At 42.8% G+C, this 144,179-nt stretch overlaps 2 protein-coding genes across 6 annotated transcripts; one reads left to right on the forward strand and one right to left on the reverse strand.

The window, feature by feature from the left end:
- Window positions 1-9,997: 9,997 nt before the first annotated feature.
- Window positions 9,998-58,750, reverse strand: Zcchc2 (zinc finger CCHC-type containing 2). Of its 5 annotated transcripts, none has more exons than XM_041648363.1 (14): window positions 57,704-58,749; window positions 44,871-44,982; window positions 41,507-41,583; window positions 39,587-39,658; window positions 33,277-33,389; window positions 28,379-28,473; window positions 26,168-26,251; window positions 24,253-24,310; window positions 20,614-20,746; window positions 19,610-19,674; window positions 19,150-19,244; window positions 16,153-16,281; window positions 12,490-13,974; window positions 9,998-11,734 (listed from the first exon to the last, which is right to left on the reverse strand). In XM_041648363.1, exons 1-14 carry the CDS (start codon window positions 58,622-58,624, stop codon window positions 11,667-11,669), a joined length of 3,507 nt encoding a protein of 1,168 aa, XP_041504297.1. In that variant the 5' UTR covers window positions 58,625-58,749; the 3' UTR covers window positions 9,998-11,666. The 5 variants fall into 5 exon arrangements, with proteins under 5 accessions (XP_041504297.1, XP_041504296.1, XP_041504298.1 ...); XM_041648362.1 differs by having other exon boundaries at window positions 20,614-20,749; XM_041648364.1 differs by lacking the exon at window positions 39,587-39,658 and having other exon boundaries at window positions 20,614-20,749; window positions 57,704-58,750.
- LOC121446044 (translation initiation factor IF-2-like) lies at window positions 58,647-69,683 on the forward strand. Its single transcript, XM_041648368.1, has 4 exons — window positions 58,647-59,077; window positions 66,249-66,353; window positions 67,408-67,458; window positions 69,625-69,683. Exons 1-2 carry the CDS (start codon window positions 58,647-58,649, stop codon window positions 66,334-66,336), a joined length of 519 nt encoding a protein of 172 aa, XP_041504302.1. The 3' UTR covers window positions 66,337-66,353; window positions 67,408-67,458; window positions 69,625-69,683.
- The last annotated feature ends 74,496 nt before the right edge of the window (window positions 69,684-144,179 follow it).

Below are 144,179 nucleotides of genomic sequence, written 5' to 3' on the forward strand. Positions count from 1 at the left end.
GAATATTGTGGAGACCCGCAGGAAGAGTCCTTTAGGACAGCCCTTCCTGAAGTCAGTGTCCGATGGCTTGCACACTTGGTCTCTTTTGACCACCCAAGTGCGTCAAAAATAAGGTGGAAAAAACTTGAAGGGCAAGTTCCCACAGGCTCCCTGTCCCCTCTGAGTCATTTAGGGTAAGCACTGGCCCTGACAGTGCCTGGCTGTCCCTGCAGGAAGAAGTCGCGAGTATTCATGTCCTCTACCAAGTGAACTATAACATCTCTGGGCCAAGGCCTTGGCAACCTTTGAGAAATCTCACTTTCGGCAAAATGCTCCATGTGTAAGGTAGTCCTGTAGAGGCTGCTTACATTTCCTGAGATAAGGAGAGAGAGAGAGAGAGAGAGAGAGAGAGAGAGAGGGAGAGAGGGCGCCTTTATGTCCTGTGGTACCTCTACATTTCTGTTTCATTATAATTAAAAAAAAAAGCATGAGCCCAAGGCTGGGGAAAAACATCTGCAAAATATGTATCTGATAGACTGGTATCCAAAATAATATACGAAGAATTGCTGGTGCTCACCAGTAAGAAAGCAGTTCCCAGTCTGGCAAGTGCTAAGACCTATAGCCGACTTTGGTCCCTGGCACATCCTTGCAACCTGCATAAAAGTTATCCTCTGGCTTCCACATACACAGTGTGGCATGAGCACACATGTGTGCTCTCTCACACACAATAAATGTAATAAAAATGAAAGAGAAAAACAACCCAATGAAAATATTAGCAGAAATACAGGTTTTCTTTGCCAAAGATAGCAAATTAGTATATACAAAGATGTGTAACTGCATGTATCACTGGGCAATCAAAAATTAAGACAGCAGTGGGATGCCATTATATACCTACTACAGAGACTACACTCTACACTGACATCATCTAGTGCTAGCAAGGATGTGGAGCAACAGGAACTCTCACCCATGATGGTGTGCACACAGCCACTGTGGAAAATGGTTTAGTGGCTTATAGAACTGAGCTTATCACATGACCTTTGGTGCATTTTCAAAGAAACTGAAAGTTAATGTCAACTCTAAAACGTTCACATCAGTGTTTGTAAGTTTTATTGATACTATCAAAACTTGAAAGCAATTAAGATGTCCTTCAAAAGACATGGAGAATCCTGTACAGCTATACATTGGACTATTACTTGTAAAATAGCCATGAAGCTATGAAAACACAGGGAGCAATTACAGACACATGCTGCTAAGCAAGTCAATGTGAAAGGCTACACATATGATTCTGACCAGGCGAATTGCCATGGGAGTATACAGCAGGTGACGACTAGTATTTAACAAGCAGACCCACCAGACATATAACTCCCTGTAGGGCAGCCCCACTTAGCAAACCTGTGGGGGTCACTGGCTGTCAATAACCAGTTGCTTCTGTCTGTAAGTTCTCTCATGCTCCACTTGATTTCTTCCCTAATAACTGCTATGGGCATTTCCCACTGCTTGTGTGTTTATCTCATGTAAATATTCCATCTATTGTGCACATATAGCTGTGGGTGGTCAGGAAGATGATTTCCGCTTAACTGTATAATTCTGATGACTGGGTTATTTTCCATAACTCAGACTAACATAATTGAATTCTCAGTCACAAAAACAAGCCTTTTATAGACAGATAATTTTAGACTTCAGAACATATTCAGAGCAAACTGGTTGCCCCAGAGACAAATACACGAGGTCATTTTCCCAGGTGTTTTACTGATTCAAGGTCAGAACTTGAGGCAACTTTAGTATACATAACTCTCTGCAGAAATGGACTTTCTGTACATACTCCCTACTACTCAAAGTCTAGCTAATTTATTATTATAATTAAGTCTTGAATTCCAATGTCATTTTCTGTCTGGGAACCCTAACCATTTAGGCTACATGCATGACCAAGCAATACTGCCTAAGAGAAACTGTGTGACTTATCGTGTGTTATGGGTGTGGGTGGGGCCCTGAAAATCTAACATATAATTTTTCAGAGTTTGACTGTGAGGGGGAGCAGTGCAGAGAAGGCTCTGTAGAGCTATGTAAGAAGTATGCAGAGAGAGTGTGTGTGTGTGTGTGTGTGCATGCTGATGTAGGGACAGAGCCGATGGGAAGAGACAGGAAAGCTTGAGAGATGAAGAAGAGCGAGCGAGTGTGAGCGAGTGAATGAGTGACAGTGAGTAAGGAGTGAGGGAATGTTGTAGAAGACTGTATGTCAGAGAGAGAGAGCGCCTGTGAAAAAGCTGTTGCTACAGTGAGGAGCCGTGCCTAGGAACTGTGTACAGTGCTGTATGGTGAGAGCTATGCCAATGAGATGTACACCCGTGGCTGAGATCTGTAACTGTGTGGGATGGAAGATGAAGCCGTATATACAAGAGACGTAGAAGAGAAATGTATGTAAAATAAAGATGTGTAGCTGCGTGAAAATAGATGTAGCTGTATAGAGACGTGTGGCTGTGCAGGAAGGGATGGAAGGATGGATGGATGTAAAAAGACACGTAGCTCTATGTAAAGAATGTGGCTGTGTGGAAACAGACACTCAAAGAGTATTTTTAAGATGAAGTAAAAGAGAAAGTTACCATCGGAAAGCGTGTGTCCCCATTTTCCCCTCAGATAGGAAAAGCCTAGCCCTTAGGTAGATACGCTTTTTTCCCAAGCAACCAAGCATCCACTGCATTCGTGAACTGTTTTGCACACCCGGTGCTGACTGCAGGCTGCCCCCCAAGTCAGCTGTGATTCCACTTAAATCTTATTCACAGTGAAAAGTGGACAAATCTGGTAGGAAACACACTTTGCTCATATATTTGACCAGGCACACATGCGGTAGGACACTCTCCTGCCATGGTGGGCAAGGCAGCGTTCCAAAGCTCCTACTCGGCCACCGTTCCCAGGAAGTAGCTGCCTCTCCACAGCGGGCCAAGTGCTATGCTGCAGCATTCAGTGGGCTGTGTGAGTCCAGGACATTTAAAATTTATGGAATGTTTGATTTATGATGTATTTACAAGATGTAACTTCATGATCAGTGAAGGAACATCTTTGTATATGATATTCTGGGAAAGCAAAACTATGTAGTCAATAAAAAGACAAGCATGTAAAGCAAGGTGATTTTTCTATTAGAAATATTGTAGAATATCCCATGATTCTATAATACTAATACCCACTATACACGTCAGCTCCACAGATCTGTATGGGAGAACCCTAACCATACGGACTTTAGTAAGGATCCTATCGATATTGTGTTATCAATTTTAAGGAAATAAAATGCACCTTAAAGGATAGTTGTATTAAAAATAAACAGTTGGCACCAACAAAAGGACAAAGCAGAAACCACTGGGTGTGGTGGCACACGAGCACTTAAGAGGCTGAAGCAGGAGGACTGGAATGAGGGCCAGGCCAATTAGGCTGCAGTAAGACCTCATCTCAGTAAAATAAAATAAAATAGAGCTGGTGTGTGCGCTTGTGTGTGTGTGTGTGTGTGTGTGTGTGTGTGTGCGCACGTGACAGTTGGTAAGTGCTTGTCACACAAGCATGAGAACCCAAGTTTTGTCGCAGAACTTGTGTTAAAAGCAGCTGGGTCTGTTGGCTCCTGTTTGTGATCCCAGCACCAAGAGGTAAAGATGAGGCAGCCACCCTATCCCACCTGGGAGAGAAGAAAAGTGTGTGTGTCTGATTTCCACAGGCCTTAGGAGAGGAAGTCTGATTTAGGAAGTGCTAATGGGAACTGTAACTATGCCTCACCAATCCTGATGTGTGCACACACCTAGGATGCGGCCACTTGCCATCTCTATTGACAGGCAAGGAAGCTCAGGACTTAGCATCCTAAAGAAAGTTCCTTTTAGTCTCTGGTTTGATGCTTGAGTCAATGAGCTAGACTGACTACTTTGCATACTCATTTGATGTGAGCAAGAGCACACAAACCAAGCAAAATCTGAGACTCAACTACAGCCTAGCAGACTGCAGATCTTCTGTGCAGAGGGGCATAGGACTGGGCGACCCCGCCGGGTAAAGGCCCATGCGAGGGGCAAGGTTCTTAGCATGTGCCTTCTCAGAGGAAAGCCCTCAGAACAACAGGTGACAACCCTCCACGGTCATCTTCGGGAAGAGGGTCCTCTACCAGCAAAGACAAGAGGAGGGGGCATGAAGGAAGCCTATGGGCATACTCACGGGACAGGCCCGCTTCTGTGCCTGAAGTCACGTGGACCAACCGTCTAAAAAGATGCTGAGGAGGAAGAGGAGGAGGAGTATCTGGAGCAGCTTATTCTAACCCTCACACCAATAACCCTATGAACTATTGCTTAAAAATTTACCCCAGACTATGTTCGTTAACAAGCCTTTGGGAAATAGCTTATCTTGGGGTTCCATACATTCCCTAAAATTAGATTCACGGTTCCATGTTTAGGAACCCGCTTGCCGTTCCTTGCCATCCTGGCAGCAGGAGGCCAATTCCACTCGCTCAGTTTTCCATACCTCCCTAATCCATATTAGCAAGGTCCAGAGGAGGTCTGCTGGACACGTGGAGTTCAGCGTGTGGCCTGCTGTGTACACAAGCTCTGTCTAGACATGAGACAATCGTAGCGCCAGGACCACTCTCCTGCCCGTGGTTTGCTTGACTGGTGTGAATCCATAGAGACTTACCACTAACTAGGGGCAAGGTTTGGGTCTCCTGAAGTGAGTCTCCCCACAGAGCTTGTGGACAGTGCCCTGGAGAGAGAGTGGAGCCTGCTCAGGTGCAGGCTCCAGCAGCGAGCAGCGCCCTCTGGGAGGCATTCTGAGAGGTAAAGGGAAGAGAAGGGGGTTTGCTGGGGGAAGTGATGGATTGGAAGCTGGAAGGCCCAAAAGAGGTTGATGACTTCCAAGGCTAAAATCAACACAGACTCTCCGGGGAGTCCACAAATCTCTACCCTTAACCCTGAACCATTTTCCTATCATTAGAGAAAAACAAAAAATGATCCCTAAAGTCGACCCTTGGGGCAAGGGTGAGGTGGGCCAGGCCTCTTACCTATTCCTTCTGGGCAGCCAATTCTGCACAGTAGTTCGGGGTCTGGGTCATTTTCCTCCCCCTGCACTGACTCCACCAGTGCGGTGTGCACAAGGCCTGAGGCTTCTCCAGCTCCACCTAGTGCCCTGCCCAGCATGTTACCTATGCTCCGGCAACCTCATGGAAGCGTCCATTACCCCACTGTACATGGTGATGCCATTTCATTCTTTAACTGCTTATTATGTATTTATTTTGTCTTCAGGGAACAGCCTCTTGCTTTCCAGAGTCTGTATTCTAGAAATTTCCTTCCAGAATGCCTTGTTTGTGGGGTGGGGTGGGTAGTTGTAGGAGTTGTGTTGCAGGAGACAAAAGCAGCACACTTTGAAGGGAACAGCCCTAGATACTGCTCTGCCGTAAACTCAGAAGTCAAAGGAAGCCATTTCTGACAAAGCTGAGAGGCTTCCTGCCCCTCCACCCTAGGGTTGGACTCTCTCAGCCTGTCCTTCCAGTTTCTCATCTTCACCACCTAACACTTCCCAGGGTGTCCTGAAACCCAGCATCAATTAGTCCACTCTCGGCCACCTCCTCCAAGTCTCCACTCTGGAAACCTCTCTTCCTAGTCTAATTAAAATGTGGTCTTTGTGAACCTTTCCCAGTTCCGTGCTCAGTTCCAGTCCTGGAGAATCTGGGCCATGACTGGAGTGCTGACTGCGCCCACCACCGGATGGAGCTCCCTGCCAGTGTTTGCTGAGGGATGTACCGTGTGTTAGGCACCAATTAAAGACGGGCTCAGATTCCTGCTCCAGAACGGCAGGCCTTTAAAGATAACACATCTTCATTTCCCAAGAAGTCAGCAGACTTCATGTGCAGCTCAGCCAGCCTCTTTCGTAAGGAAAAAGGCAAACCCACGTTAGCTCGTGGGTGTGTGAGACAACGACTTGGTTTACAGTCCCAGGTGGGGACGGTAGGCGATGTAAACCAGTGAGTCTACGCTAAAACACTTTATCATAGACACGGAAGTGTTACTTCACACATCCAAAGTCTTCCATTTTAGACAGGCTCTCACTATGTCTGCCCTTAAACTCAATCCACCTGCATCAGTATTTCAATTATTTAGAGGTTAAGCCATCTTAGCTTGCAGAATTGAGGCCTTTTTTTCTGACTTTGGCATTTATGGTCAATCCTCAAGTCTCATGTGAGCGCTAAGCTCTCCTCCCAAATAAAAACTACACTTTGAGAAAGGCCTAGAAACTGGCAGAGGAAGCTGGTGGTGCGCAGTCTGCAGTCTGTCCTGCCACCTACTGGCTGTCCTTCCCAATGCCAGTCTTCCTGCTGTGAAGTCACTGAGCCAACATCACCCTAGGAGCACAAACCACAAACCTCAATGAATCGCTGAAAGGGGGAAGTCAAGCTTGAAGCCACACGACATGGGAGCTGAAGGGGACTCCGGAGATTGTGCCACTCAGTTCCCACCGCCCTTTCTGATCACCTGCGCAGAACTCAATGAGTCTAGCATGCAGGAGACCCTGGGTTCCATCACCAGCACTGGCGAAGAAGGGGAGAGTGCAGGCATGCTGGTGTTTACACATCTGAGGCCTGAAACCTTGTCTAGTAAAACAAAAGGCCCAGGAAGAACAGACTGCACCAGATGGCCACACTCAAGTTCGCCTGCCTAAAACATCCTGTTGGCCTGATCCCAGAGCTGGCCTGTCTGTGCCTCTAACTTATCTCTAACATGTGCACAGATGAGTGGGATGGCACCCACACACCTCGCTGCCTGGGCTCCATTCCTATAAAATGGAAGCCCAGTCCTGCCTGGAAGTGTGGCTGAGACTGCCAGCCCGACCTACACTGAGCATCTGCATACGGAGGACAAGCTGTGTCAGAAACTGAGTGCTTAGGTGAGTGCCGCCATTCCCATTTGTCCCTCTGTTACTCAGCCTGGAAACGTGGCATGCGTGGGCACTCGGAACAAAGTGCTGACTAGGACCGCCTCTGACACAAGCTGACTTCGTGTCTGTATTCAGGGCACAGTTAAGTTCCATCTAGAAGGCCTTTGGGGGTGGGTGGAGTGATTGTCATCCCCATATCTTGGGCTCGAATGTTCGAGGGACCCTCTCTAGTTATCTGGAATGGAACAGCCACTTGTTCTTCCTGCTTGTAGCACCACTTCACTGTTAAATAGTTTGCTTCTTTGGAACAGTCTTGCTCTGTGGCCCTGGCTGGCCTGGGACCACTATGTAGACCAGTTCTTAAACCTGCTCCTGCCGCCCTGCCCGAGTGCTGGCATTGCAAGGGGTTATATCTGACCTCAATGTTTACAATACCTTAAGTCTTAACGGAATATTCGCTTAATGCTTAAGATGCACAGGTGTTGTAGTAGCTGAGTGGCTCCACCTGAGCCTACCTGTATTTTAGCCGCCATCTGCAGCCCAGCTGTCCCGCAGCCAGTGCTCTGCCTTTAAGGCCACTTCCATCCTAGTGGGATTTCCTGTCCTGGTGCCAACTGCCACTGAATGTAGCATTAACTAAGTCTCTATCTACCAATAGACTCGGGAGTCAGAAATTGAAATAAACCTGCTAGAACAGAGAAGCCAAGAAAACAACCAGGTGACCTTCCTTTCCAGCAGGAGACACAGCAAGAGCATTTCTCTGTCCTCCGAAAGCAAACCCACAACTAAGTCCCTCCCTACTCCTTCCTGTGCATCTCTTTCCATCTTCCCGTATTCTCTATGGCTAATTCTTGTCAACCTGTCTCTGGCTCTGCCCCCCTCATGCAAGGTTAATTTTATTAACACAGACTCGGGAGTTTCACAAATATCCTACAACACACAGGACAACCTTTGTAGAGTTAGGCAGTCCTCTGGTAGTAGAGGCCTGCACACATTTACAACTTTCAGTTGGGGGAACCTTGACATTGTGGCAATTTAACGCAAATGCGTAAAGCTGGTTGTTGTGGACGTTTCTGTAGCTCACGTCCTCCAATCCTTCAGCACAGAGCAGACGTTTGGCTGGACTAGGACATGACCCGTGCGGCAGGTCTGCTCATCACCCGGCCCAGCCTCTTACAGGAAGTCCTGCAGGATTTATACCATCTTGTTCCAGTTCAGTGTCACCGTGGGGGTGGGCAACGGTGCAGGGAGGTGGGCAGTGGCCTGACGTCGAGGCCTGGCCTTCACTTTGTGGTACTTCATGTCATCCCTGAACCTCAAGTTCCACCCCTTAATAGGAGGATGGCGCTCCTTTCATACTAGCGTGGAGTCTGTACTGGAGAGGGGACAGCACCGCCAGCAGGGCTGCCACACGCGGCCGACAGAGGTGCCACTCCACTGTCAGATGCTCTACTCCCAGTTTCTCAAAACAGCTCAACAGGAAGCGGCGTCTGTCTGCTTGCACTGTTTTGGCCGCCCACCAGGTGGCGCGACTTTCCAACATGCAATATTTTTCTGTGCTTGGTGCCCAGGACCCCCTCTCACAGTGGCTCAAAATTAGAGCTCACAGAGGAAAAGACAAGAGCAACGAAAAAGTACCCCACCTGAGTCCACCGCACCCCAACCCCTACACCCCAGCCCCACCTCACCTCCCAACCCACACCATGAACACTGAAAAGGGATTTGTGGGCCAAGAGCTTCTAGTGACAAAGGTGAGCAGCTGGGCTGACTCTGTGGAAGGAAGGCATGTTTGGCCTACAGCACTTCACAGAAGACCTTGTCGCCCTCCAAGTTCCACGCACCCCTGCGCCACTACGGAATTATATAAACTGAGATTTCCAGGAGTTGGAACAATAACTGTTACATACAGTAACACAAGCACTGGTGCTCAAGTGACTCCAGGAACCTGAGCCATTCAAACCAGTACCATTTACCTCAGTCCCCTTCTTTCCTCACCACACACAGCCATTTCTTCTTCTGCCACATGCTTCCTGTCGCACCGTGAACCTGGTCTCGTCTCACCTCTTCCACAGGCCTACAAAAGCCCTCTGGAGTCATGTCCTGTTCTTCTGTGACAGCTCTTAGGAGACTGCCAGGAGCCCTTAGTGCGGGCAGTGATGGATCACTTGGAAGGAGATGTGGCGCGTCTTGGAAAGCCAACATACCTGAATCATATGACTGCATGGCTCATTCGCTGCCCTAACAAACTTTTACACACAAACCAGAACAGCACAGTGTTCCTGGCACCCCTGTCAGCGGAAAGAGAGAAGCAAGCTTCCTGGGTGTTCACTGACAGAACATGGATGCATTTATCCATACTCATCCCTCTGAGACTATTTCAAGGTGTGAAAATGAGCACCGGGAACGCAGCACGGGTCACGGACCAGATGAGCAGGCCTAGCCCCAGCGGGCCGTGTGAGGTCAGAAAGAGCACCATGGTACTGCTTCTACAGCAGTGAACAGGTGAGCAACAAAAGCTGGGGACTGGTGGGGTGGGAGCAGCACACCCACAGGGGAGATGGGCAAACTGGTGCCTGCTGAGGCTTGAATGAGAAATGTCCCCCACAGTCTCGGGCATTGAATACTTAGTTCCCGACTGGTGACTGGCGACGGTCTGGGGAGGGGAGGCTTGGGAAGTGTGGCCTTGGTGGAGAAGTGTGTCAGTGGAGGCAGGCCCACTGGCCTGCAATGTCTTAGACATGTCTACTCAAACCAGATTACACAAGAACCAAAGACAAGAAAAAGACCCAATACTGAACCATGATAGCTGTGTGCCTCCAACAGCCCCCCCCCACCCCCACCCAAAGAGAGAGAAAACAAAATGCTAAATTTGGATCCTTTGTGCTATGGGGTCAGTGAGGGGGACCCTAAATCAGAAGTGTAGTTTCTCGGAAGACAGGGGAGGGGTTTCCCTTCCGTTAGAGGTTGAAGCACAACCACACTAGGAGAAGATGGAGACCAGGCAGGCCAGGAGTCCTGTGGGAGACACTGCCATGTGAGGGGGGAAACGAACTGATTCTTTAAAAGAAAAATCCCCACAAAAACCCATTTTTAGTTTTATAAAACTTGCAATAAGGCACAATTCTTAAGCTGTTTTCATTTTTTTATTGCTGTTAATTCAAGGAAAAAGGTTGCATAAAATCCAATCTGTCCTAGAAATATAAGTGGCCTTTCCAGTACATAACATTTCAATATCAAAGTGTATGGTAAACGTACAAACGAGAAGGCAGCACACCTCCTATGTACAGTACAGTATTGGAAATCATAACAGGAGCTCCAGTCACCTGGACAAGGCTTAGATACTCTCCCCGAACAACTCAACCGCAGCTTAGCAATTAATAATGTGGTCCAAAAATACCCAGATCAAATAAAATATATTTAATCAAAATAATTTCCTTCTAAATTAAAGCTCTTACCTACGCAGCCACACCCCCTTCCTCTCCCCTGAAGGTCTCAGAATGTACATTGGGCTATAAATATAAACGCTACTTTAAAGTGTTGAACTAGCTTCTTTGTTCTTCAAGTTTTTTTTTTCTTTGTCTCACAATGTCTGGCTTCTGAACCCGGACCAAACAATTCAGTGCCTCTGCCACACCCCAACTGTATTCCCCACAACACAAGTCAATCGCCTCTACGTTTTTTTACTGAGGAACAGAAGCCCTCTTACCCCACAGGCTCACAACCACATGGTCGTACTTGTTCACTACTGTGGAATGCAGCAGTCACTGAAGATACATCCACTCTCCCAGATAACCTCAGTGCACTTCAGGAAATCAAAAATTACCTGGAAGCAATTTAGTACACAGATTGGCTTTTTTTTTTTTTAAAAAAAAAAACAACACAAAGCAAACCCCAGCAGCATTAAACTCAGCGGCATGACACTGCCACGATGAAACTGTCTCAGCCCACTCAGTCCAGTCGTTCACATTATCATAAGCATCGTGGTAAGCAGGGTGGGGAGCAGACGAGACAACCACACACATGTAAACATATGTGACATGTCACAGCTGGTGCAGCACAAGAGGACATCTGCACTCATCAGGTCGAGGTGTAGACAACAAGCAGAACTGGCTGTTGACAGACACCATCCACACAGGTGCGCTCACCCTGTCTGTCTGTATGATGGAGGGAAAGCCGTCTGCTCCAGCTCCCCAGCCTGACTCGCTCTCCCACTTGTTCCCAGGGTACGTGGGTAAGTGCTGCATATATGTATTTACGTGGCGCTTTTTATGACATATATACATACTTCTCGGGGATCTGACTTCTACAATGAATGGTGGGACATGCTCCCTGTCATACAGAGCAGGTCACAGAAGCACGATGGGCGCAGTGCTGAGCACTCCCGCAGCAGGCCAGAGTCAACGTGAGAAAGCTGCGAGCAGCACAGCTTTTCCCAACCCACGGCCGAGGCCAGTGTTGTGAGGACAAATAAGGTTGACACAGTTCAGATTCAGTAAACATTGCACACAGCAAGGATTCAGTGTAGAAAAGCACACAGCAACGCTTTTCGTTCCAGAGTCTGTCTGAAGTTTATGTTACACGTGTCGTCCAGGCCTGCTGTTGACCCGGGGACCAGGGGCTCAGGACTCTGCATTCTTCCTTATTTTGGACATTGGTACAAGAGAAATGAAAACTCCAATCCAACTGCATGGAAATGTAGGAAGTGGACAGACAAAGAGACAAAATACCTTTCCTTTCCTCCCCTCCACACCCATGACTCCCCACTTGAGTGCATTAAGTAGGCAGGCTTTACTCGGTCAGTCTGCAGAATCCAACGTATCATTAGAAGGGGGGAGGGGAGGTGCGTATCTCAGTCTGTAAGTGCCTAAAACAGGAAAGACAGAACGGCTAAGTCACCGCTTATGACTCCATGTATCACAAACCACTACACAAGACTGCAATGGGCATGCTCCCAAAGGCCCTGCTTCAGCGCTAACTCTGCTCCACAATGACAAGGAAGTTATTCTCTCCCGGAAGCAATGGCAAGCTTGTGCTTCAAGTATAACCTAATGCTATTTAGCTGGATTTCCCTTTGAGAGGACCTGACATCTGCCTGACTCAAGACCTTTTCTGGATAAGACTTTGGCCAAGTGCACTAGAGGAGCAGCCAGAGCTGAGCCTGGCCCTGCACCCGTCTGAGTGCATGCTCTTCTTTCTGGGTGTTGGCACTGTGCAACTCCACTCTTAACTCCTAACTCTGTCCAAATCACTCTGTTCCTCAACTTTTCCCCTTACACGTACAGAATGGAGGACACAGCACAGCACACGTGAGCCAACGGCTTGCACACTGACTCTAAGCAGACTGAAAACCTTGTGTCTCAGGTAACTCAGCTTCCTCTGAAAGAGGATTCTAACTCTTAAGAAGTCCTCTGGTGTTTATTCCTCTAACCTTCCCTGTGCTACATGACCTGGATCTACACTACAGTTTCTCTGCTTACATTGTGATTTGTCACTGAAAATACAGCCTCTGTAAACAAACACACGAACGGATCTTTTCTGCTAAGACAGAAACACATAATCAAGAAGAAAGAAGAAATGGGGGAACTCAAAAACAAGTCCTCTGGGAGTTAGTGTGATTACCTTGTTGATTGGCCTCCATGGACGACTGCTTACAGTCCTGTGCATAGTGTCCGCTCACACCACAATTGTAACATGACACATTCCCATTCTTCTTGGGCCCAGAACTACTGGTATTGGCAACTACATTAGGTGCTGGATACACAGGATACAATCTCCCAAATCCTGCCATCTGTTGCATGCCATAGTTGGCTTGGCTCCCCATGACTGGGTCATGCACCAGTCCATTTGCATATGGAGTCTGAGGCAGAAAAAAAGGAAGTTGGTTTCCATTGCTCTGATGTGCTTGGCTGAGGTAGCTGCCATTGCAAATGGAGGGCAGAGTGAAGAACGGGACTCGGTACATTGGTCCAGGAATGGGACTGGGGTAATAGTAACCATTTAGCTGGAGGTTCCCATTGGTCCCACAGCTGCACCTTCGCCCACAGGAGCCACAAGGACCTGAGCCCAAATGCTGTGGCGGCACTATGGTCCCATTAGCGTTCGTGCTGCCCACAGCGTTAATGTAGGATGTGCTATCACTCTGAGCAGTACTGTGTGTCAAGGCAGGGCTGGGGCTGGGGACAGGGCCTGGGGTGTGGGTAGGAACAGCAGGAGGAGCTGTGGACTGGGCTTGACCGATGCCTCCACTTGTTGGCTGGGCAGAAGTGGCTGTGTTGAGCACACTGGAATTCTGGGTGGGTAGCACACTGGCAGCAAGGGGCGAGCCTGGAAAGGAGTAGGAAGCTGGTGGTTGTGCGGCTGAGAGGCCAGCTGCCGGAAGAACTACCTTCACATTGGTAGGCTGAGGGACTGTCCCTGTGTTTCCCTCAATCTGAGGCACCATTTGATTGAGTCCTACCACTTGGGATGCAGATTTTGTGATGGGGTCCGAGGCAGCCACAGGAGATCCCGGAAAACTACCTGGGTTATGGACAGGAATAAAGGCAGTGTTTGGTGATCCCATGCTCAGACTTCCGGTTGGCTGTTGTGGAATATTAACTGTGCAACTCTCAGAAGACCCCTGTGGAGGTGGCAATTTTAGCCTCTGCAATGTCAGTTGCAGAGCAGGAGCACTGCTGTGTGGAAGGAGAGATGATGGGATTGGTAACGGGGAAGCCAACAATTCCAGGTGTTTCTCTGTATCTCCAGAAACTGCTGGGCCTAGGATTCCAACAGGGCTTGAATTTGTAGACTCCATCACTGTAGAAATAGCCATAGGATTAGGAACAAGCATCCCTATTGTTTTGCCATCTGCAGATTTGGGTGAAGGAATGACAACTTCTGACTTCTGGGCACCATTGTGCATGACACAGTGCAGCGCTGGCATGAAGGGGATATGTGGGTACTTGTGTGAGGTCAGTGGGGCTTCTAAAAGGCCTCCGTTCTCGCTCCCCAGTGAGATAATCTGGACAGGAGGCTTGACAGCAATGGTTTGGTTGACAGAGCCATAATCTGTAAACCTGGCTGCTGATGGGTTTCCAGAATCTTCAGAATTGCTGTCTGTGTCTAAAGAAAACATACAAACATGGATTAACCCAGGCTCAATTCCTATTTTTCTTACTAGAACTACCATCCAGGTATATCTAAGATGAATTTAAGTCTGCAGGTGTCAACTGCCCATGCTGACGTCTGCTGGCCTTCGGTTCTCAGCATGTTTTAATCTCTCACAGTGACAAAGGTCACCCAGGGTGACACACAGACACACATGCACTACGACTGTACTCCTGAGAAAAGCATTATGCAGCACTTTTAGGTGATCTACTTAGTTCTGTATCATAAACCTGATTTTAAATTTGTCTTACAAATGTTTAATTTAAGAACTATGATCAGGACAATATTTAACTCAAATGCTTAAGGTAGGAAACAGACTAAGAATTTGTACCACTACATATTCAGCAGGGAACACTTAAAGCTACTTGTATTAGTCCTACCATGAACATTCTGGAACACAAAGCGCAGGATAAGAAAGCAAGCACCACTATTTCTTGACAACTACACTGCAAAACAGAGAACTGCCCTGCACTTGTGTATACCACGGTACTAACTGGTGCACTGTGTATATATGGTGAACGTGGCACTTCAGTCTACACAACAGTGAGACATCGCACCGACTGTAAGAACTTTTCATCAACTAAGCAGCATTACACTTGGCGCTTAGAGTTCACTAAGACAAAAAGTGGTTCTAGGTAGTTGACAATGCTAAACATCCTTGAAACAAGTATATCAAAAGTAACCTTCCTAAAGAAAAGCCAAACACAGAATATCAAGTGTTATTAGCTGAACTGTCTCAATTTATATTAGAGGGGCACTTACACTAATGACCGAACGGTTATAGCAAACATGCTCCCTAATAGGTAAAGTATCACACTATTTATTACTAAACTTTAAATAACCTCTTCAAGCCACTGGATGTTCACCATCCATCAGTGAAGCGTTAACAAAAATCAAGTCAGAAAAAAAAAAGGAAGCCATCTTTTATATAGATGGTCAGCTAAATTTTCATACGAATTAAAGCTTTAAGTCTGCAGTCACAGTAGTAACCCTATGGTTTTTGAAGCACTATAGGGGTCATGCTTTTTGTACTGACTTTGGGAAGCAGAAAGTCGCAAGGCATCATAACAACAACAAAGCCACACACCTCTGAAGGCCTTTGTGTGTACTCAAGACTTGGAAAGCGTTCAAAGCTTTCCATCCCAGTGTGCGTCTGGGAGCACTCTAAGGGACTCTGTCTTTGGGGACACAAAGTCCTCTACACAGGCCTATTAACAGAGCTCTGAGAGCAAGAAAGGGGTGCTACGAGAGCTACCCACAGATCTGACAACTAGGTGACGTCCGCTCAAGACTCAGAATTATCTGTACACTGCACAGAACCAGGTCCAATATCCGAGAAAACTGCAGAAGCACAGCAGCTTCATGTCAGCAGCACTGACCGCTGCAGGCTTCGTTTGATCTGACTATGCAACAGGCACAGGGTGTGGACGAACCTCACCCTCAGTTATGTGTGATTCAGGCTATGACAGTGACACAGAACCTGAAGTCCCAGCGAACTTAAAACTGCGCGGCAAGAAGCCACTTCTGGCTGAAATGCCATAGTGTAAGAATTTTAACAGGGAAATTGAGACTGTGCTCTATACACAGTACCTTTACTGCCATGCCAGCCAGCAGTTGTGGATGGCACACATGAAGGAGAGCATCCTCAGTAAATACAGACTTTCCAGGGGCTCTTACTGTCAGACCAGAAGAGCGAGTAAAGCCCTCCAATGAGAACAATAGCAGAAAATGTCAAAATCAACTCCCTTAGAAAGGTGGAAATGAACTAAAGGCCTGGAGCTTTATAGCGTGTGTAAGAGAAATAGGTCAACCTCTTAAGAACAGAGATCCTTACAACCTTTTACCTTGCCCTCCCCTAATCCTAAGCCCAGATCCTTACCAGTCCACAGACCCAGGCAACACTAGAGACGTAAGGAGAGCTCCCCCAACACCGTCTTCACAAGCCCGGCCTTGTGCTCACCCTGCCAGTCTCCATCCACAGACAAGCCCGTGTTATCATCCCATCCCATGCATATTTCATTTCATATGCAGTCTTTAAGTACAATAACAAATTTTAAGTCTATAGCAGGTGGTTTAAGAGGTAATAGTTTCTTCCGCCCCCACCTCTTTCTATTCCCTCTGCTAAAAGCAAACCTCTGTCTTTTTCGTCTTCACTTTCAAAACTTTCTCTTCCATCATATCGTGGACTAGACGGAGAACTGTAACTCTCTGAGGACGTTTCTCCACATGTGTCATGTCCGGATCCAATGTCCAAATTCATATCTAAAAATAACAACTCTATTTAATTTATTTATATATTTATAAATTATAATTATATTTATAATATAATTAATTTATATTAATAGTTAATTAATTTTCAAAGGGAACTATTAAAAATTAGTTGTAGCTATAAATTATTTGTTTTCCTACAACACTTAAAAATTGTCTTTGAGCTATGTTAAAATTTATTAAGTAGCCGATAAATACATATTTAAAACAAAGGCAAAGAAGAACAAGTCAATTTTATTAACTTAATCAGAATTTGTTTCTTGTAGAATCAGCCCAGTAGCCCCACTTTGAGTTCTGTCTCCCTAGAACTTGCAGCTGCCTCTAGCCCCCAGCTCCAGGGCTAAAGGCTCTTGCAAGATCACACCAGTTCATTCTGTAGGTGCTGCAGTATGAACAAGTCCTCATGACTGTGCGGCCAGTGCTCCTAAGCACTGTGCCACCTTTCTAGCCCCAAAGCTAAGTTCTTAATGGTCTCTGTGTGGCAATGCATACATCTCTTTAGAATAGAGCTATAAAAGGATTTTTTTTTTTAAGACATGGTTTCACTGAGTAGTCTAGTCCAGCCTTGAATTGATAATATTTGTGCTTCAGCCCCCACAGTCCTGAAACTTCAGGAGTGCACCACCATCCCTACTACTGAGACATCAAGTTTTCAAAGAAAATGCAATGTCAACAGCGATGACTAACAGCACACACTGCTTCCCGGAAGCAGAAAGGGAGCAATGAAAGATCTTTATTTTGTTCCCTTTCATATTTCTGAGATATATGAATATACTACCAGTCAAAGGAGAAATTAGAATTTAAAATAAAAATTTAAAAATTAAAAAGTAAATGATACCTATCTTTAGATGGGCTACAGTGTGTTTAAAGCTGAACAATGCACTAATCAGAAGGACCCAGCACCTCAGCTCTAACACCTGCATTTCACGATAGCTGATGCTCCATATGGGAAGAAAACAATTATTTCCAGTTTACTGAAGACTTAAAGGCTGTTCTTCATTGACACTTTAATATTTTAGAGGTTTTCTTAGGTTGGGGTTAGCATGCATCCGAATTACATTAAGGCATTAATGAGACATGATGCTCTCAAAGTACACTCTATTCATAGTTCTTTTTGATAAAAAAGAACGAATTACACATATCTGTATCTAGATAGATACACAAACATCAAAAACAAACAAACAAAACAAACAACCCCCAGTTAGGGCAGCAAGGTTTGACTTACTCAAAAAGTCTGATTATGATCATAAAATTTGAAAATTCAAGAGATAAAGGGAAGGGGAACTGGAGTTGAGAATCTACAAAGCTTGTGACGGCCTAGAGCTGTGTCCTGTCTTCTCATTTAGCAGCACAAGGAACAAGAAGTAAATGACTGTGCCCTTCACTCGGTGCTGCTCAGTCTGCTCACAAACTGTTACCTGTCCTTACAATAGCGTGCGGGAGGCATTATTCCTGCCTCATACACAACAATACAACCTGAGAGGCCACACATCTAAGACACGAGGGGCACGGAAACAAACCCTGAACGGCAATGAAGTCCATGTGATGCTTTCTGGATATCTGAGATTAAAAAACTTAGCAGCTACAAGCGCCTTGGGGGAGCAGGAGTTTCGGGAGTTTGTGAAATGAGGGGCAGTGGAATCTCACAGAGGGTGGCACACACGGGACTTGCCCAGGAGAGTGACTCAGCTAAATATGTTCTTTGAAGTCAAACATGGAAGCAATATGGAAAATGAGCCAGGGGAACAAAGACATGAAGCCCTGGCAGGAGTGATTTCCAGATAGCCGTCAGCAGACAAACCATCTGGAACATCAGATATCAAAGGGCTCCAACACTCTCCTGGACCACACCTGGTCTGCATGAGAACGCTCCCCTAGACTCCAGTTAGCTGAACTGTCTGGGAACAATGAAGAGGCATGGCCTTGCAGGAGGAGGTGTGTCACTGGCTTTGAAGTTTCAAAAAGTCCACACCATTCCAAGTTAGCTTTCTCTGATTCTGCTTGTGGGTCAAGATGTAAACAAACTATCAGTTATTGCTCTAGTACCACACCTGCTGGCCAGCTGCCATGCTTCTGTGGTCACTGATTTATCCTCTGAAACTGTGAGCCTTAAATAAAGACTTTCCTTCATAAGTTGCTTTGGTCATGGTGTTTTAACACAGCAAGAGAAAACTCACTCTCAGTTTACCTAAGTCAATAAACTGGCATGATTTGAGATTTAAAATACAATCATTTTTCTTTCTATATTATTTAGCCTCTCTCTATGAACATCTGGTTGAAAATATACCTTAATTAAGAAGCATTTCTGTTACTTTTGTTAGGTCATAAATTAATGTGTTGCCAGGACAGTAAGATTCAAAACAAACAAAAACAACTGTTTGTGAAATTAGCTAGTTAATTAATGTCAGGTGCACACAGAATGTTCTAGAGGTGGCTTTTTATTTACTTATTTTTATCTTTACAATTAATACTGCATGCAAATACACACACAAAAAAGCAACTAATGAACTAGGAAAAAAAAAGGTTTTTTCCATCAGATGAACCTTAACCTTAACAGAGGGATTTAAAGCCCCTACCTTAAAGATGGTAGGTATGGAAGCTAAACAAGCTAAACAACCCAGTCCAACAAAACTCTGTAAGTCAGTCATCAAATTATAAAAATGTCAGTAACATTCTAAAACTGATTCTGAGAAGAGCGTCGAGATTTCCCAGAGGGCGGCCCACAAAGCTGAGACAAGACTGCCATAACGTCAGAGCCGGCCAGCTCCGCAGCAGGCCACTGCTGACACGCCATGCGACGGCTTGACACAACAGCTCAGCATCCACCAAGACGCCACACTTGAGGAGAGAAGCCGACCTTACCTTTCACCACACTTCCAGGAGCGTGCTGCGGAGTCGAGAGTCTAATACCGTTTATTCTACTATTCGGTCTGTTCTCGGTTTTCTTCATTTTCTCCCTAAACCAAACAGATATGCATACGAAATCAACACTTTTGTAAGGCCCTCTATCAAAAACATTAAATACAGTATCACTAAAACCCTCCATAATAATTAACAGTAAATTCTAACAAAGACCTAGCAAGTCTGCACTCAGCGTGCTTCTGAGCTCCGCCCTCCACACCGAGCACAACCTTACAGCAGTTTTGCTTCCATCACCTGCACGGTGATAATTTCAACTACAAACGTCAATCCCAAAACAAAAGGGCAAAGCAACATCAATGGAATATACTATTTATATAGGTACACTAAATACATCCATATCCAAACACTGCATGCTCGTCTTTCCTACTTTTTACTACTGGAAACATTAAATTGAACCTACTTTTCTATTTGTGGCTTCCCTTTCTTCTTACTTCCTGAAGATAAGCTCCGTTTTTCAGCAGAGGGCTAGTAGAGAGAACAAACAGACCTCAGCTACAGCACACTGCTCCAGGGTCCTCGCTCTAACAGCTCTTCATCACAGACTAACATCTCCATCTCCAGCCCACTTCTCCAGTTACCGCAGGAGCACTAACATGTACATAATCTGACAAACACGTAACAGTAATCATGAGAAAACTGCTCTAAAACACATCTCCGTGTTTCCTTTACCCGACTGCACTTTGACCTTCCAAAGTCAACCAGTCCAAAGTATACTAATGGGAACTTTTACAAGTGAACACGGCCTAGTCCTAAATTCCTGTTTCTGAGCGGAGTGAAATCTCGCTTTGTTCCACCCTCCAGGGACACAACCACCCCATGTCCAGCACATCTATGCCATACTCACTACTGTGTGAGAGCAGCTGAGCCGTCAACACAACCACATACGCTATGATACTATATGGCTACAACTTATTTTATAGCAGTAGTCACTGTGGTCAGCCTTGGAAAGGTCACCACAGCTCGGCATTAATGCACAGGAAGAGACAGGGCTTTCAGGTATTCTTCAACGTTCTGGAAACATTACCTCTGTGGACACGTACAAGGAAAGACCAGTTTGAAAATTCCCATCGTCATATAAGATAGTGATTTCACAGGTGAATAATCCTTTGAGATCCAAATAAATAATAATAATAATTTGGAACTATTTAATGAACACGTAGAACTAGGAATAAAGACACTAAGTGCCTTATTAAATTGTATCAGTCTTGCACAAATGATCAAAGTCATCTAGATACACCTTTTCAGACCACAGAGGAATTCAATTACGTACAAGGAGAAAGCCTCACACAGAGATATTTCCTCACTTCTTACCAGATAAGCCACCTGACACAACACTTCATTTCTTAGGAAATACAGAGTGGCCACGCTTTAACCAAATGGCACTAAAGCCAACCTGACACATACTTGGTCAGTCGAGGTCACACAGTGCTCTGGGTGCTGGATGGTGGCACAACCTTGGTTCCGCCAATCCACAACTCCATTCTGTTCTGCATACTGCATGGTAAGCCCGTCCAGGGGAGAGCAGCTCGTACCAACACTGCCGGTGAAAGGAAAGCATACGAAGTGTGAAGTCTGTCCCCTAAGTTAACCTATCTACCACCTCAGTGAAGAAACTACAGGGACGCTTCCTCTCACCTCTTTAGTTTCTGCCTTTGGAGGGTCTAGTGATCAGCATATAGGCATACAAAAACAAGTATACCCTATGAAGTAAGTGAACATGTAATTTATCAGCAAGTGTACTTGTCATTAGTGTCTGTGTGACTGAGGTGCCCCTGCTCCACTGTCAGTCAGCTCAACAGGAACACTGCACAGCCTACATCAGGCAAGAACTGCTGTGTGAGGAACTGTATGAACAGGCACACGGATGATCAATCCAGAGTGACTGGGAGGGACCCCTCAAAATACGGACAGGATGATAGGCCAAACGCATCCAGAGAATGAAGTCACCGGGGACAGACTGAGAGGACTCTGCAAAGTCACCGGAAGTCTTCAACTGCAAAAATGGTGTGAAAATTCAGAGGATGGAAGCTGATGGGGAAAACCGAGATGAGAAGTTTGGTCTGAAGAAAATATACTTGAGAATAAAAAAACTAACAAAAAAATAAAAACTAAACGGGATGTATGAACAGCCCAGCTCACAGGACCTCAGTGACTCTTACAAGATGGCTCAGAAGAACAGAACAAGAATTATCTGAAGACACAAGTTAGGAATTCTGTAAAATCAAAAGGCATAAGTTACAGATCCCAGAAACAGAATTAATTCAAAAACAGCTACAAAGTCTATCGCAGACAACTGAGAAAAACCCAAAAGCAGAAGGAAAAACTACCAAAAGAACAGCAGAGACTGATTCAACAACAGGAGTGATGGCTTCAGACTCCAGAACAGTCTATAGTGACAGTCTTTTCTCAGAGGGGATCTCAGAGAGGAGGAACAAGGGTTGCCATACGCAAAGGAGCTCCAAGACCTACAAAAACAGGAAGCAGATGCCCACAGAATCGGCAAGGGCTCCGGTTCAGAAAGCAGGAAGCCCTGCGGCACTTGAGTGAGTGGGGCTAACTATTGCTGTGTGAGCTAGACATCACACAATGATTCTATGTGATCTGCCAGAGACATCAGAGGAGGCTGACGGTGTCCGTGCACAACGGGTAAAAACTATGTGACCAGAAGACAGTCCAAGCACAAACTCGAAGAGCTAACAGGAAATAACTGCCAACCTAGAACCACAGATCAAGCAAAAAGGCTTAAAAAAAAGAAGGCAAATGATAAAAAAATTAATTATTTTTTAAAAAAAAAAATGAAGGCAAGCTATACTTTTCTCCTTCAGATTAAAAACTTAAATAGCACTCAGGGTTAAGTGTAGCTCAGTGGTAGAGAGGGGCTTACCTTGTATTTGTGAACACCTATGTCCAATATCTAGTAATACGAAATGTATATACACATACCACAAGGCCTAACTACATTCACCATGTACAGATATAGTTCAGGAAACAGTGCTCTCATTTAAAAGGAAAACCGTCATAGATAGGTGCTTAGGGACAAGGAGCAAAAAGGGACCAAAATGAATCATGGAAAAGGTTGTCAAAAAATTCAGAACTACACTGAACTGAACAGAGAATTCTCAACAGAAGAAGTTCAAATGGCCAAAAGACACTTAAGGTCATGCTCAACCTCCTTAGCAATCAGGGAAATGCAAATCAAAACAACTTTGAGATATCATCTTACACCTGTCAGAATGGCTAAAATCAAAAATACCAATGATAGCCTTTGCTGGAGAGGCTGTGGAGGAAGGGGTACCCTCATCCATTGCTGCTGGGAATGCAATCTTGTGCAACCACTTTGGAAATCAGTGTTTCGGTTTCTCAGGAAATTCGGGATCAACCTACCTCTGGACCCAGCAATACCACCCTTGGGAATATACCCAAGAGATGCCCTATCATATGACAAAAGCATTTGTTCAACTATGTTCATAGCAGTATTATTTGTAATAGCCAGAACCTGGAAACAACTTAGATGCCCTTCAATGGAAGAATGGATGAAGAAAGTGTGGAATATATACACATTAGAGTACTACGCTGCGGTAAAAAACAATGACTTCTCGAATTTTGCATGCAAATGGATGGAAATAGAAAACACTATCCTGAGTAAGGTAACCCAGACCCAAAAAGATGAACAGGGGATGTACTCATTCATAATTGGTTTCTAGCCATAAATAAGGGTCACGGAGTCTACAATTGGTGAACCTAAAGAAGCTAAAGAAGAAGGTGAACCCAAGGAAAAACTTATAGTTATCCTCTTGGCTATGGGAAGTAGACAAAATTGCCGGGTAGAAAATTGGGATCTTGGGGGTGGGGTGCGATGGGGGTTAGGGGAGATAGGGAGAGAAAAGCGAGAAGGGGAGGATGGGGGAACTTGGGGAAACAGGTTGATTGGGATAAAGGAAGGTTGGATAGGGGAGCAGGGAAGCACAATTCTTAGTTAAGGGAGCCACCTTAGGGTTGGCAAGAGACTTGAACCTAGAGTGGCTCCCAGGAGCCCAAGGAGATGTCCCCAGTTAGTTCCTTAGGCAGCTGAGGATAGGGAACCTGAAATGACCCTATCCTATAGCATTACTGACGAATATCTTGCATATCACCATAGAAACTTCATCTGGTGATGGATGGAGATAGAGACAGAGACCCACACTGGAACACTGGACTGAGCTCCCAAGGTCCCAATGAGGAGCAGAAGGAGGCAGAAGATGAGCAAGGAAGTCACGACCACGAGGGGTGCACCCACCCACTGAGACAGTGGGGCTGATTTATTGGGAGCTCACCAAGGCCAGCTGGACTGTGACCGAAAAAGCATGGGATAAAACCGGACTCTCTGAACATGGCGAACAATGAGGGCTGATGAGAAGCCAAGGACAATGGAACGGGGTTTTGATCCTACTGCATGTACTGGCTTTGTGGGAGCCTAGCCAGTTTGGATGTTCACCTTCCTAGACATGGACGGAGGGGGGAGACAGGGCAGGGAACCCTGACTGCTCTTTGGACTGGAGAGGGAGGGGGAGAGGAGTGGGGAGAGGGGGAGAAGGGAGGGAGGAGGGGGAGGGAAATGGGAGGCTGGGAGGAGGCGGAAACTTTTTTTCTTTTTTTTCCTTTTCTCAATAAAAAAAAAAAAGAAAAAAAATTCAGAACTACGAGGAGAATGAAAACGCATGACGATCGTGATCTATAACTCAGAAAACAAGGAAGCGGCAGTGCTCCAGGTTCCTCAGGTTGTCTGAGGAATGCTGCAAGCGGAAGGTGGGAGATGCACAAGTTTTGGGGTAACCACCAGAAGAACGAAACACAGTGTGTCACTATGATGGCTGCCACAGAGAACTTTCCATAAAAGGTGGTAGGAAAGAGATAAAACAGAACAGCAGGTAATACAACTAAAAAAAAAATCAAAGGGCAAAATGCAGGGTCATGGTCAATAGATACATCAGAAGCTTAACTAAATGTTAATGACTTTCAGGTGCACAGAGACATTTATTTATGCTTTAGAAACCAGGTACCTACTTCACAGTGGGACTCTTCCCGGGATGTTTCTTGTGGATTATGGTGTGCTGTAACACATCTAGGGCAGAAAAAACTAGAATTAGTTCAAGACACTATATGCTGTACTCACTGGAGCAGATCAGCAGTGGCGGTCCCTGACAAGGGGAGTTTGTGCTTGTTTTTGTGAGACAGGATCTCGTATACAGTACAGGGTGACCTCAGACTCCAACTCCTGTCTCACCCTCGGGTGCAGACTACAGGTGTGCAGCACCGTACGCAGCTTACAGAAGACACCTTAACACATCTTCAATTACTTAATAAGCTACCAGATTACCTCAGATCTGCATACCAGTCTTGCTCAAAGTTATGCAAATTTAATGAGTCTGTTACTTCAAACTGTATTTAAATGAAGAGTTTTACTCTTTGTTTGCATTTAAAAAAGGATGTCCGTATTATTAAAGTCTGTAAGAAACACATATGCTCCTGTAGCAGACCACTCTCTCAATGTTATAAAAAGAAACAAGGTATGAGATAAGGCTAAGGGTCACCTTTCATTCATCCACCCCAGTCAGAGCTCCACTCTAACTACTTGCATCTGGACGTACATTCATAAGCTTATATGGGGCTGTGGCGTGTTCAATACGCTACAAATACCCTTTCAACTCCTGCCCAGCACACATAGCACAGACAGCACATGGGCAAGTCTCACAGATGAAGAATGAGCAGGCAGCAGCCATCTCCAGTTCACTGCAACATGACAAATTCTGGGCCAACACGTTGCAAATTAACATCTCATTGATTACGTCTGTGCTCTCTTTGCCATCATGTGTGGCGTCAGACTTGAAAATGATTCACCTGCCTGAGGAATATGCACTGTTCTCACTGTCCTTCCCTTCAAATACTCAATTACCTGCAAGCCTGCACGCTAATCACCTCCAGCGTTTCGTCATCCGTGTTTGCTAGCTATGCCTTTTACTCACATTTCTGTTAGGATGACTTTTTCACTGATTTCTGTAGAAGGATCCTTTAACTGTGAGCAATCAGTCTTCTTCCAGTCAACTCCCTGACTGTCTTCTAAAAGTATCTGGGCTCTTTGGTCATATACTAGATTCTTGCTTTAGATTAGATCCACCTTATCCAGGCGGTGGTGGTGCACACCTTTAATCCCAGCACTCAGGAGGCAGAGGCATGTGGATCTCTGTGAGTTCCAGGCCAGCCTGATTTAGAAGAGCTAGTTCCAGGACAGGCTCCAAAGCTACAGAGAGACCCTGTCTCGAACAACAAAACAAGATTAGATCTGCCTTATTAAACAAAGCCTTCTTGCCCCAGGTTTATATATAAAACTTTAAGATTTTACAAATCGTTGTTATTCCCTTGAAAGTTTTGTGTGTGACATATGGTAGGATGTGATTAACCCATACTTCATATAGGAAGTCAATTCATGGTGACAACCCCATGGAGTGTAGCTCGATTAATAAAAACCCAGAGACAGAAACTGGGGTTCAGCCTGAAGGTCAGAAAAGCAAAACAGTCAGCCACAGGCTCTTACCTCTACCTCAGTCCAAAATGGCGATCCTGCCTCCAGGAATTCAGAATGAGACAGTCTGAGGGCTGTCTCCTCTGGTTTTATAATCCTCTCTCATGCCAGGATTAAAGGTGTTCACCACTCACTACTGCCGGGTTTCTATGCCAAACTAGTGTGGTTATTGGGATTAAAGGTGTGTGTCACCACTGCTTGATCTGTAAGGCTGAGCAGTGGGGCTGTTTTACTCGCTGATCTTCAGGCAAGCTTTATTTATTTAAATACAGATGAAATGCCACTGCAATGGAGCGAGCAACCTCTTCCCTGCCCTTGCACTGAGGTGCCATTCGGCTCTCTCTCCTCCGTGCTGACTGTGTCAGTGTGTGCAGACTTAGTCTAGTGGTCTACAATTACCTTCTTCTTGACTTGAAGCTTCTGAGCTGTCTTCTTTTAAGTGTTCTAAAATCTTAGAAGTCTTCAGAGAGGACTGTAAGTTATCTGCAGGAAATAATTCAATACTACTAACTCTGGGAAAATTATAATAGTGAGATAAAAGAAAATAAGTATAATGATTATCCCTCTGCCCCAAGAAGAGGAGAGAGAAGGGTTTCTAGTGAAAGAACCTTTCTCCAAGGTAGGACCTTGAAGATGCACAGGTCTATCTGAGCGGAGTCCTGGAGCAAGCTGCTCCCTCAAGGTACCACCTGGCTGGAGCAAGTCATCCCACACCTGTCAGTCCCTGAAGAAGGACCAGATGGAGAGTGTCTCTACTATCTACTGTCCAAAGTACATTGTTACTGTTTAAACCCCTTAACAACACTGTGGGATACTGAACTGTTGTAAACCCCACCTTTCTGTTTTGTCACAGAGCAGCGACTGTGGGTCAGCACTAACCCACGAAACACACTCTGATGGCAGTGGACCACAGACAAGGTTAAGAGTGTTAAGACTGCTTGCTCAAGAGTAATCTATCAGCATATGGGATACTGTTTTCTGCCCCAGGGTAACAAAAAGTATAGAGTTTTTAAGTGGGCAAATGAACCCTGACAACACTGTACTATTCTTCAGCAAAACAACTCACACATGTATAGACTGCTGACACGTTTACCCACAAGCCAAGATGTGTACTTTCAACAGTATTGTACATGCTCCATCTTCAGATAAGATCTGCCAGGCTCCTTAGCATTGCTTGTGAACTGAAAACCTTGCCAAGCCCTCAGACTTTGCCTTATGTATATGCATAATTTCCATGTGGGTGGCTTTCCTGGGCAGGGTGATAATCTCGGATAAAAGCTTAACTTTGCTTCAACGCCTTTTTAGAATGAACCAGGTGCTATTGGCAGATACTATTAAAAAAAAATCTCACAATTTGACTTGGGGAGAAGTGCTGACTGTGAATAAGCATGACTTTAAAAAGCACCGTCACTGTTCAGACATAAACTCAGCCATGGAGCTGCAGTTGTACATCTTATTTCAGTCAGCTACTCCCAGAATTACACTTCGACCCTAACTGCTAACCAGGTTCCCAACATTTACGGCAGGTGTGCACAGCACACGGACCCCTTCAGCAGTTAGTCAAACTCTGAAAGGATCACACTCAACAGTTAATCCCATTTCTCATCTTTTTTCATACCTCAAACTTAGGAGGCGTGTATTTTCCTTTTCTTTTAGGTATAAAACAAAGACAAATGAAAATTAAAAAAAAAAGTTCCTTAAAATATTGGCTGTGCTTAAAGTGAGTAAAAAATATCTATGGAATATATCAGCATTATTGGCAAAACATCTGTTTAAAAGTCAGGCTGAGGAGAATTTGTAGAAAACTGACACAAGACAGGATTGATGAACACTGAAACAGGAAAGCGAAACAACACATAGAAGCAAGAGTGGGGAAACTTCCTGAAGAGGCCATACTTCAATCTGGGTTAACAGCCCTGACGTGATGGATGCAGAGACGGAGACACCAAACAGTGAGTCACAGGCTCTAGGAAGAGCGGAACCTGCAAGTAGCTACAGCCAAGGGGTCCAAGGGAAGCTCAAGGACTTTCATTTAACATCTTGATTTACCAAACTTTTAAAATTTTTATCAAAGAATTAACAAATAAAATCTATTCCCAGAATAGTCCCAAGATAAGCTAGCATTTTTAAGCAGTACTCTAGGAACTAAAAGCTTACCCAAAACCACAGAAAGGCTGGGAAGGGATAAAAAAATACAGCAACCTTTGTCTAGCAGAGGCTGGTCTTTAAGTTCTGACTATGTAGAGGTCACATGGGACGGTCAGGCTAAGGGACTGCAAAAGTCAGCACTAGATGGCACTCCAGGAGGAAGGGACACTGTGCACCCTGCCAGGTGCAGCCAGCGCTCTGTAAGACAGCTCTGAAGGACTGAAGGGCAGAGTTCTACTGCCCCAGCTGTATCAGTATCTTTAAAAATGCAGTGTAAAGTTCACTAAAAAGGACAAATATTTCTTAATTGCATATCTCTATTCCTTAACTTTTAACTAAAATTCTTCAAATTTGAACAACAAGATGGCACAGTAAGACACAAAAACCAAACCCTTCAAAAAACCAAAACACAAAACAAAACAACATTTCCCAGACTTCCGCAGAGGAACAGAGGGCACTTACTGAGGCTGTGTTGAGACTCTGATGATATTGACCGGAAGAAGCTGCGGACTTTCTGACTCTGAAGAAAAGCCTGGGATGAAGTTGAGAATAGCTGCCTGCAGGAACAAGAGTTACATTACCTACCGGAGTGCATATTTTAGTCTCCATTCAGACAATAAACCAACTGAGCAACTGCTGCATTCACGCACCCGTGTGTGTGTGTGTGGGGGGGGGGGGGGGAGTGAGTAAAACCTTTCCCCAAAGAAAACATTTTCTGAAGTATTTCCACAGGACTGAATAAATTTTTAACAAAACCTATTTGCAAGAATCTATTAAACAAATTTATTTTTTCTGGGGAAGTTTCAAGCTGACCCCCCAGCCCAAATTAAGGTCTTATTTCAGCTGTTTGTTTAGATGGTCCAAAAGCTGCTTTTCTACTCAGAAAAAGGCCTTCAAAGACTCTGTCTTCCTTCCATCTGGCTGTGTTGAGGTGAATATGTGGGGTTGTGATGTTAGGAGCACAGAGGCAGGTTACTGCCACGTCATAAGGCATGGTAAGTCTAATTTACCATAAAAAACAAAAGATCATATAGGAGCAGCACCCTCACAGTTAGGGAAGAATTCTGTCACCGAGCTGTCCCCAGCCTCACTTTACTAACTTTTCCTAATTCTTATTTTGAGGCAATAACAGCCCAGAAGTGCTCCGACCTCCCGCAGCTCACGCTGGCATGCATACCTGCAGCGCCGCCCTGCTAGGCCAAGGATCCACTTGCTTTCGTTTTATTTAGAGTCTGTTTTCAATATCTGACTCTTAGAAGTTAATTAAAACCAACAAACTACTTTAAGTACTTTTTTGGAGATGGGGTCTTGTATTGCCTATGCTTGTCTCGAACTCCTGCGCTCAGTAATCTTCCTGTCTTAGGGTCCCAGGGCTGAGGACTAGAGGTGCATACCATCAACGTCCCACTTTTATAATTAATTTTGAAGTAAGAAATGGCATAACATTCCAAATGTTCTTTTTCCCACATGTCCACTGAGCTACCCTGACAGTTACCAACACTCTGGATGTTTGTGTCCAATCGTAAGGGAGACAGAGATGGGACACAAAAGCAAAGACTGGGATTCCATTCTAACCATCACAGCACATCATAACACAAAGACAAATCGTCACTGTTAATTCTTATTTCATTCAAAGAGCTAAGAAAGCCACAAAAATCTAAACATATATAGATAAAAATTCATCATCTCATAAAGTAAATAGGCAATCTTACAGGAAGAGAGGAAGAAAGCCAACCTGAGCCGGAAGGCAATGACTCATCCATCCAACCAGTCAGTTCTAAACACTGGGGTTCAAAACTTGCCCGGCTATGGGGAGTCCTACTCTGAAGCAGGCCCTGCCCTGAACATGACGACCTCTCCTCAGCATGTGAAGACTTTAGAGACAGACGTGCTGGAGCTACCTAGCCTCTCGGTGATGGAGGAAGGTCATTGGCTAATAAAGGAACTGCCTTGGCCCATTTTATTGGTTAGGATGTAGGTAGGTGGAGTAAACAGAACAGAATGCCGGGAAGAAGAGGAAGTGAGCTCAGAGTCTCGACAGCTCTCCTCTCGGGAGCAGACGCCTGAGAGAGACGCCATGCCCCGCTCCCGGGATGAAGCTCCGACCCAGGATGGACATAGGCTAGAATCTTCCTGGTAAGCGCACCTTGGGGTGCCATACACAGATGATTAGAAATAGGCTAAATTAATATGTGAGAATTAGCCTAGAAGAGAATGGGCCAAGCAGTGTATAAATGAATACAGTTTGTGTGTTGTTATTTCGGGGCATAAGCTAAGCTAGCCGTGCGGGCGGCTGGGGTGCTGGGGACGCAGCCCCGCCGCCCTTATTACTACAATTGGCGCCCAGACGTGTGGACAACTAAACCCACTTAAAAAACCTGAGAAGGCTTAAAAATAAGGGAGAGAGAGTTTAACACAGATTTCTGCTGTTTGTTGGTGGCGTGCTGTAGAGAGATTTCCTGATTCGGCAACAGTAGCAGAAAAAACGCTGTGTCATTTTAAAGTGCGACTTCCTGGGGCTGTGCCGCCATTGCGATCTCTGTCTGGCTCCTGTGGGAGACAGAGCTTTTGAATAGAGCATTTGGAGTAAAGTGCTACGATTTGTTTGATGGCAACTAGACTCGCTGTGTTCTCGGATCTGCTCTGCTTGTTAGAGGCAAGCATGCGCTTTCTTCTAAGAGAAGCTTCCTGACTCAGCTTTAGCTGCAAAGCCTACAGCTCATTAAGAGGTCCTGCCACGAAACACTTAAACGGTGTTGATGAAAAGCTGAACGCATGCTTTTCGGTTTTCAGCCGTAGCAGGAAAAAAGCTGTGCCATTTAAAAATGCCAGCTTTCTGGGCTGTCCTGCCAGGGCAAACTCTGACTATTTGAGGCAGGAGGGTCAGCTACCGAGAGGGGACTTGAGTGTTGTCTGTTGTAGCTCGCTGGCTGGCAGGGACCTTGAAATGCCATAGAGTTTTGGCTATAAACATGGCTGCAGCCCGTATATCCGCCATGAGGCTGGAAAGCTAAGGAATGGACTGGATCTAGCTGGCAAAGCCATGCCTTTAGTCCTACTGAGATTGCTTGGTAAATTAAAGATTCATGTGGTCAGAAAAAGAGAGATATACAGTAAAGAGAGATTCAAAGACAGAGAAAATTTCTGAATGGTCTAAAGTGTGTTAAAAATACATGCAGACTAAAAGTTGAAGTTCTTAAAGTAAAAAACAAAAAAAGGAAGAGAGTTGTTGTGTGTGGTAGCACACGCCTTTAATCCCAGTGCCTAGAAGGCAGAGACAAACAGATCTCTGTGAGTTCAAGGTGTAGCAGTGTGCACCTTTAATCCCGAATGCCTGGGAGGCAGAGACAGGCGGATCTCTGAGAGTTCAAAGACAGCCTGGTCTACAGAGTTACTTCAGGTCAAAGATACAGAGAACCTGTCTCAAAAAGCAAAGAGTTAAAAGTAAAAATAAACAAAATAGAGGTTAAAATAAAACGAACAAAGATGGAAAATACACAGAGAATCTTGATACTGTATGCTATTATGCTCTCTTTGAATTATTTGAATGCTGAGGAAGGAGCAACAGCTGCTAAAAGATATTTATTTATAAATGCTGCTGAACTAATCCAACATAGATATTTTGAATTTGGATCTAAGGATACGATACTTTGGAAAAGAGTTTCTTATTTTGTTTTCACAGTGGATGAGACGCTGTTCATTTCTTCTATTCTGATTTGGTATGATGGACCACGCCCTCCTGAAGGGTTGGTGTGAATGCCTTCAGAAAATTGCTTCGCTCAACTGCCAACTGAGATGAAACTAGCACACAGGTTACACCCTAAATGATCTGATTAACAGCGCCCCCATTCAGCAGGAAGCAGTTTGGAGAGAAAAAACTGCGACCATGTTCCCAAAATATTGTTTATAAATGTTCTTTTACATTTAAAGGGGGATATGATATAGATATGAATAATTTGCATTAGTATACATTTTGCTTTATTGATAGAGATTTACGGTCAATTTTGTTATATGTATATGTATTTCTGATATTGATTAAGGTATTGTGATTGTGTAGTTCATTTAAATATGTACTGTATAATTAAGAAATATAGGTTGTTAATGGATAATCATCAATAATAGTAAAGCTTGTAGTCATGTTAGTTAGATTTTCTAGATATATAGAGATATATTTTAGATAGACATTCTTCATGTCTTTCAAAGATTACAGAATAGGACATTCAATGTTTTAATAACTGAGGACTTTTCATGACAATGAGACACTCTGCTCCTGGCAGCACCAGCTACTTCAAGAGGAAGATGGGCATCGAAGAGGCACCTTCTGGAGTTTGATAGCCATTTGGGCAAGAAACTGCTCTTGCCTGGACTATTGCATAAACTGGACACAGAGAACCCGCAGAGAGAGGACTACTGAACTTGCCTAAGGTGAGATGATCTTTTGGGGTTCCTGATTCATGAAAGAGTCTGCGAGACATTCTGCAGGACACAACAGATAGTGACTGAACTGACTTTGAATTTTCCTGCTTTATGGAAATATCTGCTAGATACCATGGGCCTGAAGGCTGAAGATGGATGCCCCAACGGTACAGAGGAACCTTGGGTGACTGTCCAGGCAGCGAGATGTCTCTGTCATTTCTAGAGTTTTAAAAGTTGCTTTTTTCTTGTTTGCTTAGGTAGTATTGTATCTTTCTGGAGTCTTTGATGGAGTTAAGAATAGTTAGTTATAGTTATAGTTTTCCTTTGTTATGATAAAGATTATTGTAACTTTTACTTGATAACTGTTTTGTTATATGTAATTTTGCTATGTTAAAGTTAAAGCCTTCCTCTTTTACACCCACACTTGATTTGTGAGGGAAGAGGAGGACCTGTAGCACCCATTACCCTGTTGCCCCCCCGAGGGCATGGCTCTGGCAGAAAACAAAGGTAGGGTGTTTAAACACACTAGACACCACATTTAACCTTCATCTAAGCAACACAAACATCTCCAATGGTGCAACAACTTCACAAGGGCAAAGATCTGACCTTAACCAGCACTGGGCTCCAAGAAATGGCAGTGAGCATGTGCCCCATGCTCCCATTCTCTGGAAGACTCAGTCTCTCACAGCTCAGCTACTAGACAAGGACATCCTCAATACAGCTTTATGGAAAACAACGACAGCAGCAGCAGAAACCTAAGAGGTTTAACTCACGATATTTTCAGGTTAAAAGAACCAAATTTATGCTGTTAAAGAAAGAAGGAAGACTGTGACACAGAGTTGCCACATTCTACTGTGAGCCCCGGCCTATCCAGAGGAAAAAGGCCTCTGCTCTCCCTCACAGCCTGTCCCAAGCACTCATGGCCAGAGACTAGTGGCTGTTACCTTAAGATGGGCTCCAGGTCAGGGTGTCTCCGCTCTTCCCTTTTTAAAGACCCCTGATTTAGGGCTCCTAAGATGGTCTTGTCAAAGGTCTCAGAAGACAATTCCTTTGGAAGCTACAAGAGAAAAACAGTATCCAATGCTGAGTTCTTCAAACATATGAACAAATATAAACAGACTTTAAAAAAACTGCCTTCTCCTCAGCCAGCCCACAGCATTCTTTCCAAGGCTGACGTGGTACAGGTCTGTTCTAAGACTCTGGGGCTTGCATAGATGCACTGGACACCCTGTGTTCAGCACATGGCTCGCACATGTGAGGCCCTATGCCCTTCGAGATGACATCCATACAGAGCTTCAAGCTAAACTAGCATAGACAGCTGGCACTGTGATCTTGGAACACTATTCTGAAAAGTGTTGTCTCCATCTCCAGAGTTATCAGTTTTGTGCTTCCTGCCGCTCACATTGTAATCTCAGCAGTGCTGGACAATTAAATGCTCTACGCCAAAATAAAGAACAAAGTTATGAAGGCTGGGTCAAATTCTTTTGAGTTTTATTTACACCAAAAACACCCATCAGAGCTGGTAATGGTTCAGTATTTGCTACTCAAGTTCAATGCCCAGAACCCAGGCAAAGTGGATGGGAGAAGTGACTCTCAAGGCTGCCCCCGACCTCTACATGGACCCTGCACAAGCCACACCCGTAATTATAAAAACAAAACAAAAACCACCCTCCAGATTTTCCCTCAACATGATGGACATGTCCTATGAGCAATGTGCTAGAATCTGTAAGAATGAATCATTTGGCCAAGAAAAAATTGAAATGAAGCCAAACTCTTATCATATTATTTAACTTGCTTAATTAAAAATATTCCTGGAAAATGGTTCTAAAACTAACTTTCTAAGCTTTTCAAGAATTCAATTTTGACTTTTAGGATTAACTTCTGAATTACTGTCACTTTCACTAAAATTCTTTTAGTAAACACAGTCCTCAAACACGAGAGGGCAAAGGTGATGGCACTGAGGTTGGGCACAGTGATTTGGACAATGTCTGCTCATCAATCTGGGGAGATCACAAAATGGCATCTTCACTCTACCACGAAAAGCATGTCCTCCAACACCAGCCTGAAGAAATGAATTCTGAATTGACACATTTCCAAAAAAAAATACTATTAATTTCAAAATGGACACTTTGACATCAGCGTATTAATATAGATTTTTGACAGTAGGTATTTATTACTAACTTTAAACATTAGTAAAACATATTAGTGTATATAGTGTGTGCACGTGTATATGTATGAACATGTGTGTCTACACACGTCGGGGAGACCAGAAGTTGACACCACGTATCTCCCACCATTGCTTCCCAGCTCATCTTTTGAGACAGGGTCCATCTCACTGAATTCAGTTCACTGATGAGCTAAACTGGCTGGCCAGTGATCTCAAGGGATCCACCTGTCATTCATCACTCCAGTACTAGGGCCACAGACATGCTGGACTTCGGGTAGTTTTTACATGGGTGTACTGCAAACACATTTACAAGTAATACACTGACAAAGAAGCTGTGGCAGAGAAGCCTATTTCAATTTTCAAGCCCCTGATAGTTGCTTTACACAACTGAGGCCCACCATGCAAAGTGCCACCAAGTTAATGCAATGTTCACATTACTGGACTGAGTGTGGCCACGCAGTCAGTGTGCAATCTAGTTTATTTTCATGTTGTTTTTGCCTTTTTTCCAGGGCTCACTCAATTGGGAGCTTTCAGGTGTTTGGTGTATATTCTATTTTATACTGGACTTCCTCCTCTCTGCATCTTAGTTATAACAGATCTAGTCCTATGTCAGCCTCCACACAATCTCAGAGTAAGGAAAGGTTTTGTATCTAGATACAAATTTATCTTAAAAAGGCCAAAGCCTAATAAGCAGACCTTTATCTTTATTTTTCTTGTTAATAAGGTTAGCAAGAATAAATTGTTGATTCACAATAGGGAGTTGCAGCCTTCACCTCAAGGAGTCTCCTAAAAGGGTCAGTAACTCAAGTGGGAACGAAATGGCCTTATTTGTAACCATCTTAAGCTCCCACTGTGTGGTTTTGGATCTAACCTTGATGACAACTTGCTTGGTCAACACACATCTCGACTGGAAGCATCGACACCACCACTGACATCACTGGTGGGTTATCTGGCAGAGTCTTGTCAACTGATAGTCTCTGCAAGTGCGATCAGCTATCCTCTCCTGTGTATTAGCGACTTGCAAAGATTCAGAAGCTTTGATGGAACTAGCTCATCAAGACCTTGGTACCCAAGGATCTTGATGAACACAACAACTTAAGTTGATCATTCTACCTTCATATTAATAAAAGCCTGTATCTTCTTCCCTTACTTCATGAAGTAGGGCACCATGAGGCAGCCCCTCATTGAAGAAGTTCTTTACTCTGAAAAGAAGCCAATCAACTTAAACCGTGTTATAAATCCCAAACCTGTCTTTCCTACTGATTCGTTGTCTTCACACTTTAATGGCTTACACTTGTGATGTCAAGACCCTGAATTTGACTGTCATGAAGAGACCACTGCAACACTGTCAGCTGAACCACGGGATGCTGGTTTGCTTTCTGAGCCACAGTAAGTTAGATCCAATGCAGACTTGCCAATCTTGCTCTTCAACTCAGGGGTAGCTAAAGTAGACTCCAGATGCCATAGAGTAGTTTACTCTTCACGACTAGACATGGCCGGGTCTGGAAACTGCTGTCCAGCTGCAGAAAACACAGCTAGCCATGGGCACACTCCATGTGCACCAGCAGCTGCTCCATTCTAATGTTAAGACAGAGTCTTTGAAGCACACGCTTTAAGAGGGACTGCAGTTTGTCATCTCTACAATTGTTCCTATGCAGTCATTCATAAAACCTCCCTACAATGTACAGTACATTTCATTCACTCAAGAAGCTACCAAGCTTCCAAAATCCTACTCTGTTCTCACAAACTGTGAATACAACAGCAGAGGAAGAACTAAAAATTCACAGAGCTGCTGTGGCAACATGGAAAACAAAACTGGAGGAGGCCAGGGCATGGAGGGCAGAAGCTGCTGTTCTCCCAAAGACAGAACTCAGCAACTTCAAGCCCCTATTATTTCTGGAAACTGTAGTGCAACTCAACACCAACCATATCCGTTCACAGCACTACTGCACAGGTGCTCAGATGGACAGATTCTGCTCTGGATTTCTACAAATAAAGTTAAAGATAGAAGCAGGCAACCTGAAGAATACTTGACAAGAGGCAATTTCTTTCTAGAAAGACAGTGAAGATTACCCCATGTAAGAGTGGTGTTCATACATTTAAGGAAAAGTGCTCTAGTCAAATGCGGGCTAAGCAGAGGGTTAATTATCATGACCCTAAAGAACGAGTTAGGCATTTGGGAGCTTTGTTCTTGTTGAGCATTTATCTTTTAGAAAAACTATGTGATAGAAGAAATATAATCTGTTAAGATACAGCACTGCTCAGGTTTAGGTAGACACAGAAGACTGCCTGGCAGAGGGCTCTGTGTTGCTCACTGAACTCTTAGAGGAAGAGAGACACAGAGGTGGCAGTCTCACACACAAGCTGGCCTCGATAGGTGCCACTGTATCCTCTGGAGCTCATTCTCTAGCACTGGAGTTGTGGACTGAAGAAAACAGGAGACAGAAGGAAACAAGAGCACCCTGCTGCCAAATCCTGGTGGCTGCTCATAATTGTTTATTTAACTTACATTAAACGCTAGTAAATGTACCCTATCAAGACACAAATGAGCTAGCAGTAAGCAGAAAAGGTTCACAGATGTATGCAAAGGAAAGAGGGACAGATGCAACTTGGCTTTAAAATCAGAAGCCAGCCAGCGTTTGCTCTCCCTGCTGCAATGCTGCCTGGCTGCTCAGCACCTGGCAGGGTCAAGCCACTCATTTCCCTGATGCCTCCTATTATTTCCTCAAGTCTGGCAGAAAAGGGCCCATGCTCAGAATGCTACTCTTCTATCTTTGTCTTCTTTCCACCAAACTGTGGAGGACTGATGGGTTAAGGAGAGACACAGGCTCAACCCATCTTGATGGGCAGGCAGTTAGGAACCTGAATGGGTCAAGGAGTTCTCAGCCCTTAACCGACAGAACCCAAAAACCTATGTAAAACTAAACACTACCGGCCAAAATAAACAAACGCACACCAATAAAATTACTTCTAAGGACATTCTACTATACACCTACGTGGAGGCCCAAAACTGTGAGCCTATTTCCACCTTGTCTGAAGGTCAGGGAGTTTCAGCTTGTTCAAAGTTGCCATTCCACCCTGACCAAAGGTCAGAGTTGGAACTTACTTCTTTTCTTTCAAGGTTATTTTCTGTTTCTACCTCAAAGTTCCCACCTAGATTTAGGTCAGGGAGTTGGGCTCACTCAAGGTTATTGTCAACAGGTGTGGCTAATATCCAGACCTTGTAGATATGTTTCTACCTCAAACAAAGTCTAAGGATCCAACTAAATTCCTACTCCCTTACGGAGACAACGGATTCTCCCCGGGAAGTGGTTTGCCTACAGAATGTTTAACTAAGAATGTAGCCCACAGTCTTCAAACAGTCAGTTCACTCCTTCTACCGTGTTGACGCGGTTTTTGTTCGTTTTCCATTTGTCGTTCTGTTTTTTAACCCCTGTCCTACCTTTTAGGATTGGAGTATTTAAGCAAATGGAAATTAAAGGCAGGCAATTTTCAGTATTCAGTGAACTCCCTCCCGGTACTTTCCTGTGTTTCTATTTTATTACTTTTACTCACATCTTCGTTCTCTTATTTTTCTAATCCCCATGCTCCTACCCTGGTATGCAAACTGGTCTCTGACACTCCTAGATGAGAGCCTTATACAGCCGTCATCAGAGAAGCTTCCTCCTGCAGCAGATGGGAACTAATACCCACAGCCAGACATTATACACACAGATCTTGGAATACACAGTTCTAAATGGAATATCCTCCATCTAATCTCTCTCCAAGGTTCAGGGAACCCCACTGAAGAGGGGACAGAGGACATGAGAGAAAGGCCCTCGGAATAGCTGAGCAAGGCTCATGCGAACTCAGGCTGAAGCAGCAAGTACAGGGCCAACACAGGTCTGTACCATCCTCTGCATTATGTCACAGCTTTCAGTTTAACGTTTCGCAGAGATTCCTGAGTCTGGTGCCTTCTCATGGAACTCTTGTCCAACTTCAGTGTGATGGTTTTTGTTTTGTTATCTCTTAGAAGCCTGTTCTTTTCTAATGAAAGACAGAAAAGAAGTAAGTCTAGATAGGAGGGGAGATGAGGAAAAACTGGGAGGAATAGAAGGAGGGAAAATTGTAATCAGGATATGAGAGAAAAAAAAAGAATCTATTTTTAATAAAAAAAAAAAGGGAAAAAAAAGAGAAAATTCAGTTTAAAATAAGCCACAGGAAAGACACTATTCAACTGCCTTAATCCAGACAGACTAACAAATCCCGCGAGCCACCGTTTCGCCAGCGTATGGAGCATCAGCTACGCATTCTGCTCAAGCCCCCAGACTGTGAAAACGCAGTCCCTTGCAGAGCTTCAAGAATCAACAGTCACAGACATGAGCTCAACAGAAGACACATATAGTGGCAGGCACACAGTGCAAATCCGCAGATGCCAGGTGTAACTGAGTTATGAATATTTCCTGTTTCTGGATTTTGCAGCTTTATCTCTCTGTTAACAATAAGCTGTGAAGTATTTGCTTACCGTGTAGTAATTTATTGATCATGTAGACCTAGCTTCCCCTTTTACTGTTTCTTTCATTTTTTAATTAAATCTAATTAGAAGACTTTATTTACTCAAGGGAACAGGTAAGGATGTGTACAAAAAAAAGAACAAAAAGAAAAAACAAAAACACAACAATCTTTTGACAATTCCATCATCTTCTCCTTTTGTGGATGGGGTGGGAGAAGGTCAGGCTCCCGAGGAAAACAAGATTTAGGAAAAGCCCACAGATGCAGAGCTTCACAGTTGGTAGGTAGCACAGGAAATAAGCCTCACACCACTACAGACACTGTCCCGGGGAAAGAGCCCTTAAAAAGAAACATCTCTGCTAGGAGCTAAGCATGGGGACCCATTTTCTAAAGAGAATCCCTCTGCCACTTATGCCAGCAATGTCACGTAAGAGATACAATGTTCCGTAAGAGATACAATGTAACATTTCCTACTGCTCACATTCCTTGTGTCTGGAACCAACTCTGTGTGTTTTCATTCCTCGCTGCTTTGATGCTGAAACTTTTGGAATCTTTCTGTCATACACAAATCTTAACAAGGAAATCTGTAATGTTACCTTCAGTAGGAATTCCTGTAGCTCTTGGTGGGTTTTTGTTACTGTTGTGACTGAAAGGTCAGACCAATTTACCTGATTTAAGAAAACACAGATTGCATGGTTATTGCTTAGGCAGGAATTGGTTGGGGAAAAAACCATGTGTAAAACAAAAGGCCTTACTTAAAATTTAAGATTAGCAATTAGAAATATAAAGTTCTTCTAGCGTTATCATAGCTTCTATAAATGTGTTTAATCTTACATTGACATTCTACTCAAAAGTTTTTCAATAATTTGTTTCAAATTACACTTTAAAAAGCAGTGTTAAAACGTAACTATATTTTAGTAATTTTCAGGAACTAATTTTTCAGAAATGTTTTGCTTTTTTGGTTAAATACAAAAATGATACTATGACAGGGTAGAGCCAAAAGATAAAATCCTGTCCCCTGTTGCTCACTAAATGTACAATTCCAAGAGAAACAGTCAGGGCAGTGTTTTCCTCTTTGGTAGTACCATTTTACAGTTGAGGGAGATTTAGCTTCTGAAAAGATTATCACTTTGATTTCAGACGTTTTAAATCCTAGAAAGATGCTTCAGTGCGTCTGATCACCTCCATTTCCAGGTAGAGAGAATGAGCTAAGTGTGAGCCAGAATGAACACAGGATCAGGACTACGCTGGCTCCTAGACACTAAGAATTCTGTGAACTTCAATTCCTACTGTACATCTGATTTAAGTAACTACCTGAAATATGCTAATATCTAAGTCTTATCAATTAAACATATAACAATTAGATAAAGCACACAAAATTCTGCCTAGCAACCCTGTCTATTGGTTGGTACAATTCTTACATGATAATCATCTACGTGGGTAGGTGGATACTGGAGGAGACATGACAACTCAAGTCTGAGTTAGTCTCGTGTCACAGTCACACAAACCAAACAAATGTTTAAGAGTTTCTACAGTCACCATCACCTCAAAGATGGGGGCTTCGGCCTGAAGCAAGAGCAGCCAGGGGTTAAGAAGGCTCTGTAGAGAGGGAGCATTTGAGCCAGATAAGCTATGCTTTGGTCCAAGGTAAGGAGAAAGGTCTACAGAAAAGCAGTGCACTCCGACAACTAGAGGAGAAGCCAGCATGCAGAGTTTCAAGGGCAAAGAGTCAACTATGCCAAAAGTGAGACACATGGAAATTGGAAACGGAAACCACAAAGCCAAGGATTATTCTCCTTCAAAGTAGAAGTTAAAAGAGTTTTAAAATTCATTCAAAGAATGTACTGAGCAAGGCAGACACAGTAGGATGGCAGGGGCTGAAGATGATCTACTCAAGGATCAGTGGAAGCTATAGTGAGTGGTAGCAGTCTGCAGAGGAAGGAGAAAACATTCTACCAGAGGGTTACAAGAGTCTTCGGGAGAGAGGACAGCTAGAACCTGGCAAGCAGTGGCTGTTGGAAGAACTGACGCGAGGCTGCAGAAAACCCTGGCTTCACTCCACAGAGGTTTAGAGTATAGTATGTGTGATCCGACATTAGCAGGCTCAACAGTGAAGCTGCAGCAGAGAGAAGCGGGTGGAAAGTCTTACCCTGACAGTAACAGAATCTGACCGGACCCTGGGGTTCTCAGGCAACAAGACAACAAAGCCACAAAGCGGGGGTGAAAAAGCCCCATGAGGAACAGGGAAGCAGGGCAGTGATGCCAGGACAGAGAAGGTCAGTGGTCTGCAAATACTTTTGAAAACATTTGCTTTTACTTTTAAAGGCTATACCTTACACTTTTAATAGTGTCCCCAAGTCTAAGGTTCTTGTTTTTAAAAACTACCATATTTACCTACCTACCTACTTATCTACATACCTACCACCTTTAAAGTAGTAAACCCGCTAGCAGTTAGTTCTTCTAAAGATCACTTATTGTAGTAAATGATGCATCTTTTGGGGGTAAGAATAGCTTACTTTGAAAGTGTACTCCCAATATTTGTCAGCCCTTTTTCTCTGGACTCCTTTCAACATTATCTTCTCAATGTGTACAGCTGAAAGAAAAAACACACATGCTGACTGTGTTAGAGATTACACACATATTCAGTCACCTAAAGTAATCTTATAACTTGACAAATGCCAGTAATTAAACTATTTACTTACTCTCCACAACTAAACTTAACAAACGGATACACAGCAATATGCCACTCATCCATGCATGAGTGGATGTTTCCTATATATGTTAGATGCTGAATGCCCAAGAGTGTTAAGCAGTCAACAACAAAAACGAAATACCCAAAGAGACTTTACTGAAGATTTTCTCTACAGGATAACAATGAAAATTCTTATTCAGATTATCACAGGGGCTGGAGAGATGGCTCAGAGGTTAAGAGCATTGTCTGCTCTTCCAAAGGTTCTGAGTTCAATTCCCAGCAACCACATGGTGGCTCACAACCATCTGTAATGGGGTCTGTTCTGGCGTGCAGGCATATACACAGATTATCACAATACAGCACTTTGGTGTCAACTTACTACACAAGGCTTGTTCAATTATTTATACATAATAGGAATAAATTAGAAAGTATCTTCTTGTTTTTAATTTGTATAAGTGTTTGCCTACATGTATATATGTGTATCACATGCATGCCTGCTGCCCACAGAGGCCAGAAGATTCTGTATCTCCTGGAGCTGGTAAAATGTAGTATAAACTGAGCACCATAAGGGACCCTGAAGTCTAGCTGTAAAAGCACCATATGTACAGTTCCAAGGATGGAATGGTGGACATAGTGAACATGAGAACAGGCAGTCTATTCACAAACTAAGCAAACATGAAAGCCCCAGCCACTCACTCTATAGCTCCCTCAGTAAATTGTCATAGGAAAGAAAAACTGGGGGGAGAAAGTCAATCTAAAAAGGCCGCTCTACAAACTGTAACACAAGGTCTTCAAGACAACAGATAGTTACTGGGGGTGCAAACTAGGGAAACCATACTTACTTGAGCTGAGGTGGCAACATCAGAGGCTGACAATAATGAACTTGATAATGGTGCCAGAAAAGAGGTTGGGAAAGCAATGCAGTGGGGTGGGGTGGGGAGAGAGGACCACTGATGGATTCAAGGGAATGATGACAAAGAAGGAAGGGTGACTCATTCTGCTCTAGAAGAAGTTTAAGTAGCGAAAGCACAGACGTGAGAGTAAGACTGTTACAAACCATGGAAGATGAGCAACCAGAGGACGCGAGGCACAGAAATGCAGCAGGGAAATGCATTCAGAACAAGCAGGGAGAGAGTACTAACAGCACTTTGGCAATCTTTCACAATGTATTACTTTCTGGACTGCTTCAGCCAGCCTCTCTGGGCTTCAGAAATACTGAGGGAGAAGGGAGGAACAAAAATTCTCAAGTACCAGATGGTGACTCTCAGACCCGTGCAATGCTACAGTGACCAAAGAGGGATGAGAAGCCCTGGGTTTCCAAAAACTGCTATACTGAGAAACAGAGCAGCACTGGCAGAGTGCCCGTCTAGAACGCACGAAGTTCTGGGTTGATCCCAGAACAGCACAGGCAAAGGCATGCGAACTGTGAACAAGGCCAGCTTGGGTCATTTAGCAGGATCTGTTTCAAGGAGAAATAAGACAAGAACAGAGGCATGTGCACTTCCATCCTGCAAACCGCTGGGTTCTTGGCTTTCTGTCTCTCTCATATTCTCTCTCTCTCTCTCTCTCTCTCTCTCTCTCTCTCTGTGTGTGTGTGTGTGTGTGTGTGTGTGTGTGTATGCCTGCCAGAAGTCAAATGTGGGCTGTCTTCATTAATCATTCCCCATCATATTTTGAAATATTATTTTACTGACCCTGGAACTCACTGATTCAGCTAAATATCTGACTGGCTGGCGAGCCCCAGGGAGCCTCCTCTGCCTTCGTCTCTCAGCACTAGAATTATAGTCCCACATGTTGCTGTGCCTGGCCTTTTGCATGGATGCTAGGGATCCGACTTCCAAGTCCTCAAGCTTGCAAAGCACTTTATCAACTGAGCAATCTATTTCCCAAACCCTTAGTGTTCCATGTTTAGCAGAGGAGAGAGAGAGAGAGAGAGAGAGAGAGAGAGGGGGGGGGGGGAGGGAGGGAGGTAGGGATGGAGGTAGGGAGATGACTTGATGCTGCTGCTCCTTGCTGGGAACATGCTTTACCTTCATCCTGGATTTGAAGTTATGCCTGCTGCTACCTGTCTTAACCCTCATAAACTAAAACCGGAGAGCAGGTATTACATACCATGTTTTTAACAGTTAGAAATGAAGAACCACACATATTACTACCTTAAAACTGACTGCTATCATTTGAAATAGTCTTCCTTTTCTAATTTTTTTTTTATGAAAACGAACATAAGACCAAGCTCTGCATCAGGTTACTCTGAGTTCAAGGAGCTGAACAGAAGGAGTTTACATTTCTTCCTAACTAAACAGACGCACTTCTATCCAGGAAAACTACACATCAAAAAGATTCTGACTCAAAGGAGGCATACTGACACGAATTCAGAGCTGTAACCCAGTGTGTCTTATGCATCCTTGGCTCATCTACAACCTACACAGCAGCGCACACTTTGATTCAAGTCTTCTCATTACGGGCTTACGGACACCCCAAATGCAAAGAAGAGGGAACACTCAAGCCCAATCCTTTCTAGGTGACACTGTGCCTTCATCCCATGTGCCATGCCTCTTTAAAACTGCATGGAAAATGGATTTGTGAACAATTTCTTCATCCTCTTACTATGACCTCTGCTCATTTCCTTTTCTTTTTCTTTCTTTTTTTTTTTAGTAGGCATGACCACACTCTATAGACAAAAACACTATAAAAGTACTTGAAAAACAGGATAAAATCTTTGCCCTACAGAAACACACAGAGGTTTAAGAGACAGCCCCAAAGACAACTGTCTGACACAGGCCCCACACGTGAGAGGACAATCCAGAACACAGAAGTCACAACAATGGGAACACTGCTTTTGGGCAAAAGCCTAGTACCAACAGGATTTCTCTACAAAGAAGAGTGTGGGGCTAGTGATGCAGCTCAGCTGACAAGAGTGTGTGTCTGGCACCACAAGCCCTGAGGTTGCTCCCGAGCACCACATAAATCAGGTCTGGGGACACAGGCCTATAATCCTAGCACTTGGGAGACACAGGCACAAGAGCAGAAGTTCAAGACCAGCTTTAGTTATATAGTAAGTCTGCCGCCACCTTGGGCTATGTGAGAACCCATCTCCCAACCAACCAACCCCACCAGCAGCATTGACAACAACAACAAAAAACCTTGAGTGTAAACAATGCCTTGTCTTAAGTTCAAATACAGCATACCTTCTCGCTGAGCTCTGTGAGGGGCCAGAGTGAGTCCATCTTGAGGTATCTGGGCTTGTTCTACTAAGCCAGTCTCATTATTCTGTATATAATCACCACAAGCAGAGTCGTTCTAGAAGAGAAGACAATGTGTTAATCTACAGCAGAGCAGAGAGTTTCTATGAGTCAAGTCCTGCAGTCTGAGTAACTGTACTTAAGTTACCATGACTAGACATTAAGGGTGGAGAGAAACCAAGTGTTAAGAGTCACAAGTAGTAGTATAAATGTTTATTTTATTTAACAGTAATAATCTTTTCAAACATTTACTTTCCCAGCTATTTTGACACACAAAAATCAAATATTGCTAACTGGAGTTGCCAGTAGTGTCATTTTATACCAGGTGAACCGGAATCAAAATGATATATAAAGGGAATGGTACACTTTATGTTAATTTCCCAAGTAAGTGCATTAGCACTTTGTATGTTAATCACTACATAAAGTTTACTTACTGACTGGTTTATTGACAATCTATTAGGATGCTCTGTTAGGAAAAAGTGTTAACAACAGCACCATTAACACACACCAAATCGTTCTAAGAAACACTGTGTATGGATAGCTTACCATTAAAGCCAAGCCACTCAGAAGCTATTGGGAATCCTGACTGAGTCGACTCGGTCCATCACTAGTAACTATGGGTGTGCGCCCCAAAGTTTGGATGTTTACAATAATAAAAAGCACACCAAGCTTACAGCTCTCCAGAATTAAAGCAGTGTTATGTTATGTTGTTATTATAAGATGGTGGGTAAGCTAAAAACCAGAAAATAGCCCTGTCATTTCTCTATCCTAACACCTTATCTCCTCCTCTCACCCAGAACCTCAATAACACTCAAATACCACTCATATCAAGGCCACTTGTCAATAACACACTGACTTTTCAATTGTGTAATGACAAATAGAGGGCCTTAAACTTCCAAGGATCACGTAAGGTATCCTGCTGTCCAATGACAATGAGTGTGGGATTCTAGCTGACAATTCTACTTATGTGAATAAACTCCATTAAATACTCTTGGGAACTAAGCCTTACATCCACCTTCCAAGACACCCAAGGCACTAGGAGTGATAAAGCACCTTGTGGTGAGGAAAGCACAGATCTCTTCAGTGCCAACGGCTGACACATTTGGCTTCACAGATGCTACTAATTATATTATCAATTTTTAACAATAAACTCATATTTATCCTAACTCAGCTCATATAATTTTTCCTTGCAGCCAACATTTGCCAGAGAGGGTCTGCTAATTAAAAATTCAACACCTTTCTAAGTACTTTAAAAAAATTAATAGCAAAAAAAAAATTAATAGCAACACAGTGCTGGCAATATGGCTCAATGGCAGAGTACCTGCTTAGCAAGTGCAAGGTCCTAGGTTTCATCTCCAGTACCATAAAAAACAAAAGCAGAAATGAAGCGTTCCAATCTTCCCAAACAGCTATTACCTGAAAGAATCTTTCGGTTTCAATCACTTCTTTTTCTTTTTATTCCTTCCAGTTTTACTTTTAACTACATGTCTGTTATGCATGGGTACGTGCACATAAGAACAGGGGCCTGAAGAGGCCAGAGGTCTAAGACATCCCTAGAGTTACAGGGACCCGGGTCCTCTGAAGGAGCAGTATGTACTCTTAACCAATGACCCATCTCTCCACCCTTACTCCATTTCTTATAGCAGCCAAAATAAGATTTCAGTTTAAAACTATATACCTTCAAATGTAAACAAATGAAAAAATGCAACAAATTTCTATAAAAAATGCAAATTGAAGCACAATGAGATCACTTTACGTCTAACAGAATGGTTATTGTCCAAAATAAGGGGAGAAAAGTTGAAGAAGTAGTATAATCAATGCCACCAAATACTCTAAAAAGAGTAAAGCAGCAAATGTTGTTACAATACCTCACCACAGTTAATAACACTGCTTCCACAAGCATCATATTCAAACCATGGGGAAGTAGTTTGCTTCACAACCAAAATCACAAATCTGAAAAGTTACTTTTAAGAACAAAATTGTTGGTCATTGCAGCACACGCCAGTAATCCCAGCTGTACAGGAGGCTGAAGCACAAGGAGCTCAGGTTCAAGACCAGACCAGCAACTTAGCAAGATTCTGCCCCAAAATGAAGAGAAATGGGCTGAATAATAAGTACGAGAGGGCCTATGCAGCAACCTGTTTAATAAATTAGGACCCAAGTCCACCAACCATAAAACACCTGCAAACCATTTCTTATCCCCAAGGCTCAGCAGTTTTGCCAGTACTGTGAAACTGTTCAGACTGAATTTAGAAACTGTTTCTAAAATTCACAAAAAGAGCTATGAAGAACATAATTGTGGAGTTTATTATCACCAAACGGGAAAGGCTGTCAGTCATGCTGCCTCCGTCTGCACATATCACACACCATGATATTCAGTGGAGGAAAGATGCCATGATGTTTGATGTCACTGTCTATATAGGAATGACATCTACCTCCCCATTAAGTTCTGGTTCCCACTTTTGTGGAGGAAATCAGCCAAGAAGAAGTTTCGGTTCTATAGCAACTATGACACAAGAGGCAAGAATAGTCTAATCTAAGCTCAACCAAAGGCAAAGTTTTGAGAATTAACCCAGAGCATCTGACACAAGCAAGTTCCAGATTAAGAAAAACATATCTTGTATCTTAATTGAGCTGTAACCATAAAATGGACACATCTCAGAGCAGGCATGATATGGAGGTCTGCTATGACTATGGAGTCTTTCTGGTGGCTTACTAACTAGAAATGTGGATCACAGATGATTCAGCAAGGGGGTGGCAGAAACGGCCACTTTAAAGCTTGACTGAAGAGTGTATGGGAGGTATTTATGGACTACATACACTCTGCTCCAACAGTCCACACCAGACAAGGCCACAATAGCTTTGTTATATGTATATTCTTCTTAACATGATACTTGGGATAACAATGGCAAAGTATGCAGGCTGGAGGGGAAACAACATGGCAGGGAAACTGTCACTATGGGGGGCTCTGTACACTTACTAACTGAAAAATTAAAACTGGTGACCTTTGCTAGAGCAGGCCTGAGGCAGCAAACTCCACAAGAGCAGGACTGAGCCAGCAACCTGGGCCAAAGCAGGCCTGGCATGGTGAACTCCATGGGAGCAGGAGCATTTGTGGAAGCAGGACTGGGACAGTGACCTAGGCCAGAGCAGGACTGAGACAGCAAGCTCCACAGGAGCAGGAGCGGATCCAGAACAGGGATATTTGCGGAGGCAGAACTGAGTCAGCCACCTGGCCTAGGTCACAGCAGACCTGAGACAGTGAACTCAACAGGAGCAGGTATAGGGAAGCAATTGTTGAGCAAGTGGGCCAGAGACTGCTGTGGGTCATGGTGTGAATCTGGGACTTCTGAGGGAGTAGCCCTGAGCCAGGACCTCTGCAGGTCCAGGCGCACCCGAGTTGGGGACCTCCAAGGGAGAAGATCAGAGCCAGAGGCCTTTGCAGGACCAACCCCAAGCCAGAAACCTCTGCAGGAGCAGATCCAGACAAGGGACATTTACAGAAACAGGTCTGAGCTGGCAACCTAGACCACAGCAGGCCTTAGACAGCAAACTCCACAGGAGCAGAGCACACTCCAGGAGCACTGAGCGACCTCCAGGAACATAGAGTGACCATCGGGGCAAGTAGAACTGTGGCAATGACTGTACCACGAGGAACAACCATCTGAGCCTTGGATCCACTGGCACCTAGAAGATTAGAAGACTGATCATCAGAATCACATTCAGCCCCAACCACACCCATTAGAGGAGAAGATGAGTAGACAAGAACACAGTCAACATCACAAAGAGCAACACAACACCAGTAAAATCACGAGACACTACAACACCAAGACTTGAGCAACCAAATATAGATGAAGCAGAAAAAAAATGACCTAAAAAATGACTTCAGGAGAATGTTTCAGACTCTTAAAAAGGAAATGAGAAATTCCCTCAAAGAAATGGAGGAAAAGGCAAACAAAAAATTGGAAGACATAAGCAAATCCCTCAAAGAAAATCAAGAAAAAGCAATCAAACATATGAAAGAAACTATTCAAGTCTTGAAAGCTGAAGTAGTAACAATAAAGAAAACACAGGCCAAGGGAATTATAGAAACAGAATACAAGAGATGGAAGAGAGAATCTCAAGCGCTGAAGATACAATAGAGAAAATAGACTCACCAGTCAAAGAAAACATTAAATCTAACAAAAGCTTAACCCAAAATATCCAGGAAATACGGGACACTATGAAAAGGCCAAATCTAAGAATAATAGGTATAGAAGGGTAAGTTCAACTCAAAAGCACAGAAAATATATTCAACAAAATCATAAAAAAAAACTTGCCCAACCTAAAGAAAATTATGCCTCTAAAGATACAAGCTTACAGAACATCAAATAGACTGGATCCAAAAAAAAAGTCCCCTTATCACATAATAATCAAAACACTAAACATAAAATTAAAGAAAGAATATTAAGAGCTGCAAAAGAAAAGGCCATATAAAGGCAGACTTATCAGAATTACACCTGACTTCTCATTGAAGACAATGAAAGCTGGAAGGTCATGGTCAAGTCTTCTGCAGACATTAAAAGACCACAGACTACTACACACAGCAACACTTTCAATCAACAAAGAAGGACAAAACAAGATATTCTATGACAAAAAAGATTTACACAATGCCTAGCCACAAACCCAGCCCAACACAAAGTACTAGAAGAAAAACTCCAACCCAAGGAAGTTGGCTACATCAACAAAAATACAGACAATTGATGATCTCACAACAGCATATCCCAAATAAGGGGAAAACGCACAAATTAACATCACCAGCAACGAAAACTAACAGGAAACAGCAATCACTGATCATTAATATCCCTTAATATAAACGGACTCAACTCACCTATAAAAAGACAGAGGCTAACAGACTGGATATGAAAAGAGAATCCATCCTTCTGCTGTATACAAGAAACACACCTCAACCTCAAAGACAGACATCGTCTCAGAGTAAAGGGTTGGGAAAAATATTTCCAATCAAATGGACCTAAGACACAAGCTGGTGTAGCTATCCTAATATCTAACAAAAAGACTTCAAACTAAAATTAATCAAAAGAGACAAAGAAAGACATTTTATATTAGTCACAGGAAAAATCCATCAAGAGGAAATCTCAATAACAAATATCCATGCCCTAAATACAAGGGTATCCTCAAATGTAAAAGAAACACTTCTAAAGATTAAACTATACACTAATCCCCACACACTAATAGTGGAAGAGTGCAACACACCACTCTCACCACTGGAAAGGTCAGTGTGATAAAAGATTAACAGAGAAATAAGGGAAAACTAGCAGACGTTATGACTTCCAGTTTAGTGATTTTATGGGGTTCCTGCATATGTGAAGGAGTGAATTTCTGTGTCTATATCTGTTTCTAGTGAAACTCATGTCCAAATGGATCAAAGACCTCAAACTTAAAGCCAGCCACACTGAACCTCATAGAAGAGAAAGTGGGAAGTACGCTTGAATATATTGGCACAGGAGACCACTTCCTAAATATAACTCCAGTAGCACAGACACTGAGAGAAACAATTAATAAATGGGACCTGCTGAAACTGAAAAGCTTCTGTAAAGCAAAGGACACGGTCAACAAGACAAAACTGCAGCCTACAGAATAGGAAAACATCTTTACCAATCCCACATCAGACAGAGGGCTCATCTCCAAAATATACAAAGAGCTCAAGAAATTGGTCATCAAAAGAACAAATAATCCAATAAAAATGGAGTACAGGCCTAAACAGAGAACTCTCAACAGAGGAATCTAAAATGGCTTTAAGACACTTAAGAAAATGCTCAACATCCTTAGTCATCAGAGAAATGCAAATCAAAACAACTCTGAGATTCCATCTTATACCTGTAAGAATGGCCAAGACCAAAAACACTGATGACAACTTATGCTGGAGAGGTGGTGGGAGTCCAAGCTGGTACAGCCCCTCTGGATATCATTGTGGCAATTTCTCAGAAAATTAGGAAACAGCCTTCCTCAAGACCCAGCAATACCACTTTTGGGTATATATCCAAAGGATGCTCAACCATGCCACAGGACATGTGATCAACTATGTTCATAGCAGCATTGTTTGTCATAGTCAGGACCTGGAAACAATATAATGCTCCTCCTCAAAAAAAAAATAAAATAAAAAAAAAATAAAAAAAAAATATAATGCTCCTCATCAGAAGAATGGATAAGGAAACTGTGATACATTTATACAATGGAGTACTACACAGCAGAAAAAAATAACCACAGCTTGAAATTGCAGGCAAATGGATGAAGCTAGAAACAACATTTTGAGTGAGGTAACCCAGACCCAGAAAGACAATTTATCACATGTACTCACTCATAAGTGGTTTTTAAACATAAAACAAAGAAAACAGCCTACAATCACAATCCCAGAGAACCTAGACAACAATGAGGACTCTAAGAGAGACTAACATAGATCTAATCTACATGGGAAGTAGAAAAAGACAAGATCTCCTGAATAAATTGGGAGCATAGGAGAGGGTTGAAGGGGAGGGGAGAGGCAGAGAAGGGAGCAGAGAAAAACGTAGAGCTCAAAATCAATATTATATATATATATATATATATATATAGAGAGAGAGAGAGAGAGAGAGAGAGAGAGAGATATTAAGAATGTTGATTATCATGCCATGAGGAGAAGTGAGACTGAATTGTGTTCAACTAAGCATTAAGAAAGCTGTAGCACAATAATGCTATTATAGAGGTTTACGGCGAGAAGTGGGAAATAAGGGCAGCAGGTTTTATCCTGCGAACTGGCCTTGTGTATCTCTTCATGCTTCTGCTCCTTCAATCTAAACACTGTCAGCTATTAAGATGGCAGGTGTGCAGGTGGAAAACACTCTACATTGAACACAAAATGCCAAAGACGCAGGAACCAAACAGTCCTCGGCTATTGAAGGAATGAGGAAGGAGGGCCAAGGTTTGTTTCACTCCTGTGCCAATCAATACAATCCCCACAGCATGGTGTTTCGGAGTGAGGTGACAAGAACAATCTTAGGGGTACAGAAGGACCTAGACATGCACACACCCCCTCCCTAGCCTACACCTACGTTCCATCTCCATTTTTACAATCGTACCCCAGGAGATGAGAATGCACAACAAGATCAGAGTCCTAAGCAGGAAGCATGACAACCCAGGTCCCAGCAGCCTTCTAGGCACCTCAGCAGAGCCATAGCTTGACCTTCAGTCCAGGTGAGTTCTTGGAACCATGCAGAAATTTACAATTTAAGTGTGTGTGTGTGGGGGGGGGGGGTAGGGGAGGGTTGACCATGAAGCACAGGCAGTTAATGTACGCAGCGCTGGTCAAGTATCCAGAGTGCACACTTCGGCACACCCGTGAGCACAGCCACTCACCCCAGTGTGACTAAAGCAAGAGCTTTTCTATTCACCGTTGCACGGCTTCAGGTCGGGCTTGTTCTGAAGTGGGACTCTAAACTCCACCACACTTTCCTCTCCTGGACCATTCAAAACAAAAACCAATTCTACTGTAGAAAACTATCCCAATTTAGACTGCATTAATAATAAGCCTAATGACTTCTCTGAGTGGTCATTTCAGTGACCAAAGTAAAGTTTTAACTTTCTAAGCACAAGCAAGGTATTTTCCGTCCCCCTTTTCACTCCCCCTCTCATGCCAATCACAAACACTGGAGCTCAAACACTGAAGGAGACGCTCTGTATAGTCAGTTACCCAAACAGTAAGACAACAGTTCATAATCACGACCACCACTTCCAGGTCTGCACACATTTGCGCCTCCGTACAAATAAAACCAAAAAAGAAAGAAAAAAAAATCACTGTTCAATGCTTCCACTCTAACAGCAATTCTTCTATATATTTGAAAGTCTAGGCTTAAGAAATTATGGCTGAGAAAATGATAATACATGCAATGCTGATAAAAAAAAATAAAGACAGAGAACACTGATAATAAACAAGGTTTTCCTGCTTTTATAGAGTTCTCTGCTCCTGTGATAATCTAGTCTGTCTCTGTACACGGACAGTGTGAAAGGGAGGTGGCCTGTTCTTTTGGTTCCTGTGCTCTAGCGAGTATTTGACCTTTGGTTCGCTACCAGTGACTCAGTAGCAGTGTTTGGTGCTCATTCAGGAGTAGTTTATTTGAGGTCTTACTTATGTGTTTCATTTGCATGCATGTATGGGCACCATGTGTGCCTGGTACCCTTGGAGGCCAGAAGTGGGCATCAGATTCCCTGAAATTAGAGGTGGTTTTGAGTTGCCATGTAGGTGCTGAGAATCAAATCCTAGTCCTCTGCCCGGTAAACTGCTCCTGGAGCATGCTTTCCTGCTCCCGCCCTCTCTTCCCAGGTCTGACTCTCACTCCGAGATCTCTACCACACAAAAACCAACCTGTCCACAGGGAAGGCAGTGCAGGTGCGTGGTGGTCTTAGCCAGAGGAAGAGCACTTGCGTTCCTTCTACACCTGCATCCCAGGAGAAAAATCACTGAACAGGAAACCACGTGCTTTATTTTGGTAATTATCTGCTAACTAAAATAGTGACTACCTGATTGTAAAAAGGCTCTTAGAACAAGAGTTCTTGTACCACAGCTGCTGCTTTTACTCTTTGCTGCAGCCAAACATTTGACATGAAGACATGCTATTCCTGCTCCTACCTCCACCTCAGGATGCTGTGCTACACCTGCTCTCCCTTTCCACCACCAGGAGGCAGACCCAGCTCAAATACTTGCTCCTAGAACAAGACCATCCAACATGGGAAACCTCAGGCAAGTCCCACTCTCCGACCATCACTCGTCACAGCAAGATATATTCTAGCAATGCCTTAAAAGATATATTCTAAGCCGGGCGGTGGTGGCGCACGCCTTTAATCCCAGCACTCGGGAGGCAGAGGCAGGCGGATCTCTGTGAGTTCGAGACCAGCCTGGTCTACAAGAGCTAGTTCCAGGACAGGCTCCAAAACCACAGAGAAACCCTGTCTCGAAACCCCCCCCCCCAAAAAAAGATATATTCTAGCAATGCCTTAAAAGCAATACAAATACGTATTCCCGGTGAACTTTATGGCACATATCTATATTCCACATTCCTGAGGCAATGGAAGTGGGATTTTCAGTTTGAGGCAAGCCTGGGTTATGTGTGAAACGCTGTCTCAAAAACAATAAAACACTATTCTTTTCTACAGCTCTCTTAAAAAAGCATTTTTGTGCCTAATACTGCGACAGAATCCTGGCATCTAAACTTCTGGGTAGCTGCTTTCTCTATGAACTCTGGTGGCACAAACTCATTTTCTTGGAGAAGTAGAATTTGCTAAAACTCATTGTAGAGTTTTGTTTCTCAGGCTCCAACAAAACTCAATTCACATAATCTGTATTTCAAAATGAGTAGAAATATTTGGTCAGTCAAAGACAATACAGCTAATTTACATGTTTACAGAAAAAGAAACAATTTTACAAGTTCCCCCCAGTAAATTTAGTAATTTTAGTAAATAAAGAACTCACAGCCACTTAATTTTGATGAGTTCAAGTGACACTAAGACACAGATCAAGTGTCTTGGTATTTATATTTTAATCTTTTATTCAAATATTAATACTATTTGTCAGGTCAAACAACCATTCTTCAAGCTCCAAGAACTACCACTATGGACTCTGGAGACAACCAATGCTTACACCTTTGCATTGTAAGGGATAAACCTAAAACCAAGCAGTGCATCTCATGAATAGTCTGAGTGCCTTTAACCACTCACACACGGGAGGATACATGTCTTTTCAATGAACTAATAATAAGGCTAATACCTCTCAAGCTACATGGGGGTTTGTTCCTAAGTCTTTAAGGTTTACCTTCCTAGTAACAGGAAGAGGCCTGTTTAACGTCAGGTGTTTTCAGCTATTTTCCACTTACAAGAACTCTAACAAAGAGCTACACAGGTTTCCTAGGACACGGCTAATGGGCATTCCTACTGCTGTTCTTCGGCCTATTTGTGGAATCACAGACAAGTTAATGGCAGTCTACTGCAGCTGGGAAGAAAATGAGATTTATGTGCAAGTCTCCTAAAAGGAACGCCACTACTGAAGTTTCAACGCCATGTAACACTACAGAATTATATAAATCCCATCTTAAAAACTACGAATTGTCACTTCTAGGAGTAAAACCACACGTGTACTTGTTTCTCTGGAGATAGCTTGTGGACTAGTCATCAAGTCCTTACAGAGCTCATGGCAAGACACTGAGCTGGCCTTGGTCACCTTCAGGCACAGAACAGGAAAGCTGGCTAAAGTACATGTTCTACCCATAAATGTCATTGGTTTAAAAAATGTTAGACAAATCCGCTACATCGTTATTAGGTACAACTATAAAACTAGGTACAGTATTCTAGATCTGTATACTTTTCAAAAAATTAAAGAGTTCATTTTCTTTTTCCTCATCCGCTGAGGGCAGGTAAATATGCTTCCCCTGGTCACACACACTAATAAAAGACAAATATGGTTCCTAAGCAATGAGAAACTGCATACCTGTAACCGAAGTTACTTCCGGGGCAATGGCATGCACCCCCACGAACCTCCCCTTTACCGGGCCCACGTGGTTCTCCACCTCCACTACCAAGCCTGGCCGAGGCTCGGGTCCAGGGCGGGCCAGCCCTCGTCACGTGGGCTGCGCGGCCGCCATCTTGCCGGGCGGAGGAGGGGCGGCCCAGCCTGGCCGCTGTCTGTGGGCCGCGACCGCTTCCGAGCCGCCGGCGCTCCAGCCTTGTCCGCGCGGAATCGCGCCCGCGCCCTACCTGGCGAGTGCTTAGGTCACCGAGGGCCGAGCGACCGCTGGGCTGGACCGCGGGCTGGACACTAAAACAGCCCACCTGCACGGCAGCCGCTAGAGTGACAGCCCGAAACGAGCGTCAGCTGGAGGGACTTGGAGACCACACAGAAACTCGCCCGCCTCCAAAAGGTGGGATCTTCGTAGTTTCATCAGACAGCAATGGTTTGTTCATCAATCCTCAACAGCTGGGAAATATGCTCAGCATGCCAAAGCAAGTGCTAAGCAACAGCGCCAGGGTCGTGTGTAGTACTCACAAATCCCTGCAGGATTTAGTCCCCGCTCCCACTTCCCGAGAAGTGATGGCGTGCTAAAATTAATGGCAGCGTGCCCAATGTCTGTCCACTCTCCCCAGCATTCACTGGTGGCCAGAAAAGGCCATGCACTGCAGGCAAGGAAAAAAACCTCATTCCTCTGATTAGCACATACCTGTCCCCTCAGTCTGCTTTAGGACACTCACCCTAAAAGTAAGGGAGGAGACTCCTGACAGTTAAAATTCTGCAGTGACTACCCACGCTGGTGTAGTACGAAAGGAATCACGCAAACTGTCCCATTGTCAGCCTTTTCATCAGACCAAATTCAAGGTTATCTTCAGTCACAAGAAAGCGTGTTAAAACAGGTGCACACTCATCTTGAATTCATGCTTTCTTCTCTAAATTTAACAGCTGAGTGGTGTACCTTTTCAGGTCTATTTCGTGAGTAGGCTGAAGGGTGAATTAATTTTCACTATCATTACACACTGTATGCTGGTAGTAGAGACACTAGAAGATGGTATGATTTTATAATCACCAAGAGAATGCAAAGTACTAGCTTTACTACATCTGCATTTTTAAGGTTTATAATAAAACATGAACTTGTCACTTCACAAAAGCCTCATGGGGGAAAAAAAACATGGAGCACTCCGCCTAGGTTATCTCGAAGGCCCTTTGTGATTGATCCTAAATGCCCTGGGTCTTTGGGTATATCCAATCATCAGTGAATCACAATGCTCAATTTGAGTTCTAGGATACTGCATGACATTAACTTTCAAGCAAGGAGGGAAGGGAAATCTCCCTTCTTAAAGTGGAAAAGCCTGACATCCTAATCAATATCTTTCAAAAGACCTGATCCACAAAAATAAGCTTTTAATCTAGTTTTACTGCAACCGAAACCGAGCCCCAGCCTCCACTAAGTCACCTTCCTTAACCGGCTCATTGGGCCTAATTAAACTGCTCTCAAAATTCCGTAAAAATTCTTCCATTTTTGCGACATGTGGATTCCTATGTACTAAATATGTGTTTAAATAACTCCTTTAGACACCGTTAAGGCCTATAGTAAAGACCTATGATTACCAGACCCAACTCTGGAAGCAGAAGTCAAGCCCCTTAGGAAAGCTTTTCGTGGTTTGTTAAAGGCTTGGCCAGGCGATCCCAGGCCTTTTACCCAGATGACCAGTGTTAGGTCAGTTAATTAATAGGTCTCCATAGATTTTTTTTTTCTGAGAATACAAAGTTCTCTAAGTAGGAGCCAAAAGACCTACTCGAACTTTTTAACTGGCACACACTAAGCATGAAAAGTCCCTTATGGCATAGACTTTAAGCAGGCTGACAGACTAGGAAACTGCCCACCCAGGGCTAGACTGCGGCTGACAGGCCCTTCTAGCGCTTCCTTTTTCTTTTGCACCTAGTGCCCACAATGCTCAAAGCCCAAAGCGTCCCACAAGCCTCCTCATCCGAGGTCTCGGGTCAGAGAGCTCCCCGTCTTCCGTGGCAACTCGTGCACGTAGAGACTTCTAGAGCATTCTGTTATGGCGGGCAGCTTGTTTGTGTATGAGGGTGACTGGAGCGGAGTCGCCCAAGAAAACGAAGAGGTTAGCCGTGGCGAGAGCCGTGGCGTGGTTATTCCGGGACACCTACACGAGGCTGGGGTCGGAGCTGGATTCGGGGGCCTCCGAGGGCGGGGCCGCTGGTTCGCATCTCCGAGCCTTACCTGGGCCCTGGAGCCCGCAAAGTTGCACGCCTCCACCTCCGCGTCCTCGGGCTCCACGCGGAGCGCGCTGCGGAGCCTTTCCAGGTGCTCCCTCAGGGTGACCCGCTGGTGGAAGGAGAAAGCCGGGTGCAGCGAAGCCATGGTGAAGAGCAGCAGCAGTTCCTCCTGGGCCCTGAAGCCAAGCCCGCCTCCAGTCCCGAGCTCGGCGCAGCCGCCGCCTTCCGGGCCGAGACCGTCCTTCTTCGCGTCCTGCTCGCCATCGCCACCCGGCTCGTCCTCCACACTGCCACGCGAGCCCTCGGCCCGAGTCGCGCGGAGGCTCCTGAGCACCGCGTCCACCTGAGGCAGGAGGCGGTGCAGGCGGCCGGCGGCCTCCCGGTTCTCCGAGCCCAGCAGCGCCAGGTACACGATGAGGCGCGAACGCACGGCGGGTTCTCTGAAATCAGCCAGCGACCCTGGGTCCGAGAGGCCGTTGGCCTTGGCCTCGGAGTCGCGCAGGTAGTGGTAGTCCTTGCGCGCCAAGTCCTCCAGGCACGAGCCGAGGAAGCGCAGCTCCAGCGGGTTGCACAGGTCCAGCAGCCCGCACATGAACTCCAGGCGCTGAGCCGAGCCCAGCACCAGCCCGAACCACTCGTACACCCGCTCCTGCTCGCGCAGCGCCGCCGCGTGCCCGCCGCCGCCCGGCATGCCCGCGCCCGCCGTCGGTCCGTCAGCAACAGGCGGCTCGAGCCCCCGGGGCGGCGACGGCGGCGGCGGCGGCGGGCCTCGCGACAGGCCCGTGGGCGGCGGCGGCGGGCGGCAGTCGCGGCGGCGGCGCGGCGGCGCCTTTGCGCCCGGCCGCGCGTCCGCCTCGGGCTCCTCCGCGTCGGGTGGCGGCTCGCTGGGGTGCGTCGACTTCGGCGGCAGCTTCATCCTGAGCATCCTCGGCTAAGGCGGCGCGGACATGCGAGCGAGGGAGCGGGGGCGGCGGGAGGAGCAGAGAGCCCGGGCGGCGGCGCGGCGGTCAAGAGCGCTGCCCCTCCATGCCGCCGGGGCGGGGCGGGCCGGAGGCGGGTCTCGCCGGCGAGGGGGGCGGCGGCCGGCCAGCGTCGTCGTCCCGGGCCGGAGGCGGGGCGTGCCCGCGGCGGCTCCGCCCCTGGCCGCCGCGCCTGCTGGGGAGCCGGGTGCGGGAGGAGCAAGCCGACCAGCGCGTCCGTCTTCCGCCTCCTTCTCCGCGTCCGCACTGGGCTGGCGGCGACGGCCTGAGCGGTTCCTTCTCGAGCCAGCGGGGGGCACAGCGGCTTGGAGAGGAGGAGGAGCTGCGGGACTGGGCGGAGACGCTGGCGGGCTTCGCGCACTGCACCCCAGCCAATTGACGGCCAGAGCCGGAGTGACGTAAGCTCTCCCGGGCGCCTCCTTCTCTGAGAAGCCACGCCCAGGTCCTGCAAGACTGCAGGGCTCCGGCGGCTCCCGAGCGGTCCTATTGCTCTGTGGGTTCCTGCGGGCTGGGACGGGGTTTGGGACCTTGGGACCGCGGCGGGGTGAGCCGGGGTCGGCGACTAGCGGCTTGGCTTTTCTTGAGGGATCTGGCCCCTGTCCTGGCTGCTGACCATCTCACGTCAGCCGCTGCCGGGGAGCAGGACCCACACGGGTTCCCAGCCTCGGCCTCCTGGTGAACTTGGCGAATCTCAGCCCCTGGAAATTCTCACTTTCTAAAACTTTACCAGGACCGTCGGTGTGGACGCTGAAACGCGGATCCGGGAGCTGAGCTGCCTTGCGAAGCAGTCTGGGGCGGTGAGCGCCGCGCCCAGGCTGGCTGCAAGGTGTTGATTTGGACCGGCTGGTTATCCGGCGGAGGGGAGGGGTGCCTAAGCCTAATGGTTGCTTCTGGCTTGCAAGGTTCAGTATAAGAACACCCTTCTGCCCCAAGTCTATGATTTTTCAGAAACATTTATTGGCTATGTTTTTGTTCCTATCCACGAACATTGGAAATTCTTGTTCTGGTGTGAGTTTTCCATAACGCAAAAAATTTAATAAGATAGATCTTGACAAGGCTTTTAGCTTTTTAAGTAATACTACATTTTTTTATAATTTATTTATTAAAGATTTCTGTCTCTTCCCCGCCACCGCCTCCCATTTCCCTCCCCCTCCCCCAATCAAGCCCCCCCCCCCCCTCAGTCCGAAAAGCAATCAGGGTTCCCTGTCCTGTGGGAAGTCCAAGGAACCCCCACCTCCATCCAGGTCTAGTAAGTTGAGCATCCAAACTGCCTAGGCTCCCACAAAGCCAGTGCGTGGCAATGGGTTTCTGATCCTACTGCACGTAATACTACATTTTTAAGGGTTGGAGTCCCCTAAAATGTTTCTTTAACGGTGATATGCATATACATGTATATACATACATCATGCATATATACGTACACATGTATACACACACAAACACACACGTATGTATATAACCCTGCTCTAAAAAACCATCAAGGGGCTTTAAATCTGCTTAGAGGCTTCAGAGCCATCCTCTCATGCAATCTCTCCTGTGCTGGGGCCTGAACTCCCCTCAGAGTTCCTGCCATGCTGTCTGTCTACCCCATGGCTGTAAATAAATCTTGTGGCCTTGAAGGGGAAAATCAGGAATTTTTTTAAGTATTTTTTTTTAAATCCGTACTGTTTTAAATTAAGACCTCATACTATATAGCCTTGGTAGGGGCGCGAGGAAAGGAAAATGCAGTTAATCAGAGTGCAGGGACACCTACAGGGTAGAATCTTGATTATCTGGCAGCTCCGCAACTTTACCATTCCCAACAAACCTGCAGTAACCCTGAGTCAGCTTCAGTGGCAAAACTGGGAAACGGAGAATCACGCAGCACATCTTCACGTTGTCAAGAATAACCAAAAGCTATCCTGGCATCTAATTTTCCGTTTCCTTGAGCTTCCTGGGTATAACTTAAATGCAGTAAAATGTCGACTTCAACTATCAACTGTCCTCCAGTCAACTATTCGTGCTTGGTCTCTGGGTCACATTTCTGAAGCTTAGGATGAGAAGCTTTAAGTGATGAATAATGTGAGACCCCCCACGCACACACTGCTTTGGATGCCTTGTGTAATGAGCAAATGCTGGGCCTCCATATTGAGTTTTACATGTGGCCAAGGCTTTGCATTTTTTACATCTTTACATTTTCCTTGGCATCAAAAAGCTACTTAGTATCAACTCCCAAAGCCCAATCCATGTTTTCATCAGAGTTAAATTTGTAATTAGTAACAATGACTTTTATCTTTCTAGCTTTGGCCATCATTAGAAAACACAGTTGATAATAACAGTTATAAGTAGCATATATGATAGTTTAATGATTCAGTTTATCCTCCACCGGCTTGAGGATTTTCTTCCCATAGGGTGTTTCAGGGCTCTCTCTCACCCTGTGTAAATCACACACTGACGGGTCTAAGTGTTTCTTCCACCCAGTGATAATAATAGAACACACTGAGCAAGGGTGAAGGATGGCTGCCATACTTGTAAGGGAGAGCCCAGGGCAAAAGAGGAGTGTGCTCATGGGGAAACTACCCATGTGAAGCTAATGACACTGTAGAAACACTTTCTCCCACCTGGTTGCAAAGACCTGCTCTAAATTCCCAGTTATTTTGTGCTCCAGGTGTAATCAGGTCAGACGGGACATAGTAATGATGAGTGTGTGGTTGTGATGGTGGAACTTGTTTGTCAGAGACGTGTTTCTGAACCAGTCCTTCAGGGTAATTCTTCAAGACGGACTGAAGGGGAAAGACCCTCCCTTATGGTGGCACCTGGTTATGGGAGGCAGCATCTGCCAGAAAGTGACCCAGATAAAAGGTGGATTGAGAGGATCGCTGCCTGCCTGCCTTTCCTGTGTCTCTGCTGAGCATCTCCTCTACTCCCGCCCCTGCTGCTGTCTCCTTCCCTGACACCTGAGTCCAGTTTTACCCTTCTAGTGGGAACTGAAGATCAGCAGCTCTCCGGGCATTCTAGTACTTAATTGCCAGATTGGGACTGCTGAGCAATGTGTCTCTGGACTGAGAAACTACTTGCTTCTTAGCCTCTCCAGCATGGAGATAGTCGTTAACTATCTGGTAATGCCATACTGTATAATCCAGTCCAGTAAATGTTTTAGTACACATTTTATTGGTTCTGTTTCTCTGGAGAACCCTGACAAATAGAAGGAGTTAGCCCCTGAAAAGCAGTTTTCAGGTCACATGGTATTATTGTGTCTTGTCCTTAAGTTGCTCTTGATACTCATTTAGTATGACATGAAAGTGCTATTATATTTTAACATTCAAGTGTAAATAGAGACTGCTCGTTTGTTTCCTGGCCACCCAGACCTATATTATGCAGAAACTATATTAATTACAACACTGCTTGGCCTATTAGCTCAGGATTCTTATTAATTAACTCTTACATCTCTTTTTGTTTGTTTGTTTGTTTGTTTTTTGAGACAGGGTTTCTCTGTAGCTTTGGAGCCTGTCCTGGAACTAGCTCTTGTAGATCAGACTGGCCTCGAACTCACAGAGATCTGCCTACCTCTGTCTCCTAAGTGCTGGGATTAAAGGCCACCACCGCCCGGCTAACTCTTACATCTTAAATTAACCCATTTCTATTAATCTGTGTATCACCACGAGACTGTGGCTTACTGGCAAGGGTCTGGCATCTGTCTCCTTTAGCAGCTACATGGCATCTTCCTGACTCCACCTATTCTCTCTCTCTCTCTCTCTCTCTCTCTCTCTATATATATATATATATATATATATATATATATCTTTCAACCTGCAATATTCTGCCCTGCCATAGGCCAATAATACCAACACATATACAGAAGGACATCCTACATCATCTCCCCTTATCTGTCTAAATAAAAAGGAAGGTTTTACCATAGTAAAATTACATATAGCAAAACAGATATTAAGAATTAGTCTTACAATATTTAGTTTACATTTATCAAATTAAGGAAAATACTCTATCATCTAGCCTATCTTTGTGAGTTTAAAGTTTTATATCTAATTTTATCACAACTAAGGGAAACTATAATTCTCTGTCTTCAACTCTTCAAAGACCCCAGAAGGATATAATATTACCTAAAAAAACAGGAAGTACATTGTAAGCAACTTCTAAAGTTCTAGAAATGACAGAGAATTCTCACTGTCTGGACAGTCTCCCAATATTCTTCTGTATTATTGAGGCATCCATCTTCAGCCCACAAGCCCATAGTATCTAGGAGACTTTTCCATGAAGCAGGAAATTTGAAGATCTGTTTTACCTTATAATGGTGAAGTTCATCAGTCACTTTCTTCTGTGTCCTGCAGAATGTCTGGCAGTTTCTTTCATGAAGCAGGAACCCCGAGGGGCTGTTTCACCTTCTTTAGGCAAGGTTAGCAGTCATTTTTCTGTGGGACCTGCATGTTCAGTTGATACAGCATAACATCAAGCAGTCCAGGCAAGAGCAGTTTCTTGCCCAAATGGTTAGCCTTGTCACATTGAAGGCAAATTCCATAACATGTTTCTTTGAGGCCCATCAACCTCTCTGAAGTAAACTGGTGCTTCCAGAAGCAGACATGTCTCATTGTCAAAAAAAAGTCTGAGTTCTTTTAAATGCCATATTCTGTAGGTCTTGGAAGCATTGAAGATTATGTAGAAAACCAAACTGTCATGACTACAAGTTTGACCATTATAAATGACTATTAATCTGTAGTTTTTAATTATACATTACATTTTTTTTTTTTAGTTTTTTGAGACAGGGTTTCTCTGTGGTTTTGGAGCCTGTCCTGAAACTAGCTCTGTAGACCAGGCTGGTCTCGAACTCACAGAGATCCATCTGCCTCTGCCTCCCGAGTGCTGGGATTAAAGGCGTGCTCCACCATTGCCTGGCTACATTACATTTTTTAATGAGCTGCATAAACATAATGCCTTAAACAAGAGTATAAATATACATATAACAAAATGGATGTTGTTAGAATCAATAAACCAAGATCCCCCAATGTAAACTATTCATCTCTATATCATTGCCCCCTTATTATTATTATTATTTAGAAATTGACTAGGACCATCTAACTATACCCAATTCCTTTTAAATAAAAACAAACACTTACATAAACAATCATTTTGGGAATTGGGCATCGTTTTCTTCAAACTGTGTCCTGTTGGTTGTTGGTTCCCAGCCTTTTAGCCCCAAAATAATCACACAGAAACTGTATTAATTATTGGCTAACTCTTACATATTAATTTAACTCATCTCCATTAATCTGTGTAGTGCCGTGTGGCTGTGGCTTACCAGGTAAAGTTCCAGCGTCTGTCTCTGGTGAGACTCCATGGCTTCTCTCTGACTCCGCCCTTTTTTCTCCCAGCATTCAGTTCCATCTTCCCCGCCTACCTAAGTTCTGCCCTGCTATAGCTCCAAAGCAGTTCCTTTATTTATTAATGGTAATAACAGCATACAGAGGGAAATCCCACATCATTCGGCAAAGTATTTTTAGGGTTCTCGGAGACCTTTTGGGGGTTCTTGTTCCATCAAACCACATTAGCCTGGAAGGAATCCACAAGTTCTCATCTTCTGTGGAAACAAACGTGTGGATTTGTTGTTTCCAAAGCAACAAATCCTTAGACTCAAATTTTGAAGTCAAGATACTTTTATGTTGGTTTAACTTAGCAGTCTCCAGAATCAAATGTCTCTCTGCAGTCAAAAAGTTCAAAGAAAACACAATATTCTATGTAATCCAGATTCTCTATGTGTATCCCATCTTTACATGGCTTATTTTTCTTTACTCCTTTAATCTCTGACTGCCTGTATTCTTTTATATTACTTCTACTGTCTCTTTAAAGACTTTATTTTTAAAAACTATTTTTGTAAACCTCTGTACTCTTTTTCTTCTCTCTCCCAAGCCTACATACATTTTTTTTAAAACACACTATGACCTGTTCAGAGGTTTATTTCTGTTTGAATCTGTCTTTATTGCATATCTGTAATAATTTTCTGACCAGGAGTGTCTTTTTTTTTTAATTGCTAAACGAGTCTGGCTGGACCAGCTCGGCTGTTGGCTCTTCCTAGTCCAACATGGCAGAGGCATGTTCATTGCCTCTGTGAGTCATGCTCTCCACCTCAGCATCAGGGATGCAGCAGGTGCAGCATGCTGCTCACAAAACCCATTCAAATGCTTGGCCTCTGGAAAGAGCTGCCAGAGTTATTTGTGCTGCCAGCACAAACCAGGGAACCAGGAAGCCATTTCTTAAAGGAGCCGTGCCTCTGCTTGCAGCCTACAAACAGGGCCTATCTGGAAAAAAAAAAAAAAAAGGTGTGGCTACCAAGAAGCTGTGCTTGGCTCCCATTTTTGTGAGTCTAGAAGTACTTTTTTTTAAAGCTTTCTTAGGCTTTACGTGGATGTTCATTCTGGAATGTTGGATGTAATTTTGTAAAAGGAGACTGTTTGTCTCCTGAATAATCACATAGAAACTATATTAATTACAACACTGCTTGGCCTATTGGCTCAGGATTTTTATTAACCAACTCTTATATCTTAAATTAGCCCATTTCTATTAATCTGTGTATCACCACGAGACTGTGGCTTACTGGCAAGGGTCTGTCTGTCTCCTTTAGCAGCTACAAGGCATCAGCTCTGCCTACTCTCCAGACTGGCTATATTCTTCCGGCTATATTCTGCCTTACCATTGGCCAAAGCAGCTTTACTTATTAACCAATAAAAGAAACACATATACATAAAGACATCCCACATCATTCAAGTTTGTATTTCTCTGCAATAAGAAACTAGGCTTTAAGGGAAGGCTGTACTTTGAATTTAGATGCTAGCAATGATGGAAGGACTTTTAAATCCCACCTTTCACAGTTGGGTTACAGCTAGTAATTTTACCCAAACCCCAAATAGCTGAGTGGTTCAGAATAAACTGAAATACTTGACATTTTCTGCTCTATAAAAGGATATATTGGGGTCTGGATGGTTCAGCAGCTAAGCGTGTGTACTTCTCTTGCACAGGACCCAAGTTCAGGAGTTTAGCTCCCAGCACCCACATCAGGAGACTCACATTGCCTGTAACTTCAGCCCCAGGGGATCTGATGCCTCGGTCGTCCATGTGGTCTATGCTCACATGCACAGACATATATGTACCTGTAATTTAAAGGACGGTATGTTTAAGCACTCTGCCTAGCTAAGACTAAGATATTATCCAAAACATCCAGTCTGACTCATATCTAAAGTCATGTAAATCAAGAATATTGACCTACTGATCTTCTAACATGTTTCTTCCTCCACTGGATATCTTTTTAAAGATTTGTTCTCACTATGTAGCTTGGCTGGACTTGAATTCACATATAGTAGGATTATAAGTGAGTCACCAAGCACACTTGGGTAGGATGTAAATGTCAATTGACTGGCCATGTTTTATTCAGCTTCATATTTTACCAGCTGTTAACCTGCTCCTCCCACTTAGCACATGTTAGATATTTCTAAATGATTATGAAATAAACAGATGAATGAACAGTAAAACAGATGTAAAGTTCAGAAGTTTCTCAGGCATTGAACTTTCTTCCATGTCTAACAGGAAAGACAAAACGTACATACCAGCATCTTCAAGCCAGGCCTCGGGTTCTTTTTTACTCCCCTTGCCGAAGTTGTGTGTCTACCCTTGATCAATTCCTGGGTCCAGGTATGTGGAGTAAGTTTCTTCAGAATTATAAGGATCCCCAGAAAAGACAGCAAGGATCGTCGCCAAAGGAGGAAGGGAAGCATAGGTGCCAAGGAAGCAAATTCATATGGCAGTGTCACTTTAGCCTGCCCTTTTTTATCATATAAATTGTCATAAGTATATTTCAGAAACAATTCTCTGTTTGACCAGGTCACACACAGCATTATACCTGGATGTTAATTTTAAAAATATTTTTGAAAAGTTGATCAAAAGATCTTGAAAATAATACAAGCCAATTATTTCTTGAGATACATCTTAAAATTACATATTAAAATTTAAAGATAACTTTTTGTCAGGGTTTCAAAAATACAAGGCAGTTGAGAAAAAAAATCACAAGTATTGTTTCTGTGGTGGCATTTTCAGTGGTAGCTTGGGACTCTGTGTCCCACTGTGGTGGAAGACACCCTTGTGGGGAGCCTAGCCTTGAACTGAACTCTGTATCCCTGGATTTTTAAATTCTGTTTGTCAGAAGGATTCTGTGAGCCTAACTCGATAAGAATAACTATGTTCTCACACACTAGAACTTTTGGGAAAATTAAATCTGTTATCTTTGACTGTTGAGAAGTAAACTTGATTCTAAAGTGGTTTGGTTTGGAAAAGCTCGTAAAACTACTGACTTCTGTTAGGAATCCACAAATCTAAAATTCTGCTACTTAGTTTGAAATCAGTCATGTCACAGGACAGACGAACTCCAACTTACTAAGTCTGGGAGACTTTGAATGTCAAAAATAATGCAATAATATTAATAGATTTAAAAAAAATCTAGCCCTTGGTAGTATAGGAGGCGCAGGCGCTGGGAAAGGTAATCACAGGTAACATTGTGTAATTGTCATTATTGTGATTATTGGTTCAGCATCACCTCAGCTAAAAACAGAAAAAGACTAGAGAGAAGGCTCAGCAATTCACACTGCTTGTGCTTGCAGAAGGTGCAGGCTCAGTCTCTGTCGTCCAATGGCAGCTTACTTGTCTCCATAACTTCCGTGGAAGTTCTGATGCCCCCTTCTGACCTCCACAGGCACCAGGTACGTGCAGCACAGACAGACATAGAAGCAAAACATTTGTATAGGTAAGTAAATCTAAAAACTATTTTAAAACAAAGAAAATAGATCTTATGGGACTAAAGCTAAGGAATGCCATCAAAGCCAGGACGTCACAGACAGCATTAGCAACAATGGAAAACTAATATTTATTTTTTGTCATGTCAAGGGTGCTACTAGAAATACACATATCTTATATTGTTGTCAAAATATGTAAAATGAATCTAATTGTGAGGAAATAAGATTAACTTAGACTTTGGGACATTATTTGGGATCACCTCGTTATTTAAAAATATCAACACTATCAAAGCAACTATAGGATACTCTTCTAGATGAAAGGATTCTCAAGAGATATAACAATTGATTTTATTGGTTCCTTAGATTAAAAACCTAAAAGAATTTGGGGGTAATTAGGTAATTTGACTATGAGTTTATTAGACACTTTTTGCCACAATACTGACTTTTTTAGTTAAAGTAATAACATGGTGGCTTATAGGTTAAAATCTGCAAGAAATATATACAGAAGCACCGAAGGTTGAAATGCTGTGATGTGTACAATTTATCTTCAGATAGCTCAGGAAAATAGTAGAAAAGGCAAAGTAAATCTGATAAAACATTAACTCAATCTAAGAGGGGTAAACAATGTACTGTTTCAGTTTTCTGTCAGCGTGAAGTTTTTCAAAAAAAATGGAAAAACTAGAGATCCCAGAGGATTTCTGAAAACTGCATGAGGCCGCACACCATGTCCACACGATTCACTCAGTAACAGTCCATGTGATCATAACACAGTGGGACCCTTCCTACCACTTAGGAATGTCATTGCTGTTGTAATGGCAACACAATGCATTCCTGACTTGTTTGTGATGATTCTGGTATAATAATCCCATGGTGCTGCTCACCATACGAAAGGGTAACACATGTATGCAGTGTGCCCAGCGCTTGACGATGATGATAAGTGATTGCTCCTGTACTGTAATTTGTAGTTACTTTGGAATGCCCCACTTACACATAAAAAGAGTACCATGACACACTTGCCCCAGACTCATGCTTATTGTGTCTGTTGGTTGTATTAAGAAGTCATCTGAATGCATTCCATGGCATGTAAACAGTAGCATCAGCTAGCCATGCATTTTTCAGAATATTATCTTTGTTGTTAAGTGTGCTTTGCCACAGTATACAATATGCAAGTACAGTTTAACACATACAGAGTTGTTTAATTAACTGATTTTCTAAATGGGACAAAGCATTATCCAAAGTCCCTTCAAAACTAAGATATAAGATTTGTAAAAAGGTTTAGAAACAGAGAACCGTTTTTCTGAATGTGTTACCTCAACTTATTGACCTTTTAAAACCTGTAGGGAGTAAAGCTTGTCAGACCAACTGGTCATGGCTTGCAGACTCACCAGGTGTCCCAAGAATACGTTTGTCAACTTGTTACAAAAAAAAAAAAAAAAAAAAAAAACCTGAGACAGAGCCAAGTCCAAGCAAGGTCACCCTCAGCAGAAACCTTAAGGGAGGCTGGAGAAAAATCATAGCACTCAAATGCCCAGCCGAGTGCTGAGTGGCTGCCATCCTGTTTGGACTAGCAGAATGAAATTATCTTCATTAGTTGAAGGTCTTATCTGCCTTCTTTCAAAAGAGATTCAGGAGGCTGCTTGTCCTCTGCAACTAGGAAAGTGGATAGCGTGTGCACAGTAAGGTAGATTGTAACATGAGGGCCTGCTTGTTGGGGTTTCTGTCCTGCCCAATTCCCACAGCCAGTAAGCCCCCAAAGAAATTACACAGAGGTCTCCGTAAGTTATAAACTGATTGGCCCATTAGCTCAGGCTTCATATTAACTCTTATAACTTATATTAGCCCATTATTTTAGTATATGTTAGCCACATGACTCAGTACCTTTTTCAGTGGGACAGGTCACAACATCCTGCTTCTTCAGTATCTGGACAAGACTGCCAAAAGAGCTTCCTTCTTCCCAGAATACTCCTGTTCTCATTGCCCCACCTCTACTTCCTGTCTGGTTTTCCTGCCTATACTTCCTGCTTGGCTATTGGCCAATCAGCATTTATTTAAAATATAATTGACAGAATATAGATGATTGTCCCACACCACTTCCCCCTCTTTTTTTTAAACAAAGGAAAATGTCCATAGTCTCATTTTGGGGGACTGATGCATAAACTGGCATGCAATACCCACAGAGAGATGACTCCTGAACTTGCCTAAAGGTGAGATGGTCCTTCGAGGTTCCTGCTTCATGAAAAAGTCGCAAGACATTCTGTAGGACACAGAAGAAAGTGACTGACAAACTGCCAATATAGGCAAAACTGTCTTTAAAATTTCTTGCTTCATGGAAAAGACTGCTGGATACTATGGGCCTGTGGGCTGAAGATGGATGCCCCAATGGTACAGAGGAACTTTGGGTGACTGTACAGGCAGTGAGATGTCCCTGTCACTTCTAGAGTTTTGGAAGTTTCTTCTCATTTACTTAGGTAATATTATATCTTTCTGGAGTCTTTGATGGAGTTAAAGAATAGATAGATAGATATAGTTTTCTTTTGTTATGATAAAAGATAAAATAGATATAAATATTGTAAGTAATTTTTGCTTGATAACTGTTTTATTATATGTAATTTTACTATGTTAAGTCTTCCTTTCCTTTTTAAACAGAAAGGGGAAATGGTGTAGGAGGTCCTTCTGTTTGTGTGTTGCTTTCATTGGTTAATTAATAAAGAAGCTGCTTGGCCTGATAGGGCAGAACTTAGGTAGGTGGAGAAGACAGAATTGGATTCTGGGAGGAAGAAAGCAGAGAGAGAGGGAACTGCCATGGAGCTGCCAGAATCAGACATGCTGAACCTTTCCCAGTAAGCCACGACCTCATGGTGAACACAGATTATTAGAAATGGGTTAAACCAAGATGTGAGAGTTGGCCAATGGAAGGCTGGAGTTAATGTTCAAGCAGTAATTTAATTGATACAGTTTCTGTGGGACAGAACAAAGGGCCCATACTCCCTTCAACAGTAGATGGCACACACCTCAGTGTGGACAGCTCCTACATCCGTGGATATAACTTTCTGTCCCTGTAAACACCCACTCTGCCCTGGAGAAGAGTTCCTTCTTTTGGTCTGTCTTTTACTTTCATGAAGAAGTATCTTTCCTCTGTCAAATCTTCACATTGTAATTCTAATTCAGAATTAGTCTTGACTAAGATTCCAGTGTCCCTGTGAGTTACTTTGAGCAGTGGAGGCAGCCTTGTGTCCTATCTTTGCGACAGGGATATTCCCATATTGGAATTGAATAGCATTTTGTTTTACCAGATCTTTATATGTAAGTCAAAGTGACCATTCCCTCTGAGTACTACCAGCTTGGGGAAGTCACATGGCCTTAGTGATGACGCAGACTGTTGTTCACGTTCTTTCAAATTATATAGCATAGTAAATACGATTGATCCCAAACGATACTATAACAATACGACAAGTTGGAACAGGCTGAGACTGTAACTCACTTGAGACAGTAATTCTCTATCGTGCATGAAGACCTGAGTTCAATCTCCAGGATTGCATAAAATCCTGCATCGTGACACTTAGCTGTAACCTTAGCATGTGTAGGAGGCAGGAAGACCAAATTTTCAAGGTTATCCTCAGCTGCATAGTAAATTTGAAGCCAGTCTAGGACACATGAACCCCTTCCCTTTTCTTGAGACAGGGTCTCACTGTGTAGCCCTGGCTAGCCTGGAATTCAGTAAGTAAATAAGGCTGACCTTGAACACACTCCCAAGTGCTGAGACCACACCAAGCCTAAAGCCCTATTTTATTTTATTTTATTTATTTATTTTTAAATATTTATTTATTTATTATGTATACAATATTCTGTCTGTGTGTATGCCTGCAGGCCAGAAGAGGGCCCCAGACCCCATTACAGATGGTTGTGAGCCACCATGTGGTTGCTGGGAATTGAACTCAGGACCTTTGGAAGAGCAGGCAATGCTCTTAACCTCTGAGCCATCTCTCCAGCCCCCTAAAGCCCTATTTTATAAAAATAGTTTTTATATCTTTTTAATATTACCTATCAATTTTAAAGGAATGGTTGCAAACCTTTGCACAAAGATAATACAAATAAATTTACTTAAGTTGTAATAATTTAAAAAAAGTAATTAGATTTACTTTTTTAAATTATTTCTTTTATTTTAGTTCATTTGGAAATTAAAGTCAGCCAATTTATTATTTAGGAAGATATATTCTACATACTCAACTGATTATTATAATCAACTGAAGCTCTGCAAACATAAGCTAAGTAAACATAAACCATATTCTTGCTGTATTCACATAAAAGTTTAGTTTAACATGTGACACTGATTTTACAGTTTGGTTATATTTGAAAGATGAATAGATACCTATTTTGTTGCTAAGCCTCAGATCAAGGTTCATTTTTCTATAGGCCATAGTGGTATTTTAAATTTTCCATCACTCTTTGCAGTGTTGATCGAGTTTTCAGTCTAAGTCTCAAAGGTCTTACTGCTTTTTCTGTTTGTGTTTTTATGAGACAGCTGTAAGATGAAAGGTTTTTTTTACTTTACAGCTGTCTACTGGTTCTCAGATTTAACTGCAAATACACGGTTAGCAAGCTCACGGTGGTGTCCTTGCTGCCCTGCGATTTGGGTGGCCTGCAGAGTCATTCTGATTCTGTCAGAAGACGCTGGAGATGGTGCAAGAAGAGTTAGAAGTGGCAAAAGAACGCTGGGTCATTTGCTGGCCTCTGACCTCTGAGTCCGGGCTGCAGCGGATGACTCAGGCAAGCCTGTCACAAGTAGATGATCATGTGGTGCTAAGTTCAGCCTCACATACAAGGCCAGCTCTTCCAGAGCCCACCCCAGCACACTTTGGCTGCCAGGTCCCAGAAGCATTTAAATTTAAGGTCAAGGGATGCTGCCAGCTTCCTGCTTGCAATAGCTGCGGTAAAAGTGGCTGGATGGCACCCGATGTGCTGCCCTGATGGTTTCTGTTTTCTTCACCCAGCCCTTCGGGCCTGTGTGTTCTTTACTCTGGTGGGTTGAAGAAGTCACAGAAAGGAAGGAAATGACGGCCAAGGGAAAACAATCATTTCCTATAGGAAAACGACTTCCCGAACAGAGCAACCGCAGTGGCATGAATGACCACTTGCAGAATGCCGAACGGTGTCAGTTTACGAGCGAATTTGTGCGGCCTCCCGTCCATCTTCGTGACACTCTTCAGACACGTGCATTGTAGATGAGGAAATGGAGGCTGTGAGGTTAGGCCATTTCCCTGGGTTTTATGCTAGAAAGTAACCCAGGTATCCAAACCCTGATTCACCTTAAAACCAAGCTTCAGCTACTACCCTGTCAAGGATGTGTAAGATACTTTCAATGAAATCAAAAAGTTTAGTGTTTACCATTTATCCTGACTATAAAATCCATATGTATTTACTACTAAAATTTTAACCAAAAGAGCAAAAAATTAGATCAGCCACAGTTCCTCTGCTTGTAGTTTCCTGTGGATTTCATCCCCATGGTACCAGGAAGTGAACTCAGGGTCTCCTACAGGTAGGAAAGCACCTGCCACTGAGTGGTACCCCAGCCCACAAGACCTTTTCAATGCTTTTCTGTGACTCAGTTTGTAGAGGCTTCTGGGGATTTGCACTTGTAGAAAACACTTTACCACTGAGATACATAGCTGACTGGTTGTGTTTCTTTTTTACATTTATTTATTATGTGTGTGCATGTACACATGCATGTCGTGGCCTGCCTGTGGAGGTCAGAGGGCAACTTGTGCGTGTTGATTTTCTCTCCTCTCCATGTGGGTTCCAGGCTTGTTGGCAAGAGGCTCTTACCCACTGAGCCACTGTGCAAGCCCCCGAGGGTTAGTTGTAGAATACATATTCCTCTATAGTTTGGAGGTACCACATTTTTCATTTAAAATTAGATTTCTAGTTTCAATTTTGGATTTTTTGTTAATATACAGAAATATTATTGATTTTGGCATGTTAAAATTTTATTCTGCAGCCTTATTGATTTCTTCAATAGTTCTAGTATTTTCGTGTGTGTGTGTGTGTGTGTGTGTGTGTGTGTGCGCGCGTGCGTGCATGCATGCACGCACGCACATGTGCAAATGTTATTCATGCACATACATTCCTTCAGTTTCATATACCGGATCGTACGTCTATAAGGCTGTTTTTATTAAAATTCTCATCACTATGCCTTTTTTTTTTTTTTTGGCCTTCCCTGAACTTCCTAGAATGTCTAGAACAAAGCAAGCAGAGATGATAAGAACTGATACTTTTGCCTTAGGCACAATGTTACCAGGAGAAACATGGTAACCATTTTGGGAGTCCTTACATGTTTCTGAGACTTTGTACTCATTTCTTTTGTGTGTTTGTGTCTTTCCTTCCATGTGGAAAAGGTTTCCAGATCAGCCATTGTCACAGACTCCCAGCCAGTTTTCAGGGTTGAGGAGCAGCAGGCCTTTCCCTTGAAGCTTTCATGTCCAGCTCCAATGGACCTTCTGACTTAGGGGAAACGCAGAGGGTTTTATGCTTCCCCTAATATTTAAAAATTTGTACTTGTATATATGGGTATTTTTTTTTTGGACCACAGGAGTGCCTGCTGCTCTCAAAGGCCAGAAGAGGGGTGCATGAGACCCTCTGAACCCTCTGGTTGTGAGCAGCCATGTGGTCCTTTGGAGGCTGCGCCCAGTGCTCATGAATCCCCGAGCTATCTTTCCAGCCTGTTTTCTAATCCTAAGTAATGTTGGATTTGGGGGGAAAATGCTTTCTAGTTCTGTTCACATGACTGTGTGTCTTTAAAACTCTATTTTATTAAATGGTATATGGTGTTGAATGACATCCATTAAACCAGCCTTGCATTCCTGGGGTAAACTTCAGTTGGTAGAGTCTGTTTGTACATTACTGCTTTCCCTTTGCTAATATTCTGCTGAGGAGCATAGAAATGGACAATTTTTCCCTTATAATTAGTTCCTCTGAAGTTGTGTGTATGTGTGGATATTTTACTGTCTTCGATTTGGGTACACATTAACAATATCACAGAATAACTTGAAAATATCCCCCTCTTGCTCTGTTTTCTAGGAAAGTTGATATTATTTTTCTTTTGTACATGACTTGTAGAAACTGTCCCTGGAAAAGTAACCAGGCCTTTTAACTGTGAGAGTATTTTAAATTACAAATTCAAGTACTTCACTGTGGGACTGTTCAAATGTTCTATTTCTTGTGGAATTTAGATGGTTAATTTTTTTCTTCATAGGCATTTGTCCACTTCATTTTAGCTATATGATCTGTTTCCATAATGTTCTTTACTATATTTCCTTTACCCTCCCCACTTATTTCATTTTTCAAAATAGGATCTCATTATGTAGCTTTGGCTGTTCTGGGACTCCTCAGTAGACCAGGCTGTCCTCTAACTCAAAGAGATTCACCTGCCTCTGCCCCCTGAGTTCTGGGATTAAAAGCAGGCACCACTGCTGGCTGGCTTCCTTTAAAATTTAATTTTAAAATGTATAAATTCAGTAGTAATGCTACTCCTTCATTCTTGTTTGTGTGTGTATGTGTGTGTGTCTGTCTGACTTCTCATTATTTTTGTCATGAATCCACCTTCAGTTTTTTAAAAATATTTATTTATTTATTTATTATGTATACAATATTCTGTGTGTATGCTTGCAGGCCAGAAGAAGGCATCAGACCCCATTATAGATGGTTGTGAGCCACCATGTGGTTGCTGGGAATTGAACTCAGGATCTTTGGAAGAGCAGGCAATGCTCTTAACCTCTGAGCCATCTCTCCAGCCCCTCCACCTTCAGTTTTTATATATTCTGATATCTCTCAAAACCTTTCTGCCTTCAAATTTTCTCCATTGCTTTTCTGTTTTCTTTCATTGACTCCCTTTCTCAAATCTATTATTTCCCTTTTTTTTATTAGTTTGAGCTCATTTCTCTGTCTTGTTTTGTTTTGAAGATGATTATTCTTTTCTGTGAACAGTGCTACCTCTCGCTGCATTCTCCTGCATGCTGCCTTAGCTACAACCCCTACATTTGATACATTTCTCTCTATTTCACTGAAAGTGTTTCCCTTGAAATACTGACATCGAATGAGCTTGTTGGGCTCATCCTAAAATTCATTTATTCTTTTGTAACATTAATTCTGTTACTGAGACTCCTCAGTGAATTTTTCATTTCACTTTTCAACTATAAATTTTTTTGGTTCTTTTAATGAATTTCTATACTTTTATTAATATTTTCTGTTTGTTGGGATAGTACTGTCATTTCGTTTATTGTCAGCATTGTTTCCTTTTTTAACTGTATTTTGTTTTGTCCACTATCTCTAACATCTGAGTCCCCTCAGTGGTTGTGCCTGTCGTCTTCTCTTTCTCTCCTCTATTTGAGTCATACCACTTCATTTTCTTGAAGTCTGGACACTTAGAGAGTTTATTATAACAGTGTATTTGACTCCAACACCTGCAGTGTGGTTGCTGCTGTGATCCTTCATTCGCTGTCTAATGTTTTCCCTCGTGAGGTCCACAGATGTCATCTTCTTCCACCTTGACTGGAGGTCAGAAGGTCATCTTAATCACACCCTGCAATGGTGCTGCAATGGTACCTGCGGCAGCAATGATGGTCAGCCACCTCTAATGCTGGCCTGACAGGAAAAGCATGGGCAGTTCAGACTTACCTTTGAAACTTAGTAGAAGCAAAAGGTGGACAACAGGAGAGGAAAAAGACTCTTAACTCACCCATCACAGAAACCTCTTCTTGTCTTTTGATTAGAATGGATTTAAGAGACTTGATTTGACAAAGTGTGGGTTTATTGTCAATTTCTTTGCTAGAATTGTGATATTAACTTGTTAATGTTTGTAACTGCTTTAGTTCATGAAGATGCTACTGATCAGAAAAAGGTTTGAGCTTGTCTGAGAATTTTGACACAAGATGTTCTTAGATTTGCTATGTTTAAAAGGTCAATTTTGGGTTTTGACTGTAGCTGTAAACTGTTAGACCAATTTAAAAAAGGATCTCACCTCAGGACATACTTTACTAGGAGATGATACTGTAGCCGTAGGAGCATATGTATAACAGCATTGTCTGCACTCCTTTTCTAGAAGGTACTATAGCCATAGGAGCATGTGTGTAACAGCATTGTCTGCACTCCTTTTCTAGGAGATACTGTAGCCATAGGAGCATGTGTGTAACAGCATTGTCTGCTCTCCTTTTCTAGGAGATACTGTAGCTGTAGGAACATATGTGTATCAAAGCATTGTCTGCTTGCATATGATCATTTCTCTTGACAGAAAATTGGCTGAAAGCTGCACAGCACCTAGCGGTGCTTTCTCCCTTAACCCTTTATTTCCAGAGGCTGGCAGTCAAAGACAGGTAAGATATTTTTCCCTCAGGCAGTCTAAGACAGGACTTACATGAGAGAATGTATATACTGATGAGAGGTGAGTCTGGAAAATGGTAAAAGGACCCGTTAGGCAGGTGCAGTAATCTGTCCTTTAGCAGAAGCACAGGCTTTATTAAATAAAATAAAAAAAGAGGAAATAGTGAGGACCCACAGGTGTGAACCTGTTCCACCTTGACAGGAGGTCAGAGAGTTTGAACTTATCAGTGCTCTCTCAAAATTGTTGACAACAGGTATGACTACAAACAAGAGATTTTTACTTAGGGTGTTAATTAGTATTTTGGTTGTAGAGATGGATCTGTTCTACCTGGACTGAAGGTTGGAGAATTCAAGTCTATTTCTTTTATCATGTTAATGAAGTCCATTGCCTCCCTCCTTCCCTTTTGGAGTGAAGGCTATAAGCATGTGGAGAAGAAATGAGGACAGATTCAGGATTCAGTATTCACTGAATTTCCCTCCTGATGCTGTTCAGGGTTTCTGTCCCTTATTTCATATTTCTGTTCCTTTTTGTGATAGTAAAGATAAAACACTACAGGTTCCCAAGTGGCGGCAGTGGGCATCAGGTGACAAGGGGCAGCAGGTCCCAGGCAGGGAGCCATGCAGCAGGTAAGAGACCTCAGCAGGTCAGCTGGTCCAACAAGGAGCCATAATGGGTGAAAGACAGAGACAGATATGCATGCCATGCAGAGAAAGTAGGTATTTATTTAGTGGGTTATGGAGGGGAAAGGAAATAGGGGGAAGGGGAGAAGGGGGAAAAGCAGAGAGAGGCAAAGAGAGAAAGAGAGAAAGAGAAACAGAGAGGGGAGGGGAGGAGAGGAGAAGAGAAACTACCTCTTGAGATGGAAAAGAAGGAGATCAGGCTGGAAGAGGAAGAAAGCTTGCCTCAGTGAATGGGGTAGGGAGTAGGTGGGGCTTATCTCTTAAAGGAACAGGACAGACCATTACATTCCCATCTTTTTTTATAATAAAAAAGGTGGGAGGTTAGGCACAACAGGTTAAAGGAATTGGGATGGCAGATTCTCAAGACTGCTTCCTGCTTATTTGTGGGCATCATCTTGGGAAAGCTGGGTGCTGGTCACATCCTAGGGTAGCCGGTCTCTTTGTTCCTGTCCAGTGTTTGTGGTATGGAAATGTCCAGGGTCTCTTAGGCCTGTTTAAGGTATTGACAGAACAGAGGACAAAGTTAAGTTTAGAAAAAAAATTTAGAACCAGGGAATCGAGAGGGATGTATCTGACCTGTTTAAGGTGGATCCTTTAATTTGGCTCCCTGGAACTCAAAAGAATTTTTTGGGTTTATGAAAACATAAGTTTTAGACAATAGCCACTGTGACAGATATTTTTGCATAGTGAAAAGTATCTTTAAGACTATGAAAGGTAGCATGAGAGAGAATTTTGTTAACTTGTATCTTAATGAAATTTGTTTGGTGAGGCTGTCCTTATAAACAACAAAACCTCTCAGCTATCAAACTGCATCAGAGATCTTTGAGAAGGATAAAATTTTACTTGGGGAGTTATTGATTAAAAAATGACAGAGAACTTACTTGTTTTGCACCTAGAGCTACTCCTCAGGGTCCTCCATGATCGCTGAAGGTCATATTTACCTTTTGCTGTTTAGCACAGGGCCTACAAGGTTTTAGAAGATCTTGTGGGTTAGAAATCTGTAGGAAGACAAGCCTACCTTGACCTGATCGGCTAGGCTGTTGATTCCAGTAATTCTATCCATGTCTGGAGATCTTCAGTTTAAATGAAAAGCAGTTTTGCCCAGTGGCCAGCACTTGACAGTTAAAACGAACTGCAGATGGATGTTGTTTTGTGCCCATTTGTCTTCTGTCTTCTTTGGAGGAAGTAGAGTACTGCTGCTAGGAGCCAACCTGTCTCTTTTTGTTATGAAAAGTTTTTTAATAATTAAATGTTTAAATGCCATATTCCCCAGATCTCTGAGTAGTTGAGGGCTGTTTATCAGGTATAGATAAGTTATAACTACAGTAAAGAATCTGCCTGAAGAGCTGGGTCCAAGCTGACTGTACTTAGCAGGTAAGATTTATAGTTGTAAAAGACAGAAAGAAGAAAAGTAGTAGTAGTAGCTTAACAGTAGAACTGACAATAGTAGAGAACAGCTTAATATATTTTAAATCAGGCTTGGATTAAATATATAGTATTTTTGTAGGATACTTAAAACTACATACCAGTTTAAAACATGAGATTTATTGTTTTTATAATCTGTAATGAGATACAATGAACAGACAGTTATAACATTTAACAGTAAACATAAGTGTATTTAAGTTACATGTGTGAACACACACACAGTGAAAAGAAATTGAGTGAGGTGGATGCTTTTGATGGCCCCTACCAAAGGCATGCCACTGCACAAAACACACACGAAATAGTCAGCAAGAGGAATTTAGAGACAAAAACATAAGTAAACTGGGGGCCAGGCAGGGTATACCCCAGTAAAGATGGCAGGACTTGGTCACCTGACCTGGCCATCAGTTGAGATGGCAGTGAGGTCACCTGACCTGGCCACCAGTTAAGGTAGTGGTAAAGTCACCTGACCTCAGTCAAAATGGCAGTGGTCATGTGTTGTATGGAAAAGCCACATTTTTTTTGAGCCATGAGAGTTTTAAATATAATAACAAGAGAGATATACAAGTGTGATCTGCCCTGTTGCACACCACTGCATCACAAGCTCTGTGGGGAACAAAGGCTGGAATTGAAAACAGCTGCCCCATGGATCCAACTAATCTTGGACCAGTGGTAGCAGTAGCAGGGGTAGAATAGAAGGAATGGGAATGAGAGGAAAAAAGCATTTAAATGGGTGGGAAGAGGCTGCCCAGTGTAAAGAAAAGCAGAGCTGGCAGATCACCAGCAGAGCATTTACAGGTGGGTGGCTGATAGTTTGAGGGTTTATATTCTATAGCTGAAAACATGAAAACCTGGAAAAACAATGAACAAACATCACAAGGCCTTTAGAAGAACATCTTCTCTCTACAGGTCGGGTGTTAATGGAGCCTACTGGCCCCTGTCCGAGTGACTGGGAAGCCAGAGACTACAGAAAAGCCATACCATAAAGCCTATAGGAAAATGTTTTTCTCTACAGGCAGGGTACTGATGAAGCCTGGCTGGCCCCGGTCCAGGCAACTCGGAAGCCAGAGAGGCTAGAGGCCACTCTGAGCAGTCTCTCACAGCAGGGACCACCTACAAGTGGTCAAAAAGAAAAGAAAAAAAAAAGAAAAGAGAAAGAAAAATCCGAGGGACCCCAGGCCCCAAAGTGAATGCGCCATACAGCGTGTGCAGTGCTAGTGCAGAAGGACCAACCCTGGGTCATGTAGTAATAAGAGGAGCGGCGGGGCTGCCTCCCCGGCACCCCGGCCACCCCCATGGCTAGCTTATGCCCCGAAATAATTAGATGGAAACTGTATTCTTTTAAACACTGCTTGGCCCTTTAGCTCTAGCCCTTACAGGCTAATTCTCACATCCTGATCAACCCATCTCTAATAATCTGTGAGCACCGGTCTTACCGGGAAAGATTCAGCATGTCTAACCTGGCGGCTTGCTTCATAGCGTGCGTCTGCCCGGGAGAGCGGAGCATGGTGTCTCTCTGAGGCGTCTGCCCCCGAGAGGAGAGCTGTGGAGTCTGAGCTCACTTCCTCTTCCTCCCAGCATTCTGTTCTGTTTACTCCTCCCACCTATCTCCTAACCAATGAGGGCCAAGCAGTTTCTTTTTATTTAACCAATGACCTTCCTCCATCATTTCCCCTTTTTCGGTTTAAACAAAAAAAAAAAAAGGCTTTAACATAGCAAAATTACATATAACAAAACAGTTATCAAGTAAAAGTTACAATAATCTTTATCATAACAAAGGAAAACTATAACTATAACTAACTATTCTTAACTCCATCAAAGACTCCAGAAAGATACAATACTACCTAAGCAAACAAGAAAAAAAGCAACTTTTAAAACTCTAGAAATGACAGAGACATCTCGCTGCCTGGACAGTCACCCAAAGTTCCTCTGTACCGTTGGGGCATCCATCTTCAGCCTTCAGGCCCATGGTATCCAGCAGACATTTCCATAAAGCAGGAAAATTCAAAGTCAGTTCAGTCACTATCTGTTGTGTCCTGCAGAATGTCTCGCAGACTCTTTCATGAATCAGGAACCCCAAAAGATCATCTCACCTTAGGCAAGTTCAGTAGTCCTCTCTCTGCGGGTTCTCTGTGTCCAGTTTATGCAATAGTCCAGGCAAGAGCAGTTTCTTGCCCAAATGGCTATCAAACTCCATAACGAGCCTCTTCAATGCCCGTCTTCCTCTTGAAGTAGATTGGTGCTGCCAGGAACAGAGTGTCTTATTGTCATGAAAAGTCCCAAGTTATTAAGACATTTAAAATGCCATATTCTATAATCTTAGAAAATTATGAAGAATGCCTATCTAAAATATATCTACGCATATCTAGAAAATATTAACTAACATGACTACAAACTTGACTATTATTTATGATTATCCATCAACAACCTATATTTCCTATTTATAGATTACATTTTAATAATGAACTACACAATCACAATACCGTAATAAAGATCAGAAATACATATACATATAACAAAATTGACCGTAAATCTCTATCAATAAAGCAAAATCTATAGTAATGCAAATTATTCATACCTATGTCATATCCCCCTTTAAATGTAAAAGAAAATTTATAAACATTTTTTGGGAATATGGTCGCAGTTATTTCTCTCCAAACTGCTTCCTGCTGAATGGGGGCGTCGTTATTTAGGTCTTTCATGGTATAACCTGTGTGCTAGTTTCATCTCAGTTGGCAGTTGAGCGAAGCAATTTTCTGAAGATATTCACACCAACCCTTCAGGAGGGCGTGGTCCATCATACCAAATCGGAATACAAGAAATGAACAGGGTCTCATCCTCTGTGAAAACAAAATAAGAAACTCCTTTCCAAAGCATCATGTCCTTAGATCCAAATTTCAAAATCAAGGCATCAAAATATCTATGTTGGATTAGTTCAGCAGCATTTATAAATAAATATCTTTTAGCATCTGTTGCTCCTTCCTCAGCATTTAAATAATTTAAAGAGAGCATAATAGCATACAGTATCAAAATTCTCTGTGTATTTTCCATCTTTTTGCAGCTTTGTTTTAGCCTCTATTTTGTTTATTTTTACTTTTAACTCTTTGCTTTTTGAGACAGGTTTTCTGAATCTTTGACCTGAAGTAACTCTGTAGACCAGGCTGTCCTTGAACTCTCAGAGATCCGCCTGTCTCTGCCTCCCAGGCATTCGGGATTAAAGGTGTCCAGTACTACACCTTGAACTCACAGAGATCTGTTTGTCTCTGCCTTCTAGGCACTGGGATTAAAGGCGTGTGCTACCACACCTTGAAGTCACAGAGGTCAATCTCCCTCTGCCTTCCAAGTGTTGGGATTAAAGGTGAGTACTACCACACACAACTCTCTTCCTTTTTTTTTTACTTTAAGAACTTCAACTTTTAGTCTGCATATATATTTAACACACTGTAAACCATTTAAAAATTTTCTTTGTCTTTAAATCTCTCTTTACTGTATATCTCTCTTTTTCTGACCACATGAGTCTTTAATTTACCAAGCAATATCAGTAGGATTAAAGGCATGGTTTTGCTAGCTAGATGTAGCCCATTCCTTAGCTTTCCAGCCTCATGGCTGAGGTACTGGCTGTAGCCATGTTTACTGCCACAACTCTATGGCATTTCAAGGTCCCTGCCAGCAAGCGAGCTTCAGCAGCCTGTGCTTGCAAACTGCACGAACCGCCTGCATAAAAGAGTCAGAGTTTGTCCTGGCAGGACAGCCCAGAAAGCCGGCATTTTTAAACGGCACAGCTTTTTTCCTGCTACGGTTGAAAACCGAAAAGCATGCATTCAGCTTTTCGTCAACACCATTTAAGTGTTTCGTGGCAGGACCTCTTAATGAGCTGCAGGGTTTTGCAGCTAAAGCTGAGTCAGGAAGCCTCTATTAAATTGCAGCTACCAAGAAAACATGCTCTTCTCTTTCCCAAGCTTTCTCAGGCTTTCAGTGGATTCAGTTGTCCACACATCTGGGCGCCAATCTGTAGTAATAAGAGGAGCGGCGGGGCTGCCTCCCCAGCACCCCGGCCGCCCCCATGGCTAGCTTATGCCCCGAAATAATTAGATGGAAACTGTATTCTTTTAAACACTGCTTGGCCCTTTAGCTCTAGCCCTTACAGGCTAATTCTCACATCCCGATCAACCCATCTCTAATAATCTGTGAGCACCGGTCTTACTGGGAAAGATTCAGCATGTCTAACCTGGTGGCTTGCTTCATAGCGTGCGTCTGCCCGGGAGAGTGGAGCATGGTGTCTCTCTGAGGCATCTGCTCCCGAGAGGAGAGCTGTGGAGTCTGAGGTCACTTCCTCTTCCTCCCAGCGTTCTGTTCTGTTTACTCCTCCCACCTATCTTCTAACCAATGAGGGCCAAGCAGTTTCTTTCTATTTAACCAATGACCTTCCTCCATCAGGGTCGTCCAATCACGTTTTTAGCTATGGGAAGGAACTAGAGATGAATGTCAGCAAAGGGATCAACCATAGCCATGAAGGCTGTGGTTGGGAGCTGGAAGGGGAAAACTCACCACTGAAACTGCGTGCGTAGAGGTCAGTGATCAGGTTTGTGAAAAAACCTCGTTCCCGAGCCCAGGGTTCCACATCTCCTCAGCCGGTCTGTCTGTGGGTGGGAGGGAGAGAATGGAGAGAGCCTGGTTGAGTCATGAGCCCCAGTGTAATGGTAAATAAAATGGCACAGTTCCCTGAGGGGCAGCAGCAGGCAGTGGGCTATGAGGGGTAGCGGGTCCCAGCCAGGGAGCCCCACAGTGGGTGAGAGACCTTGGCAGGTCAGCTGGTCCCATGAGGAGCAAGTGAGAGACAGAGACAGATATGCACACCATGCAGAGAAAGTGGTTATTTATTTAGTGTGTTATGGAGAGGAAAGAGAAGGGGAAGGGGAGAAGAGGAAGAGCAGAGAGAGGCAAAGAGAGAGGAAGAGAAACAGGGGGAAGGAGAAGAGAAGCTACCTCTTGGGAGAGAGACAGAAAAGAAGAGATCTTAGGCTGGAAGCAGAAGGAAAATCCACTTGCCTTGGAAGGGGAGAGGGATTTTCAGGGCTTGTCTCTTAAAGGGACAGGAGAGACCATTACTTTTTTGTATAATAATTGTAATCCTCATATTCCTACCCTGGAATGTATGAATTTTGTCGAGGCTGATCTTTAACATTCCCTGGACTGAGGAGCCTGACCTTTCAGAAACAGGTAACAGCTGCTTCGCTGTGCTCAGCCTTGCATCAGTGTTACTGGAGTTGTGAGCCTGGCTTCCTAGGTTATCCTGGATCAGTACTGCCAGTAGACAGCATGGAACAGGATCTGGTCAGGGACCGCACTTCAGCATAACGCTTTAATGGAGCCTCTGTCCTGTACAGGTTGGTCTGCTTTGGATTGAAACTCATCATCCTCTGTTCACATTTCTACCTTGTACTATAAAGCCTCATCTCAGGTAGCTTCAGAGTTACAAATGCCTAGGCTTGTCTCTCCTGAGCATGTGTACAACTGTGTACATGCAGGCAGTCTTCAGACCTGCTGGGGAAACTCAGGAGCTTCTGTGGGCCCGCATAGCTGATACTGTCCCAGAGAGCATTGTTTAACTTCTGCTTGGTTCCCCAAACAGTGGTGCCATCTTTGCCTGGCTGCAAGATTTTCCCTGATTGTTTGACACTGAGATCTCTATTAATAGTTTTGATCAGTATTCCTGGGTATAGGTAATTTTATGTTTGTTTGTTTGCTTGCTTATTTTTTGTTGTTTTTCTGATGTTTGGTCAGAATGATATTGGACATCTTATGACCTACTCTTTCCAGAAGAACTGCCACAAACTGGAGCCATGGGAAAGGGACAGGTGGCAGCTCCAGGCTGATCTTCCTGAAGTTCAGTCATTTCTCTTAAAGACATTCTTTTCAAATTTGTTGTATGATTCTGGTCAATTTACAGATGGTTGTTTCTGATAATTCTATCCATTTTAATGTTTTTTTGAAGAAAAGATTTGCCATTCATGGTTGTATTTGCCTTAAAAAGTAGTTTCTAGGGGCTGGGAATATTTCAGTCAGTAAGTTCTTTCTGTGTAAGTGTGGAGACCAGAGCTGGATTTCCTAGTGCCCATATGAAAAGCTGCCATGGTGGTGTGCCTTCACAACCCCAGCTCTAGGGAGGCTGAGGCTGTGGATCCTTGGTACTCACTGGCTCACCCACTTAGCTTATTCAGCATGCCCTAGGTCCCAGTGTCTTAGAAAACACTCCCCTTGCTGGTGACTGTTACGGTTATACTGGCATCAGAATTGGGGAGGACTGCTGGTTTTTACCCCTTTGGAAACTCTTTGGTGCCTCTTGATACATGGAAATTAGTCTTCAGTGAGGAAGCATTCTGGTCAGTTTTAGCTCAGGGATCTCTGGGCCCTATTCCTGAAATGTGTAGTGTCTTCAGCAATAGGAACTTTCCTTCCATCTCTATAGAGCAACCAAGGGCAACAGCAATAGGCTGTGTGTTCAGGGAGTATCTTGGACAGCCCTGGAAAACTACTCCAAAGAGGGCTTCTTGTGTCCAGTGTTAGGTTTCTGTTAGGCAGACTTTGATTCTTGGATTACTGGCAGCTCAGACCCTAAACAGTGACAACATACCTTGGTGGTAACCATCAGCTCTCTAATTGGACTTAAAACCCACACAATAAAAGAGAAATCATGTCTTGTACTGGAAACATAGCTAACTTCTCAGTGCTCGTGAAGTCGTGGATATTGGAGGAGAATCTACAACTACTAACTTACCAAACCTGCATATTCTCTACCAATAATCAATAAACATTTGCCTTTATGCCTTCAGATAAGTGTAGTCTTCACCTCTCATCAATGAAACATCTCTTGGCAACAGATGAAGATCACTATAAAAATGACAACAAATTAAAATACAGAGCCATTCCAATTGGGTACATCTATCAACCAATCAAAATGCAGAGCTGTGGAGCCCATTCCCATTTGGATACATCTATAAACCAATCAAAATGCAGAGCTGTGGAGCCCGTTCCCATTGGATACATCTATAAACCAATCAAAATGCAGAGCTGTGGAGCCCATTCCCATTTGGATACATCTATAAACCAATCAAAATGCAGAGCTGTGGAGACCATTCCCATTGGATACATCTATGCAATTGTCCTGGACCTCAGGCTCAGGGAACATGGCAGAAGTGGGACAGAAAGATTGTAAGAGCCAGAGTACTAGGGTTTGCTGTGAGACTGTGTCTCCTAGTAACTTCAGATGCTATGCCTGCACCTTCTACCAGCATGGCTGTCAAATGTGAGCTGAACAAGGACGACACCAATGGGCATGCTGCAGTGGACAGTGAAAAGCCCATGAAGTCTCAGCCTAACCACAAAATATAGGCAACTGAGGAATTCTGGGAGTGAGAGAGGTGGGTACATGAGAGGTAATAACTTTATAGAAGAGTGAGGAGGGGGTATATGAGCAGGAAGAGTATGAGAATGAGGGGGCATATGACAGGAAGAATATGAGAGGGGCAGAGGAGAGGAAGAAATGTTATGTTTTAATCTCAAAATTTGAAACAAAAAGCCAACACCAAGCCAGGTGAGCTGAGGTCAGTACCAGACCCATGCAATACAAAGAGAGAGCCTATTCCCACAGTCATGCTGTGTGTACATCCACACACACTATGGATACATAATGAGTTCAGTACCAGACCCGTGTAATACAAAGCTTCCTCTGGCTCCACACATACATACAACACAGTGTGTGACTTATATATACAGACACACAAAGTGTCACACAGAAATGTTAAAAAGAAATGAAATCAAACTACAAGAACAGCTCCTTAGGGACCATGCCTGAGAGACCTCTGGAGACCTCTGGCCTCCACAAGCATGCACACACAAACATGTGTGTATCTGCATGCACACAAACACATACACCAACACGCACACATACACAAATATTAGTTTCTTTAGACATATATCTCTTCAACTGCTCATAGTCTAGTTAATGTTGCTTCTGCTTCATGCAAATGTAAACCCTCCTTGATGAAAACACTTGTGATAAAAACTGCCCACCTCCTGTTCCTTATGCTATAGTTATCACGTCTTGTACATCTATGAACAGCTTCTAGGATTTGGGTTAAACATTCATAGAGCCTGGTTTCCTTCCCAAGCAGGACTGCCTTCAGGAGAAAGAGAAAGTTCTAATAAAATCTTTCGCAAGTGTTCTGTATCTGTGGACAGCACTGTGAATTCTCCAAACAGGAAATAAAGCCTTCATATTTTATGGAGGAGTACGTAGAATAATGGATCTAATTCTTTCATTGTGTGCAGTATACAGGTGTTTATTTGTGGTAAGGATATCATGTATAGACAGAGTGATCCACGTACACATGAAACACCTGTGCCTTGTGCAGTACTGAACCTACATACCTTTTCCTCCCTGATCATGGTATCCACAGCTATGTCACCATCAGTCACTGCCATCCCTCAGAAGTGTGCATTTCCCATCTCTGACTAGGCTAGTATATAGCAGTTGGGACACAATTTTTAAGTCTATTTGTTTAGAGTTGATTATTTTACTTTTTAGAGAATATATAATTTACATGTCATCTTTTGGAATACATTTTATTCTCTTGCCCTACAATTATCTCTTGGTGAAGGGTACTGCTAATTTTAAGTTATGTATGTATGTGTGTTAATAATATGTGGAGGAAATGCTATTTTATGCTATGTGGCTGGCTCTACCACATTTAGAAAGTTAATTTTTAGCAACTAGAGAACGTGTTTATCTAACTTGCCAAGAATAGGCACTTCAGGCTCTTCTTTTATTCATTGTCTGGGATAGTTCTTACATCATCCCTGTTCTAACCCTGAGCCATCCTTGCTTTGGTTCACACTCATGCAGGCGCTGCCCACAGGCCATTCCACCTGAGAATGGTCCAGTCTTTTCTCCCCTCATTTATGTAAATTTTGAAACAGGAGCTCACTCTGTAGCCGAGGCTGGCTTTGAATGTGTAGCAATCTTCCTGTCTCAGCCTCCCAAGTCCTAGCAAGCAGTACTGAGTGTCCACTCTTTTAACATTCTGATCAGGCTGCAGACACTGTGTAAAAGTTGTCTATACTCATTGCTTCTCTACACTTGTAGATAAACTGTGTGGCACATTCTCCCCTTACTGTTTATTGCTTCCTCATAAAATTTAACAGGGCGATTTATGTGAAGTAAAAAACAAAACAAACAAAAAGCTCAAGAGAAAGTAGATTGGACATGATGCATACATTTACAGATTAAATGATAATATTCCCAGTGTTTAGTTATATTATTCATCATTCTACATAAAATGACCTAGTAGAGACATGGAAGTAACATTTGAAGCTATTCAAAAATAAGATACCTTTTCAAATATGCATAATCATTCTTCGTTGGCCCCCTTGACCAGTGACCGTTATTTTTCTGGTTCTCTTCAGAATTTTTTTCATCTTTTGGCGTGTGTGTGTGTGTGTGTGTGAGAGAGAGAGAGAGGGGGGGGGGGGGGGAGGGAGGGAGGGAGGGAGGGAGGGAGAGAGAGAGAGAGAGAGAGAGAGAGAGAGTCCTGCTTTTTTCCCAGCATAGAGCTGGGTTATAGGTGCACATCTGTCTGTCTGCCTGTCTGTCTAAACGTATACCAGGGAAAGCATCTGAGTGTCCTGGGTTAGTTCTAAGGCACCAGCAGAAGAAGCAATGTCCTTGGGATAAAGATATAAGCCTTTTAACCCTTTGTTCACATTCATTTCCTTCTGAAAAATAAACTATTTGGGAAATACTTAGCTGAATAGTTGTTAGGGTCTTTGAGAAATCTGTGTGGGTAACTCCTTTGAGTTGAGGGAGTGAGCATCGGAATTCAGTGTATGCACAGTCACACGGAAGCCTCAACTCTCTGAACTTTAACTTTTACTCTCATTAGGCCTCTGTGAAAATAGACCAATTAGAGCTTGATTTTTAAATTTAGTGGTGACCATCTGTGAAACTAAGGAATTTTTGGACAAATTAAATGTGCAAACTTGTTTTGATTAAATATTTCTCCTTTTTTCCAGGGCCATTGGCATTAAATGGCCATTTTAGGCTGTACACTGATGGATCCATTTTGTGAAGTAATGGAAATAGGTGTGAAGAATTTTAAAACTGAGATATCATAATGTGATATGGGAGTCCCTTTTGTATGCTGTCTATATGTTTTATTACTATTGGTTAATAAAGAAGCTGCTTTGACCTATGGCAGGGCAGAATACTGCTAGGCCAGAAGTCCAAACAAAGACACAGAGAGAAAGAAGGTGGAGTCAGAGAGACACCATGTAGCTGCTGAAGGAGTAAGACACCAGAACCTTACTGGTAGGCCCTTGTGGTGATACACAGATTAATAGAAATGAGCTAATTTAAGATGTAAGAGTTACTTAATAAGAAGCCTAAGCTATTGGCCAAATAGTGTTGTTATTAATATAGTTTCTGGGTGATTAATTGAGTCTGGGCTGCCGAGAAACAAAGAGCAGTCTCTGGATACAATATTGAGAGCTGGCAAGGTGGTTGGTTCAGTGGGTAATGGTACTTGCTGGTATGAGTTCAATCCCTGGGACTCACATGTAGGAGAGAACCAGCTCCCACAGATTGTTCTCTGGACTCCATATATGCACCGTGATGCACATGCACCATTTAAAAAATTTAAAAGTCAGCAGTGAAACATTTTTTTTGTAGTCAGGCATGGTGGAACACACCTTTAATACCAGCACTTTGAGGGCAGAGGCAGGCAGCTCACTGGTTTGAGGCCAGCCTGGTCTACAAAGTAAATTCCAGGACAGCCAGAAAAGAGAAACCCTGTCTCTAAAAATAAAAACAAACAAATAAACAAACAAAGGTTTTTTTTTGTTTTTTTTTTTTTTTTTGTTTGTTTTTTGATTTTTTGAGACAGGGTTTCTCCGTAGCTTTTGGTTCCTGTCCTGGAACTAGCTCTTGTAGACCAGGCTGGCCTCGAACTCCCAGAGATCCGCCTGCCTCTGCCTCCCGAGTGCTGGGATTAAAGGCGTGCGCCACCACCGCCCGGCCAAACAAAGGTTTTTTAAAAATAACTTTGTAAATATGGTTGCACCTTGAGGAAATAATTCTAAATCACGAAAGGAAAGGAAAATAAATCTTCACATGAAAACATATTCATGGTAAGATTATCTTTATATTAATGTTCAAAAATATCATTTGAGCAAATACACAGCTAGGACAGAGTATTGTGTAACTTCAAAAATGGGAGCCTGGGACAGGTTGGATCTCTGCAGAACGTAGAATAACTCACTGTCACCAAGAGAAGGATCTGGTCCATCTCAGGGAGTTCTCACTCAGTCCTTTGTCCAGGAGACGGCAGAAACACTGCATGTGGGGCCCTTAAATTTTCCGGAAATTCTTGGTGACCCATCCACTTTGTGGAGTTTCCCAGGGCAAGTCAGTATGTTCACAGACAGGTACATAATCTAATAAAATAATGGATTCTGGTTGATCTAGAATAGATAGACAGGGGACAGAGCTTCCAATATGTTGAAAGTTCCTGTTTGGTAACATCTGCCTTGAAATAACTGGTTTGTTTTAACCAGGTTAAAAAGCAAACAAGAACAAGGACAGCTAATGGGAGCAATCAATACCACAGAAAAGGGAAAGAGAATATGCTGAGAAATAGAACTGAAACCTAACTGGTGGGAAGGAAAGGAAACTGAAACTCAGCCAGCAGCCCAAGGAAAACACAATTCTGGTCCAGCAGGTAGGAGGAGTCTCTGAGCCAGCAATGTTGACTGTCAAACTTCCCCAAGTGATAAGTGAATTGCAAATGAATGAGCAGCCTGACCTTGTTACCCCGCTGAGGAGGAGAGGTAACTGCTTGCTTCAGCTTGACAAAGCACAGGGTCCCAAGGCACTGGGCTTTGGGAGGGCCTTAGGAAGCAGGAAGCTGGTGCAGGTCCTGGGCCTACACTATTGACTCATTTGTGTAAGGAAGCTCTCCAGTCACCAGAGTTCAGGGTCAAGGCTGGAGTTCCACAGGAGCTCCTGTGAACCAATTCCTAGAAGCAACAGGAGGGAAGTGTGAAGGAGAGAGGCTGGGGTATAGTGACTGGCCTGGTTCAGAGGGCTCCTGTGTGAGGACAGTGGCCTGGCCAGTCATCCCCAGAGGTCAAGACAATGGAGCATATCAGGAAACCAAGGTGAGGCGCACAGGGCATGGGAGCAGTACACACTAGACCCTGCTGAGCCCTAAAGATTGCCAATGAGGCCAGGAAGAGTGGTGCACACCTGTAACCCCAGTTCTTGGCAAGCTGAGGCAGGAGGACCAGGACTTTGACACCACACAGACTTTGTGATGAATTTGAAGTCAGCCTCTCGTATGTGAGACCCTGTCTCAAAAACCAGGAAATAGATTCTGTGAATGCCATCTTGGAGTTTTAATAAATTTTAATTTCTTTTTAATTAAAATGTAGTTACATCATTTTCCCCCTCCTGCTTCCAACTCCTCTCATGACTCCTTCCTCCTTTTCTTAATTATTCTTACATATATAAACAAAACATGCATTATTATTACATATATACATATACACATATATAATCAAATACATATACAACCTGCTGAGTCTGTTTAGTGTTGCTTGTATGTATGTATGTTTTCAGAGATGACTACTTGATGGAGGAGTTACTTTCATTGGTTAATAAAGAAACCGCCTTGGCCCATTTGATAGGCCAGCCCTTAGGTGGGTGGAGTAGACAGAACAGAATGCTGGGAAGAAGGGAAGTGAGGCAGATGTGATGAAGCTCCAGCCCAAGATGGACGTAGGCTAGAATCTTCCCGGTTTACCAAACCTCATGGTATAACTTCATTAAAAATATATATTATAAATATGCAATATTAGGTAATATACAATAATATGATTCCCAATGGCTTTTCAAACATCCTTAGTGTTATTTATCCTTCTTTCCCCTCCCTCTTCAATATTTTCCTCTCCCCCCATTAAAGCTTCCCCATTTTCCCCATTTTTCTCTCATATCACCTTCATCCTGCTATGTCCCTATTTTGAGCATGCCCCAAACATGCTACTCCGCCCCTTGCATGTGGTCCCTATTTTCTTTGGTTACTCCAGTTTACACATTCACATGTGAAAACTTGAACCTAGAGTTCATAGATAAGAGAGAACATGCATTTGTCTTTCTGGGTCTCAGTTAACCACACTCAATATATTTTTCACTCATTTATCTGCAAATTTTAGGATTTTTTAATGAATGAATAGTATTCCGCTGTGTATATGAACCACATTTTCAATATCCAGTCACCTAAAGAACTGCTGCTTAGGTTGGTTCCATGTCCTGGCTGTTGCGATGAGCCACAATGAACATGGTTAAGCAAGTATTTCTAGAACCAATGTCAAGTCCTGTGGGCGTATGGTGAGGAAGAGTATAGCTGGGTCCTGTGCAAGAGTCATGTGTAGTTCTTCGAGAGTTCTCCATACTGGTTTCCATAGTGGCTGCACCAGTGAGCAATCCTACAAATGGTGAAGGAGAGATCACCTTTCCCTGCATCCTCCCAACATGGGTTTTAAGTTGTTTTCTTGATCTTAGCCACTCTGTTTGGGGTAAGATGGAATTTCAAAGTTTCTTTGATTTGCATTCCCTTAATTACTAAGGATGATGAGCACTTTTGAAGAAACTGCTTAGTCATTTTTATTTCTTCTTTTGAGAACTATCTGTTCTGATGCATAGCCCTTTTTATCTTTATTTCCCCTTTTTATTAAAAATAGATTATTTTCTCATATGATAGATCCTGATTACAGTTTCTCCTCCCTCTACTCTTCCTGTTTGTTCCCCATCTCCCCTCCAATCTGGATCCACTCCCTTCCTGTCTGTCATTAGAAAAGAAAAGACTTTTAAGAAAAAAACAACAAAATATAATAAAATTAAATAAAAACCATTATATTAAATTTGGACAAGGTAAACCAACAGAAGGAAAAGAGCCCAAGAGAAGGCACAAAAACCTGAGACCCATTTGTTGGCACACTCAGGAGTCCCATGGAAACATTAAACTGGAAGCTGTAACATACATGCAGGGGACCTAGTGCAGCCCCATGTTGGCCCTGTGCTTGCTGCTTCTGTCTCTGAGATCATCTCAGCTTTGTTTAGTTGATTTAGAGAAGCAGTTCTCAACCTGTGGGTTACAACCCTTTATCAAATGACCTTTTCATAGGGGTACCCAAAGACCATTAAAAAACACAGATATTTACATTACAATTCATTACAGTAGCAAAATTAGAGTTATGAAGTATTGACGAAATCATTTTATGATTGGGACCACCACAGCATGAGGAACTGTATTAAAGGGTCACAGCATTAGGAAGGTTGAGAATCACTGTTGTAGGGGTTCTTGTTCTCCCAGTGTCCTCCACCCACACTGTCTCTTACACTCTTTCTGTCTCTTCTTCCTCCGGGTTCCCTGAGCTCTGATGGAGACGGATTTTGTGGGGCAATCCTATTTAGAGCTTTTCCAAGGTCTCAATCTCTGTGCAATGTCTGCAGATACCGCCTTTTAACTGGGTCTCTGTTTTCTTGTTTCTTTGTTCTTTGAGTTCTTTGTACAGTCTGGATACTAATTGTGTTGGTTTGAAAGAAAATGGTCCCCAAAGGGAGTGGCATTATTGGGAGGTGTAGCATTGTAGGAGTAGATATGGCCTTGTTGGAGGAAGTGTTTCACTGTGGAGGCAGGTTTTGAGGGCTCGTATATGCCCAAGTTTCGCTCAGTGTGATCCTCAGTCCATTTCCTATTGCCTGTGAGATGTAACACTCTCAGCTCCAGCATCATGACTGCCTGCATGCTGCCATGCTATCCACAGTGATAATAATGGACTGAACCTCTGAACTGTAAGCTGCCATCTCAATTAAATGTTTTCCTTTATAAGAGTTGTGGTCATGATATCTCTTCATAGCAATAGAAACCTGAACTAAGACATTAATCATCTATGTATGTATATTCATTTATACATGTATAGATGACAAGGGTTCTCCCCCAACTCTGTTGCTTCCTCTTTACTTAATTGACTGTTTCCTTAGTAGTATAGAAGTTTTTAGTTTTATGAGGTCCCACTTGTCAATTGTTGGCCTTAATTCCTAGGCAAAGGGGTTCCTACTCAGGAAGTCCTTCCTTCACCTATGTCATGTAGGGTACTTCCTATGTTTTCTTTCAGCAATCTCAGTGTTTTAGGTTTAGGTTTTCAATCCATTTGGAGTCAATTTTTGTGCAGGGTGATAGATATAGCTATCATTTCATTCTTCTGCATGTGGACATTCAGTTTTCTTGGCACCATTTGTTGAAGATCCTCCCTTTTCTCCAGTATATATTTTAAATATCATACAGCTGCAGTTATGTATACTCATGTTTGGGTGTTCTAAACCAATTTACAAAATCAATAGTTTTTCTATATACCAACAATAGGCATTCTGAGAAAGAGATCATGGACACACTACTGTTCAAAGTGGCCTCAAAGAAAATAAAATGGAAATCAGCTAAACAAGAGAAGTAAAAGACCTTTATGATGTAAACTTTAAATGTTTTTAGAAAGAGATTGAGAAAGGCACTAGAAAATGGAAAGATATCGTTATTTTTTACTACTGTATAGTACTCCATTGTGTAAATATGCCACATTTTCTTTATCCATTCTTTGGTTGAGGGGCATTTAGGTTGTTTCTAGGTTCTTGCTATGAACATAGTACATATCCTTGTATGATTGAACATCCTTTGGTATATACCCAACATCAGTATTGCTGGGTCTTGAGGCAGGTTGTTTCCTAATTTTCTGAGAAATCATCATACTGATTTCCAAAGCAGCTGTACAAGTTTGTACTCCCACCAGCAACGGAGGAATGTTCTCCTTACCCCACATTTTTTCCAGCATAAGCTGTCATCAATGTCTTTGATCTTGGCCATTATGACAGGTATAAAATGGAATCTCAGAATTGTTTTGATTTGCATTTCTCTGATGGCTAAGGATGTTGACCATTTCCTTTGTATCTTTCAGCCATTTTAGATTCCTCTGTTGAGAGTTCTCTGTTTAGGTCTGTACTCCACTTTTTTTTATTAGATTATTTGTTCTTTTGATGACAAGTTTCTTGAGTTCTTTGTGTATTTTGGAGATCAGTTCTCTGTCTGATGTGAAGTTGGTGAAGACCTTTTCTTAATCTGTAGTACTACACAGCGGTAAAAGATATTGACATCTTGAAATTTGCAGGCAATTGAGTGAATCTAGAAAAAAAATCATTTTGAGTGAGATAACCTAGACACAGAAAGACAAATATAATATGTATTCACTCAAAAGTGGCTTGTAGACATAAAGCAAATAAAAACCAGCCTACACACCACAATCCCAGAGAAACTAGACAACAAAGAGGACCCTAGGAGAGACATACATGGCTCATAGGGAGAGAAAAAGACAAGATCTCCTGAGCAAACTGGGAGCATGGGGATCATAAAAAAGGGCAGAAGAGGAAAGGGGAGGAGGGGAAGGGAGTGGAGCAAACTGTATAGCTCAACAAAAATAATAAAAAAGAAAAGAAAAAGAACCATATGTTTTCTACAACACCCCCTCCCCAAACAAAAAGAAAATAGAAAGACCTTCCATCCTTACAGATTGGTAAATCAGTATTATGACAATGAACATTCTACCAAAAACAATGCATAGATTCAATACAATCCCTATCAAAATCCCCTTCAACATTATTTATAGGCTAGAAAATAGGGGGAAAAACCCTAAAATTTATCATGCATCACAAAAGATTACAGATGGACAGTCACAGCAATCCTGGGTAAAAAGAACAATCTGGTAGAAGGCTATGTCAGAGTTCAAGATAAATTACAGAGCTGTGGGGATAAAAACAGTATGGCACAGGCATAAAACAGGCAAACCAGTTATTCACACAGAGTCTCACAATTTCATCCTCTATGGGACTCTGCAAATTTCTTAACCCAGGCAACTGCTGCACATGAAGACCTATAACAAAAGGTTGGAGAGGTGGGAAGGGAGACAGAGAGATGTGTGACCTTTTCCTAAGCCACAGTAAACGGCAAGACAAGGCCAGATCTCCTGCACACAGAGACATGAGATAGATTTTAAAGATTCCACTGAGAGTTTGTGAGCTGGGAGGCTGTGCCTATGCAGACAGCTCCACATGTCGTACTTAAGCCCAAAGCCCAGTACTTGGGATTGGGCAAGGACCTGGTGCAGATTGTCACAGTATTTCTTTCTGTATCTTAGTTTGGGTTTTTATTGCTATGAAGAGTCACCATAACCATGGCAACTCTTACAAAGAAAACATTTAATTGAGGGGGCAGCTTACAGAGGTTCAGTCCATTATCATCATGACAGTGTGCAGGCAGACATGGTGCTGGCTACATCTTGACCAAAAGGCAGCAGGAAGCTGACTAACTCTCACACTGAGGAAGCCTGAGAGAAGAGATTGCGAAGCCTGCCTCCACAGTAACACACTTCCTCTAATATAACCACACCTACTTCAAGGTCACACTTCCTAATAGTACCACTCCCTTTGGGGTCACTTTCTTTCAAACCACCATAGTTCACTTCATGACCCCCAAAGGCTTGTAGTCTTATCCTAATGCAAAAAAGCTATCAGTCCAACTTCAAAAGTCCCCATAGTCTATAACAGTTCCAAACTTGCTTCAAAGTCCAAAGTCTCTTTTGAGACTCATGCAATCTCTTAACTGTACTCCCCTATAAAACTAAAATCAAAAAGCAGATCACATACTTCTAACATATATACATTAACCCTTATAAGAGACAGGGAAGGGAGTATAGAGAGAAAATATTGGATGAAAATAAGACCAAAAACCAGGTAGGTAAATTCCAAACTCTGTATCTTCACGTCTGATATAGAGATGCTCTTCAGGTCCCCAGCTCCATTCAGCTTCTTTCTCTTGAGCTGGTTCCACTCCCTGCTAGCAGACATCCTCCTTGGCAGGTATCCCCAACATTTTGGGTTCACCAAGGCAATCCAGCTCCAACTCCATAGCTTCACACAATGGCTTCTCTAGTAAGCCTCCATTCGGGGACACCCCTTACACATGCCTGGCCTCAGTTTATTCCATAACTCTCTTTCTTCTATCCTTAAGTCTAAAGCCAGAACCATGTGACTGAAGTTGCCAGGTTCTGCTGCTTCCTGGGACTGGAACATGGCCCCCTTGTTCAATGACATCTTCCCCAGCTTTCTGTCCTTCACTGCTTTAGCTTGACTGTCCTGAAACTGGATCTATAGACCAGGCTGGCCTTAGATTTAGAGATCTGCCAGCCTCTGCTTTACCAGTCTGGGATTAAAGTGTGCCCCCACCACACCCAGATCTAAGCAAGTTGGAAACTTAGTTGGGTTTGATCTTCTGAGGTCAGCACTCCCTTATCCCATCAGTTTATCTCCTCGAACATAGACAGGATTTAGATAGCTCCATTCCACTTCCTGGTACTCCTTTTCCCCTCAAAATTTACATTTTGCAGTTTACTTTGCTGAGCTTGCTCCTTTTCGTTACAAATTTTCATTAGCGTTAAAAAGTAAAAACCACATGACAGAGTCTAAACGAGGCTGTTTTGAGATTTCTTCTGCCTCACTTTGGCTTCAGACAGACTTAGGACAAGAGCAGCAACTTTCTTCACCAAAATATCACAAGAATGATCTCTAGACAACATACTAAAATTCTTCTCTGAATACTCTTGAGTGAGCCCTGACAGTTCAAATGACTCTCAGCACCTCTGTCTTCCATGCTCCTGCTAGTGTGGCCCATTAGTCAATGTTTAAAGCATTCCACTGTTTTCCTAACCCAAACTGCCAAAGTCCATATGTATTCCTCTAAACAAAACATGGTCAGGCCTAGCACAGCAGTACCTTGTCCCTGTCACCAACTTCTGTCTTAGTTTGGATCACGGCACCTCTTACAAAGAAAAGAAAAGGTGGTGTGGTGGCTTACAGCTTCAGAGGCTCAGTGCATTATTAGCATGACGGAGAACATGGTAGTTGCAGGCAGACGTGCTGCTGGCTACATGTTGACCAGAAAGCATCACCAACTGTCTGCCACACACAGTCACTAAGTGAATCTTGAGAAAAGACCTCAAAGCCTGTCCTCACAGTGACACAATTCCTCCAACAACACTACATCTACTGCAAGGCCACACTTCCTAATAGTGCCACTTTCTTTGGAGGTCATTTCCTTCCAAACTACCAGAAGAGGTAAAAATTACACAACATCATAGGAACCACTTAAAGTATAGAATTGAATGGCAATTTCGTACACACCCTTTGTAGTACAACAACCTGATATCTACACCTAGTTCAAAATGCTGCTATCATTTCTAGTGAAAACCTGTACCCACTCAGGAGCTGGTCCCTACGCCACCCAGCCTGAGCTCCTGCCAGCCTCGAAGTGGTTTTGTGCTTTCTTGATGGGCTGTATAAACAGAATCCTACATTAGGTGACATCTTAAATCTGGGTTCTTTCTCTTAAAATGTTTTTGAGGTTCGCTGAGATTTCAAGTACAGCGTGAGGCTCTGAAATGCTGTAGCTCATTTATACTACAGTGTTGTACACATATATGCTCAGCTTTAGTTCAGCCATGTCTCAATAAGTACACCGTAAGGTGAGAATTCTATGAAGTGGAACGTGAATGTTGGACTGTACGTAACTTCATAGCTGTGCTACACAGTTTGCCCAGCGGCTTCAGAGATAATCTTCCTGCACATAAGCCTGCGAAAGAAGAAAACTCCACATCCGCAGGCTTTTAGATGGATGCGTGTAGCTTTCACACTAGAGCTAAAACCCTAAATCAGTGCTAGAGTGACTGCCTGGTAGGCATGACTACCTAAATTCGGTTCCCCTCCGTTCACATAAAAGCCAGCCATGGTGGCACACCTGTAATCCTTCTACTGGGAAAGCGAAGAGAGACAGGAGGGTCCCTGGGCCTGCAACCAGCCAGTACAGACCAACCGGCAAACTCCAGTTTCACTGAGAAACTCTGTCCCAATAAATAAATGAATAAATAAGGTGGAGAGTAACTGAAGAAGGCACCTAACATTGACTTCCAGCCTGTGCATGCACACGCACACACACACACACACACACACACACACACACACACCCTCACATGTGTGTGTACTTACATGAACATGTATACACACATAGTGTTTTATCAAACCACCATTGAGCCAGGAATCGATGATATAAACCATATTTGGTTTATTCTCTTACCTTGTTGATGAACGTGTGAGTTATATTGCCCTTTGGCCATTGTTAGCAGTGCTACTGTGAGCATTGTGTACAAGAACTTACATATCTGTTTCAGTATTTTGGTGTGTATTTCTGGGGACCTAACTCTATGAGACACCTATGTTGACTTTTGTAAGGAATTGCTAAATTGTTTACATAGTGCTAGACCATTTTCTATCCATACCAGCAGTGTGCATGGGTCTCCTTTTCTCCAGATCTTTGACAACACTTGCGTTTCCCATTTTCTTCTAATAGCAGCTGTCCTGGTGGATATGAAGTGTGTCTTATTGTGGTCTTAGAAGCATTTCCCTTATTTCTGAGAGTAATATAAGTACATCAATTTCCCCTTTCATTTCCTGTGCCCTCCTTGCTTTCTTTCATATTAAATTGTTCTCTCTCTCTCTCTCTCTCTCTCTCTCTCTCTCTCTCTCTCACACACACACACACACACACACTCTTAAATACATAAGTACAACTTACTTAGGCTGTATAATGCTATTTGTATGTATGTATGTACATATGTGTGTATGTATGTATGGTGTGTTTGTATATATGGTACTGACCATGCGGCAGTCAGCGCATGATCAGTTGGTGTGTTCTTCCCTGAGGGAGACTATTTCTCCTGTTCTTATCACTCCTTCATTGCCTGTTGTTCTTTGTGTAGTACTGACACCTCACGAGCATCCCCCTCTACTTCAGCATGCCTCGTTGTCATCCTCGTTCATCCCATATTTGGGCAGTTGTGTTGGTGAGATTTTATGGATGTAACTTTTCACACTCCTGAAAGAAACAACCTCACAGCAAACTCCCTGGTCCTCTGGCTCTTACAGTCTTTCTGTACCTTTTTCTGCAATGTTGCCTGAGTCTTAGGTGCAGGAATATTTTTAGATGTATCTGTTGGGAGTGAGCTTCACAACTCTGCATTTTGATTGGTTATGCTTTTCTGTAGTGGTCTCTGTCTGTTTCATAGAGAAGTTTTGTTGATGAGGAACGAAGACTACACTTATATGAGGGTATAAGAACAAATATTGTTGCTAGGCTGCTTTGGTAAAGCGGTCATTTGTAGGTTCTCTTTCAAGATCCATGACTTCACTATCTGTGGAGAGTTGGCTAGATTTCCACTACCAGGCACTGTTTCCCTCTTGTTGAGCAGGGCTTATCTCCAATTAATGATCTGCTGGTTACCACCAAGGAATTTGTGACACTATTAGACACTTAAGATTATCACGTAGTATCGGTCATTGTTATGGTCCATAGGAGTCATAGCTGGGTAGGACTTTTGGCTTGCTTCCCTCCTTCGGGTGCCTTCTGGTACCCTGAAAGCTGGTCCTCAGGAAGAAGACTTTCAGGGTAGTTCCAGTGCAGGGGCCTCTGGGACCTACATCTAAAGTGTATAGTGTCTTCAACAATAGGGACTTCCATTCCATCTCTGGGAGGTAACCAGGTCAATAGCAATTGGTTGTGTGTTTTGGAAGTCTCCTGGACAACTCTGACCAACAACTTAAAAGAGGATTCTCATCCCTGGTATTGAGCTTTGTTTTGCAGCAGGCTTTCTTGTCAAACTGGATTGTTATCCCACAAATAATGACCCAGAGACTTATTATTAATTATGAACACTCAGTCTATAGGTTAGGCTTGTTTCTAAGTAGTTCTTATAACTTAAATTAATGCATTTCTATTGATTTATGTCCTGCCACATGGCTAGTGGCTATTACTTCTCCTCCTGCACATCCTGCTTCCTCTGCATTTGGCTGGTGACTCTGCCTTTCTTCTTCCCAGGATTCTCTCTGTCTGGAAGTCCCACCTATACCTCCTGCCTAGCTATTGGCTGTTTAGCTTTCTATTACACCAATCACAGCAATGTGTCTTCACATAGTGTACAAATATCCCACAATGGCTTTTTGTCAGATGATCTTTGGCTATTGGAGGGAATATTGTCAGTCTGGATGGTAAAATTTCATTTAAATATATATATTTATATACTGACTTACATGTATTATAGGTATTTTAGGTTGACAATTAATCCTATGATTCCTTATGACTTTCCCAGTATCCTTACTGTTATTACCCTCCTCCCTCTTTCTTCTCTGTTTGTCTCCCTCCCCTCTCCCTATTAGAGTTCTCCATTTTTCCATTCCCCCCTTGTACTCTGCTATTCGTTTCTCCATTGCTCCCTCACTCACCTGCCCCAACACAAGTCCCTTTTTGCTTTCCCAGTGTCTGCATTCCTCCAGAATGTGTACTTGCGTCTGACTATTTGGAGCTTGGAGCCCCCAAATAGAGAGAACACCTGATGGTTTTCTTTCTGAGTCTTGGTTATTCACTTAGTTGTCCAGTTCTGTCCATCTACAGATCCAGATCTTGGAAGAAAAGCCATACCATACAACAGGACTCACATGGGAGGTTTATTGAGAAAGGAGAGAAAAGGGGCGGAGAAGGGGAAACAGACCAGTTCCTAGGGACAAGGTAAAGGAAGAGAGAGAGAGAGATAGAGAGGTGAAGAGATGGGAGGTGGGTAAGGCCCACCTTTTAAATGGGAACATATCCTTCCAGGACCACAAGGTCAGGCTAGTACAGATGCCTGAATACTAACATCCTTCCCTTTTATTTTTTATTTTTTTAAAATTTATTTATTTATTAAGGATTTCTGCCTCCTCCCTGCCACCGCCTCCCATTTCCCTTCCCCTCCCCGATCAAGTCCCTCTCCCTCATCAGCTCGAAGAGCAATCAGGGTTCCCTGACCTGTGGGAAGTCCAAGGACCGCCCACCTCCATCCAGGTCTAGTAAGGTGAGCATCCAAACTGCCTAGGCTCCCACAAAGCCAGTACGTGCAGTAGGATCAAAAACCCATTGCCATTGTTCTTGAGTTCTCAGTAGTCCTCATTGTCCACTATGTTCAGCAAGTCCGGTTTTATATCAACATGGGATGTATTCACTCATATTTGGTTTCTAGCCATAAATAAAGGACACTGAGATTATAATTCACGATCCTAGAGAAGCTAAATAAGAAGGTGAATCCAAAGAAAAACATATAGGCATCCTCCTGAATATTAACCTTCATCAGGCGATGAAAGGAGACAGAGACAGAGACCCATATTGGAGCACCGGACAGAAATCTCAAGGTCCAAATCAGGAGCAGAAGGAGAGGGAGCACGAGCAAGGAACTCAGGACCGCGAGGGGTACACCCACACACTGAGACAATGGGGATGTTCTATAGGGAACTCACCAAGGCCAGCTGGCCTGGGTCTGAAAAAGCATGGCATCCTTCCCTTTTATGTCTTTTATAAAAAGGTGAGGAGCTGGAATGGGGTTTCAGGTGAGGCAGGGATGAGGATGTCGTGTTCTCAAGAGTATTTTCTGCTAACCTGGGCATTGTCATTCATCTTTGGGGAGCCTGAGAAATCTGGGATGCTGGTCACATCCTGGAGTATCTGGCTGCTTCACTTCCAGACTCTGTGGACACTGCTTGGCCCTGGCAAAACGCTGTTCAAGGTGGATCCAAGTCTACTTCTTAGGGCTTAAAGCACCCGATCCTTTCCCACCACCACAGCATCACCTGGACACCCTCCTTCTATCCATTCTACCAGGAAACACAGGTGCTTGATTACTGAGGGCAGTTTTTGTAGAGTTAGTACCTCTGGGGTGCTGCTGGTTCTCACCACCTGGACATGTTTGGTAGTCTTGTACCTCTAACTGCCCAAAGAGTTGTCAAGCAAAGGGCTCTGATCACAACAGAGACACAATCACCTGGTATCAGGACTTCGAGAAAAGCCAGAGGGCCAGGAGACAGACCTGGAGAAATGTAGTCTCACATCCAGAGGAATGGTCAGAGGCAGGTAGCCTCGCCAAAGAACCAGTTGCTGGTATTGAATGGAAGGTGAAGTCTCCAGTGAACGAACAGATTTGTTGCAGGTAGTTGAGAGTAGATCTACTGAGGGTGTAGCAGGGAGGTCCCAGCATAAAGTGACTAGCTTTATTCACACAACAGAATTTATGAAAGAGGTTTATTGGGGGAGGAGAAGGCAGAAGAGTGAAAGGGTGACACCTCCTTTCCTCTATCGTGATCACTGGCAGAATATTGCAAAGGTCCCATAAAATATCAGGTTATAAAGTGCCAGGAAGCGGATTTTTGGTAGACTTATTCCCCATGAATGAGGCAGAACCAGATCCAACGACTTTTATCAAGTGAGACTCAGGCGAGAAAGGCACAAGCTGCTCAGTGATTCGTCAATCAAGGGGCGGGGCCAAGGCCAAAGCCGAAAGAGTTGTCAAGCAAAGGGCAAGGTGGAGGGCTCTGAGTCTGAGAGAGTGTGGTTGCCTTGTACCAGGGCTTAACAAGGCCAAAAGGTGAGAAACCATGCTTGAGAGACAAGCACTCACTCATGGGAAATAGCCAGATGTGGGGAAGGGGGAGGGGCTCACCAATTGTGCTGGTGTTGAGTGGAGGGACCCAGAGATCCAGACAAGTGAGGCTGTGTTTATGAACCAGGTTCCAGAGTCCTGGCATGCCTCAAACCGCCTGCAGGCAGGAGGAAGTGCCAGGAAATCCTTTCCCTATCAGGGAACCAATATCGTAATTTAAAAAACAGAGTAAAGGAAGGGCGCCATGAGACAGGGCTCACATGGAGGTGCTTTTTCTTGGAGGAAAGGGAATGTGGAAATGGGGGTGGGGGGAGACGGGCTTCTGGGGACAGGACTAGCAGAAAAGAACAGAGAAGAGAAGAGGAGAGGAGAGGGAGAGGGAGGAAGAGAGAGAGGAAGGGAGTGAGAAAGAGACAGGAGGTAGGTAAGGCCAACCTTTAAAAGAGATTATAGAAAATGTGCACAGAAGGTGCTCTTAGTGACTGAAGCAGAGGACCCCAAGGGCAGGCCAGTACAGATGCCTGAATGCTGGCACTTACTGTGCTATTGATTTTCATGTCCACCGTCCCAGGTAGTGCACACCCACTGCTGTGCACCGTCCCAGGTGCTTGTTTTCTTCCAAAGCCACACAGAAACCCTGTCTCGGGGGAAAAAAATGATAGGTTATTTTGGAGAAAATGTTTGGCTTTTGTTTTCACAGAAAATAAGAGACTGTGGATTCATTCTGGGTTAAGAAAAATGAGGTTTGATCAAGGAAGAGCTCATGAAAAATCTCTGCTAGGAGCAGATGGTCCAGATGATCCAATGTTGTCTGAGTTTTCTGTCCTGCCCGGTTCCCACAGTCATTGAAATCACATAGAGGTCTACATTAACTATAAACTGACTGCCCATTAGCTCAGTCTTCTTATTAACTCTTATAACTTACATTAGCCCATCATTCTTTTCTGTGCTAGCCACATAGCTTGGTACCTTTTTCAGTGAGGCAGTCACATCTTGCTTCTTCTGTGGCAGGCTCACAACTGCAGAAAGAGCTTCCTTCTTCCCAGAATACTGTTCTTATTGACCCTCCTCTACTTCCTGTCTTGTTGTTCCGCCTGTACTTCCTGCGTGGCTACTGACCAGTCAGCATTTACTTTAAATATAATTGACATAATACAATTATCCCACACCAATCCAATGTTTCAGAACACCTCTGTTGGAGTTTCCTCTGAGTTCTACATCGAGAACATCTTCAAGATTGCTGGCTGAGATGATCCAGCCTCACAGACTACTCCATTCATAACTTGGCAATAACCTTAAATTTTCTTTGGATCCCCCTTAGATTATCAGTACCCCAAATCAGCAGGAAGCCGCCTAAAAACTATTCTCACATTTCCAAAAATTAGATTATGCATGTTTGTCTTTGTTTATAGTGTTGGCTACAAGTTGTTATGAATAATGATCAGGGAAAAATAAACAAAGGATATTAGATTCAGAGTTCTTGTTTTATCCCACAGACACAGAGTTCTGTAAGATAATGCTTTTGTACACTGTAAAGATTTGTCACTCTTATTGGTTTAATACAATGTGATTGATCAGTTGCCAGGCAGGAAGTATAGGCAGGGCAATACAACTAATAGAATTCTGAGAAGAGCAAAGGCAGAGAGTCAGTCACTAGCCAGATGCAGAGGAAGCAAGATGAGATGCCTCACTGATAAAAAGTACCAACCCATATGGCTAAACGTAGACAAGAATTATGGATTAATTTAAGTTGTAAGGGCTAGTTAATAATAAGCCTGAGCTAATAGGTCAAACATTTTATAATTGGCATAAGCCTGTGTGTGTTTCTTTGGGACTAAACAGCTGTGGAACCAGGCAGGACAGAAATTTCTGTCTACAGAAGCATCCTTTGGGCTTATGCCCAGCAGAGGTATAGCTAGGTCTTGAGGTATATTGATTCCCAACTCTCTGAGAAACAAAAGTATTGATTTCCAAATTGGCTGTACAAGTTTATACTCCCACCACACCCTCTCCAGCATGGGTTGTCATTTGTGTTTTTGATCTTTGCCATTCTGACAGATGTAAGGAGTCTCAAAGTTGTTTTGATTTCTATTTCTTTGATGGATAAGATGTTGAACATTTATGTAAGTGTTTCTCAGCAATTTCAGTAACCTCTGTTCAGAATTTTCTGTTTAGATCTGTACCCCATTTTTAAATTGTATTATTTAGTTTATTGATTTCTAGTTTCTTGAGTTCTTTAGTTTCTAGTTTCTTGAGTCCTCTGTCAGATGTGGGGTTGGTGAAGATCTTGTCCATTCTATAGGCTTCTCTTTTGTCCTATTGATGATGTCATTTGCCTTACAGAAGTTTTTAGTTTCATGAGATCCCATTTATTAATTGTTAATCTTAGTATCTGTGCTACTGGTGTTCTGTTCAGGAAGTTGTCTCCTGTGCCAATTCATTCAAAGCTTTTTTCTACTTTCTCTTCTGTCAGGTTCAGTGAATATCATTTCATATTGAGGTCTTTGATCCTCTTGAACTTGAGTTTTGTGCAGGATGATAGATATGAATCTATTTGTATTCTTCTACATGCAGACATCCAATTATACCAGCACCATTTATTGAAGATGTTTTCTTTTTTTCAATTGCATATTTCTGGCTTCTTTATCAAAAATCAAGTGTCCATAGTTTGTGGATTTGTGCCTACGTCTTTAATTGGATTCCATTGATTAATTTGTCTATTTTTATGCCAATACCATGTGATTTTTATTACTATACCTTTATAGTATAATTTGAAATAAGGGATGTGATATCTCCTGAAATTCTTTTATAATACAGGATTGTTTTAACTGTCCTAGGTTTTTATCATTTTCCATATGAAGCTGAGTATTATTCTTTCAAGGTTTGTAAAGAATTGTGTTAGAATTTAATTAGACTGTGTTGAATTTGTAGATTTCTTTTGATAAGATGGCCATTTTTTAATCTACTATGTTAGCCCTACCAATCCATAAGCATAGGAAATCTATCTTCTTCAAAGACTTCAAAAAGTATTTTTTTAAATCATACAGCACTTTTATTTGCTTGGTTAGAGTTACCCCAAAATATTTTGCATTATTTGTGGCTATTGTAAAGGGCGTTGTTTCCTTGATTTCTCCTCAGCCTGTTTGACTACTGATTTTTCTCAAGTTAATCTTGTATTCATCCACTTTGCTGAACATGTTTATCTACTGTAGGAGTTCCCTGGTAGAATTTTTGGGATTGCTTATTTATACCATCATATCATCTGCAAATTGCTATATTTTACTTCCTTTCCCATTTGTGTCCACTTAATCTCCTTTATTTCTCTTGTTGCTTAGCTAGCAATTAGAGTACTATATCGAATAGATACAAAGAAAGTGGATAACCTTGTCTTGTTCCTGATTTTAGTAGAATTGCATTGAGTGTCTCTTCATTTAATTTGATGTTGTCTATAGTCTTGCTGTAAATTGCATTCATTATATTTAGATATGCTCTTTGTATTGTGATCTCTCCAAGACTTTTATCATGAAGGGATGATGGATTTTGTCAAAGACTTTTTAGTGTCTAATGATTTGCTTATGTGTCTTTTCTTTCAATTTGTTTATATGGTGGATTACAGTGACATATTTTTGTATATTGAACTGTTCCTGTATCTTAGGGATGAACACTAATTGATCATTGTGGTTGATCTTTTTGATGGGTTTTTGAATTCTGTTTTCAAGAATTTTATTGAGTATTTTTGCATCATTGGTCATGAGGATTTGTCTGTAATTCCCTTTCCTTGTTGAATCTTTGTGTGGTTTTGGTATCAGGGTAACTGTGGTCTCATACAATTATTTTGGCAATGTTCCCTCTGTTTCTAGTGTGTGGAACAACTTGAGGAGTATTGGTATTAGCTCTTCTTTGAAAGTTGGGTAGAATTATACACTAAAACCATATAGCACTGTGCTTTTATTTTTTTGGTTGGGAAATTTTTAATGTCTGCTTTTCATTAGGGATTATAGATCTATTTAAATTGTTCATCTGACCTTGATTTTATTTTGATAAGTGGTATCTATTAAGAAAATTATTAATTTCTTTTGGAATTTTATTTGGTGGAGTATAGGTTTTTGAAATATGATCTAATGATTCTTTAGATTTCCTCAGTGTCTGTTGTTATGTTTCTTTTTCATTTCTGGTTTTGTTAATTTGGTTATTCACTCTGTCTTTTAGCTAGTTAGAATAAGGGTTTGTCTATCTTGTTGATTTTCTTAAAGAACCAACTCTTTGTTTCATTGATTCTTCATATTGTTCTGTGATGTGGAAGGTGATATATGCTGTGAATATGTTTTATTGATTAATAAAGAAGCTGCTTTTGGCCAATGGCTTAACAGAGTAAGGCCAGGCTGAAAGAGATATAGAGAGAGAGTAGGCAGAGTTAGAGAGAAGCCATGTAGCTGTCTGCAGGAGACAAATGCCTCCATCAGAGCCCACTGAAATTTTGCTGGTAGGCCACGACCTCGTGGTGATGCACAGATTAATGGAGATGGGTTAGTTTAGGATATAACAGCTAGCTAGAAATGTGTTTAAGCTATTGGCCAAACAGTATTGTAAATAATATAGCTTCTGTGTGTTTATTGAAAGTCCAAATGGGACAGAAGCCTCCATCTTTTGTTCTCTTTGTTTCTATTTTATTTATTCTAGCCGTCAATTTGATTATTTCCTGTTATCTACTCCTTTTGCATGTGTTTGCTTCTTTTTGTTCTAGATCTTTCAGGAGTGTTGTTAATTTGCTCCTGTGAGATCTCCCGTTTGCTTTATGTCAGCTCTTAGTGCTATGAACTTTCCCTTAGCACCACTTTCACTGTGTCCCATAATTTTTGGTGTGTTGCACATTTATTTTCACTGATTCTAGGGATTCTTAAATTTCTTTCTTTACTTCCTTGATAGAGTAGTCATTCAGTAGGGAGTTATTCAGTTTCCCTGAGTTTATGGGTCTTTTGTTGTTTATAAGATTGAGAGACATAAAAGCTTAAATTGTTTATCTAAAAATGTTTTGAAGTCTAAGGGATAGTTTTGGGTTGGTGATAAAAATAGGTTATAATAAAAATGTTTAAAACTTTAAATTTATCAGTATAAGATAAATAATAAAGTATTTCTTCCAAATATGCCAAATACAAATGGACAGGACATTGTAAATGTAAATCTTACTTAATAATTGTTCTTATTGTATATAATTTTATTTGTTAGAGTTAGTACCTTTCCTTTCTATTTAGACAATACTTGATAATTGTTCTTATTGTATATAGTTTACTATTTTCTAGTTAAAACCTTTACTTTTTAGTTAGACCAAATGGGGGAAATGTTGTGGAATAATCTTTTCATACACAGTGAAGATGTGTTACTCTGATTGCTTTAATAAAAACCTAATTAGCCAGAGTTAGGCAGGATTTTGGGGTCAGAGAGAATTCTGGGTAGAAGACAGTGGAGACACCAGGGATGCAGAGCAAGCAGAATGGGCAATACAGAGGTGAGGTAATAAAGTCACAAGGCAGAAAGTAAATTAAAAGAAATGGATTGATTTAATTAAATTAATTTACAAGAGTTAATTAAAAACAAGTCTAAGGTATTGACTGAGCTTTCATAATTAATAAAAAGTCACTGTGTTTTTACTGGGAAGCAGATGGTCCTGATGAGAAATATGCCTATAGATAGATGTTAAGAATTGAAATATCTTGGTGGATTTTTCCTTCGATGAGTATGAAATGCCCTTCTCCATCACTTTTGATTAATTTTGGTTGGAAGTCTATTTTGTTAGATATTAGGATAGCTACATCAACTTGCTTCTCAGGTCCATAGTTTGGGAAATCTTTTTACAAGCCTTTACTCTGAGGTAATGTCTGTCTTTGATGTTGTAGTGTATTTCTTCCGTACAGAAAGATGGATCCTATTTTCATATCCATTCTGTTAGCCTATGTCTTTTTGTTTGGGGAACTGAGCCCATTGATAGTGAGAGATATTACTGACCAATAATTGTTAATTCCTGTCGTTTTGGTGGTAGTGGTGGTGGTGGTGTGTGTTTAGCTTTGTTGGGTTTTGCCGGTGTGAGATTATTTATTGCCTGTGTTTTCTTGAGTGTAGTTAATGTCATTGGGTTGGAGTTTTCCTTCTAGTACCTTCTATAGGTCTGGGTTTGTGGGTAGATATTGTTTAAATTTGATTTTGTCTTGAAATATCATGTTTTTTCCATCTATTGTGACTGAAACTTTTACTGGATATAGTAGTCTGGGATGGTATCTGTAGTCTCTTAGAGTCTGCAGCACATCTTCCAAGCCCTTATAGATTTTAGAGTCTCAATTGAGAAAAGTTGAAAATTGAAATTGAAAAGTCAGGTGTAATTCTGACAGGTCTGCCTTTATATGTTACGTGGTCTTTTTTCCTTTGCAGCCTTTAATGTTCTTTATTCTCTGTTTAATGTTTTTATTGTTATGTGATGAGGGAGCTTTCTTTTCTGGTCCAATCTATGTGATGTTCTGTAAGCTATTTGTATCTTTATAGGCATGTCCTTCTTTAGGTTAGAAAATTTTTCTTCTATGATTTTGCTGGAAATATTTTCTGGGCCTTTGAGCTGGTATTCTTCTCCTTCCCCTATTAGTTGTAGGTTTGGTTTTTCATAGTGTCCCAGATTTCCTGAGTGCTTTGTGCCAGGAATTTTTTATGTTGAACATTTTCTTTGGCCAGTGTAGCCATTTCTTCTATTGTATCTCCTATTATATGATATGCCTGAGATTCTCTCTTCCATCTCTTGTATTCTGTTGGTGATGCTTTTCCATTTCCAGAATCTGCTTAGTTTTTGTTTTCTTTATTGCTTCTATTCCCATTTTCAGGCCTTGAACCATTTCTTTTGCCTGTTTGTTTGTTTGTTCTTGAATTTCTTGTCATGGATTTATTTCTTTGATTGATTTATTCATTTCCTCCATTTGTTCATTTGTGTTTTACCGGATTTCTCTATGGGATTTATTCATTTTCTCTTTAAGGGCTTCTATCATCAAGGTCATAAAGTTGTTTATGACCTTAAAATGACCTTGAAAGGTCATTTTATCATGCTTCAGCTTTGTTGGAATGTGCATGTCTTGCTGTCGTAGGATAGCTGGGCCCTGGTAGTGCCATATTGCCCTCGCTATTGCTGATTGCATTCTTACATTGGTATTTAGGCATCTGGGTTTGGAATGATTATAAGTCTAGGTGCTGCTTTCTGGGTTTGTCTTTGCTGGATGAATGTTTTGTTCCTTGGCTTCTCTTTCCTCTTTGGTCTTCTGGTCTTTGTGACCTGGATTTCTGGTAGCCAACATGACCAGAACGATCAAGAAAAGTGAATAGCAACTGAGAGATAGTCAAATGTGTGGGGCAGCCCTGTTTTATGAATACTAGCAACTCAGTCTAGTGAAAGAGCTCACTGTCTTGAGAAAAATCATGATTCCTACTTACTTGTTTGTTTGTTTGTTTGTTTATATTTATTTATTGTGTGTGTGCATTGAGGTCAGTGGGCAGCTTTCAAAGGTTAGTTCTCTCCTTCTGCTGTGTGGGTCCCAGGGATTGTCAGGTTGCCAGGCTTGGCAGTGAGTGCCTTTTCCTGCTGAGTCATCTCACTGGCCTGCATTAATTTCTTGAAGTCACTTAGCCAACATGGGTTAGGGCAGGGCCCGAGACAGGGTTCACAGGGCACAGGGCACAGGGTCCTGCTGGCTGTTGGCTCAATAAGTCCAGAGATTTGGAATTTTGCTGAAATGGCCTCCAGCCCACTCCAGGGCATGAATCTTTCCTTCAGTACTGTCCTCCTAAGTGGGTCTTCCTTCCCTGACACTGTGACCCTCCAGGCCTCAGGAACACAAGGTTTCATGGGCTGCAGATTGAAACATGATGGTGGTGCCCATGGTCTGTGTGGGGGAGGACCAGCAGGGTTTACCTTCCTTTCTGCGTGAGTCTTGTGAGGGGGGTGACAGGCTTCTTGAACTCTAGCAAGTGGGACATGGTCCATATAACATGTAAGGCAGACATGAGCTACCTACTCCTGTCAGCTACCCCCCTCCCCACACTGTGGCATCAACCAGAGCCAGGCACCCATCCAAAGACAGAAGTACAAACAGGACAAGGAATGTCCCAGTGTTGCTCCTGGTCCTGCCGGCAGTCCTCATGAACAGAATAGCCCCTTTCTTTGGGGACATCTGATCCCAGGACCTAGGCATGCACGGCAGAGTGGGAACCCAGCTGGGATTAGGTGGCTTCAGAGGTCTCCTGTTAGCAGCAGGCTTATGTCACAGCCACCCAGGGCTGAGTGTTTTACACTTCTGAGTGTCTTTTTCTGGTCTGGTCCCATTTGTGTTTCATAGAAACTTCTGGGATCCCCTTAGAAGGGAGCCATTCAGGCACCATGTAGCTCCCTGAGTAGGTGGATTGCAACAGCCGGTCTCCTTTTGAGGTGTCTGTGTTTGCACCCTAATATGTTCAAAATGCATTCAGTTTTAATTAGTCAACCGAAATTTCATCTGGAAAAAAGATCAGATAAATCAAAGGGGTCAGGGGTGGGAGACAATGCTGCTTTGGCTGCTGGTTGCACACAGTTCTTCACACTTGAAATACACCCAGGAGTCTGTCCTGGAGAACAGGATCCGGCTCTTGGAGGTGCACACAATACTCTCCTGACCAGTGAGCCTCATCCCAGTGATGGGAAAGGGAGGTGGTACCCTATGGCCTGGAGCTTCAGTTACAAGCAGCAGGTGCCAGGGAAAACCACCAAGGCCAGCCCTGCCCACACCGCTCGCTGGTGACAGGGAAGGGACCTAATTGGTCCCGAAGTGCTGCCAGACCTTTCTTAGAGCTGTGCAGCACATCTGCTAGGCGTCTGGGAAGGGCTGGATAAAGTGGAGCGCCACTTGCAAACCTGTTCTTTCCATCCCCCCCTCCCCGCCTCAATCTGTATAAATTTTGATCAAGAACCGAACTATTGATTCCCCAGGTACAGGCTGACAGAATCCTGTCGATCCATGTTGCCAGCAGGGGTGGGGAGTATTTCAAAAAGAATATTTGAAGGGATTCCACGGTTTCTCCAATGCTAGAAAGCCTGTTCTGAGGGCAACGAGTAGAAAATAGAAAGAAGGCCAGTTCTTCTAAGAATAGCACCATGGGCAGATTCTGCTCAGATGGGGACTAGCCAGCCGGGGTTCTCAAGGCCCTCGTTGGCAGGAAGACATCCATGGGTCCTGTATGATAAGCAAGTATGTGGTGGAGAAGTGGGAGAGAAAGAGAAGCGGGATGGTTCATGCGCTGTGGAGAGAGGCTGAATGGAAGATTGAAACCAGCGAGGAGCAGGCTGTCAGGGAGGTCTGGGGACTACCCAGGGCCGTGGTGCTATCTGGTCAGGCTACGGCCAAGGCCACGTCTGAGTCCCTGGTCCAGTTGCAGCTGGGGTCTTTGTTGAAATCTGTGGCCCAGGTGGCCACTAGGGCCCACATCAGAGACCCCAGGAATTGGACCACAGCTTGCAGCCTTGTTAGAGTCTGGGGACCATGCCATAGCAGGGGCCATACAGATCTGCCTCCCGGGGCTGCTGCCGAGGGCCCTGTCTGGATCTGTGGCCCTATAGAGGCCAGGGTCTGGATTTTGTGTGTGTGTGTGTGTGTGTGTGTGTGTGTGTGTGTGTGTGTGTGTGTGGCTCCTATTGCCGCCAAGGGCTGTGAGGATGCCAAGGTCAGGTTAGCCACCTAAATTCAGGTTGGTGTCCGAGTCCCCTATTTGCCACCAAAGGTCCTATAGAAGAAGCCTAGGGTTGGCGCTGCAACCTTGGTGGTGTCTGGGAGCCAAGCTGCTGCCAGAACCATCCTGACCTGAGTCGACAGCGTTTCCACCCAGAGGTAGGATGTAATCTGGGCCTAAGTTGCTGCCAAAGGCCATGTCTGGGTCCATGGTCCAGCTATCCGCAGCTGGTCTGTGTTGATGACTGTGACCTGCATCATTCCAGGAGGCTTTAGGAACCATGAGAGATGAAATCAGAGGGTCATGCTGAGCTGGCTCCACACTTCAGTGGTTTAGGGAAAACTGGTCTTGCCTCTTGCTGGGCACTACAGCAATAGAACTGGCCGCAATCCTCCTGGGAGAGCTGGACTGTGCACTTGGGAGAGATGGCCCCACCCCTCACCACAGGCAAGGGTGAATCGACCCTGAGGACATGGGTGGACTGGAGCTGACTCCACCCCCTTGCCTGTGGTGGGTGGCCCTAGTGCCCCAGACTGACCAGCTCAGCTACCACCCAGACCCACAGAGGGCCTTTGGGTTGTCCACCCTAGCATCTATCCCATCTAGGACCTGCTTCAGCTGATGGAGGGACAGGTCCTGTAGAACAAAACATATAGGATCTTCAAGATTCTGGGCCTCATGGAATATCCCAGAGGAGTTCTGGTGAGGCTCCAGTGATGATTGTGTACCAGAAACCAAAGACCTTGAGCCAGACCAGTGACTCATTGCAATGAGCATTTGCTAGAAAAGCTGATGGGGCAAAGGGAAGTTCTATATGACACACCAAGGCTCCCAATCCCACCAGGAAAAGAAGGAGAATCAAAGAGGTTTTTGTTTGTTTGTTTTTTGCTTTGTTCTTATTTTTGTTTTGCTTGCTTGTTTTGCTTTCTTTGGGAGGGGGCACTGAAGGGGTGAGGGGAGGATATGGGTGACCAGGAGGTGAACAGAAGTATAGTACATGATGTGAAACTCCCAAAGAATCAGTGAAGAAGTTAAATTTTTTTAAAAAATGCTATGTGTCAATGTAAGATGATATTTTTTTATCTTGTAAAATAAGTTCTGAACAGTGTATTCTTCCAAATATTGATATATCCTAAGGATGTATTAGAAATTAACAAAAATATTTATTAAATTATTTAAGAGTAACCATACATTTTTGAATCCTAATATCAATGGCATTTTAATGAAAATATCTATATTTTCCAAAACATAAAACATTACTAAGGAAATTGGCCTATATTGTTTATTTGGAGACAGGGTTTCTCTGTGTAGCCCTGGCTGTCCTGGAACTCACTCTGTCTACCAGGGTGGCCTTGAAGTCACAGAGACCGCCTGCCTCTGCCTCCCGAACGCTGGGATTTGAGATGTGCATCACCACCGCCTGGCTTCTTTTTCTGTTTTTGCAGATCTCGTTGCTATCAGCTTTACTAGCTGCAGCCGCAGAATCTTCACAGTTAATTGCTGTAATGTATTGTTCCAGTTTGAGCACTAGAAGAATTATCTCACGTAGATGATGTTCTCTGAAGCGAGGAGAATTTTCCTATCCTCCCCACATAGTTCAGATGTTTGAAATGTCATCAAAAGCAGACCAATAGCAATCTGTTAGGTTTAGTTTTTTTTTTGTTTTTTTTTTAAATATTTATTTATTTATTTATTTTTATTTATTTATTTATTTTTACAATGCTAATTCTAACACTTTCTTTTTTTTTAATTTATTTATTTATTAAGGATTTCTGCCTTGTCCCCACAACCGCTTCCCATTTCCCTCCCCCTCCCCCGATCAAGTCCCCCCCCCCTCATCTGCTCGAAGAGCAATCAGGGTTCCCTGACCTGTGGGAAGCCCAAGGACTGCCCACCTCTATCCAGGTCTCGTAAGGTGAGCATTCAAACTGCCTAGGCTCCCACAAAGCCAGTACGTGCAGTAGGATCAAAAACCCACTGCAATTGTTCTTGAATTCTCAGTATTCCTCATTGTCCGCTATGTTCAGCTAGTCCGGATTTATCCCATGCTTTTTCAGACCTAGGCCAGCTGGCCTTGGTGAGATCCCAATAGAACATCCCCATTGTCTTAGTGTGTGGGTGCACCCCTCGTGGTCCTGAGTTCCTTGCTCGTGCTCAGTCTCCTTCTGCTCCTGATTTGGACCTTGAGATTTCTGTCCGGTGCTCCCGTGTGGGTCTCTGTCTCTGTCTCCTTTCATCGCCTGATGAAGGTTAATATTCCTGAGGATGCCTATGTGTTTGTCTTTGGATTCACCTTATTTAGCTTCTCTAGGAACATGAATTATAGGCTCAATGTCCTTTATTTATGGCTAGAAACCAAATATGAGTGAGTACATCCCATGTTCCTCTTTTTGGGTCTGGCTTACCTCACTCAGGATAGTGTTTTCTATTTCCATCCATTTGTATGCAAAATTCAAGAAGTCCTTGTTTTTTACTGCTGAGTAATACTCTAATATGTATATATTCCATACTTTCTTCATCCATTCTTCCGTTGAAGGGCATCTAGGTTGTTTCCAGGTTCTGGCTATTACAAACAATGCTGCCATGAACATAGTTGAGCATATACTTTTGTTGTATGATAGGGCCTCTCTTGGGTATATTCCCAAGAGTGGTATTGCTGGATCCAGGGGTAGGTTGATCCCGAATTTCCTGAGATACCGAAACACTGCTTTCCAGAGTGGTTGCACAAGTTTGCATTCCCACCAGCAATGGGTGAGTGTACCCCTTTCTCCACAACCTCTCCAGCAAAGGCTATCATTGGTGTTTTTGATTTTAGCCATTCTGACAGGTGTAAGGTGGTATCTTAAAGTTGTCTTGATTTGCATTTCCCTGATCGCTAAGGAAGTTGAGCATGACCTTAAGTGTCTTTTGGCCATTTGAAGTTCTTCTGTTGAGAATTCTCTGTTCAGATCAGTGCCCCATTTTATAATTGGGTTGATTAGCCTTTTACGGTCTAGTTTCTTGAGTTCTTTATATATTTTGGAGATCAAACTTTTGTCAGTTGCAGGGTTGGTGAAGATCTTCTCCCAGTCAGTGGGTTGTCTTTTTGTCTTAGTGACAGTGTCCTTTGCTTTACAGAAGCTTCTCAGTCTCAGGAAGTCCCATTTATTCAATGATGCCCTTAGTGTCTGTGCTGCTGGGGTTATACATAGGAAGTGGTCTCCTGTGCCCATGTGCTGTAGAGTACTTCCCACTTTCTCTTCTATCAGGTTCAGTGTGTTCGGACTGATATTGAGGTCTTTAGTCCATTTGGATTTGAGTTTTGTGCATGGTGATAGATATGGATCAATTTTCATTCTTCTACAGATTGACATCCAGTTTTGCCAGCACCATTTGTTGAAGATGCTCTCTTTTTTCCATTGTATACTTTTAGCTCCTTTATCGAAGATCAGGTGTTCATAGGTTTGTGGGTTAATGTCAGGGTCTTCTATTCGATTCCATTGGTCGACTTCTCTGTTTTTATGCCAATACCAAGCCGTTTTCAATACTGTAGCTCTGTAATAGAGTTTGAAGTCAGGGATGGTAATGCCTCAAGACAAACCTTTATTGTATAAGATTGTTTTGGCTATCCTGGGTTTTTTGTTTTTCCATATAAAGTTGATTATTGTCTTCTCCAGATCTGTGAAGAATGTTAGGTTTAGTTTTAATGTGATGTCTGAAACTGTGTAAGTCTAAAGTTCCCCTTTTGGTGACGCTAATTCTGGACCAATTTTGTACTGTGAATAGATATGCTATCCCTAGCATACCTTGCATGTGTAAGGGCCAAATTTGAACTAAACTAAGACCAGCCCTCTTATGCCTTCTCCATGATTCCAAGTTCCCCCAAGTTCCTGAAAGGAGTCAACTCCACCCTGGGTATGACCGATGAGGGCATGATTGATGACAGCCACTAACCACATGCCTCAACCACACCTGATGTATTTTTAACTACTTTACTCTTCAGTTCTCTACTTCCCCTTGCCATAACCAATCAGGCTAAATGGCAGCTCCCCCAAGACCCTCTGACAGCAAGGTCAAAGGCAAAGTGGGTTAGAGTCCCACCTGGGTTGCTGAGACCATCAGTGGATGCATTGGAGGGCAGGGATCATGGGTATCCGAAAAGACATTTCATGTCTGGACAGTTTTTGGTGTGATTGAACCTAAAGGATGGCTCCCTTCTGAGAGCACCAAGCCATCACTGGTTTTGAAACTCTGTTGGTTGTCTAGTCAGGGCAAAGTTTTTTGCGTGCCCTTGGCCTTATGTGTTGTCTACTGTTTCTGAGTGAGATGGACACAGTAAGGCAGACAGCGTCTTCCCCACCAGATCTACTCTTAACCCGTTACCCGGTCATGAGCACATGCACTCACATTCTGCCAGTTCTGATTCAACCTGTCGCCTCTGGCAGGTCTGTTACCGCATGGCGCCAGTTGGAGCAGCGGTGAGAGAGTATGCCATCCCGACAGAGCTTGAATGTGCAGTTTTAGTAAAGGAAAGGGAAGGGCGGAAGAGGCAGAGGGCTGTCTTCAAAAGAAAGGCAGGGAAAAATGATAAAGAGGGCAGAAGACTAAAGAGAAATGGACTGAAGGTTTATGGAAAGTTGCAGAAGGTTAGGGGATGTAAAATACCTTTGCTAAGGCTTTTCATACCTGCATATACTAAATTAAAAAAAAATTTTTAACTTTAAGGTTAATTCTGGTAAAAAATGATTTGTTTATTTATGTATGCTTGTTTTGTTAAACAGTTTGTCTGTGGTTTCTGGTTTGCGTGTAAGTTTTGTTGCAAGCATGCAGTGGAGAAAAAGTGGTTTGGATATTTTGCTGTCTCTGCAACAACAGCAGCCAGTCAGCATCCTCTACTGTTGTGGCCAAATTTATGGACATGACTCAGATCTCAGAGCTCTGGTCACTGGATTCAGACTAGCAGGAATTCAGATGCTTTTTAATGTACTCTTTATTGAAAAGCTGGCTCTAGGGTTGGATTATGGCTAGTCCTTCACTAGACCTATGCTTATTTAAAAGTTTCCTGTCACTCTGTCAGTGTGAGCCCCTGGCATGGTGATAGGGAGATGAAAACAAAGCAGAACAGCCAAAAAACTTGAATTTGGTGTACAGGTACAAAATAAAACTAGTTAAAAAGTTTATCAGTAACAAAAATTGGCATGATTCTATTTTTAGAGAATATACCTTGCTTTAGCAGCAAAATTTTGTGATTTAAGAGTCACACAGGTAATGATGGTTTTAAATACACAGAGAAATCATTTGAGACAGTTGAGATTACACTTCCAAAGAAAGTCCAGTTATAAGGATGGGCCGTACCAGTTTTAAAAATGTCAATGCCAGGTGATAATAACCAAAAGCACCAGCTACAGTGAAATGGAGCAAGCTGTGTGACATTTGAGCATATAAAATATTTTATATGGTTGAGATTTGGACTTAAAATAAAAAGCTAAAAATTAAAGTCATAGCCGTAAGCACCAGGTGCTAACCAGAAACTGGGATGCTCATCTCTTGTGATGCAGCAAGACAATGACCTACGCAGTCTGGCAAAGGGCTTGAACAGCTTCTAAGCCCGTGGGTCTCCTTTGGAGGCTGTACAGGGAAAGCCTAGGACCACCTGCATGTCAGATGTTTAAATTGAGATTCATAGCAATGGAAAAAGTTCAGTTGTAAAAGAATAATGAAGAACTATACTAAAAGGTCACAGCATCAAAAATATAGAGAACCAATGGATTGTGTTAAAAGGAACTTGTGACCCTTCTACTAACATATGGCTGTGATGCCTTAGAACTTGTCCGGGGTAATGCTGGTCCCTGGGCCTCTCCTGTTCCCATTTCCCCTGGGACCTTTTCCTTGCCTTCCCAGGAGACAGTCTTAGCAGCTGGATACAACCTTGTTGTGTTCTGATCATAGAATGGCCAATTTAGTTCTTTATTAGCTTCACTTCAAAATTATTATTGTTAAAGCTAAAGCTAAACCCAACAAAAATGTAATGTACAGTTCCAGTCTTATAAAAGCTGCTAACTTACTGTAGACTGTCAAAATGTGTATGTATATATATGTAAGTGTATGTGTGTATGTATATGTATATTAATTGCAAGATATCCTTATAGTACTCACTTAGTCCCCTGCATGTGTTTTCAAAGTCAAGTTTAAAACAAATAACGTGGTTTGTCTAATCAGACATACCTAGGCAGCCATCAAATACGTCAGAGATCTGCATAATATAGCATTTTAAAATTGTCTTTAAAATAACATTGTTATAAACATTGTTAAAAATGTTTATCAAAAGCATCTGGTGTTAGGAATATTTCTTAATATTAGCTCTCTACCGATGCAAAATTCCCAATCAAGCCGAATCAAAACAAGCCAAATTAAGAAATATCCAGGTTTAATGGGAGCTCTGTGCTCTCGGGGTTCCAATGCGACCCCCAGGAGGAAGAAAGGGAGACCACTTGTTCTTCTTTTGGGGGATCACTTAAGTACCCTAGGGAGTGGTCCTGACCCCTCCCTGCTGGGATTTGGAGTTCAGACCAGGCCTACGGGCTGGGATAGATGTGAGGGACTGGGGCCTATGCTCCCAACTTGACATCTGGCTCACAGCTGTTCCTGCTGGATGCTTCTGGTGAACACCCCATCGCCTGAATTTCCTCTTTTCTTTTGATTGGCACTTCAGCTTTCGTGGCCCCTGACAACAACAGTCAGCTAGAAGAAGTTACAGAAAAGAGTAAGTCATCATGTGCACCCTGGTGAAAGTGCTAAGTCAAAGAAAAAACCTCCCTAACATGGGTGGGGGGGACCACCCAGGAATTAGAAGACTGATTGGTGCCCTGGTTACAAATCAGAAGGGAATGTGAGGGTCAAATTTGAACTAAACTAAGACCACCCCTCTTATGCCCTCTCTATGATCCCAGGTTCCCCCAAGTTCCTGACACAAGTCAAACTCCACCCTGCGTATGACTGATGAGGGTATTATTGATGGCAGCTACTCACCACATGGCTAGTGACAGCTACTAACGGCAGGCCTGGTGTATTTTTAACTACTTTACTTTTCAGTTCTCCACTTCCCCTTGCCATAACCAATCAGGCTAAATGTCAGCTACCCCGAGACCCTCTGACAAGGCTGGGACCCACCTGTGGTTTTGCCTTGTGGTTTCTGTCTTTATAAACCCCAGTCAGTGAATGCCGAGGACCGCTCTCCTCCACCGCTGCACTGGAGTGCCGGACAGCGAACCAAGCCCAGGCCTGCAATCAATAAACCCCTTGTATTTGCATTGGATTCAGCTCTGTGGTGGGCTTGTTTGGGGGTCTCAGGACATGGGCATGGCACATGCATCATTGGCCGCTCAGTTCTGCAGGTCTAAGTACTGATCCACTGCACTACAAATCATGTTCATCACATCACTGCCGATTTCAGCTGAAAGCCTTCCATCTAAGAATGCACCAGTTTGTAGAGAAAGGGTCTTTATGAGGGAAATTGATTAAAAGAGACCCTTAGGGTGGTCCCTCTTCCAGTCACCTGTGTCCTCATATGAAGAGGAGACCTAGTGCCTGGAGCACAAAGCAACTACATCCGCTTCTGGGAGGCCCGTCAAGGCCAAGTACAAACCCCTCAATCACAGAGCCACGGGTTCCCAGCCAGCTGCACAGTCTTTCCGGTCTCGAGAAACCAACATCCACAGGCGTGCTCCTGCATGGGAAAAGCCTCTCTAAAGTGAATCTGATGGCTGTGACCAGAACTTTGCCAGTAACAGTGACTGAAAGAAGCACTACCATTTCCATAGCAGAGGCAAGTCTTCCTCCTGTAAGATTCAACACTGTGCTCACCCTCGCTCTCCGAGGAAGCACTTGAAGACCACCGCAAGACACCACACCTTCTCTAGGTGTGGGGACTCATCAGTGGGCACTCCAGCGGGCAACCCTTTGTCACATGACACCATCCAGGTGTCAGTCCAACAATATGTTCCTTCAGGTGACCAACCTCAATGGTTAGTCATTTGCCAGGCCATAGGGTCCCAACCCACCTCTGCAGACCTTCCAACAAAGGAACCACCTCTGAGTCTGAAGGCCGTACATTAGAATTCTTATTAATAAGTGAGATAGTGTGGGAGTCCTTGGAACACAGCCTAACCTAAGATGAGCCTGAGACGAACTGGTGACTCAGACTTGCTACTAGCTCTAATTAGCCCTATTTATTCAGTATAAAAGCTTATGATGTTTGTACATTTAATTAATTTAATTAAAATACTTGTTTTTTTTTTCGTCTTAAAAAAAAGAGCAAACAGGACACACTCGTGATCCAACACTGGAAAGGCAACAACAGAAAAATTCCTGGGGTTGATGGTAGCCACTAGAGTCAGAGGAAAGAGCAGGAGTGGCGTGGGATGTGGACTTCCAGGCATGACCTGGCCGCTGGGCCTGTCAGCATCCTGCCATAGAAGGAGAAGGGGCCTACAGGGAGGGCCTATCCCTCCCTATGGATGGACATGCTGTTAATCATTGCTGGGGGGAGAGAGAGGGAGGTGTTCCTCAACGGTGTACCCACTGGTAAGGTGCCCGTGCTCCTGTAAGTCAACCCCTCCATGCTCCTGCAAGCAGCCCTAATGAACCCATTGGGTCACCAAAAATAAAAATGATTTCTTAAAAACATGAAAGTAGAAGTGGAAGAATTCGGAAAGATAAAGAGTGTGGGGAGTGGGACAGGGACAAGGCAGCAACAGCCTGTAAACAGGATTAAAATGCATGCATATATGTGTGTAAATGTCATAAGAAAACCCATTATTATGTATGAACAAAGAATGAACATTATGGGTTGGCAAGATGGCTTGGTATATAAAGGTGCTTACTGCCAAACCCGATGACCTGAGTTTGACCCACAGAATCCATATGCTGGTAGGCGACAGCTAATTCCCACGAACTGTCCTCTGATCTCCACACATGTGCCAAGATACATGTGCACACCCTAGATGAATAAATGATGAAATAAGTGCAATAAAAATAAATTTAGAAAAATAAAAAGAAAAACCAGGACTGGGAACATAGATCAATGGTAGAGTGCTTACCTAGAATGAGTGAGTTCCATCTTCAGCACTGAAAAAAAAAGTAATAACAAATAAAAGAAAGCAGTCAAGCTGGACTTATTCATGTCAGGGGACAGACCTGGAGGCAGACTGTAGTCAGGAAAATGAGTGGAGGTGGAGGAATTAGGATCTACATTGTCAGTTCGTGTGTGTGTGTGTGTGTGTGTGTGTGTGTGTGTGTGTGTGTGTGTGAGAGAGAGAGAGAGAGAGAGAGAGAGAGAGAGAGAGAGAGAGGTGAATCTATTAAAGGGATTAAAAAGAGAACATTAGGTCAGGACTTAACCCAGAAACCAGGCCCTCCGTGTCCTGGCGTGCTTCTCAGATGCCTTTGACACCATAATAAGGGCTGCTTTTGCGTCTGCTGGTTAGACCTAATTCCACAAAGCCCCCTCATTGTGAAGCACACACTTGCCAGCAGATCCTGCACTGTGCCCGTATCCAAACCCTTTGTCAAAAGCAAAACAAAACCCACAGGCACAAGAATTTTATGTTTTTATTACTGATCTTACTATAGTTGATATTTTTAAAGAAGATTTTTTTCAGTATCTTTCCTTGTATGATTTAGGAAACAAATCAAAACCAAACAAAATGCAGCCTCCTTAATATAACTCCATAGAGGACACTGCTGCAAATGTTCAAGCGGCAGTGGGGGTGAGCTGCTGAGGCAGACGACTGGGAACTGTGATCTCGTACACACCAGAAGAGAGGTCAGTGCTTCCTTATCCCTCTATGGTGGGCTTTATGTCGTTTCCAGACGCTGCCTCTTGCTGTGTACAAACTTGTTGAGTAGTATGGGGTTAGGCTTCAACCGTGAGTTTTGGGGGTACTTGCGTGAACAGTCAAGTCCAAGGGAGTGTCAGGATGGCACCCTGCCTACTTTTTGAGTCTTAGAGAGCAAACAAACAAAAACAACAAAAAACTTGGCCCCAAACCATTCTTTTTTTACTACTGTATAGTAAGGAGGCCACTTGTTCATCCCAGCCACCCAGAACAAAATAATCACTCAGAAACTGTATTAATTAAAACACTGCTTGTCCTATTAGCTCTAGCTTCTTATTGGCTAACTCTTACATATTAATCTAACCCATCTCCATTTATCTGTGCATCACCACAAGGTTGTGGTCTACTAATAAGTTTTTAGCACGTCTGTCTCCAGCGGCGGCTCCATGGCTTCTCTCTGACTTCTCCATCTTCCTCCCAGCATTCAGTTTAGTTTTCCCCACCTAACTAAGTTCTGCCCTGCTATAGGTCCAAAGCAGTTTCTTTATTAACCAGTTGTAGTCACAGCATACAGAGGGGATCCCACATCACAGCTGCACTACACTGCTTTCTGTTTAAAGGAGGTCTTTATTCTCAATGCATTTTCCTTCCACTTGAGCCATGAGCATTATATCTTCCACTTGAAAATGGCAATGTGAAGTATATGGTTTACATGACATGTGAAAACTGTAAAAGGTTGTAGTTCCCACCAAACATTGATGGGTGTGTGACCTATGCCGCAGCTGTCAAGTCAGGATGCAAAAGGTCAAGGACCTGGTACAGTAATTTTACTCAGTTTATGTTTGGTTGGTATAACACATCTCCCATGCAAACGTAAACATCACACCCACATACTGAAGAACAGTAATTTATCCTCACAGACCCTGACCCCCCAAATTTATATGAATCTGTTTTGTGTGCTGTGAGTGGTTGATGTATTCTTGTCACTATAAATAACCGTCTGTTAATACTTTTATTTGCACATATTTTTAGTTAATTTGCTTTTAGAGAGTCTCTTTTTTAATTAATTTAATTTAATTTTAAAATTAATTTTTAATTAATTTGTTTTAGAGATTCTCTTTTTTCTGGAACAGTTCAAAGCGCATCAAAGAAATATACATTTTGATAAAAATTGTCCTTTATGATCTATGGTTTATTTAATAAAATTAGAAAATACAAAATACACTTTTTAGCTCCCTTGAGTGGGCAAGGTAACAACCTTGTGACAACTGAGATGCTTCCTGCACGTCTTTTTGCTTTGTGTTGGTGAGACTGTAAAGTTTACAGAAACATTACCCGCTCGGTGCATGCTTTCGTTACTTAGACAAATTCAACAGTGATTTCAGATTATTGTCGTAACTATGACACACACAGACCCTCCTTTACAAAGAGAAAGACTGTGAATATAAAATAATCTACATAAAAAGGAGCAGCCAGACAGTAAAGCACAGAAATGCAGCTCTTAGTGACCAAAGCAGGGGATTACAAAGTCAAGACTTGCCTGGACTAGAGAGTGACTTCAAGGTAAGCACATGCCTAGAACATAGAGGTCAAAGGCAGAGAGCTTGCCTGTCATGCTCTAGGCCACAGTACTACCTGCAAAAGCAGATGTGGTTAGAACACACTGACGCCAGGCCATGCGTGAGAAGGGAGGTGACAGAAAGAGCTTAGCTGCCTTGTCCCCAAGGGAAAGCTCAGAGGAGACCAGACCTCCTAGCACCTCCCATGGGACATGGAGCTTCAACACTGTTGTTCAGCCACTCTCCCTGAGATGTTTTTCTTCAGCAGCACTGGGAAATGAAAACAGCATCTCTCACCACATCCTCTCAGATGACCTCTGTGTCTTGTCTCTCTTGAAAGTCAACCCTGCTTCTTCTGTTTGATGGATCAGCTCAAGTGTACGTGAGCCTTTTAATGCCCTTCAGGCTGAGCTGGGAGGCTCTCTGTACTTGAATGGGTGACTGTCCACAGACTCAGGGCATCAATGCACTCAATGACTTCTTTGAGGCACCGTGAGAAGGCCTTTGAGTGTGTCTCACAGTTCTCTTTCTGCTCCATATTCCCAGTGTGCAGTGCAGGGCTCACTAGTGTATGTTTAGATGAACAGGCAAACTAAGGCGGCACAATGATCAGTGACTACCCTTTGCTTCTGTCCGGCAGCAATGCCTCCACCGCACACCAATCTCTGTACCAGCAGCCCTCTGAGCCCAAGTGCACATCCGCCCTGATGGATTTGTGTCCCAGGACCTCCCGGCCCATGGTCATAACTTCCTGTGTAATATTAGTTTGGATATCACGTTAGCAACTCTATCCCAATGTGAAGTGCACATGGTAAGCAGCGGGCCACAGTTAATCTTTCACTGGCAATAGTCTGAAAGAAAATAAATTTAACTTCCCATTCATATGACATTTTCGTTCTTTAGGAAATATATAATGCGTTTCAATTTCCCCAAGATGTTCACCAGCAATGTTCTATTTTTGGGTGTTGGTGAATCCATTCGTTAATTTTACAAATACCCACTAACTGCTGCTTGTGGGCCAGAAAAATTTTGATGATTTTTACTTCGGTATAAAACTCAATGGTGCATCTTGTTTTAAAACCATCACACAAAACTTTAATAGAATACATTAAATGTTTCAATAAATTCTACAATTGAAAAGTAGCAAAAATCGTTTAAGATTATAGTGCAATAAAGTTCAAAATTAAATATAAACTGGAGTGTTATTTGTGTTTCCTGACATATAGGAAGAAAACATATGCTATTTTTACTTGCTTCTTTTAAGTCATAGTTAAAGTGGTGGTGACATTTTGTACATTTGCTAGCCACCTCCCCATTGCTTTCCTTTCTGCTTCTGTTTGTCCTGTTTTCTACCCGCCGGCACTCTGAAGTCGATCACTTGTGGGAATAACCAGAGTGAAGGAGTTCTGAGGTCCCTGTGGTTGGGAGGAGCTGTTCTTCTCCGGGGGGTTTGTTAATAAGACCCTCTACCTTCCAGGCCTCCTCTGTCTTTCTTTTTGTAGCAGGAAGGGGAGGGTCCCTCTTCCGTCCACCCTTGGCTCATTTGCTGTTCCTTTCTCCTGATGGTGTGTGCCACAAGTGCCTGTTTACCTCAGGACTCTGACTGAGCCTCACAATGTGAGCTCAGCCAGCTGTTACAGTACCACCCACTCCAGGTCTTTCTTTCCTCCAATGTCGACATCTCCAAGAAACCCAGCTGGTGCAAGGAAAGGTTATATTTATCTGTGAGACGTGATGTAGAACAGACAAAGTAAAAGAAGATAAAAAAAACATGTATTTTGAACATATAAGATTTTAAAAGAAGATAAAATAATAAAACAAGAGGGAATTAACTGTCAGACACCAGAAAGGCAACAGCGTGGAAGAATGCGTGGTTCTCTGCTCCATGCACATACACCGCAACTCTGCTTTAGGAACACACTGTCTTCACTCTGCTTTAGGAACACACTTTCTTCACCTTGTGGCACGTAGTACTTATTCTCATAACATTTCACTTGTTTTGACATAAAAAGAATTTATGTTTCTATCTATATCTTCAGCAGTCAGCACAATGCTCAGAAATCAGTTGGTGCTCAGTAAGAGCTTATCGGTAAAATGAAAAAAGGAATTTTTTTTTCTGAAAGAAGAGAGAGAATGAGTGAATTGAAATGTCAAAAACTCAACCAGCTGCCTCAGAGAGGCTCCTGGGGTGAGCTTCTGTAGTGTTATATTTTGCTCTGCCTTTTGGGAAAGATACTGAGCACCATTTATTAGGGGAGGCTGGGTGGAAAGTGGGAAGAGCACATGAATGATGAGTGCCGGTTCCCACTCCCACAGACTCTTCAGGCTGTGAGAATGAACCGAGTTTGATGGACACCAAGTATGAACACGTGTGAGCAGCCTTTGACTCTACCAGGAACTGTCTTGGGATTGTTTTCTTTAAAGATAGACCATTTCACGGATTTGTGCACCATCCTTGTACAGAAGCTATGGTATAAAACTCAGTGGTGCATCTTGTTTTAAAACCATCACACAAAAATCTTGAATAGAATATAATTTAGCACATTAGCTGTTGAGGCAAGCGTATTCTGGGATATTTGAAGAACGAAAGACAAAGGAAGGAGCAGACACAGTCCATTTAGTGTCTTTAGTGAGACTTGTGAGAAGGCTGTCCTGACTGCCATCGTCAGACAAGCAGGACACATGACTGGCACCACACACAGACGCCTCTGAGAGACGGCTCTTTCATCCGTAGACTGTGGAATCAGGCGGGATGCGCAGGCAATGAGTTGTGGCATTCTGATTTTGCCACAATTAGCAAAGCACCTTCGTCAGTACAAGATTTCCCCAGGGTTGGCATTCTGTTAATGTGGAGGATGAAAGAATTAAAGATTTTTGTGTCTCCTGAAACAGATGGTTGTAATTTAAACTTCACGAAATACCGGGGGTGGTGGCAAGAAACGCAATCGAAAAACCTGAAAATCCCAGTTTCGTGTTTTCCAGACCAAAGCCTGCAGAATGGATGTATAAATAGTTCTGAGACTCTCATCTATTTTCCTTCCTTCCTGGAGATAATCTGTGCAGTGTCTGTCTGGACACATCTGAGGGTTAGCCAGACGGCATTTCCAGAATCACTTTTTCTAGAAGCAAGATCCAATGGAATGACCTCAAGCTGGTGGAGGGAAAACAGTATAAAAGCTATGGAATGAAGAGAAAAAAAGAGGACAAAGAAGGTTGCAGGAAATATATTTAGTTTTAAAAGCAATGGTTGAGGGCAAGACTAGAAAAACCTTGTGTATATTGAATCTGCCACAGCTCTCACACGGCGTTGCCCTGAGCCTGTCTTAAACACAGTCGGTGTACCTTAGCTGTGCTATGCGTGCCGTTCGAGGGCCTAGAAACATTTTATAGCAAGAACTATCAACTGCAAGATATTCCTAATTTGAAGTTGAATAGATTGCAAAGCAGTTGGGCTTCAGGCAGGTGCAGGCCCAGTTCTTGCTGGCAACAGACCCTGGAGTGTCTCCCTTGAGGAGTTGCTTTCACAGAAATGGACAGTGCAAGAGTCACAGGCAGGGCCATGACAGCGGCACCAAGCTTGCAGGGAAGGTTTAGGAAGCCGGACAGGGTGCTACGGTGAAGTCCCTGTAAGGCAGCCCCTGAGAAGGTGATGCATGATGAAGTCCTGCCAGTGCCGCTAAAGCTGCAGTGAGGGCCCCAGGAAGACAGGAGTTCCAGCGACAGGTGAATTGTCCAGGGGAACCTTTAAGCAGAATGCAACATGAGCCTGAGAGAGGAGCCGTGTGGAATAAGGATGTTCAGCCTGAGCCTCTCTCATCAGGCATCTGGGAAGTCTGTGAACCCCAGTCCCACATCCATCATCACCTTTAATCAGGAATACATATCTGACTTTTTGTCTTTCAAGAGCTGAACTTTTTTTTCTTTCTTTCTTTTTTTCTTTTTTTATGTTTTTTTTTTTAATAGGGTCTCATCCTGCAGCCCAGGCTGACCTGAAACACACTATATAGCCAATGCTAGCCTTGAACTTAGATACTTAAATCCCTTCTACCCAGTCTCCTCATTGCTGGACAGGAATGTGCCACCACTCATAGCTAGACTTGAACTTTTGATCAAAGATGCAACAGTTAATCTTTGAACTCTTAGAGACAGAATATTTTGCATTATGAGATGCTCTCATGGACCTCTGAGTTCAGGGCTGAATGCAATTGTTTGGAGGCTGAATGCCCCTGTGATCGTTATTCTTGACAGCTTAATGCATATATGATCACCATGGAAACACACCTCTGAGTCTGTCAGTGAAGGTGTTCCCAGAGAGCTTTACCCAAAAGGAAGGACCTGCCTGGATTGTGGGTGGTGCATCCCATGGCCTGCGGTACTAGACTAAGTAAAAGGAGAAAGGGAGCTGACACCAGCATCCCTGTTGCTCTGCTTCCTGACTGCAGATTCAGAGGCACCATTTTCCCCTCCTACGCCACATTTTTCCCACTATGATTGACTGGAACCCCACGCCTTCTCCTTAAATCACTTATTCTCAGGTGTTTGGCCATGGCAACGAGGAAAGTATCTGGTGCATCCCACTGCCCAGCACAGTGTAGATGGGGCTTGGCAGGGGATGCTCAGGTCATCAGAGGTGTGTTCCTGAAAGCAATTATGGGACACTGACTGCTCCTTCTTTCTCCTTCTTTCCCAATATCTGTGGTGTTTTGTCCCATCATGCCTTTTTGTCATAATATGCTGTCCTTATCAGAGGTCATTTGATTATGGACCGGGACCTTAGACAAAATGAACCTGTTCTCTTTATAAGTTACTTATCTCTGATATTTCTTTGTAGTAACATGAAACTGGCAAAAGGATGGAGTCTTTATATTTGTGACAGAGAGTTTTGTAAACTTGACATTGTCTAGAATCATGTGGGAAGAGAGTCTCAAAGAAAGATTATGTAGATCAGTTTGGAATGTGGGCATGTCTCGGGGGCATTGTCTTGATTGTGGTCATTGAGGTGCAAACACTTACACACTGTGGGCAGCACCATTCCCCAGGCGGGAGATTCTAAATTGCTTAAGAGTAGAACAAGCTACTTACCTGAACAGCAGCAAGAGTTTCATATTGTGACTATGGACGTGGTAGGGGCACTGGCTTTCAGTTCCTGCAGCCTCAACTTTCCACAATGATGGGCTGTGACCTGCAATTGTGAGGCAGACAAACCTGTGCCCTCTGTTGGCCTGTCAACTGACTGCATCACAGCAACAGGAAATCAAATGAAGACAATAGTACTCTTATTTTAGGATGTCTAACATTTTTAATAAAAATATTTAAAAATAGAAACTGTAACATTTATTTCTATTTGTACCTAATGGATCTTGCATATATCAGTTAGTTCCAATAATCTGAATACTGAAAATATTTCCCTAAGCATCAAATTTTCTATAGAAAATTCTTTTCTTGAAAATAAACCTATTTTATTCATTTTTAAATTTAATTTCGTTTTCACTTTTTGGATTGAAACAGGGTTTTGTGTGTGTTACAAAGCCCTCTCACAGTTACTGCTCTAGTCCTGCCTAATCTGAAGTTAATTCTAAGCCAAGTATCTGCAAAAAGTGAAAAATGTTTGAATTATAAGAAAACAAATACATGACAAGTCATATGAGGTGCTCAGAAAGAAACTTACAGTCTTGAATGTGCATTGTATAAAAGCAAGTAAAACTGATAACCTGTGCAGCCACTCCAGAATATAACACTGACACTACCTATAGTGATTTTTGTTTATGATCTAACAAATAAAGCTTGCCTGCAGGTCAGAGTGTAAAGCTAGCTGCACTAGTCAGCCATGCAGGCCAGGCTGGGGTGGCATTCATCTTTATTTCCAGCAGCCCCACTAGTTAGCCATAGAGGCCAGGCAGTGATGGTGCATGCATTTAATCCCAGCACTAAGGAGGAATATAAGGCAGGATGAGAAAGGAACTCTCTCTCTTCTCAGTCTGAAGATTCCATAGAGGCAAGAGCTCTCTAGTGGTTGGCTGCTTTGCTTCTCTGATCTTTCACCTTAAACCCCAATATCTGTCTCTGGGATCTTATTATTCATGTTACATTAACCTATACAGCCACTCCAAGGAATTCTTAAAAAGCAAGTTAAACCTTAAGATATCAAAGTGAAGAATAATAAGGTACACAACACAAATTCAAAATGAGTGTGTGATAAAAACAGTGAGACAAAGGATCAGGCTTTTTGCTATAGCCAAAAAAAAGGTTTAGCCAGATTTAGTTGCAGAAGGGGGAGATGACACAGATAACTAACATTGGACCTGAAAGGAAGATATTGCTTAAGATCTTACAAACTTGGAAATATATTTAATGTCTTTATACCAAGACATTTGGAAATTTAGACCAACTTGACAAATTCTGCAAGATGGTACGGGAGAATTGTCAGTATTTTGTCAATCATGTTTTAAATAAATGCTGATTGCCCCGGCAGGGAAGTGTAGGCAGATCAACCAGACAGGAGGTAGAGGTGGGGCAATGAGAACAGGAGAATACTGGGAAGGAGGAACCCATTTCTCCCAGTCCTGCCCAAATCACGGAAGAAGCAAGATGTAATCTACCTGGCTGAGAAATGTACCGAGCCATGTGGCTAACGTAGGTAAGAACAATGGGTTAATATAAGCTACAAAAGTTAACAAGAAGCCTGAGCTAATGGGCCAATCACTTTTATAACTTATGGAGATCTCTGTGTGATTTTCTCTGGGACTAAATGGCTGGGGGACTGGGAAGGACAGAAACCCCAAAGAGCCCGGCCCTCATGTTACAGCAAGAACTAGAGGTATAGTATTTGGAAAGTAGAGGCAGAAGGGGTAGCAAGTTCAAAGCCACCGTAGAGTACATAGTGAAATCCTGTCTCAAAAAAAGAGAAAGTTTGAGAGCTCGGCCATGTCTATAATACTGCTTAGGGAGTTGAGGCAGAATGGTCAAGTTGTATCTCCCAGGATGTAAGATGTGCTCTTATATGGAAAAAAGAACCTTATCTAATACAATTATATTAAAGAAGAAGGGATCAGATTACTCTGGAGTTGGAGAGTACATTAATGCAATGGAAGGTCAGACTTGGTGTTCCCTGTGATATCAGCACTTGGGAGGTAGAGAAAGGAGGACCATGAGTTCAAGGTCATCCTCTGCTACATAACAAGTTTTGGAGTGGCCTGGGCTTATTAAGTGCCTTCCTCAAAAAAAAAAAAAATCAATGTAGAAGAGAAAGCACAGACAGACACAAAGAGTAGGGCATATGAAAATAGAGGCATAAACTGTGATGGTGCCCAACAGGCCACGGGATACTTTAAATGGCCAGAGTTACTTGATAGTAGAGAAGATACATAACATAAATTCTCCCTGAGAGTTGGCAGAATGAACCAAGCTTGCTAATTGCTATATTTAGAACTTTGATCCACACAACTGTGAAATCCGCAGTTTCCTTTGTCAGTTTTAGGAAAAATAATACAGACTCTACCTACAAATAACCTATTGCAAAAATCATACTCAAAGAAAATCAGAGAATATCTTTACTCCTAAATCAAGAAGAAACTGAGAAGAACCATTTACTTCTTTGCAACATCAAAGTAAACATTCTAGTAGAAGAAAAAAAATGTCAGGGACAGAGGACAAACTTGAGAAAATACCACATTAAAACATCAATAAAGGAAAAAGTAGATGCACATGACCACAACGTCCAAGAACTCTGGGATATGATCAAGAGGTGAAATACAAGAATCCATGACACAGATGGCAGCTCAGGAAGAGTGATTGCTGTGCAGTATGAGGACCTGACATTGGGTTTCCAGCACCCATGTAAAACTCAATATGGCAGTACTGGGGATGGACACAGGGGGATCCTGGGGCTCACAGGTCAGTCAATCCAGTGACTAGAAGTGGGAAGTTCCATGTTTAGTGGGAAACCTGTCCCTCCAAATGAGGTGAATGATTGGGCACGTAGCTTAGTGGTAGAGTACTTGCCTCACATGTATGAGGCCCTAAATTCAGTTCCAAATACAACTACTACTTTTACTACTGCTACTGCTACTACTATTAATAATAATAATAACAACAATAATATTGAGAGTGACAGAAGATACCTGATCTTGATGTTGACTTTTGTCCTCCAAATGTAGTACCCTCCCTGAATACCATCCACACCTACACAAAAAAAAGAAAACCTATAACTGAGATAAACACTAATTATATAGTAAATATGGAAAATCTATTTGATGAAACTATAGCAAAAATTTCCCCAATTCTGCAGAAAATAATGGACATCCAAGAGCAGGAGTCATTTGTAGAAATTGACTGAGAAGAATGTCATATGACATCGTAGAGTTAAGATATATTAATTACTTTTCTATTCCAAGACAACACCATAAATAAGGCAACTTATAGAAGAAGTTTATTTGGACTAAAGGTATCCAAGGAGTAAGAGTCTGTCATGATGGATAGGAAGGGTAGTTGAAGTAACAGTTGGGAGTTCACATCAGGAACCACAAGTACAAAGTAGAGAGTAAACTGGGAATGGTGAATGACTCTAAAACCTCAAAGCCTTCCCCAAGTGACATATTTCCTCCAGCAAGAACAAACCTCCTTAATTTACCCAAAGAGTACCACCAGCTGGGTACCAAATATTCAAATACCTAAGACTATTGGGGGGGGGGACATCTCATTCAAACCATCACATAAGATAGATACCAAAAATACATAGCAAAGAAACAATATTAAAAGAGCTATAAAATATAAACATGAACTCATCTACTAAGGCAAACTATGACAGAATAACATCAGATTCCTCATCAGCAACCCTAAATGCCAGGAGTAATGTGGGATGTCCTTCTGCATATGTGTTGCTCTTATTGGTTAATGAATAAAGCTGCTTTGGCTTATCTCAGGGCAGAATACAGCCAGACTGGAAGAGGAGACAGACAGAGAGAGAGAGAGAGAGAGAGAGAGAGAGAGAGAGAGAACACAGTCAAAGAGATGCCATGTAGCTGCCCAAGAAGCAAGAGATAACAAATCACAAGTCTCGTGGTTAAACAAGGCCAAAGAGAACCCTTTAGTGACCTTTCACAAAGATTAACTAAAGCTGTACAAATAGGAGTAACAGATCCAGAAGCTAGACGAGTATTTATTGAATCTCTGACTTTTGAAATTGCCAATTTAGAATGCGAAAAGATACTTGGGCCTTTAAAAGTTAGATAAGCACGAATGAATGAATGAATCCTGCATACAGTAAACATTGAGGCATTTAACTGTAATACTGAGGCTTGGGTAGGAGAAGCAATTTCCAAAGATGAAGAGACATCAAAATGCCAAATGTGTTCATTTTTGTAGAATGGGACTTCTTAGAAGAGACTGTAGACAAGGCATTCCTAGGAACAATGTCTCCTCTGGGAATGGCAAAAATAGAAGGTCTCAATCTTCTGGATTATGTAGAAGTTGTGGCAAAGGCCAACACTGGACCAATGAATGTAGATCAACAAGAGACAAACAAGGCACTTGTTACCATCAGGAAACTCCTTGGAGGACCTCTTGCAAAATGCTAGATCAAATGTGGTCCAGTCATTCCCAGTCACCATGGAGGACATGTCTCCCCAGGAAAATTAAAGAATCCAGTGCCTATGTTAAAAAACCATACTGTTCTGGATGATGAAATAAACATGGAAGATGAATCAAAAATTACAATAGAAAATAGAAGATGTATATTTTGGCAGACTTCTACAAATGATCAATGACCAAAGCTGAGAGTACTAATTAATAACATGTAATTGAGGGATTACTGGACATGAGTGGACATGGGTGTGGATGTGATTATTATTACTCTAGAATCTTGGCATTTGAATTGGCCTCTTCAAGAGGCAGATGTTCAATTCCTAGAAAATGGAACTGTATCTCAAGTAAAACAAAGCATGAAATTGGTTGAATGCATAGGTCCAGAAGAACAGAGAGGAAGACTGAGGCCATATGTGGCTAATATAGCAGTGAATTTATGGGGTCATGATCTGCTGCCACAAAAGAATACCCAGATTAATATTCCTGCAGTCCCAGAAATTGTACATAAACGAACTCATGTTTCTGGGAAGGATATTATAAGGTACTATAAAAAACAGTCACCAGCCATTCAGGCAGTACAAAAACATAAAACAACTAACAAACCTTCAGAGGTACCAACGGCCCTACCTTTAAAATTGGTTAACTGAAGAACCAATATGGATGAAGCAATGGCCTTTAACAGAAGAGAAACTGCAGGCTTTAGAGCAGCTGGTCCAGGAGCAACTAGATGCTTAGCATATTGAAGAATCAACCAGCCCTTGGAATGCTCCTATATTTGTTCTTTAAAAGAAATCTGGAAAATGCAGAATAGTGATAAGTCTAAGAGCTGTCAATAAGATAATTCAACGTTTGGGTCCTCTACAATCTGGAATTCCTCTGCTTTCCCTATTACCTAAAGGACGGGCTCTTATAGTTATTGATTTAAAAGATTTTTTCAACTATACCTTTACAAGAAAAGCACTGAGAAAAATTTGCCTTCACAGTGCCTACTTATAATAATTCTCAGCCTACTAGGAGATATCAATGGATTATTCTCCCACAGGAAATGTTCAATGGCCCCAGCCTGTGCCAATATTTTGTAAGTCAGTTGTTAGAAATAATATGTAAACAATTTCCTAAATCTATAATTTACCATTACATGAATGCCATTTGGTTATCTGTTTCAAATGTAGACACTTTAGAAAGAAAGTTTTACCTAAATGGGGATTATAAAATTGCTCCTGAAAAAAATACAAAAAGGAGATTCTATCAATTCCCTAGGTTTATAAAATAGGTTTACAAAAAATTAGAACACAAAAAGGTCAAATTAGGAGAGACCAATTGTGGACCCTTAATAACTTTCAAAGATTACTGGGAGACATTTTCAACCCCACTGTTGGGTTAACACCTGATCTAATCACTTATTTAAACAAAAACTTAGATGGTGACAAAGACTTAAATAGTCCCAGGGAATTAACACCTGAAGCGAAGAAAGAATTAACTTTGATTGAAGGGAAATTACAGAAGGCACATGTGGGTTGGGTGAATCCAAATCTTAATTGCATTCTAGTCATATTGCCTTTCAGAATTTTCCCTACAGGAATTTTAGTGCAGAGGGAAGATATTATCTTAGAATGGGTTTTTTCTTTTACCACATAAACCAAGTAAAAAAATTAAAAAGTTATGTGGAAAAAGTCTCTGAATTAATTATAAGAGGAAAATTGAGACTTTATCAATTAGCAGGAATAGACCCAACAGATATTATAGTATCTTTTAGCAATGATGAAATTAAAAAATTATGGGAAGACAATGAACCCTGGCAAAGAGCTTGTGCTAATGTTTTAGGAGAGATTAATGGTATTTATCCCAAATGTGACAGAATTAACCTTATAAAGGATCCTTCCCAGCGTTGTACAGTACACACCAATAACTGGAGCCTGTACATTCTATACTGATCCAAGTAAATCAGGAAAGGCAGGTTACAAATCAGAAGATTTAAGTACTACTTTAAGATTGGTTTTTGGTACCAGCTGCTTAAGATGATTCCAACTTGGTTAGCTGAAATGGTACACCTTCTTACAATGTTCTGGTCAGAACTTCAGATAAGAACTTCAGAAAAAACATACCAACTACTCAGAGACTATTTGCAATTATACCAGAAAGTAATCTTGAAACTTACCCATCATTTTAGTTTTTACAGAATCCCATAGAAATAACATCATCCCCATGACAGCTGAAAGTAATTCTAGAAGATGACGTCACCTCTCCCAACAAAGTCTGTCCTTAGGGCTGAAACATCTATTAGGGATTAATTACAAGTGATATAGCTTTGGGGCTTGGTTTGGAAATTATGTAAGCTCAGGAATCTCTCTTGAAAAAAAAAGCAATTGGATGGTAGATTACTGTGAGCTCCCTTACACTAATAATAATAGTGAATAACAGAATACTTGTGAGCTATTATTTATAGACAATTTACATTGGTATAGATTCTTGAATATTGATGCAAATTCAAATTATATTTGTTATATTGTATATGCTTCTATTTTTGTTTGCAATATTTTTACAGCTTTGTGAAGTTATTTTGTCATATTATATATATGCATGTTTCTACCTTTGTTTAAGATATTTTGTATATTGATGCAATTTTAGGATATATTTATCATATTTCACTATACATATTTCTACCTCTGATCAAGAAAGTTATACAATGTTTACATCTTGAGGTCATTGTCCTCATTTCCTACACAATTGTTTAAGGATCATTTAATATTCTAATATGAAGCCTTAGTCTTTAAGCTAAATTCTTAGGTATTAAGAATTATAGGTCAATAGTCATTTATGTTTGTCATACTTATAGTTAGACTAATCATGTTCTTTAGATGCATAGAGATTGTATTCCACATATATAGGTAATCTTCAACCACTTCAAAATACTGTAGAATATGGCATTGAAATAACTTAGGGTTCTATTGACATGAGACACAATTGCTCCTGGCAGCACTGATCTATTCCCAAGAGAATATTGAGCATCGAAGACACTCCACTTGGAGCTTGTTTTCCTCTTGGCAAAACTTGGGTAAGGTGATGTGGGAGTGTCATATATCAATCTGTTGATTTCATTGGTTAAGCAATAAAGAAACTGCTTGGTTCTGATAGGTTAAAACATAGGTGGGAGGAATAAACAGAACAGAATACTGGGAGAAAGAAGCTAAGTCAGTGAGTCGCCATAATTCTCCCACCCCAGACAGACGCAGGTTAAGATCTTCTCTGGTAAGCCACCTCGTGGGCTACACAGATGATTAGAAATGGGCTAAATTAATATGTGAGAAATAGCCTAAAAGAGGCTAGATAGAAATGGGCCAAGCAGTGTTTAAATGAATACAGTTTGTGTGTTGTTATTTCGGGCACAAGCTAGCAGGTGGTCGGGGTGATGGGGATGCAGCCCCACCACTCCTATTACAACAGTAAGGAACTGTCCATGCATCAATCACTGACAAAATACATGGTGTCCAGACTGGACAAGCAGAATACAAGAAAAAAAGACTGCCAAACCATGCCAAGACGAGGTAAGACAGCTTTAAAAAATTTCCTGCCTCTGTAAATGGTCTGTCAGTTTCTCTAGGCCTTAGCCAAGTTGGCTGCTCCAACATTGCAAATGAGATTTTGGGTGATTACCTAGGTAGAAAGTTTTCTCTGTCATTTATTGTACCATTTGGAAGCTGCTTGACTGTGCTTCTTGTTTACTCAAGTAATATTGTTTCCCTTCTCAGGTTTTTCATGGGATTGAAGACTAGATAGTCATATTTACTTTCTTCTCATGCCTTAGCCAAGCTATTTCTAACATTGAAATACTTAGACTCCCTAGGATAGGATAACTATTGAAACATTTAGGATATGTTTCTTGCTTGATATTGTTTATGCTGGTTGTAATTCTAATTTGTATACTTGATATTTGTTCTTATTGTATATAGTTTTGTATTAGGCTTAGAACTCTTTTTTTTAGACAAATGGGGGGATACTGTGGGAACTCATTCAGCCAATAGCCTTTAAAATACTGGCCCACTTTGGGCATGATCACATGTACTATATATACAGATGTAAAAACGTGTGTGGGGCCCCTTGACTGCTAGATTTAGTTCCTGTTCCCCAATACTGCAGAGGACTGCTGACCTGTGCATCTACCCCTAAATAAAAAAAACCTTTATTATACTCCATTCTGGGCTAGTTTGGGACTATTTTATTATAATGACAACACAGGAGTGCATGGAACAAGGCCTAAGAGTACACAGGTGCTGATGGAGATCTTCACATCCAGTAAAGCTGCCTTTTAACACCGATAGAGAAGTAAGAACACATTAAGATAAAGACAAACTAGGACCTCTCTATCTCTGTCTCTCTCTGTGTGTGTGTGTGTGTGTGTGTGTGTGTGTGTGTGTATGCGCACACCAATTCCCCAGGCCTGTACACATCCCCTCTAATAAACTTCTAAGCGGGTTTGTGGTGTGTTCCATGTTTCCTTCTCACTCACACCAGGGAATTTTAACCTGTACAAAAAACTACGCTGCGCTGTCTTTGCCAGTTAGGTGTGTTTCTCAGAGACAACAGGAAAATGGGGATGGAAATGACAAAGATACGATGGGAAAACAGGACTATAAATCCATACTTGTCCTTTCCTAAGCCAGACATTCTAAAACAAAGGTCAGCAAACTGGACAAGCCCACATCCTGGCAGCATTTTTATAAATGCAAGAGTTTTATTTGTGTGTGTGTGTGTGTGTGTGTGTGTGTGTGTTGTTAGACCTGAGAATTGCAAGGGAAAAACAAAATCCACAACTGTCCTATTGAAGCAAGCTTTATTTTGGGGTGCATCCAGAACTGAACAGTTCAGCTGCCTCTCCCTAAATCAGAATTTCAGACAGTAGCCCTTGCTGGCCTCCTGAGGTTTTTTTTTTTTTTTTAGGAGAGATAATGTGGTCATAGTGGGGAAAGAGTTGGCAGTTATACATTGTTAGAAAGATACAATGACAGGACAGGAAAAGGGTAGGATATATACCATGTGACTGGGTCCCAAGTTCAGTGTAAGCTGAAAAACATGTTTTGCAGTTTAAATCAGATGTAGGAAACAGAAACTTATCCTCCATTGCAAACAGAAATCTGATCTTGCAAGGACTTAACACAGGGCAAACAGAAACTTATTCTTTAACTATTGCAAGGATTTACACAGGGCAAACAGGAATTTATTCTTTAACTACAAACAAGCCTTAACCTGCAACAGGGCAAACAGGAACTTATTCCTAACTGTCTTAACTGCTAACAGAAACCTTAACCTGCAAGAGATATAGTTCCTGCTTTGGAACAATATTCACATTTTCCCTCTTGAGTTGTATCCTTAGTCAAATCCTTGACTCTCTAGTGGGCATCAGGCTACACTGAGATATAATAACTTTCAATTTAGTGGTTTCAAGACAGGACTTTATGTATCTAACTAAAGCATTGATGACAGGGAAATAGAAAGGTCAAAGGTCCCGCAATGACTGACATCAGAGTTACTATCTAGGAAGAGCCCAGAAATGAGAATGGGTCCTAGTGATTCATTTCATCTCAGGTCCCCTGTTTTACAGTGTTTCTCTGAGTACAGCCAGATTATCTCCAATGATTTCTGAGTGGTTTTGTATAGGAACAACAATTTTCTCTTGAAACCATATAATACCTATTTGTTCTACACAAAGCAGGTAAAGTGCCCTATCATGTTGTAGAACTACGTCAGCCAACAAATCTACCTGTTGATGGATCTGGGTCTATTTGGTTTTAATAGGTACCTTTCCTGATATGCCAATAGGCAATGTAGGTAGCTATTTTGTATTCCATGCCAGAAAGTTTCCTTTTGACCTAACATTCCAGCCTGTTGAGGACAAGGGGTAACATTCTATCTTCTGTAAATATATCCTGCTGAAACCAGAACATCTTGTTAGGGCCCAGGAGGGCTAGAATACTAGTCAGAGGCAGGAAGAGGATTCTGCCAGTGATGGGGCCTTCATCAGGACCACTTTTTTGTTGACCCAAGCAGAAGAGACAGGGAGCAGTCTCATCAGCTAGACTGGTCCATATCAGTTTTTAGCAAGTCCAGAGCTCACAGCCATTTGGAGCAGGTGGTAGTCCGCAGCTGAATTCTGGATGGTGTCTGTCAGCCAAGTAGAAGTCTGATGAGACGCAGAGAGATTAGGGACAGAACTTAAAGTTTAGGAACTTAAAGAAAATTGTAATTTCCAATCATTTGGAAATTTCAGGCCCATTATCCTGGTAACTGGGACAGGGGAGGAGTCCCAAGACCAGGAAAGAGATCCCACCTCAAGAATACAGAGGTGGGGAAACTCAGGCTGTACTGATCTAAAGTCTGTTTGACCTATGACAGGTGGATCCAAGTCTTATGACTCCCTCAATTCCCTGAAGCTTACATGAGTTTTTTAGTTTACAAAAACAGACAAAAGTTTTAGCTATATGAGCAACATCACTGTTTGTAGCCTGTGTAATTATTCAGCCACAAATAAGGCTGCACTTCTGGGTTCTAGAGCCATGCACGTGCAGACGGGCCCTCAGGCAATTGCCTGAATGTTAAAGGGCCTGCGTGACCCACGTGCACGCATGTATCGTTACATCCACTATGACTCAGCTAAGCCCTTGCACAAATGTGTCTGTAAAATGGCGGGAATGACCTGGCAATGACTTTGTCATAATGAAAGCTATGGCTTTGATTAAAAATAGTGAGCATTCTCCTCTCTGTTCAGAGGGATGGATACATAGAGATTTGGCAGAGATAACTTTAGTCGAGTGGGAGGTACTTTGAGTCCATAATTAGAAGACATCTGAAGGAAACTTAAATCTTGAGCTTATGAATAATAATAGTGTCAGTGTTTGGCTGGTTTTATCACAACTCTATTTATCAATATTAAAACTCTGAACTTTTGAAATTTCAATATAAGGATAGCAAAGATGGTGAAAAGAAATATGAACCATTTCTGATATTTTTACATACATTAAATAATTTTCTCATTCCTTAGACCTTTATACACTTTAGAATACTTTCTTAGACCCTCAGAATTTTTATAGACTTTATACCTTTTTCTTTCCATCTAATCGTTTAGCAGACACACTAGTTGTTACTGTTAATATCCAGATGAATCTGGCCCCGCTTTCGATTGGGTGTCTACACTAAGCTCAGCAACAATAAGGTTGTTGTCCTGGGAGTGGAGAAGGGAACAGCAGTTGCCTTAGGAGGGGTGAACAGGCCTAGGTTGGACACAGAGTAGGTCCCTCCCCAGCAGAATCCTTACAGTTACTACTATGGACAGCCATTGTAAAGCAAGTTCCTCTAAATAAAGGAGCAGTAAAAAGTTACCTCTGAGTCTTGTTTACTCTTTAATATGAAGCCTGTTATCAAGGCAAACCTGCAAGCCTTCCTCAGCGGGAGGCATAGTAGCTCTTGAAAAGGCAAGGCCTAATTTTTACACCTGAATGAGCTAACAAAGTGGCTATTGCCTTGGAGAAGGAGCTGGTTACCTGCTGCTATTAAAGTCACAAAGCTACAGTGAGCCAGGCTGTCAATCAGAGATCTGAGAAGTATAAATTATAGCAGGAAGTATAATCCAAATGGCCTGTGTATCAGCTAAAATGACAGAGACTTACCCATTACCTGGATGGTTACTCAGGGCTCTTGTGGTCTTGATGGCTTCATTCAGAGGTCCCAGTGCAGCTGCCAGGTAAGGAAGATCTGAGAGGCTTTCCTCAGGAAAAGGAAGATGGGGGTCAGATTTTACTTTGTCTAGACTGGAATGGATTAAGTAAAAATTCTGCATGTCCCTGAGTGGCTGCAGCGGCAGAAACATTGCAGGTCCCTGGGACAGGGAGTAAACAGCGGTCTCGAGAGCAGACGATTGACTCCAGGCAGGGATGGCGCAGTTCCCTGAGTGGCTGCAGCAGGCCACAAGGAGAGAGAGACAGATGGGAACACCACAAGACCACACTGCAGGTCTCCAAAGACGGCTGGTCTCGGGAGCCACATGGCAGGCAAGAGACAGAGACATGGATAGGCATGCCATGCAGAGTGAGGTTGGATATTTATTTAGTGGGTTATGGACAGGAAGGGGAGAAGGGGTAAGGAAAAAGGGGGAAGAGCAGAGAGAAACAGAGAGAGGGGGTAGGGGAGAAGTGGGGAGAAGGGAGGGAGGCAGAAGCTACCTCTTCAGGGGAGAGACAGAAAAGGAAGGGACTCAGGCAGGGAAGCTGAAGATCAGCTTGCCTCAGTGGACAGGGAATGAGTGAGCATGGCTTGTCTCTTAAAGAGACAGGACAGATCATTACATTGACAAAGTGGGGCAATCAACTCTCCAGTGCCCTGGTTGTCCATAGTTAGGGTTGGGCACTAGCAGCAGGTGCAGTATTAGGGTAGTCTTTCCCAGTAGTCAGCTTTACCACAATCCAAGTGGATTTCACCATGCCCCATCATCTTTTTGGAGGCGTTGGGATTACTGCTAGGAGCTGGGAATGTCTGTCATAGTATGCTCTGTAGCACAAACAATGAAAACCCAGAGATAGATATTGGGGTTCAGCTTCGAGATTAGAAAAGCAAAAGTAGTAGCCAAGCCGCTAGAGAGCTCTCACCTCTTTGAAATCTTCAGACTGAAAGAGAGTGAGTTCCTGTCTCATCCTGCCTTATATTCCTCTCTAGCGCTGGGATTAGAGGTGTGCACTACCACTTCCTGGCCTCTATGACTAACTAAACATGTGTGCCACCACTGTCTGGCCTGTATGGCTGGCTAATGTGGCTGCTTGCACTGACCTTCAGGTAAGTTTTACTTATTAAAACACAAGTAATATGCCACTATAATGCTCTTTTCATTAACCATTCTCAATGCCATATTCAACAGATCTCTGGCAAGTTTGAGGACCATTATCTAGTAAGTGTCTCTGAACGAAACAAACTTGGCTTGTTTTAGTTACTTGTTTTTGGATTAATCTTGAAAATATAAATAGGAGGTTAGATAAGGCCCATTTCTGTAATTAATTATATTGGTATGACTACAAGTATAGTTTTGAACACATTAAAGAATTTGATCCTTTCTGAGGTGACTGGTCATTAACTTTCATATCTTAATCATCTTTAACAGTTTACAATATATTAGTTTTTTAAGAGAGGATTTTACAACTTTATGTCTTTTAAGTTTGAGCCTTAAAAAATAACAATTTCTGAACTGAAACTCTTTTAGTGTTGAAATAAGCCTTTTAGACATAAATACAGTCCATAGGGGACTGGCAATATGCTTTCCTGGCTCTTACATAGTGCACCATTACAGAAAATCACAGTTTCTTTTATTATCCAGTTTAGCAAAATAGCTGAAACTATTACTTTTTTTTTTTTTTTTTTTTTTTTTTTTTTTTTTTGCTATGGGAAGCAACCAGAGATGAATGTCAGAGAAGGGCTCAACTGTAGCCATGAAGGCTGTGGTTGGGGGCAATCCCCCCATTTCTAGGAACACCAGAGGTTTATCAGGAGCTCAACTGTCAATTCCTCAGGTTCAGAGAAATGGTTAAGCTGACTGGAAGGAGAAAACTCATCACCGAAGCTGCTGGTGTGCGTAGAGGTCAAACAGTTATAACTCGGGGCCGTTGTGAAGAAACCTGGATCCTGAGCCCTGGGTTCCATGTGTCCTCAGCCCACGCACGGGCGGGAGGCAACATGGAGAGAGCCTGGCCAAGTCACAGAGCAATGTAATAGTTTATATAAAAGCTGCACGGTGCCCCGAGGGACAGCAGAGAGCCATGAGGGACAGCCGGGTCCTACTACCTGAGGCATCTGTGGGTCCCAGGTGGTGGGGAGGCTGCAGACAAGAGAACTCAGTGGGTCAGTGGGACAGCCAGTCCCACGAGGAGC

The sequence above is a fragment of the Microtus oregoni genome, unplaced genomic scaffold (assembly GCF_018167655.1).
Source record: "Microtus oregoni isolate MIOR12 unplaced genomic scaffold, Mior012 000003F_ref0000135, whole genome shotgun sequence".
Classification (NCBI taxonomy): Eukaryota; Metazoa; Chordata; class Mammalia; order Rodentia; family Cricetidae; genus Microtus; species Microtus oregoni.

What these genes read in the sequence shown, in the direction of transcription:
- Zcchc2 (XM_041648362.1), bottom strand. Translation starts at nt 58,624, where the DNA reads ATGCTCAGGATGAAGCTGCCGCCGAAGTCGACGCACCCCAGCGAGCCG. An exon ending in GGGAAGCCACAAATAGAAAA is followed by an intron (nt 19,245 to 19,609) that starts GTAGGTTCAATT and finishes TGTTTGGTTTAG; the next exon opens with GGAGAAAATGAAGAAAACCG. An exon ending in TGAAGACGAAAAAGACAGAG is followed by an intron (nt 13,975 to 16,152) that starts GTTTGCTTTTAG and finishes TGTTTTCTTTAG; the next exon opens with ACACAGACAGCAATTCTGAA.
- LOC121446044 (XM_041648368.1), top strand. Translation starts at nt 58,647, where the DNA reads ATGCGAGCGAGGGAGCGGGGGCGGCGGGAGGAGCAGAGAGCCCGGGCG. An exon ending in ACGGCCAGAGCCGGAGTGAC is followed by an intron (nt 59,078 to 66,248) that starts GTAAGCTCTCCC and finishes CATGTCTAACAG; the next exon opens with GAAAGACAAAACGTACATAC.